The following is a 135675-nucleotide window of genomic DNA, read 5'->3' on the forward strand; positions in this document are numbered from 1 at the left end:
TGTTCCCATGGCATGCTTGCAGTCACACACAAAAATCACCAAACTTCTAAATAAAGACCCAAAACACTTCTAATTTAAACATTAAAATAAATATGAGCTCGCCCTGGCTGGTGCAGCTCAGTGGCTGAACACCAAACCTGTGATTCAAAGGCTGATTCCTGGTCTAGGGCACTACCCACGTTTAACAAACATTAATGAAAACAGTATCATTTTTTTTTAAGTTTTATTTATTTTCAGAAAAAGGGAGGGAGAGGGGAAGCGAAACATCCAAGTGTGGTTGCCTCTTGCATGTCTCCAACCCAGGACCTGGCCTGCAACCCAGGCACGTGCCCTGACTGGGAGTCGAACTGGAGACCCGGTGGTTCTCAGGCAGGCGCTCAGTTGGCTGAGCCGCACCAGCCGGGGTAATAGCATTATTTTCCAACCAGCAGATTCCAGTTCAGGGCCCCGGGCAGCCAGTCCATCCTGACAGCTCCCACCCATCAGGGCCGCCCACACCCACACTCACAGAGGGACAATACTTTGCCTTAGAGGCCTGCGGTGTGGATGTGGCGGGAAAGCCGAGGACCCGCAGTAAATGCACGCAGACACGGGGGACGCGTGTGCACTCCGCGCAGACAGGCCCAGCAGGGCGCGATTCCTTTTGTCACCTTTTCTAAGGACAGTCATTGGGTCACCTGAGGACCAGCGGTGCGGCAGCTCCACCCCTCAGTCACCACAGCTGTGCGTCACGCCCAGGGTGAGGGCGACACTGAAATGAAGGGAGATACCTTGTGAGGAATTAGGAAGTAAAATGAGTACAGTGAAATTTAATTCTTGATAATGGCTGTTTAATTGACAGGCCTGTAAAACCCCTGAAAACTCAACAGCGGCCCGGTGGTGAGGGTGGGGCAGCCCCGGGGCAGACAGGGTCCCCGCCACCCCCCCCCCCGCAGACTGTCCGCTCCGCGCGCACCCGGTGAGGGTTTGACCCAGGAGGGTGGAAGCCCAAATGTGCCGCGGACACGGGCCGGCACTGCCTGCTCTGCCACTGAAGACGCGCGCAGCCGCGCCAGTCCGCTCCGCGTCTGCCCAGGACACGCACCCGGCGCGCTCCAGACACGCCAGAACGGGGGGGAGGTGTCGGGGGCTGAAGCGAGCTTCGGGACCGACGGCGGAAGAACAGACGCAACACGACCGCACCCAAGTGGGGCCTCCCCCGCAGTGAGGGCGGGCGAGCCCGGGCACCTCCAAGCTCGGCCGGAGCCCCTGGGTGTGCTGCGGGTCGGGGGGGGGGGGTGTTGGCGCAGGCAGGCTCCCCGGAGCGGAGGGCGCTCCCGGGCCTCGGAGGCGCTCCCTGGGACCGACGGCCTCTTCCAGCCTCAGCGGCAGCGTCGCCACCTCAGAGAGGCGGCCTGCCCGTGGCGTGGTGAACAAGCTCCCACCCCCCGGTCTGCGGCCGAGCTGAGCGTGCCCCCAGCTTGCTGCCCTGCCACCACTGGACAGGGAGGGACGCACCTCCCGAACGTCCGAGTGGTCCTCTCAACAGCCCCGGCCCTTCGTTCCGGGGCGCGCGGCACCCCGTACTTCCGACCGTGGGAGTGCCGTCCTCTTCCGGACCCCGCAGGCACCGCGACCCATCCCCGCGAGCGGGAGAAGTTGGCGTGGCCTCCCTGCCTCCAGACGCGGGATTTCCCGCTTTGCCTGCTCCCGCGCCCAGTCTACCACCGAGGGACTTCCCGTTATCCCTAGTTCTCTTCTTGGACACTAAAGGCGCGAAGAAAACTACACACCTGCCATTCTTTGGAGCACTTCTCAACCCCCCTCCTAAGGTTCTGCTTCCGGGTCGGCCTTTAGACGTGACCCAAATTAGCTCGTGAGGTTTGGAATTTTTGTCCGGCTCGGCGCGTTAAGGAAGGGAAGAAAACTCGACCCTCCCTGGCAACGGTGGACGGAGGTGCCCCTTAGGGTCTTTCTGACCTTGAAACGCTCTCCAGGGGCGCCGCCGTTTGGCGCCCGGACCCCGCCAAGACCCCGCCCGCCGGCGCGCTCACTAGCCTAAAGGCTCCACGGCCCCTCCAGTCACATCCCGCAGCGGTCGCTAGAGCCGGCCGTGGACGTCGCCATGTTACGTTACGGCACGTAGCCGAGGCCCCGCCCCGTCACAACGTGCCCGTGGACGCCTAGGCGGGTGCCGCCATGTTGGGGGTCCTCGCGGCGGGCGCGTAGGTGTCTTCATAAGATGCCGGCTCGGCGGCGGCGCTCGGCTTTTCCCCCTCAAGATGGCGTCCATGCGGGAGAGCGACACGGGCCTGTGGCTGCACAACAAGCTGGGGGCCACGGACGAGCTGTGGGCGCCGCCCAGCATCGCGTCCCTGCTCACGCCCGCAGTCATCGACAACATCCGCCTCTGCTTCCACGGCCTCTCGTCGGCCGTGAAACTCAAGCTGCTGCTCGGGACGCTGCACCTCCCGCGCCGCACGGTGGACGAGGTAAGGCGCCGGCGGCGGTTCGCGGCGCGGGGACGGCCTCCCGTAACTGAGCCCGGATCCGGAGTACCCCGCAGCCCCTCGGCTCCCACCCGGTCCCCACTCGGGGAGGGGAGGCGTCTCCCGTCAGCTGTGGGGGTGGGGCTCCAGGCGGCGAGGATAGACGCGGGCACCTGCTTGCCCCGGGTTCGCGGGGGCGAGCCGAGGTTCGTCTGGGTCCGGCGTGGGGGGCCGGGCCGTGCATTGCCGAGCCCAGCCGAGCCTCAGGCTCCGCGGGACTTCCCAGCGGCCGCGCCAGCGCAGCACGTGCAGGCCCCCGCGTCCCTCCGGTCCTCTCCGCACGCCTGCGTCCGGCTCGTGGGTGGGGCCGTCAGTGTGTTTCTCCAGCGGTGCGTTGTGCTGTTTTCGGGCGAAGTGAACGGTCGTTCGTCAGAGTTTTGGGGCCACTGTTGGTGGAGGCTCCCCAGCTACGCTGCGATCGCGACCATGGAGTAGTCGTTCACAACTGTTTGTGTTGTGAGTTGTGACGTCCGCATCGGCGCCAGCGAGGCCCTGGGACCCGCTCGCTGCGATGGCGGCCGCCCTGCCTGCGGGTCCCAGCTTTCCCGCCACCCCACGCCCCCCCCCCCCCCCCGCCACGCGCCTTTCTGTGTAATCTTATAAACGGCGCAGGCAGCCCGCCGCTGCACCGGTGGTGCCTGGTCTGAGCACTGTGCGCGCGCGGCTGTGCGCATCGTGGGCGTGCGTGTGTGTGCATCGCATGTGCGTGCGGCGTGGGAGCTTACCCGCTCCCTGATCTCGCCGCCGCGTTGTCGCGCGGACACCCGAGCCGGCTGGCCCCTGCTGCCAGGAGCCTTGCATTGGTCAGCATCATGGCGTTCGGTTCCGCCATCTGTGGCAGTGGAAGGGGGCTGATGGCTTCATGTCTGGTTGTTTTTCAAAGTGGTTTAAAAGATTAAACTCCTCCCCCAAGCTCGCCCGACTTCGTTCCGTGGATCTTGTTTTCCAAAGCACCTGCACCGTTTCCTACTGGGGTGTAACCGATCTACAGCGTCCCATTGGTTTCGTCCTATTGGTTTCGGTGTGCCACGGAACGGCTGGGTGTGTGTGTTTTGAAACGCTCACCGAAGTGTCTCCCTCACGCCCTCCTAGCCTGTAGTTACAGAAATTGGGGGGCGGGATGGGGGAGCTGAAGATTTATTAACTGTCAGCACCAGATGCCTGCTTCCCATGTCATCCCAGCAGCCTCGAGTGTTGTTCATTCACTGTTTGAGTGAACTGTTTTGTGAATTGTCTGTTCGGATCTTTTTTTTTTTTTAAGATTTTATTAACTTACTTTGGAAAGATGGGGAAGGCAGGGAGAAAGAGAGGGAGTGAAACATCAATGTATGGTTGTCTCTAGCACCCCCCATACTGGGGATATGGCCTGCAACCCAGGCATGTGCCCAGGCAAAGCATCAAACCGGCTATGCTTTGGTTTGCAAACCTGCACTCAATCCACTGAGCTGCACCACCCAGGGCTATTTGGATCTTTTGTTTCTGATTCTTTTTCATGTTGTTGTTGCTGCTGCATTGTAGGAAGTTTTTAAAAATCGAGGCTGGGTAGCAGTCCTGTCTAAGTCGCATGTGTTACAGGTGCCCTGCAGTGTGGCTGCTTTGGGGTCAGGGGGCCTTGTACCATGGGGTCAGAGCTTGCGGTCGTGCCCCACACCCTGGCATCCACCTAGAATGAGAGGCTAACCGTGCAGAGCTGGGGTCTGGTTCTGTCCGAACAGATGTGTCGTCAGCCTGGCAACAGTCCATTTACTGAGACGACTGTCTTTCCATGCTTTCCATGCTTCCGAAGGGATTGCTGATCTGCACTGTCACTGGGGCCATGGCTGTCTTTCTGGGCTCCACTCAGCTGTTGAGACAGATCAGGTGCCAGGAGCCCACTAGGTCCTGGTACTGCCACCTGGTGCCTCAGTGCGGGCTGCAGACTGTGCCGGTTACCACCCCCTTCAGAAGGAGCCTCTGCACCCCTCATACCCACAAGCAGCCGGGGGATGCTCACTGAGGCCGAGTTGAATTTATAGTTCATTCTGGGGAGAAATCACTTCAGTATTGAATCTTATAAACTGTGGATACAGGCGTACCTGTCTACTTAGATCTTTAATGTTCATTATGAAGTTTTATGATTTTCTCCATAGAGGCCTTCCACCTTCTGTTAGACAAGTTTCTAGATATTTCACATTTTCTTATGCTGTTATAAACACATTAGAATTTTAGAAAAGGAAAATATTTTTTTTCTAAAATATTTTACCTACTTATTTTTAGAGAGGGAAAGGGAGGGAGAAAGAGGGAGGGAAACATCAATGTGTGGTTGCCTCTCACGCCCCCTACTGGGGACCCAGTCTGCAGCCCAGGCCTGTGCCCTGACTGGGAACCGTGACCCTTTGCTTCGCAGGCTGATGCTCAATCCACTGAGCCACACCAGGCAGGGCAAGAATTTTTTATTTTCTTTTCAGATGAGTTTGTGAATAGCATCGGTGCTGAAATGTTACTAATTGTAATTATTTTGCTGCAGAATCTTTATTTTTCTGTGTCCTCTCTGTCACTGTCTCCTGCGTCCCCCGCCCCCGTGTGCTGTCTGGTCTCTGATCACACGGAGGGAACCTTCAGTGTTTTGTTGTTTGCTGGTTTCGGTCCCCTGAGAGACACCTTGCGCCTGGTTATGGAACTTCTGTTGTATTTCTAGATTTTTTAAGAACTATTTTAATCATGAGTGAGCATTAACAGCTCTACTGAAATATAATTCAAGTACCGTATAATTCACCCGTTTAATGTCGTCCTAGTCAATTTTAGAGCATCTTCATCAACTGAAAAATGAACCCTGTACCAATTAGCAGGCTCCCCCACACCTATTGGCCCTGGGCAGCCACTTGGCTACTTCCTGGGTCTGTGGACTTGGCTGTTCTAGAAGTTTCCTTCTACATGCAGTCAGACAGCTTGTGGTCTTGGGTGACCAAGTGCTTGCCCTCTGCAGAGCTTTTTCCCGTTCACCCACCGAGGCACACCAGCCAGGGCAAATAATTAAAGTCTTAAAAAATAAAAATAAAAACAAAGGCTCTTGGCCGCACCCTCCTGCTGCACTCCTTTCTGCATCCCCAGTGGGGCAGCACAGCCCTCAGAGGAGGGGCGACTGGCTGTGGGTGGGTGGGGGGGCCTGCTCAGGACTTTGGTGGCTCTCCTCTCTGGGCAGATGAAAGGTGCCCTGACCGAGGTCATCCAGCTGGCCACCCTGGACTCGGACCCCTGGGTGCTCATGGTCGCCGACATCCTCAAGTCCTTTCCAGACACGGGCTCACTCAACCTTGATCTCGAGGAGCAGAATCCCAACGTTCAAGATATTTTAGGAGAACTTAGAGAAAAGGGTACGTGTGTGGGTTTGGCTTGTGACGGAGGAGGGAAATGGCTTCCAAAGAGCAAATCATCTTTTCTGAAAAGACTCTGGCTTTCAGGGTATCACACTGGGGACTGGCCAATTTTAGGACCTGGTAGAGGATTTTCGAACCACAGTGCGCCCGTGCCTCCCTGTCCCTGCCCCCGCACGTGTCTTTCTGAAACTTTTCATGCACTTCTCGTGTTTCTGCTCACTCTCCCCGTGCAGCCCCGCCCCCTCCGCCCGTCCAGGCTGTCACGTAGCGCAGCCGTGCACGCGCAGACAGCTCCAGCAGTTAAGTCGTTCAGAATGGGAACCGAAAGCCACTTAGAAAATATTTGCAAATGTCTGAGAGCCTGCGCAGGTGCGCTGCGCTGCGCCTTCCTGAGCCCCTGCCCTGGCCGGGGAGTTGAGCCAGCAGGGGGCGTTGCCTCAGCTGTGGTTTGGCTTCCTGGGTGCTGCCCGCCCGGAGCCGCCCCCGTGGGTCCCTGCCCCCTGATTGTAGGCAGCACGCTGCGCGCTCAGAAAGGGAGACGCGCCTCCTTGACCATGCGCTGCTCCTCGAACGGACAGTGACCGAGTGCGAGGCGTCCGCCATGCTGCCACTGGAGTGCCGGTACCTGAATAAGAGCGCCCTGACCACCCTGGCCGGCCCGCTCACCCCGCCGGTGAAGCACTTCCAGCTGAAGAGGAAGCCGAAGAGCGCCACGCTGAGGGCGGAGCTGCTGCAGAAGTGTGAGTGCCGCCGCGGGCGGGGCTGCGCCGCACCCTGCGCTTCTGCCGTCCGGCGCTTTCATCCTCGGGTGCTGTTCCGTTTCATGGGACCTAAGCTGTCTGGTGAAGACATTGGAGGTCCTACAAAAAGTTCTTAGGGTTTTCTTTTGTTTTTTGAAATTTTATTGCTATGCTGAACATCTAAAAGCCTGTTTTCCAAACTTCAGAATTTTCTGGTTAAAGTGTCTGTAACCTTTGTTACGAAACTGAATTTGTACCAAGTCACAAAGGCAAAGAGTCAGGCGGCCTTGCAAAGGCCGGCTCTGCTCCCGCAGCTTGACCTTAGTCTTGATCTCAGGCTGGCGTTAAAGACGTCTGGTGGCTTTATTTAATGTGCTCTTGGATCGTGGTGTCAGGACCTTGTGTGGGAGGGACGTGCCAGGGGAAGCAGGGGGAGACTCCTTCAATCAGACTTCAGCGAGCTGATGGTGCGTGGCTGTAGAATGGGTGTTAATAACACGAAAATGCCATTTCCTGCCGAGTAAACCCAGCAGTGTCCTAGGGCCAGACCGGCTCTGGGCTCTGTCCCTCCCTGAGCGTTGCCCCCGAGCACCCTCCCGTCCTTCCTCGTGCTTCTGCCCCTGCGCGGGAGAGCACCAGGGCCGCCCACACCCACTGGGCCTCACACAGGGTGTGTGGCCATGCAGAGCCCTTGAGGCCCCGTCAGAGCGCCTGGCATCCCAGGCCACGCCACCCACAGCTCTACTTTGTGCGCAGAACACGTGGCTGTAGCGTCCGAGCTCGCCACGGACCCCCAGTGAGCGAGCGAGGGCTCACTCAGAGGGCAGACCAGGTGTCTGCAGGGACACACCTCTCTGCGTGTCTGACAGGTCGGGGCTGGACTCATGGGCAGCGGAGGCGTGGTGTCCCTTTGGGGCACTGACAGCCACCGCCCTCTCCTTACAGCCACCGAGACTGCTCAGCAGCTGAAGAGGAGCGCGGGCGTGCCCTTCCACGCCAAGGGCCGGGGGCTGCTCCGCAAGATGGACACCACAAGTAAGGCCATGTGCCCCTCATGGAGTGAGCCCTGGGCCACACCCGGCACCACAGGGCTTTTTGGCTGCTGGGCCAGCATGTGGCCCAGAGCTACTGGTCCGCTAGGCCGGTCAGACCTAAAAGATGAGAGGTTTTTTCCTTACGGGCAGAGGCACTCGAGGTCTGACCTCCAGAGCTGCTGGCGAGCAGAGGGAGCCGAGGGCAGAGCACAGGGCTGGCCACTTCCAGGGTCGAGGGCGGCACAGAGGCACCTCCTTGCTCGTCAGCAGCTTGTTCTGGAGCTCGTGGCCAGTGCTGAAACCGAGTGCCAAACGGTGAAGCGTTTTCTTCCGTGGCATGTGATTCATACAAGTTCCAGCAAGTGCAGCGCATCCCGAGCAGGTGCCAAGGCCGGAACGTTCCTTTGTGGTGCTGCCCCCTAGTGGCTGGGCCTGTGCTCCTGCTGCCACCCTCCGCCACCACTTGCAGGATGACTGGAAGTGAGGGTGGTGCCCAGGAGCCAGCGGCCCCACCCCATCCTCCTGGGTCTGCTCCTCCCTTGGGGTCGGGAGCACAGCGCCCCAGACGCACGACCCAAGCAATTGAAAAAACGGGGTGCCCTGCAGCTTCCCTCCAGATGGCCCGGGCCAAGAGCCCAGAGGGAAGGACGGCCATACTCCTGTTTCCTGTCGCCATGTGCCCCCTGCACACAGTGCTCACTGCCCAGGGCCCAGCACACAGCTGAGAAGACGGGGCACGTGAGAGCCACAGATGAGCGAGACACACTGGAGCCCAAGGGAGTCCTCAGGCCGCACTCTGTGGGCGGGCCTGCTCCGCTCATTGTCTGCCACACACAGGCCCACAGTTCTGGACCTACGAGTGGGGCCTGGTGTCTGGGCACCAGCTGACTTGTCACTGTGTGAGGGGTGGTTCCTGGCTCTCACTGCACGGCAGGCTGTTGCCCTTGTGGCCATGGAGGCACAAGAAGTGTGGGTGGTCCCTCTGTGGCGCCCCCTGGGAGCAGGGGTGGCAGTGGGTCCGTCCTTGGCCCTGCCGGCCCGGCTGTAAGGGCCCACGTGCTGAGTTCCGAGGCGGGGCTCCCAGGGGTGGGCCAGGCCGTGTTCAGGAGGAACTGTCCCTGGTGTGTCCAGCGACTTTCCCTTGACAGGCGTGGACAAGGCCTGGGCAGTGAGGGAGGTGCTGACCGTGCGCAGGCCCACTCGCTGATAGTTCGGAGCAGCAGGGCAGATGCCGCTGGGCTGCGCTTTTGTTCAGTGTTTTTCCGCAAAAACGTCTTGGGTTGGCTGTGATGCCATTGGTTGCCAAGGCCTTGTTCTGGATTGGTCAGCCCTCACTCCCTAAGGACAGGTGCAGGTGACCCAGGGGTGTCATCTCCAGTAGATGCGGCAAGTCTGTGGGGTCAGTGCTCAGCAGCCAGCAGACTCCAGGGCCTCCTGGGCCAGTGAGGGGGCGGCGAGCCTCCCACGGAGGTGCCTCTGCGCCTGGTAGAGCCTGAGGACACCTGTGGCCGGAGACCGGCCCTCTCTGCTGCTGTCGCCCACTGACGGGTGCTGTCCCATCGCCCACTGACGGGTGCTGTCCCGTTCCAGCCCCACTCAAAGGCATCCCAAAGCAGGCGCCCTTCCGGAGCCCCACCACACCCAGCGTCTTCAGCCCTGCTGGGAACCGGACTCCTGTCCCACCCTCGAGGACGCCTCTGCGGAAGGAGAGGGGCGTGAAGGTGGGCACGTCCTCTTTGCTGTCTGCAGCCCCCGCACAGCGGGTCTCAGCGCACCTCATGTTACAGTTAAGGGTGGGCTTCTGTCTGTCTTGGCAGCTGCTGGACATTTCTGAACTGGACATGGTTGGTGCCGGCCGAGAGGCAAAGAGGAGGAGGAAGACGCTGGGTGGGTGCCGGGCTCCTGGCGGGGTCCGCGGGGCTGCCCTCCCCTGCTCTGGCTCCCTCTGCACGAGCATGCGTCTCGGGCGGGAGCTGCGGGTCGCAGCCCTTCCCCTGGGCCCGTTCTCTCTGCCTGCAGCTGGGTGGGAAGGGCAGGCTTCGGGACTGGCTCGCTGAGCCCACTTGAGGGGGCCTCCAGGGGCACTGACCGGGCTCTGTCAGCAGATACAGAGGTGGTGGAAAAGCCAGCCAAGGAGGAGACGGTCATTGAGAATGCCACCCCCGACTACGCGGCTGGCCTGGTGTCCACGCAGGTAGGGCCTCGGTGCAGCTGTGGCTCCTCCCTCTCATCCCAATTCTCAGCCACCAGAGGGTATTGTCAAAGGACGTGTATGCACGTGTGTGTGTGTGCGCACATGCTCCCGCGTGCGGCAGCTGGCCGTGGCCCCCACACGGGGCCATGTGAGCAGCTTGTGGCTGGAGCCATGTCTCAATGTGCCCACCCGCCTGCCTTCCGCCCCGTGTGTGACGACAAAAACGCGGTTGTGCTTCCTCCTTTCCTCAAAGATGGCTGGTGTGCGGCTCCTTAACCAAACAGGAGCTGTCCTCTGCCCGGGAAGGTCCAGGGTTGGGGGGCTGTGCCGGGCAGGGGCCTGGTGGCCGGGAGTGGTCCCTTCCCCACCTGGGGTAGGGGGTGTGGAGGTACGTTCCACAGGATTGCCCAGGTGCTCAGCCCCCAGGGGGGCAGCGCTGGGACCCAGGCCTCTCCACACACCATATTCCAGAAACTCGGGGCTCTGAACAGCGAGCCTGCGCTGCCCTCCACAAGCTACCTGCCCGCCACACCCAGCGTGGTCCCTGCCTCGTCCTACATCCCCAGCTCTGAGGCCCCAGCAGGTGAGCGAGTGGCTGGGCAGCCCGCGGCCTTCCCAAGGGGCCCCCACCCAGTGCTTCCTTGGGTGTTGGGAGGGTCCCATGTGGTCCTCCAGCCCTGCCGGTGCCTGCTGGGAGCACAGGCTGAGAAATGAGCTCGGTTTTCCCTGCTCTGCCCTTCCTGGGGCAACAGGCAGTAGCCCCGTGTCCAGCTGCACGGCACTGACTGGGTTGGGCATGAGAAGGGGGGCCAAGGTGACAGCACCTCGGGGCCCACCGGTCCCCTCGCAGCCCTCGAGTCTGGAGAGGACTGAGCTGGCAGGTCCCGCTCCGCGGTTTCCACTTGGTGGGGCTCAGCTTTTTCTGCCAGGATTTGGGGTCCAAGGTGGGCAGACCTGGCCATATCCTGGGCAGTCTTGTCTGCCCATCTGAAAATGCCTGAGACCTGGGGCTCCCGGGTGGGGCTCTCTGGGGCCTGGCCTGGTTCTGGGCCTCCTGGGAGCCTAGAGACTCGAGCCGAGGTCTCGGGACCAGTGGCTGCAAAAGCTAGTGGGGCCGGCTGGGGTTGGGCGTGGCTGGCATCGGGGCTGGGGGCGGGGCAGAGCCTGCCCCCTCCAGGCCGGGCACGGTGAGGCCTGGCACAGAGCCGAGTGGGATGTCTGGTCCTGCCAGCTTCAGCCAGCCCCGCTGTGCCTACAGCCCCACCCTCCCGGGAAGCCAGCCTACAGGCCAGCCGGCCCCCTGAGGAGCCCAGCACCCCAGCCCCTGCCCTGCCGGCTCAGTTCAAACAGCGGGCGCCCATGTACAACAGCAGCCTGAGCCCAGCCACGCCCACACCTGCACCTGCTGCGCCTGCCTCTCCCCTGACGCCCACCACACCCCCCGCCGCCACCCCTGCTGCCCAGGCACCGCCAGTGGCCATGGTGGCCCCACAGGCCCAGCCCCCTGCCCAGCCACAACCCAAGAAGAACCTGTCCCTCACGGTAGGTGTGCCCTGGAAGGCCACAGGCGCGGCAGGTGCTGTGGCCTCACTCCTCTACCCCTGCAGCCCAGGTTCCCGGGGAGCCTGGCCTGGGCCTGCAAGAGGGGGGGACACTGGCGGGGTGGGAGGGTCGGTGGCCCGGGCCTTCACCCCTCGATGCACTTTGCAGAGAGAGCAGATGTTTGCCGCGCAGGAGATGTTCAAGACGGCCAACAAGGTCACGCGGCCCGAGAAGGCCCTCATCCTGGGCTTCATGGCTGGCTCCCGAGGTGGGTCTGTTTGGCCGGCCTGGGTGGGGCAGGGTAGGGCGGGGCCCTGCAGGGAGGGGCCAGGCCACGTGGCCACGCCCCCGCCCAGAGCCCGCACCCTCCACAGAGAACCCGTGCCAGGAGCAGGGCGACGTGATCCAGATCAAGCTCAGCGAGCACACCGAGGACCTGCCGAAGGCGGATGGCCAGGGCAGCACCACCATGCTGGTGGACACTGTGTTCGAGATGAACTACGCCACGGGCCAGTGGACGCGGTTCAAGAAGTACAAGCCCATGGCCAATGTGTCTTAGGAGCTGCCACCCACCTCTGCGGGCCTGACGCCGGCTCGAGGGATGGTGGCGCTGCGGTGTCACCGAGGGTCTGGCCTCTGGTGCCCTGCCGTGCTGCAGGCTGCTCACACTTTAGATTCAGTTCTCCGGGGTGTTGTTTTTAAATTTTAATATGGGTTACTTTTTGTGTGATCTAAGACACTTTTTTGGATTCAATATTACACTTTTGAATGTTAAAGTTAACCAAAAAAGTTACAACTTCCTAGTTTTAGTGACAGCTCTGCCTGTTAGACTTTTACCTTTTTGATTTTTCTTAAATTCCGCTGGCCATGGGGAGGGGCTCTCCCCACCCACGAGGCCAAGGGGACCAAAAACCGCCCGTAGGGCTGAGAACAGCTGCCCGCGCTGAGCCCCACCCCCTGCTGCAGGCCTCCGTTTGCCTTTTGGGTCGTGGTGAGCGCTGGCGAGCGGGCCTCCACCGCGGAGGGCGCCCCTGAGCCGTGTCTCAGGCCAGCGCGTGCCTGGGGTGGGGGCGGAGGCTGCAGCACCTCCCTCCTGACCACTTCACCTTTAATGGGGATTTGGAACCGACGTATTTTTAAAATTAAAAGACAGTTTTCCAAAATCAGAGCTGCACTCACTGTGTCCAGCACTCGGCACCACTTCCGGGGCCAGTGCCCACTCCCAGCCAGGTCCAGGGCAGAGTGGCCCCCACGGGCGGGAGCCCTCCCGCACCTGCGCGCAGGCGTCAGGCACGCAGTGACAGGCGGCTCGGTAACTGGGAGGAAGCCCAGCACCGGCAACGCAATCCCACATAAACCAAGTGTGAGGAAGGAGCCTTTAAAAATGTTTTAATATAAAAATACACGATTTTCCAAACAATGTCCCACTGGAAATGCTATTTCCCCCCAGCACAGGTGACTTCCAGATCGGCACTTCCGCACATTTCCCCCCCAGAAGTGAGCTTCACGCTTCCGAGTCTGTTGCAACTGGGAGTGGCACCCAGTCTCCCTAAAAGGGGCCTGCCCTCCTGGTGCATGAAGTTCAGGCGCCAGCTGGCAGGTGGATGTCCACGGCTAGTTTCTGGCAGGGTGTGGTGGACACAGTGCACTCGCATTCACCAGCACACGTGTGGGAGACTGGACTGGCCGTGGGGGACCGGACTGGCCACGGGCAGTTGCTCACATTAACTCCCAGTCAGACGGGGCCAGTCGCCTCCAACTGAGAAGAGGCAGTTGGAGAGACGGACAGCGGCCACTGAGAGAAATACTTTGCGGGCATCAGAGGCACGGACCTGAGTGGGGGTGGGGCCAAGAATGAGGGCGGGTCCTCCAAGCGAGTACATACGGGCCTTGCTGGTGCCGGGCCGGCTCCCCCACAGCAGCCAAAGGCTGCCTCTGTGCCGCAGACCACGCCCACCTTCCCTGGTCAGGGCACTGCAGGTGTGACCACACATGGGCACAGGCTCCTGAGCCCAGGGAACCCTGAGGTTTGGGGCGGTTTTTGTTTTGTTTTTGCTTCACATTAATGACCATGGACTGAAGCTGAGGTTCAAGAGGCTGAACACCCACACACACACACAAGCCGGTGGTGAGGCCCTTCACACTCGGCTGCTCCTCCAAAAGCTTGGTGCAGCTCAAGAGTCATAAACTGGTTTCCTAAAGTAACTTTTTCAAAGTTAGTGTTATTTGCTCATTAATGGTGTTTGGAAAGAGCAACTCTGTTGAAAATGTTTTTTCTACTATATCCTTTCAGAAAGCTCATTTAAAATTTGGAAATGTCAAAGTGACAAAAATCGCAAGATTTCACTACTGTCAAATACAAAAATAAGTTAATCTGCTCCCCAAAGTGCACTGCAAAACAAATTCTGATGGTTTGACTAGCACAGACGTCCCTCAGCTGGTTCGGAAGGACGCATGTGAGCCCTGGCTGGTGTGACTCAGTGGCTTAAGTGCGGGCCTGTGAGCCAAAGTCTCTGGTTCAGTTCCCAGTCAGGGCACATGCCTGGGTTGAAGGCCAGGTCCCCAGAGGTGAGTATGGGAGAGGCAACCACATGTTGATGTTTTGCTCTTAAAAAAAGAACGTGGACCACGGCCTGCGGGGGCCCACCTACAGCACCTGTGCCCACATCTCAAATGCGGGCTGTGGGGCCCGCGAGGAGTGGGTGTCTACATGGCAGGCCAGTGCTCCCCCAAGATAACTGTCCCCTCAGGCAAGCGCATTTCCAGGCCGACTAGGCCACGCTCGGCAGTGGTCAGAAAGTGACAGCTCCTGGTTCTCCCTTCTGGTTCCACGTGTGCTGTCCAGGGTCGTGGGAGAAGGGCCATACGGGTGGCCAGTCAGTGCTCGGGGGGGGGGGGGTCTGCACCGGCTCATTCCCTGGCAGACCCCCGTGCCAGCCCATGTCAAAACCCCACAGACCCGTGGGGAAGAGGGCTGGGGCCGCAGCTGTCCTGCCGTCCGAGGCCCCACAGCCCACGGGAGACGAGCGGGGACCTCGGGCAGCTGTGTGGGCCCTTCTGCAGGACACACGTCCTCGTGGTGCTTTAAGCTGAAAAGGTCGGAGTCTGTGGCTGGTTGCCCCCCCTTGTACATGGGGACAGGCAGGCCTCAGCACACGTGGGTGCCAGCGGGGTGCCCTCCCCTTTTCAGGGAGCTCTGAACTTCCCGGGGTCAAGAGGGACCCTGGGAAAGAAGAACCACGTCTTCCACGGAAAACCAGAAGTTACTCGCCCCCTGGGGGTCTCCTGGGGCCTTCTGGGCAGGTGTTGCCCTGGCCGAGCAGGTCTGCCCGCGCACCTGACCTCCACGGACACACCCACGCGGTGTGAGGAAGTGGACGGCAGCTCGGCGCCGGTTCCGCCCTTCAGGTCTCTCCCCAGCGCTGGAGAGCCCCCTGTGCCGGCGCCCGGGCCAACGCCTGCGGGCCGCACCCCCGCCGAGCCCACTGTCTGTGGGGGGACTCGGGCGCATCAGTAAATACACAGCTCAATCAATGGTGGTAGTGAAACACGCTTAGCAAAAATATATTGAGAATAAATCAAGAAACCACGAAAGAAAAGTCAAAGGAAAAAGTACACAGTCTTTTCCCACGTGTTGGCCAGAACCCCATGCGGGGGGAGCGGCCCCTGAGGAGGGGCCTGCGCCGGACAGGCAGGCCCGGAGGCGGCTCCTAGTTCAAATCTACGGAGAGGAAACGACTCAGAATATCTTAAAGCTACTACCACTGCCCCCACTGCTGGGACAGCTTCTCACTACGACGAAAAAGGAGCGTTTTGAGGAAAAATTTCACATTAGTACAAAAAATACAGCTGTTTCACAAAAGCAAAAATAATGATCAAAATGATGGTTTCTAAGGGACTCAGGGTCTGAGCCCCTCCCCGCAGCGAGCCGGCCAGGCCCCTCCTGAGTGAGGACGGCAGGGAAGCGGGCCCAGGAGCCTCGTTAAGAGAACAAACTACTCTACCTGCTTCAGGCAAGATAAAAACATTTCATGTGCCAATTAATTTCAATCATAACTGGAACCTAAAAGTCGGGGTGAGACCCTCAACACGCCCCGCAATTCAAGTGTAGCCCCAACGCGGTGTCACAGGCGTGGTCCCCCACCCCAAGTGCGCGGCTCGGGGGCGCTCAGTGCAGAGGCAGCGGCGCTGCTGGTGGCTCAGTGGTGGCGGGCGCTCCCTCCCAGGGAGGATGAGAGGCGGTCACTGTCCCTGTCCCTGCGGAGGTGCCCTGGGCCCCGCCAGGCCCGCCCACCTGCCGGTGCCCCCCCACACCTGATCAGGACCCCCCCCCCAGAGCTATTTGCCTTCCGTGACCCTCCGCCAGCACCGCCTCCGCCTCCTCTTCCCCTTGGGCTTCACAGGCTCAGGGCAGGGCTGCGCGGCCTGGGCGCGGGCAACAGACTCTGTGCCCGGATCGTGCTCACTGCAGCGGGGCCGCCCATCCTGGGTGGCGCTGAATGCTGTCCCGTCCTGGTGCTCCTTGCAGAACGAATTGGGGCAGAAGTGGCAGAACAAGGTGGAAGGTTTGCCGCACACGTCGCAGTGGTGCCACGGGCACACCCACTTCCCTGCACGGAGATGGGCGGGTCAGCGACAGAGGCCGGGTCGGGGCCCTTCCGCCCACCCGCCAAGGGCACCAGGCCAGATGGACTCAGGCGTCTGTGTTGACCCCTAAGGGCCCTGCGTCAGGTGGGGGAGGGCTCCGTGAGCCCGCAGACCCCTCTCTGGGACGTCTGCCTGTTCACCTGGCTGTCACCCGCCACTGTCCAAACGTGCATTTGTCTCACCGCCACGTCTGACGTTCCCTTTCCCTCCGTTCTCCCATCTTTGCACCCAAAAGCCCTCCCCCTGAGGTCACAGTCCTCCTTCCCCACGGTGCCCCCACCCCCCCAGGACATGCATGCCCCCCGAGGCCGGGACGCACCGAAGGGCCGCTTGCGCAGGCCCAGGCAGGCCAGGTGGTAGGCCTTGGCGCAGGCCTTGTGGTCACACAGCACCAGTTGGCCCCCGTCGCCGCAGCGAAAGCACTCGTCCTCCGACGCCTTCTTCCCTTCGCCGCGGGTCCGGCGCCTCCGGCTTTTCTTCTTGGTCTTCTTGCCCTTTTCCTCTGAAGCGAGCACCGTCGAGGTCTGGAATGGAGAGTGAAGCCCGGGTCACAGGAAAGAACGGCATGGGCGGAGCCACGCTTCTTTAGCAACGTGGGCACCTGTGGAGCGCTGGTGGCGGAAGAGCAGGGGTCCCCACACGAGACGGCAGAGGGCGTGCCTTCAGGGCGGCTCCTTCATGGAGGGGGGGACACAGACAGTCGAACCCAGAAAGCAAACCAGGCACACACCCCTCCCGGCAGCCCAGAGACCCTCGGCGCCCAGAGACCCTCGGCGCCCCGACCTGCTGGTAGGCACATGGGCCGAGGACACCGGGGCTCCCACCCTTGAGAGGTCAAGAGGTCGCGGTGAGCACGGGAGGGTGAGAGGAACAGTGGTCCCCAAGGCGGCTGCCCACGCCCCCCAGACTCATGTCCTTCCCACAGCGTTGGAGTGCAGCCTCACTGGCGGGCAGACCCTGTGGGGGTGCCTGAGTCGGGGGCAGTCACACCACAGCAGGGGCCATGGGCCCAGCCGGACGGGGGTCGTTGCGAGAAGCAGCAGACGCGGGCGAGGCCACGGCCCGCCGATGGCCCCTGAAGCTGCAGAGTCACACAGACCCTCCCAGGAGCCTGGGTGTGGCCCTGACCACACGGATCGCGGGCTTCTGGCCCTCGGACTGTTAGAGATTAAACTTCCGGGACCTCCCAGGCAGCCCCGGGACACCGAACCCACAGGGGACTCCACTGGTCACTGATGGCTGGGACCGAGCCCTGTCTGTCCTGGCCGCCGACCAACACGGCCGGAGCCAGGCGGCGCCTGAGGGGCGGGGCCTCACCTTGGGCCGGTCCCCGAGGAACCCGCTGCAGTTGGGGGCCCCGCAGCGGCACACGGTCTTCTCGTTGCCCAGGCAGTCGAGGTTGTAGTTGAAAGTCAGCTCCGTCCCTGGGAAGAGCAGACATGCCAGGTGGGGACACCCAGGACCGTGCGCTTCAGAAAGCAGGCGCTCCAGACAGCGCAGCTGCCACCGCCCCACCCGCCCCCAGAGCCTCCCTCCTACTGCCCTGGGCGGAGCTGGTACCTGCAGGGATGTCACACACGGCGAAGAGACCCACCCGGGTGTCGCCGTTCACCGTCCACTTGAGGGTCTCGCAGTTGGGCTGGCAGCTGTGGTTCATGAACCGGGAGTAGTTGCCTTTGGGGCCGGCGTCGATTATGCGGTCCTGGAAGGCACAGCTTGGGTTTCAAGTAGCACGGACTCCCGGCCCACTCTCGGCCACACGGCTCATTTAAAAGGGCCTTTGCAACCACAACGTATGCTGGGCAACCCGTGTCGCACCGGAAACTGTGGTGTCCTGTGTCCACTGAGACAGGAAACCCCCAATCCAGTCCAGTTTCTGTTGCTCGTGGAGGGCAGGTCGGGGCCACAGGGACAAGACCGAGCCCTCGGGAGCCTGGGGTGGGAGCCCTCACCACCCGCCGGGGGGCAGACCAGGGAGCCAGGACCCGGACAGCACACCCACGCACACTCACGGAGGATAAGCCCCGCCCAGGGACAAGACCGGCACAGACAGGGCTCACACAGTGTGAGCCTGGCTGGCCAGGCAGGAAGGCAGGCAGGCGCCTGCACTCGAGAGCCGCTGAGGACGTGCGACCAGGGCCCCGGGCTCCGACCTCCCACCAAGACAGGGTCTGTCCCGCGGCCAGAGGCCTGGCAGGAACAGTGTGGAGGGAGCAAGCTGGGTGCCCGCCTGCTGGGATGAAGGGGCCTGGGCACCAGGGCCCCCGCATCAACTGCGGCAACAGCCAAAGGGATGCTCCGCCCAGCCGCAAGGAAAAGGGGCTGGGCCAGAGCCTGCGCAAAGGTGCCTGCTCTGGGGCAGTTGTGAGTGGACGCAAAGTCACGTCTGCGATAAGGACAAATAAGCGTGAAGCTCACGGCACCTACAGGCTCCTGGCTGTGTGGGCTGGTTCAGCCACCCACACACACGCTCACACACGCCCTGGCATGGAGGCTGTGCTCTTCGGAGCCGACACTGCCCATGTGGAGGACACCGGCCTGCCTCCACCCGTGACTGCTGAGGCCATGACAGAGGAGGCCCTCTGCTCAGTGGGGCATCTGCACAAATGTGTCCCTGCCACGCCTCTCGGACTCAGAGACGCCCGATTGCTCTCTCCAGCTCTTCCCCAGTGGGGCGCCCGGTGGTGTTTCTGTGCGTCCTGAGTGTCGAGACCGTCCTCACTCTGCAGTTTCGTGGTTTCGCAGGCTGTTTCGCCAGCTCTGGGCAGTGCAGCCTCCCCGCCCTACGTGGCGACACCCCTCCCACACCGTCCAGCGCTCAGTCCGTGGGAGGCACGGTCTCGGCCTCAGGCAGGCAGCTGTCCTCAGGGCCGGCTCTGCCACCGGCTCCGCACGGGCTTCGGGGCTGTCTGGCAGGGCTGACTGAGACGACAGCGGCCGGCCGTCTGGGAACAGGCACACACGCCCGCACCGGGCTTCACCTCTGGACCAGAAGCACATGTGGTGCCCCTCCGGCCCCCTCAGTCTCTGCCTCGGGGCACTGCGGGTCCTCGGCTCAGCCTCTGCTCCAGCAGCTTCTTCCACAGACGCCCCCTTCCCAGGCCCCTGGGTGCCCGACGTCCTCTGTTCCCTCGGGCTGTGCAGGCCCCTCGGGGCAGGGCCCCCTGCAGTGGGCTCACTCGGCGTTTTCCGCCAGACTTGTCTCGCTGTCTCCAGTTCTCGCCAACACCCAGACCTTTGCCTGAAGGCTCTGCCCCCGGCTGTGCATGTGGGGACGCCCGCCTGGGCCGCTCCCTGTGCACGTCCGACTGCTCGCCCCGCCTCTCGGGGCCGCGGCGCTGCCTGCACGCTGACCAGGCGCCCGGAGCACGTGCCCCGCGGGGCTGCCTGTGTGTCCCGTGTGCAGTGCGTGATTTGCCCCAATTTTTGAGGGAAGAATAAGGGTGAACGTCCCTGCGTGAGCGGTGCCGACCACATCTACGTAAACATCTCCAGTTCTTTCACTTACGCAGTTAAAGGATAACTCTGTTCTAAGTGAGCTATAAAATTAAAAGATTTTTTCCTGAAAGTTTGGGCCAAACATGTGGATGCACAGTATACAAGGCAAAACACGGTAGTTTCAATTTACCTCAGAAACCTGGTTAGGTTTCCCCCTGCTACTGTTTTTCTTTTTTGGTGGGGGGTTCAGTTTCTAATGAAATAGCCTCCCCCACCTCCCCCAAAGGGAGGGAACAGCAGGGGGCGTCAGTCTGTTCTCTTGGGGTGGCAGTGATTGTGAAAGGAGTCGCCGCGGCAGGGCCCGCGGCCAGGCCCGAACGCACCCCCGCGCGCCTCCCGCTGCCTCACCTGCAGACGCACAGCCTCACCCACCCTCTTCCGGGCACGCTGACCCCCCGCAGACCTCTGATCTGTCTGCTGATCTCGGTCCACAGGCAAGGACTGACCTCAGGCCTCGCCCGTGCCGGCAGCGCCCCTGCCAGCGCCTCCCTCCGGCGCCCACGGGCCCCAGGTGGGCTCTCGGCGGTGGGCGTTACCTTGTCGATGGTGAGCATGTAGAAGTGAGTGATGTCGTTCTCGTGGGCGCGCCTGATCCTGGCCATGCACTCCTCCTCGTCGATCAACTCGCCCACGTACTCGTTCACAAACTCCCCCTGGGGGCAGAGGGGTGCGCCGACTCAGTGGGCGGGGGCCACCCCCAGGCTGCTCACAGACGAGTGCGTGGCCTCCCCACTCTGGTTTCCCCAGAGCAACCACCCAAATCCCAACTGAAGGCGGGAATGTATGAGCTTGGCTCTGACAGGTGGCTGTCAGGTGGGGCTCCGCAGCCGCGGTGGCTCAGACGGGGTCAAACACTGCTTTCCACATGTGCAGGGGCACCGGCGACCCCGGGCGGCCAGCTGACCTTGCGGATGTCTCTCTTGGCCACCAGGCCCCAGCCTTTGCCGTCCGTCCTGATGACCTTGGTCTCGGGGTACTGGCGCTTGCTGAAGCACTGGTTCTGGCAGGACTCGCCCGCCGGGCACACCTGCGGGTGGCACTCGAACATGAGCATCCGGTTCAGGCACTCCGAGTCGATGCCGCAGGGGCTCTCGTCCGTGGGCTTGCAGTTGCACTTGGGGATTTCGGAGATGTCGGCCGTGTGGATCTGCACTTTCCCATAGGGCTTGTTCACCTGCAGGGACAGGCGAGCTGCCTCAGCCCCCACGCGAGGGCCACGCCCCTGCCTGGCTCACACAGCCCAGGACAGGCCCTGGGGCTTCACACAGGGCTGTGTGCGGCGCAGCCTGCCCTGCCCCCAACGTCCCCCTGGGGTCACAGCATCTGTGCCCTCGTACACAGGGCAGCTGACATTCAGTCCAGCCGGCGGGTGTGACAAGAAGACACACAGAAAAGTTCAGCACAAGGGGCGCCGGCTGCCCCCCCGGCCCGCCTCCCAGCCCCACAGCTGTGGGGAGCGGCTCCCCGGACTGAGCCCCTGCAGGTGCCCTGGGGTCAGGAGGTGCGGGCTGTGCACACGGCCTCCACGTGCGGTTAACGGGACGGCGGGACGGCGGCGCCCGAGGACAGGGCGGCCGAGAGACCCGAGAAGAAAGGCAAGTGGGAGGAGGGAGGGGCTCCCAGGGCCACGTGGTGGACGAGCAGGGACACACCTCCAGCCCCTGGGGCTCCCGGTTGCGCCACCAAGGTCCCGGGAGCCCCCCCCCACGGGGCGTGGCGCAGGCGACTAGGAGAACGCCGCCCCCACACGCGCCACCGGCAGCAGGGGCACCACAGAGCCTGTGACCAGCCGTGGGCGGCCAGCACCCCTGGGCAGCGGCCGCCAGGCCCCGGGGATGCGCTCAGTGAGCACGGGCGGCGTGAGGAGGGCGCCACACGCGCCACGGAGCCAAGCCCTGGGGCAGAGAGCAGGTGCGGGGCCACGCACATAAGCCCGGCCTCCCTGCCCGCCACGCCCTCAGAGGCGGGCACTTCCTCTCCTCCGGGAGGACCCTGCCCGGCACCGGCCCCGGCGAGGCCCCTCCAGGGTCGGCTCGGCCCCGCGCCTCTCCAGCTCCAGGCAGCCTGGCGGGGGCAGCCATCCAGCTCCGCAGGCTGGTGGCTGGGCCTCGTGCTCCCAGGCAGAACCTGGACCCACTGTCCAGCCCCCACCCTGTCCCCCGGCGCAGGCCGCGGCCGCCCGCCGCCCAAGGTCACCTTGATGTGCTTGTAGGGCGGGGGCCTCCGCTCACTCTCCTGTGTTTCCCTGGCCTCCCTCTGAAGTTTGATTTCACGAAAACGAGCCTCGGCTTCTTGCAGCGCTGAAGAGCCAAGGAAAGACAATCCCACGGTTTAGTGACCACACACACCCGCCAGGTCCGCTGTGCTCTCACGGCCCCGCCACACCCCCCCTCGCTGCTGTGCGCGGTCGCCAGTCTGAGTAAGACGAGGGTGTGCAGCTGCGGACCGGCAGTGCCAGTCCGCCGCCTTCTCCACGGAGCAGCACTCCGAGGACCCCAGAGGGCCCGCTCTGTCGGGGGCAGTCAGGACAGACATGCCCTTGCTGTCAACACTCAGGGCTCCACAGGACTCCAGTCAGGAGTCAGGCGGCCAGAAAGCTGACTCGGCCTCAGGCCAGCTAACACTCACTCAACATCAACGCACACAGCTTCCTGGCCGTTTCAGGGACCCTCTCCGACGCCTGCCACCCTCCCTCAGACCTGAGGACCCGAGGGCAGAGGCCGCCCCACACCGGGCAGCTGTGGCTGCTTGCACACCGCCCTCGCGCTCGGCCCTGGTGAGCCTCCTGCAGCCAGGGAGCCAAGCTCCTCTCCCATCGCCTGACGGCACTGCCCCCGGACTGTGCACGATCAGGGGCGGAGCGGCTGCCGACCCGCCCCGGCGCCACCCCGCCCTCGTCTCCACCTCACGCGACCCTGAGCGAGAGGCAGCTGCCGCACTTGCGCTCGCTCATTTCCCCAACACGGCTGCAGGACTTAGTGATCGGTCACAGAAGTGCCCAACAGTCTGTCTTGCTCGGTGCCTCGACAAGTCAGCAAAAACGATTTTTCCTTCGTTAAAGCCCAGCCCAGATGCTGAGCGCAGTGTTTTCTGCAGAAACCCCACTTCCGAAGCGCAGACAAGAGGGCCGGCACCGCGCCCGCCGCCCCCCACCCGGCGGGCCGTACCGTGTTTGAAGACTCTGCCGATCCCTCTGACCCCCTGGTAGCGGCTGCCCCGGTCCCCTTCCACGTACGGGAACACTCGAGCCTGATGCGTCCAGTAGTAATCTTTAGACCCAAAGAAAAACACAGGGAATTCTCCAACCTCGTGCTTCATTCTCTGAATATTTGGGGGGACATTTTTGGGATGGCAAACTTCTGCCGGCCACCATCTATTATAAATATTAAAAACAGGGGTCACAGACTCTTCAGAGAGAGGGACAGTGAGGTCGATGCTGCAAGCACTGCAAAGTAAAAGAACACGTCTGAACGAGGACGCCGGGAGCTCGGAGTCGAGCGCTCACACCTGTAGTTCCCGAGTTTGACCCAGACGATGTCCTGATGGCGCAGCCGCTTCCCAGCCCTGCAGTCGTTGCAGAACCAGCTGCCGTCCGGCATCTCGATGTTCAGGCAGTCCGGGTGGAAGGCCGCGGGGCAGGCCTCGCAGCACAGCAGGCTGCCCCCTGCAACGGAGGGCGGCGCTGAGCCCTGCCCCCGCCCCACGCAGCCTGCACACACCTGACCCCAGACGGCCGCCCGCAACCGGCAGCCTGCACGCCGGCACAGAAGCACACGTCCCCACTGACAGCTTCCAGGGGCTGCGGGAACTCAGGGAGGCCACGCTGCGTCGCCCACGAACGCACGGGGAACTCCGCACGGCCACCCCCTGCTGGCCGCACGTGGCACCCGGCCTCACCTTTCGAGCACACAAAGCACCAGCTGACGTTGACGTGGGCGTGGTGCCGCTTCCCCTTCCGCGCGGTGAAGTGCCCCGCGCAGACGATGCTGTGGGGGGCGAGCACCAGGCAGCCCGCTGCCAGACACGCGTCCCCTCCGTGATAGGCCACGGGGCAGCGAACACAGCGCATCATTTTACCTGAACGGGCAGAGACACGTGCTGAGGGCCCGGCCCGGGGAGCAGAAGGCGAGGGACCGCCGGCCCGCACATCCGGGAGTCGGTGCCGCGCCAACGCGCCAGAGCAAGAACGGACGAGGGCGAGGCAGGTGGGTGCACCTGACACACGTCAGGAGCACACAGCCGCGGGCGGAGGCTCAAAACCCGCCCGCGACGACCTGTAGTCCCCACCACGTACGTACGTCAGGTGCGTCAGGCTGGGCGCCCCGCCCCCAGGCCGGTGCCCCGCCCCACGCATCCCCACTGGCGGCATCCAGAGGCACAGACAGCCCGCCCCCACAACGCCGCACCCCAAACCAGACGCCCGCCACGACCTCGCTTTCAAGTCTTAGTCTGGTGTGTGAGGGCCGTTGAAGTAACGACTGGTGGAACCCACCCAAGGGGCTCACAGGTCCCACCCTTAACCTTTAGATTAAGGGTCTAAAGGTGACGCGTCGGGAAGTGAGAGGGGAGACAGGGGGCAGCTGGCCAAGAAAACCCCTAACGCCCCCTGTGCCGAGTCGGCGACGAGAGTGGAGAGCGGCAGCTCCTCCGAAAAACGAGGGCAGTGAAGACCTTGGGCGGCCGCCGACCCCCCCCCCTCAGTGCGGGCCGCCCCTGCAGGCACCGCACCTTTCGCCGAGCGCGGGTGCGCGGGGTTGGCCGCGTGGCAGCTGGCGCAGCTGTGCAGAGGGCAGCGGAAGCCTCGGCTCTCGAACACCGTCAGCGGCAGCTTCCTCACGCAGGCCTCGTGGTAGAACTTCCCGCACTGCGGCACGACGCAGCGCCTCACGTCCGCCTGGCTGTCCTTGCACACGAAGCAGGAGTGACTCCCTAGCGAGCGGGGAAGGGAGGGGCCGAGGGGACAAAGAGCGGGGTCAGCTGCGGCCCCTGCGCCCCGACCCAGCGGCTCTGGGAGGCAGGCCCAGCTGCTGCGGCGCAGGCTCCTCCCCGGCACTGAGCCCTGGGTCCCGCCCGGCTCCTGGGAGTCCATCCTGTGGTCGCCCGGGACACAGCAGCCAGGCGCCCTGGCTCTAGGGGGCAAGAGGCGGGAAGGAGCACGGGACCCAGGACAGGAGGGCTTTCCCTGTCCCACTGAGTGTGGCCACCGACCAGGGCTGGTCCCCAGTGAGACACCCGTGTTGGCCGCAGCCTAGGCCACCTCTCGAGACGCGGCCTCTCCCGACTGAGGCGCGTTCCAGGAGAGTTGAGAGCCAGGTAGGCAGCAGATAAGCCGTGACAGCTGATGCCAAAGAGCAAGAGTCCTGGCCGCATGGGGACAAGTGTGGCGTGCGCTCACACTGGTACCGGGCTCCGCGCCCCTGCGAACCCCAGCACGAGCCGTGGCGCCACCACCCACAGGCCACTGCTCTGCTGTGCCTCACGTGGGCTCATCCCGAGTGACACTCTTTTGACACTGTTCACACCTGTCACCCGATGGAAGGCACCAAGGGAACACAAGGGGCCCCCGCGGAGGTGGCCCCAGCCCCGGGTGTGCAGGGAAGCTGGGAGGGAACAGCACTTGCCTGAAGTACACTCGCTGCAGGTGAACCGTCCTTCCGGTGGCCTGGACCGCCCGAGGCAGGCCAGGTGGAAGGCCCCGCAGCAGGGCCCCTCACAGAGCAGGAGGCTGCCAGGCTTCTCGCACACCTGCAGGGGATGGCACGGCTGAGGCCCCCCCAGGGACGCGTGGCACACACACCGGGCGGCCGGTCAGAGCCCCCGACGCCAGGGGACTGGCAGGCCACGGGGCACAGACAGGACCCACTGGGGAGGTTTCGGACGGGGCCCGAGAGCAGGGGCCCACCCACACAGCCCCGTCGGGACATGCGCTCACCCACGGCAGCCCTCACCTGACAGACGTGCTCCTTCCTGACAGCCACTCCCCGCTCCGACTTCTTGGACGAGATGGACACTTCGGTCTGAGTTTCGTCAGCACTTTCGTACGGGGACTCCAAAGGCTCGTCTCCCGGGCCATCCGAGACCTGCAGGGCGGAGGCGGACGACAGTTCACGAGTCGCAGGGCGCTCCGAGGCAGGCCCGCACGCCAGCTCCTCCCTGTGAGCGCAGGCCGCCAGCGGGACTCCTGGCGGCAGCCTGTCCACAAGCTGGGCAGGAGCTCGGCAACGGACTTCGTCCCCCATGACACTTACTACATGTGCACACGTGTGAGGGAGCAAGTTTAACACTCCCCTGGTGTTCCTTACACACGAAGCGGTGCTCACGAGCGCCCAGAGTGCTCTCAGTGGTGACCGCCAACAGGCTGGGGACAGAGGACCCTGGCCTTCGCGGCCCACCGGCTGCGTCCGACTACTTACAGAGAAACACATCGACACCAAATGAGTCTCTGAAAGAGCCGCAGAGCGGTCGCGAGGGGGCCTTCCCACCGGCCCCGCCGTCCGCGGCTGCTGCGCTAGAGGCTCCGTGTTGCGGAAGCAGGTTGTGCACGGCTGACCGGGCCGGGGCGGGCCCTGCGCGTCCTCCGCCCACGACCACAGGGACAGGTGTGGCGCTCCCGCCGGCTGGTGGCTCCCGCTCCTGGGCCCCGCCGACCGGGCAACACCCTCTCCCTGCACCCCGCTCAATGGGCCCCTCAGTGGGCTGGCAACAGCAAATGTTCAAATAGAATTATTGAGTCTTTCGTTAGAGAACTTGCTTATACACCAATCTGAGGTCTTTAAGGTGAAACTGGAAACACACGCAGCATTTATCTGAGGGTTGGAAAAGCTGGAAGCTGCGTTTTTCAACAGAGCAGCGTGGAAAGCTCGTCTCCTGTCACTCGAGCCCCACAAAGCACCGTGTGGTGACGCGCCCGCTGCTCACCCAGCGCCCAGCGAGAGTTGGGCCTCGGGCCGTGTCAGAAGGTCGGGCACGGGACAGGGGAATCCAGCCCGCCAGGGCGCCCGCTCTCCTGCCTCCTGAGTGAGCCGCCTCCAGGTTCAGCTGGCCGGCACCACAGGGAGGGAGGAGGAAAAGGAGAAAACAGCAAACGTGAGCTCTCCCAGCGGGGCATGTCGGCATTACCGACATGTGGCTGGTGCGTCTGCAGGGACCCGTTGCTTTGGCCAGTGTGTGTGGCTGCTGGGGGCACCAGTGTGGCCCCCGCCACCCCCCACACTTACTGTCTGACACACCTGTGACAACACAGCCTGAACAGAGGGCCACCTTTAAACGGTCCCCACACGTCTCCCAAGAAGGTGGAAAGAGCGGTGTGAATGGACCCTGAGTTACAGGGCCTCGCACGCTGAGGCCTGGTCAGTGCAGGGCTGCCCGGACGGGGCCGCCAGGGCCCGTGGGCCCTCCCGTCACCTCGCCTCCCGCCCGTGAACACGGACACCCTGGAGAAGTGCTCTGTGCTCAGACTCCCCACATCCTGTGTCCTCCAGACAGAGGCAGGGCCCCGTCCTGAGGCCGGGGGCACAGGGGACCTGAGGGCGGCCTCCCTGGTGGAGCCGCGAGACCCAAACAACGGCCCTCGTGGGGGCCCCACGGAGGAGCGCCCGGCGCCCGCCCGCCGACCCCCAGCCCTCCCTCCCTGTGCCTGGACCGATTGAAACACTCGAGGAGAGAGACAGAACACACAGACCAGGCCGGTCAGAGGGGGAACAGCACCTTTTATTTGCGATTTACAGAGCAGTCAGCAGCTCCTCCACGGTCGGAGCTTCTGAGGAGTGGGCACGCACACACTTCGGGTGGGGGCCGCCGTGCAGGGCACAGGCCTCGCGGCAGCACGGCCCGGGCCGGTGCGGCTGGCTGTCCCACTCCGGCCGCAGGCTCCGGCTGCACCAGGGACAGCACTCACTTGGAGACGCGGTCGTGAGAGTGACGGCCCCCCCGCACGGTCCCAGCACAGCCCCACACACCTCAGTCTACAAGCTCCACATCACACAGGATGCATTTGGGAGAAGGGAAGGGGAGCAATGAGGGGACAGGCCGCCGAGACCTCCCTGTGGCTTCCCACCGCCACCGGAGCCGCTGCGACCCGGCCGCCGTGCAGTGGCGCTCCTCCCCTGCTCTCTACTCAGCATGCGCCTGCGTGGCTCCCTACTTGCCCGAGAAACATGCTCCTTCGCAGCTGGGCGCAGCCTCCCGCACAAGTGGCAGGGCCCAAGGGGACCTGGGACCGAGCTGGGACCAGGAGCAGCCCCCCGGCCGCCGTGCACGCTGTGACACGGGGCAGGCCGTGTTCTCTGACAAAACCAACCCGTCCCGAGTTGAGCTCCACATCATCTGAAACAGCTGTGACCTCGGGCAACGGGCTGTCGTGGGCCCTGGCACCACTGACCGTGCGCCGGGAGCACGGACAGCGGCCTGGGAGCACGTCCACCCCGTTCTGGATCACAGATGAGGACGCTGTGCACAGCAGACCACACCGGCTGGGAGCCACAGGGCGGGTCCCACACAGGCCTTCCGAGTCGACACCACAGCGAACTGTTAGAGTGGAGTTAAAGTAACTTTTTGGTGACTCGCTCGCACTCTCCAGCGCTCAGTCCGTGACAGTTTCTAGTGACAGCTCATCGGGAGGACGCGGGCTGGACCCCCTTGCCAGCGGCCCCTCGCTGCTCCGGATTCAGTCTGAGCCCAGCCCCCCCCCGCCCCCCCCAGGTGGCTGAGCCAGCCTTGGTCACAGAAGACACAAGTCCTTCCAAGAGCCCTGTCGACCCAACTGTGCTCAGCAGAGAGGGAGCCGGGGGGGGGGGGGGGGCGGACCAGAGAACAGTCACAAAGCCCGGGCCGCACCCCACTGCCACCTCGGTCAGCTCTGGGGGTGCAGTGTACCTCCGTGGTTAGTGCGCTTCGAACCACACGCGGACAAACCGTGTGTAACAACCCCAAATGGCGTGCAGCACAGAGGAAGTGACGCACGTGGCACAGCAGTGACAAAAAGGCCCCCCGCAGGGGCCAGACAGCACAAGCAGCGGGAGGGTTGCCACTCACGCGACCTCCTCCCCGCCGAGGCAAGTGACGAGTGGTGGTCTCCAGGGCTCCGACTCAAACAGCGAGGAGCACCGACAGGAGCAGGCCAGTCTCGCCAACCCCGACCCCAAAACACAGCTCTCGACACAGTTCCCCGAAGGAGCCTGGACGCTGCCAGCAGGTCTGAGAGCATTTCGAGAAACCTCTCCTAGCAAGACAGGCGCTCACAGCAGACGGCGACCCAGACTCAGTCTCAAAGACAAGCGGCCACCCTCAGCAACTACTTTTTCGGTTCACAGACTTTTCAAAACTGAGGTAACGCAACTACTGATTTTCAAAGCACGAAATTCGAACCCCACGCCAGCCCGCAGGGCTGTCGCCCGGCCTTGCGTGCAGGCCCCTGGCCAGGACCACCAGCGGAGCGGCTGGCCTTGGAGACGGGCTCCCGTGCACCAGGGGTGCGTGGGGCCAGGAAGCCTTCGAGGGAGAAACCGGGCAGATCTGCCGCCCTCCTCCCCACCAGCCCCTGCAGACTGGCGTCACGGGGGGACGGGGCCTGGGGAGTGGAGGGCTGTCCTTCACTCAAACACTTGGCGCTGCTACTCCCAGTCAGCACGCCACCGGCCACCAGCCGCCACCGGCCACCGACCGCAGCGTGCCCAGCACCAGCGTACGCCAGGCTTCGGGCCAAGCACCCTCCCGAGGGCCCATCTGGGGGCTGGAACCAGATGCTGACCAACGGCCTCCTCTCCTTCACACACTTCCACGCACACTGGCGGCCAGCGTCCGCCGCCCGGCACACGCTGCCTCTGCTCTGGCCACCCTCCTCACCTTTGGTTACCAGTCCTAAGCAAGTGGGTCCAGGCCAGAGGCCACGGGCGTGTCCAACCCGGCCCTGACGTGCGCCTCTCACAGCCTACACCACCCTTCCTCTGGTGTGCTCAGCTACCGACGTCCCCAACTGCACAGATCCCTGGAAGAGGCTGTGCCCTGCTGTCCCGCCCCTGAGCCCTGCGCCTCACACCCACGTGCAAGCTCAGGCCCAGGGCCTGGAGAGCAGGGGCCACCCCTGCCTGAGGCCTAGGGGGCTGCCCTCAGGTTCCTCGCTGGCTCCTGGGGACACCCTCAACCCTGGGCCTCTAAGCCAGGAGGAGTGGGCACAGCGGGAAGGCTACCCACCGGGACCAGCTGCCCTGAAACCCACAACTGCAAGGGACAGGTGCCCAGGTCTGCTTGGAGCAGGGCCCTCAGGGACAGGCGTGCTGGCAGCGGCTGGACAGCGGGACCACCGGCAGTCAGCTCACCAAGGCGCCACCCCCATCTAGACCCAGGCAAGTGCTGCCCTCCAGAAATGAGAGCACGCTCCCCTGGCAGCCCCACCATCACCTGCACACTGTGGGTGGCCTTGCTCCCGGGGCCCCCCGCAGAACTGCAGGGGGCTCGTCTCAGCACCGGGCAGCTCCAATGACTCAGAGCAAAAGCACACCTGTGCCGCAGGGACCACTCCAGGGCGTGTGGCAAACCGAGTCCAACCAGCCAAAGACACGCAGGCTCTCGGGGCACAGCCTCCCATCCCCCCACCCCCTCTAGTGGCCACAGGGCCTCCCAGGGCGGGTCCTCAGCAAGGCCGCCCTGGCCACCAGAGGAAACAGCCCTGACCCGGGCTGTTGTGACTGTCCCTCACTGCGGCCCCCTGAGCACACCTGCCTCCACGCCAGCCACCTGCCCAGCTAAGAAAGCCTGCACATCCCCCGCTGTGTCCCCGCCGCCTCCCCCACTCCGAGTCCTCCGCTGATGCTAATACTACACTGCTCTGCGGGCTCACCAGTTCCTCCGAGGGTCCCTCCCTCTCTCCTGCTGGAGAGAAAGGCACCTGTCACTCACTGGCAGCTGGCCAGCCACTGTCCAGACACACCGGGCTGTGGTTTTAAAAGGAGCCCTCGGTGCTGCCCGTGAGCCTTTGCCCCAAGTGGCCACGCCCTGTCCGGGCCATTTACACACCGGGCCTGCACGTCCCAGGACAGTGACAGGCCCTCTGAGACTCACACGTCAGGGCTGAGCTGCGGGTGCCCTGGAGGCTGGGAGTCCCACTACCGCTCAGCAGGGCCCAGCCCTCGGCCACCTCCACGGGCCCTCGGAGCAGCCTGGGGCGCCTGTGTGGCTCTTCCTGCCCCCAGGTGGGCTGTAGCCCACGTGGCGTTTACACTTCGGGGCATTTGCACCTCAGTGGTGGTTTCATCACTTTGTTGTTTGAGCCACATGGTCACAGAGTGAGCCACCGCGTCCTTCCAAGGCGCCAGGCACCTGAGGTGCTTTTTGCACGCGTCACGAGAAGCGAAGGCTTGAGCACGCGTGTCACGCCCACAGCAGCGGAGTCTGCGGCGCGGCCGCGTTCCCAGCACGCGGTGGCGGCCCCAGGCAGGAGGCCGGTGGCCCCTGGGAGGGAACCGCCCCCCGTGTGACAGCCGGGGGGGGGGGGCGCTGCAGATGGCACTGCCCGCACAGTCACCCTGCCTAGTGTCCCGGGGAGCCTGTCCAGTAAGGGGACAGCAGCGCGGCCCTCCTGCCGCCCACCCCTCCGGCAACGAGGGGCAGGGATGGCGCCTTCCTCCAGTGTGTCTGCTTCGGAGGTGCCAGCCCTGGAGGACGAGAGCGACCTCCAGCGGGACGGCCCCCTGGGCAGGCACCCTGCCCCCTGGACGCCTGCAGCGGCCCCTCGCCCAGCGGCGTGCCCCTCAGACCGGATGGAGGGCCGGGGCGAAGGTCTGGATCAGGCGTCTTACCTCGGTCGCAAAGTGTGTTAGGCTTTCTTCACTGTGTGTGTGTGTTAGTACCAACAAAAACAGACACCACTCATCTTCCTCACAGTGACTGTGAGGGGTGTCCCTCCATGTGTCGATGACATGCCACCCACTGCAGGCGTCCTGGGAGGCTGCCCTGTGTTAAGAGCAGCAGCACAGGGCAGCGGAGTTCAAGTCCAGTTTGACTGATGTGGGCTCCCATAAAAGCTGTCACCAGCGAAGGTGAAAAAAATAAGTGTTTGCTCTACTAAGGGAACAAGAAACGGAGTTACAGAAACACTGCGGTCACATCAGCTGTCACAGGCCTCTGTCACACAGGTGTGCCGCACCCTGCTGTCTCTGCCCAAGTGCGCTGCCCGGCGCACACCCTTTTGAAAAGGGTTTAAACCTCAACATGATCTATCATGAATGAAATCCTCACCCCGTCCGCGTCCTCATTTGGGTCAACGGTGAAGGGAAGGAAAAGCATGAACACGCACAGGGCACAAGGCCCAAACGGGGGCCAGTCTGAAGCCCCGGGCGGCTCATCGGAGGCCTCAAACCCCACTGGCCAAGGCCCAGTGGGCAGCAGGGGGCTCACGCGGCTGCACTCTACCTCCCGGGCCCCAGGGCCCTCTGCGCGGCACACACCGGGAAGGGGCCCTGCGTGTGCATCCGTGACGTGCTGGGGTGGCAGCTGCCCATGCACCCGCAGGGCGTTTCAGCAGGAGCACGCTGTGCACACGGGCCCCAGTGGAGGACAGGGGCAGGGACAGATGCCAGCCTGCCGGCCAGGCCTCGGGCCACCCTCCCCGACCAGGGATGGACAGCACGCTGCCACCTGTGCCCTGCCTACCAGAGCCGGCAGCTGTGGGTTGAGCCTGCTGCAAACCCCGGGTAACGTGTCTGCTCCCCAAGTTAAAGAGCTGATAGTCCGTTAAATACGATGACTGCAAAACGCTTCCCAAGTCCAGAGCCAGTGTCTTGGCTGCAAAGACTCAACTCGTTAAAATGAATGTCGGGCCCTCGGGCTTGTCTGGCAGGCGTGTCTCCGCGCCGGGAGAGCGGCCCTAGTGCGCGCCCGGCTCCGCGGGGCTGGGGCCAGGCCTGAACAGCACGGGTTTTCCCGTGGACTGTGCTTGACGAGAGTGCAAGGGACACTCAACGGAACACGTGCCCCCAGGTGTGACGGTGCAAGAAGAGTCACTGAAAAGCCAACTCCACCGAAAGGGTCTGTGGAATGGAAACCTTTTATTTTTCGTGCTCCTGTTCAGAGCTATAGGCCACCTTTCCAGTCAACTCTTTAGGACGAGGAAAAGAAAACCTTCTGTACAGGATGTGCCTTCGAAGGCTCAGGAAGCTCCTGGGGCTCAGTGGAGGATTCTGACCGCACGCCGGGGTGTGCCGCGGCACCCGCACCCACACCCACACCCGTCAGAAAGCCCCAGCCTGCACTTGCGGGCAGCCGCTCCCCACGGCCCAGCTGGCCGGGGTCCCCGAGGAAGTGTCCCCAGAGGAGTGCCCTGGGTTTGCAGCCCGAGGACCCGGTCGGTGAGCTCAGGCCCCTCTGACCTCAGCGAACGAAGACCCTCACACACTGGAAGGCCTGCCCCTCGCTGAACGAGAGGGGAATTGAGGCTGGCAGAATGCCTGTCCCACTGGGGACCGTGGCAGAGACAGGGCAGAAGTGCCCCCTTCTGACCCAAAGGGCAGGGCACCTGTCCACTCCCTGCCCCACTATCCTGCACCGCAAAAGCCCGAAGTCAGCACCTCCTCATCGATACTCCAGAAACAGGACCCCTGTCTACGGTGGGGGAGGGGGAGGGAATCACAGGGACAAACAACAAGAAGCTAAAACCAGAAATAACCTCCGCGGGGAGCCACTGACGTCTGGAATCCCAGACTCCCTCTGGACCAAAAAAGGCGTTGAATCTGCATTCTGAGGCTATTTCTCATTTTGTTCCTCACGTGGCAAAGACTTGAGGTTTGCTGATGAAGTCTAGATGTCGAGACAAACGACAGTCACAGCCTCAGCTGCCGTGCAAGCAGGGAGCACAGGAGTCGCCGCCGTGCCAGGTTGGACTCACCTCCATGCTCCCGCCGCTAAGAGCGTGATGGAGTCGGAAGGGCCACGGAGGGCTGCGGCCCCGCAGCCACGTCCCTCGTGAGCCTCCGTCCAGAAGCCACAGGAACTGCACGAGCGTGTCTCAGTCCCCGTCCCCTGGGGCGGCCCGAGGACGGCGTCCCATCAGCGCCGCTCCCGCGGGCAGCACAGAGACCCGGGGACAGCAGGCCGTGCCCGTCTGGCGGCACGAGCACACACACTCGCACGCACACGTGTGCGAGTCCTCGCGTCTCGAGTGCTCGACTCGACTACGGCAGGACTTCTTCCCGTGTCTCGCGGCGTTTACAGTCGGGAGGGCCTGGAACTCGCCTGCGCTGTGGGCAGCGCGAGGCCGTGCTGAGCAGGTGCGGCCCGGGCAGCGCAGCCTCCGCCACCAGCCTACTACTACTTTACCTCGTTCTCAGTCACAGACGCCGCAGGAGACACGCTCTTGCTGAGCGCGAGCGCTGGGGACGCTGCCGTGGACGCCCGGTTCCGCTTCTTCAGGGGTTTGCACGCATCAGACAGGTGTTTCGTTGCTGCAAAAGAGTTTGGGTTTATAGAGTAAACAGGAGACGTGAAGCCCCCAGTCTCTTTCCTGCTCGATCAGCCAGGTTCTGGAGATGGCTCCCGTGCCGCACCACGAGCCTCGGTGCCCACCCCGCGGCGCAGGCGGACCGCCGCCAGGGCTCCGCGCCACAGCCCAGACCCATCACCCCTCAAAGAGGCTGTGTGCCCCTCTGAAGCCCGTGGTCTGGGCGTGCCCACAGCCCCCCCCATCGCGCATGGAAGCAGCCATCCCTTTTCTAGCACTGAGCGCCTGCTCAGTGTTCAAACTGCTCACCGATCGTTTTCTTAAGTCTGTTGCACTGATTTTTAAAAGCCATTCCTGCACCTCGGGCACCAAAACGAAGCCAGAGCCGTCACCAAAGCCAGTCACTCTCTGACCCTGGATGTTGTTTCCTTCCTACCTTAGAGCTGGACGCAGAAGCTCCCCCCCGTGAGCCTCCAGAGGGCCCACGGGGAGCAGCTGATGCACCTGCCCTTCCCACCCGACAGCTGTTCCTCACGCGTTTTAAGCTCAACTCCCGCACACGTGAAGCAGGAGCAGCGAGGCGTCGCCGGCGTCACCCGCACACGGGTGGAGGCTCAGATGCTGGGCAGCGGGTGCTGGGGCAACAAGCCGCCCCCGCGAGAGGCGGGCGCCTCTGCTCACACCCAGCACAGCCCGCGCTTCACTCGCTCACTCATGTCCTTGTTTGCTTTATCGGCATTAGAGACACAGCCATGTGTTGTGACACCTGTGGGTGCATCACTGGGTGATGCTTGTACAGGCCCTGGCCAGGGATCAAACCGGCCAGCGTGGCATGCGGGGCAGTACTTGAACCACCCAGGGCTGCAGCCACCAGCCAGGGCCCACAACTCTGCTGGGCAAACAATAAAGCCACACAGGAATCAGCAGCACGCAGCTGAGCTGTGCAGGCAGCTAAGCGTGAAGACGGCCGCGTCCCCAGTGTGCCGGGCTGCCGGGCACCTGTCCAGCCTCCCCAGGACTTGTGGCCTCCAAAGGCCCCGCACCCCAGCCCAGCTTCCCACCAGCTCCAGCCCAGGACTCCCGCCAAGAGCCCAGGGAGGTGCGGCCACATTACCTGCCTGGCTCTTCAGGGAGGAGGTCGCCTCCAGGGCCTTGCAGGGGCCTGATCGGGACGGTTTGTCAGCGACAGTCTCCCTCTGTTATTTAAAAATAAACAACTAAAATGCAGGAGGATGACGCAGAAGAAGGGAACAGAAGCGGTCTCCCAGCACGACCTCACACCGGCCGCTGAGAAGCAGCACGACAACCCGGCCCCTGGGAAGCACCAGGGACCCGCCACCAGCAGCCTCACGCTCTCCCCAGGACCCGAGCGCCACCCTGCCCAGCCCCTGCCAGCGTCCACACTGCCTGGGGCCTCACCAAGCCCGACCTGAACTGACCAGGGGCGGGGCTTTCAGTGTGCCCCCCACACTTCCTCCTGGGTTCTGGGGGTACGAGGGCAAGAGGACAGAGCCCTTCTCCAGGCTGCCCAAGCTGGAAAGTGGCGCCGGGCTGAATCAGTGCCAACACCGCCACGAGCTCACACGTTGAGGCCGTGCATCCGCAGAGAAGCTCCAGACAAGCCCCCACCCAGGCCGCCGACGAAGCAGCTGAACACGCACCCCTGGGGGCACCCCACCCGCACTTGGGGCTAGAACCAGGCGGGTGCTGCAGCCCACCCTCGGGGCCCAGCTGCCAGCCCGCAGGCCACGTCCCTGCACTGGCACCCTCACCCACCCCCCAGGACTGGGCCAAGGATGGGACTCCAGGGGCAGCCTCAGGGCTGTGGACGAGGTGCGCCTGGGACCGTGACCGCGGCACATGGGAGGGGCACCACCCGGGCACCACAGCAGACACCACTGTGTAGTGAGTGTGAGTTCCTGAACTGCCCGTTGACCGGGCACGTCTGCCCGGCTACTTAACGCAGATTTGAGATCACGACGCCAGCGCCTCGCTCTGGATGCTTCGCCTGCACGACGCTGCAAAGAGGCGCTTCTGCGCGCTCACTGCCGGGCACGGCCGCTCGCCCTCACAGGGGGCCGGAGCACCGCCTGCAGGCCCAGCCCGCCCCCTGAACTGCACAGACGAGTTTAAAGGCGGTGACGCGGGGCCACCTACGTGCACGGCGACCCGACCCCGTGTGACACTCCTTTCCACTCCTCCCAACGGAGTAGAGCAGGAAAGGAGCAGCTGCCTAAAGCTCCTCGGGAGGCCACGCCCACAGCCCCTCTCCATCCACAACAGCTGGACACCAGGCTCACAGGAACGGGCCACGCCCCCGCTGCCAGGACGGCGCCCCTGCCCTCAGTGCCAGCACCGCAGGGTGGCAACGAATGACCATGGCTTCCTCGGCCACGTGGACTTGGCCGGCGTCCCTGTCCTGAGGGCCCAGGGTAGGCTGTGCCCCCCAGGGGAGGTGGAACGTGCCAGAACCGCAAGGGCAGGCCGTGGCCCCAGCAGGCCTGAGCGGCTGCTTGGGAAGCCCACCGAACACCACGAGTCGCTGTCACATGAGTAGGCCGGTGACAGCCGCTCACAGACCACACCTCACCCCAGCTGTGGATGCTGCTGCTGAGACATCAGCGCCACTCTCAGCCCGAGTGACAAGCCCTAGAGATCTGGAGGTCGCTGCCCACGACCCACGGGGTCAGAACACCGGGCGCCACTGGAAGGGCAGCCAAGTCCCAGGGGCTCGGGCCGAGGGCCGGCGGGCACAGGCTGCAGCCTCCCTGGACACGCCCCGAGGAAGGTGAGCCCTGCCGGCGTGGGGAGAGCAAGAAGGCTGCCCCTCCTCTCCCCACCGCCCACCCTGGCAGAAGTCAGGGGCACAGCAACACCACAGGTCACACCGCACACGGCTCCCCAGCCAGGCCAACCCCAACGCAATACCTTCCGGAGGCCATGCTTGTCCGTCCTGAGTCTTTTCCTGGGCACGTCCTCAACTTCAGCATCTCCCGCAGGGTCCTGTGTCCTCTTTGGGTGGGCCCTCCTCCTCCCGTGGAAGTAACCTAGCAGTGGCATGGAAAACTCACATGAACACCCCCACGGGCCACAGGGGGCTCGCCAGCACCGGGGGCAGGGCCTGCAGCCGGCTGACTCCTGGGCCGCCCGGCAGAGAGCCAGCCGGCACCGGTCACACCGGACGCTGGGAAACCCGGGTCTGATCCGGAGCCGCAAGACTGCTACCTGCTCAGAGTACATTCCCATGGACTAGAGCGTTCATTTTCTTTTCTTTTTTTTTTTTTAATTAAATTTTATTTCGTTACTTTTCAAGTACATTTTTTTTATCTATTTCTCCCATCCCACCCCACCCCCCCAGGGTGTTCATTTTCAATGTGATCCGGTATTTTAAGAACTCCTTTTGCTTACTAACATTTCAAGACTGGTAGAATTTAAGTTGTACTTTAACAGATACACAACTTGCTCCACTTTATACAATTTCCTTAAAGCAGCCTCCCGCCCAATTAGCAAGTTCAGGGCTGTGCTCCCCACTTCCCTGTGCCACATGGGACCCCCCACCTCGGGAACCCACACAGGGACGGTGCGGGTGCAGGCACAGAGGGACGGCTAACCCACACACCAGGTTTACTGTGATGCACACCCCCCTCTCTGGCCCGGGGCTGACCCCAGATGGACCTAGCTGCCCATGGGGGGAGGCAGCGCCACCCAGGGACTTGGCATTGGGGTAGGGCGGGGCCCACAGCCAGCCATGACATCCGGAGTGCCCAGGCCGGGACACAGCGCCCCGCTGGCTACCAGGCCCAGACTGCCAGAGGGCAGCCTGCTGAATGGCCCGCCGAGCCCTACCCCGGTCATGGTCCCTGGGCTCCCAACAAGCCCCTGGGAAGAGGGCTGCGGGCAGCAGGCCTGCTCAGCACCCCCACGGCCAGCCACCCACTCGCAGACGCAGACAGGGCTGCGGACCCGCCACGGCAGCAGCCTAGGAGCCGCCCCGCCCCCAGAGGGGCGGCGGCTGCCACTGCCCACAGAAAGGTCAGCAAGGCTCCCTCTGAACTCCTGCACCCAGACAACAGGCAGCCGACACCACGGCTGCTATGCCTGTCGAGACCACCAGCGTGGGGTCTCTGACCGGGAGGCCAAAGGGCCTCCAGAGACGAGCCCACAGCTGACACCCTCGGGGTGGGGACTGGCCTCTGTCCTGGCCTCCCAGTGCCCACTGACCGTCCCGAATGCCCCAGTGTGGCACCGTCCCCGCTACACGGGCTCTCCGAGGGTGAGCAGGCCCTGGCTGCCGGCAAAGCCGACGCACTCTGAACCACGCCTCGGGCTGAGGGGGCGCCTGCTCAGCCCAGCGCACCCACGGTGGCAGCCCGGACCTCGGCCTCCCGGAGGGAACGCCAGGCCCCAAGCCACCTTGCACCGTGGACACAGGCCAGACTCGCATCAGGGCCACGAGACGGTCGATGTGCAGGGCCAGGGCACCCCATCCGTCCAGATGGACAGCTGTCTGGGGGTGTGCACGCGCAGAAACCCCCCAGGGAGCTCACCGCCCCGCCAGGCACTCGGCCAATGCACCCCTCGGGTCTCGCCCTCCTTCTAGGGGACCCTGAGCACACTCCACAGTCAGCCTCTGCAGAGCTTGTCAGTAACAGCCCCGGAGAGATGCAGCTTTCTCCACGTTACTTCTGATTTTTAAAAACACATTCACTGACTTCAGAGAGAAAGGGAGACACGGAGAGAGAGACGTTATTAGCTGGGTACCTCCCACGCGCACTCCTGACTGGGGACTGAAATGGCAACCTAGGCGTGTGCCCTGAGAGGGAACTGAACCTGTGACATTTTGGTGTAAAGGACGATGCTCCTACCAAGTGAGCCACACTGGCAAGGGTGTTTTTATTTTGCATTTTAAACTGAAACAGCCGGAGGCTGCCCACCCTGTGCGCTCTCCAACAGGCCAAGAAAGCCCCCCCGGGGCCAGAGCCCCGCCTGCTGGCCCCACCAGAGGTGCAGGCGCAGCCTCCCCAGGACACAGGCCTGAAGGCTGGCTGACCTTGCCAGTCCACTCGGGTGTAAGAGGGACCCGCAGGCCAGCCAGGTTGCAGGGAACCGCTCTCGGGACCCTGAGTAGGGACACGCAGCCAGCAGGGAAGGCTCTCTGTGAGCCTGCACACCCTGGCGGCTGGCACAACACTGTGGGTCAGAGTGGGGAGCGGACGCAGCCCCGCACACCCCGTGCCTCGGCCTTTACCGGCGTCTTCCTCGGAGGGGGGCAGGGCCAGCACGGCAAACTTCGTGGTGTAGCGGGCCTTTTGCTTCTCGCCGAGCATGCTCCACTGGGACCCCAGGAGCTCTTCGATCTCCTCCCCAGAGGCGTCCGGGTGCTCGGCCACCACCTGTGGGCACAAGTGGAGGGGCAGGTGAGGGGGCCGTGCACCCAAAACTCACCGGGTCTCACTGTGCACACGAGCCAATGCAGGGCCCCGCGGGACTGGCGGCCCCCCCGCCCCGTGCGCCCACGTGGCAAACGCTGCCACTGAAGCGGCAGAGAGAATTCATGCTCGAGGGGGGCGGAGGCCCAGGGAGACCCGCCCGTGGCACCAGTGTGTCACGTGGACACAGGAACCGGTGCACAGTGAGACGAAACTCGTTCCCAGTCCTTAATAATGACTGGGAGACAGAGGGATTTGGGAGACAGTTTTCTAGGCTTCCTACAAAAGTCAGCTGCACCCCAAGTCCCCTGGGAACAGGGCCTCGGCACGTGGGCCTGGCCTGCTGCCCCGGCAGCCAGGGCGCCCGCCCCACGCCTGCGGGTACGCGGGGGGTGCTGGCCTCAGACGCCGGTGCTGTACCCCCCCAGCCTGGGGAAGGCTCTCCTGGGCCCAGCCCCAGCCCCCGAGAGGGGCTCTCACGCTCCTGCCCCGCACGGGAGGCAGAAGCACTGACAGCCCTGGAAACAAGAGCGTCTGGAAGGTGGAGGAGACCCTTCGAAGGCGGAAAACTCGGGCTTGGAACGACCACCACCTGCTGAATCACTGCTGCACGGCAGCCTTTGGGCGTCTGCAGTGGCCTGGCCTCCCATGGGGACGTCCCCACTGCCACCAGGGTGGTGAACACACTCTGCCCAGCCTCTCCGAGGCTGTCTCCGTGCACTGTGAGTGCCGCCCAGCCCCGTCCCAGCCCTGCCAGCTCTGCCGCACAGACTAACAAGCAACCGCCACAAACCACCGGGAGCCAGCGGCTGCCAGGAGCAAAGCACATTTCTCGTTGGCAAGGAGGACACAGGAAGCTGGACCCCAGCAACCAAACGTGCTGCCCGTCACCATCTCCTATCAAGTGACCCTACAAACAAAAGCAGGGGCCAGTAGGCAGAGGGGACGCCCACCCAGTCCTGTCCCTCATGCTGACCACCGGCTATCACCCGACAGCCTCTCAGAAACAGCCTTGGGTGTCTTGAGCCACCAGTCCTGGAATAGAGACCAGCCCAGGGAGACCAGACTGAGCTACAGGGCAGACCGGGCACAGTGGCCCCAGTTCACGATCACGATCAGAATTACGGCAGAGCCAGCACAGACTCGCGGTAACCAGTCACCGAGGCTGGCAGAGGGCAGCCTGGCAGTCACTCTTTTCTGATAAGGACGAGGACCAGCCAGCGCTAGACCCTGGAGGCCAGCAGGGCAGGCAGGGCTCCCACTGAGCAGGACAGAACCCCCACGGTGTGCTGCGGCTCGCTTCTGCCCTCTGCGGGGCGTCCAGGGCAGGCTCTGGGGGCGCCGGGCGGAAGGGCTCCAGGCCAGTGCGCTGTGCCACGCAGCTGCCCCGCTGACTGGGACGCGGCCCCCAGCAGCACCTCCTTGTGGGCGCACTGGCCACCCAGGCCCTCCGGCACTCGGCCCTCCCCAAGGCCCCTTTCCTGCGGCTGCGGCTGCGGCTCACTGTGTGAGCTGCAACCACGGAGGTCCCCTTCACGGGGGGGGGTCATCCCAGGCTCGCACGTCTTCCCTGTAATGGAGTCCCACCCTGGGGTGTGATCAGTTTGGCTTAAGACACCCTCCCCTCTCCGAGTGTGACAATGCTGTCCCACAGGGGCCACAGTGTGACTTCACCGGTGCGGCGCAGGGCCATCTTGCGCCCCTCCCCACCTGCTGCCACACACACAAGTCCACTCGGGGCTCCCCGGGCTGTGTCACTGCCTGAGTGTCCCCGACACACAGGGCGGGTTCCCAGTGGCAGGCCCTCCCCACAGCCCTGTCCTCGGGCCACGCTGCTCTGCCAGTGGGGCTGCGACTGGCCACGCCCATGGCCCAGAGCCTCCCCACCCAGGAGGGCCACCTCGGCTCAGCTGGGCCCGCTTCCCTGTTAAAGCTGCTCTTCCCCAAAGTCCCCTGTGCTCTGTCACATTGATGCCACGGTGCCTTTCTAACACGACACCTCCAGCGACCGCCGCGGGTGCTGCCCCACACCCAGCAGCCTAGAGAACTCGGGCTCCAGCGAGACACCTCCTGTAGGCGCCCCAAGCCCTGCACACGGACCTCTGCAGACAGCGCCAGCTCTCTCCTGCACGATCGCACCTTCCTGGTTTTTCTTATCTTACTGCACTGGCCAGTCTTTCACTACAATACCTTCCACAAGAGGGGACAGAGAGGCACAGGAAATGCTTCTGACCTCGCACCAACAGGTGTGACGTGTGCTCAGAGGTTGTGAGAGAAACCCTTGACCAAATCAAGGGCGTCCGTGCCCAGTCCTGGGCTGCGTGCAAACTATGTGTCGGAGAGCGATGGGTGTCAACGAATACCTCTCCCACCGATCAAGACAAGCATCGAGCCTGCGACGGCAAATCACAATGACAAGCCCCTCACTGGGACAGGGAGCAAAGGGCCCACCCCTCAGCTCTGCACAAGGGAACCAGCCGTCACCGGGGCCAGCAGGCCACACCCCCCACAGACACCAGTGAGGACCCTGCTCGAACGTTCGCACCGCTGCCCTGTGAAGTATCGTGGGGACGGGTGCTCAGCAGACAAGGACTCACGGGCACGTGGGTCAGTAACTCGGGCCAGCCCAGCCTCAGCCCCGACGCAGCCCCTGGGGGGCCCTGCCCCCTACACGGGAGCCGTGTCTTCACCCAGGACAGCCCAGCAGAAGCCACGGCCCAGTGCCTGGGGCCCCCTCAGCACCACAAGCAGGGAGGCTGTGGTGACCACAGCTACTTGTTCGGTCCGAATCGGCACAGGGCTCACTACAGACGGCTCCTCAGACACACGCTCCCCCACCCCAAAGGGGGCAACCCCCACACCGAGCAGCACCCACCTCGTCCCGGTGCTTCTGACAGAACACCAGGAACTGGGAGGCAGCGTCCCCCTTCCTGCTCCGCGGTGTGGCGGCCACGGCCTTCTTCCGCCCGGGGACCACGCTCGCCCCTCTCCTGGGGTCGGCCTCCGCCGCCTTCTGAGCCGCTGTCACCGCTGTGGAGCCGCTGTCCTGGCCGTCAACAGGGCGAGCCAGCTTCGCCCTCCCCCTTCTCTTGACAGCGGTGCCCTCTTCTTTCCGGGGCCTGGGGGCCCCAGCAGTGACTCCCACAGGCCCTGGCGCCGGCACCTCGTCCAGCACGCCCGCCTCCTTGGCCACGTGCGGGTTCAGGTGGAGCTGGCCCCCGACGTAGAGGAAGGTGAACTTGGCCCTCCGCTCCTCCAGGGGCATGCCCGCGGCCTCCGCGGCCTGGCGGAGCCCCGTCTCCCACTGTGCTCGCAGTCTCCCCGCGATGGGCTTCAGCAGCTGCAAAGGGGGCGCAGGGCCGTGGTGAGTCTCACTGTGGACACACACGCTGACCCACTTTCAAGGATGCTTTTAGGATGTCACACAAATTTAGAAATCAAAAACTATAAAAACCAATTAACTTGAGGGTTTTACGTGGAGCTCAGCCCCATAAATGTTTCTTTAAGCTAGAAATAAATTCAATCACACTAACTAATGTAAATACAGACACATGCAATATATTACACATGTTATCTATTTACACAGCCATAAAGAGAAATAAAAATTACAAGGCAAGTTATATCTGGGAGTCATCGACGAGTAAGAAACCTGTCGTATGTTCTAACACAGCCTGCTTAGGAGTCTTCGCACTATTTCAAGCAACCGTAACGTCAAGACAAGGTGAGCAATTAAGAATAAACATCAAACTCGTGCTGTGGCATTGGGGTCGGGAGCGTCCACCACCTTGATTTTCTCCGCTTTCGTGGGCGCCTGCCTGGCGCTCTCCTGGCACAACTTCTCGAACTGCGCTTCCCCTTCGAAGGCCACCAGGCTCTTCTCGAACACCCAGGCCCTCTCGGGGGCGTCGCCGAAGAACTGGACGTGGTACTGGCGGGCACTCTTTTTCTGACCTGGGTTCAGAACAGAGCGTTGCGGTTGGAGAGGGAGAACTCACTGAGCGCGGGCGCGAAGCGCAGTCCCTGGTGCCGACGGCCGCCCTCGGCCCGACCTGCTCCCTCGCCTGCGCCGAGGAAGGACAGCCGGGTCAGGCTCGGGCTGCCCGGGAAAGAGAGCTGACCGAATCCCTCCGTCACCTCCCCACGTCCCCAGACCCGCTGAGGAAGATTCCAAACGAGCACCACCAGAGAGGCCGTCACACAAGGGCCATTTGACTGAGGAGACAAGACCACAGTGCAGGGAGCCAGCGGGGCTCAGAGACCTGGGCACAAAGCCCGCCCTGCCTCCCACCCACGGCAGCACTCGGAGGCACGGAGGGCGGCCACGGGCCCAGAGGAGCCCGAGGGGCCCACTCGAGGGAAGAGACGCCCGGCCCCCAAGCCCAGGGAAGGGTCCTGGGTAGGGGTGAGGCGGAAGGGGGGCGAAAAGGAGGAAGTGGGCCGCACGGTCAGACCTCTGTGCCAGCGGCGAGTAAGGGTCTCCGCCAGGAACCCGAGTCCCTTCCCTCATACAGAGCACTGGCCACCAGAGATCGGGAGACGCTAGTCAACAGGCAACCAAGCCCTCAAAAGTGAGCTGAGAGCCCCCCCCACAAGCACACACGGGCCGCAGGCCACTCGGGGGCCGCTCCCTCCAACACAGGCCGCCAGACACACCGACACAGGCTCTGCACAGCCCCAGAAGCAGCAGGAGGGGGTGCCCCCCAGACTCACTTGCTGACCACAGAAAGACAAAGAGCCTTAAAAGTTTTAAAGGATGGCCCTGACCAGCATGACTCAGTGGGCTGAGCATCATCCTGCAAAGTGAAGGGTCACTGGTCGCTGGTTCGATTCCCAGTCAGGGCACATGCCTGGGCTGTGGGCCAGGTCCCCAGTAGGGGGCGTGTGAGAGACGACCACACGCTGATGCTTCTCTCCTCTGTCTCCCTCCCTTCCTCTCTCTCTAAAAACAAAGAGACAACATCATGAAGCCAAGGTTGTAAACTAGTGGCTCAGACCTGAATCCTGAGTAAGTTAAAAAAAAGGCTAAAGCGGCAAATTTCAAGGCACGTTTGAACACGGTGAAGAGAGAGGAACTGCAGTCGGGCTGTGGAAGGCGGAGCGAGGAGGCAGCGGGGCCGCGAGCCCCCGACGCCGTACCTTTAAGCTTGGTGTAGCTGTCCAGGAGGGGGTCGGCAGAGACCATGCACGGCCACCACGGGTACCCGGACACCTTGGACCACACCAGGTCGCCGACGCTGTACTTCAGCAGGCGGTCTCGTTCTCTGCTGGCGCTCGGACAGGGCTCCCTCGCAGCCGGGGTCTGGACGTGAACAGGAGACGTCTGCTGGGATACCCGAAACCACCCCTCGGGCTGGCCCTGTCCAGCGGGTCCCAGTGAGGATTAACCGGCAGGAGCTTCCCCCACCGGCACCCCCACCGTGGTCAGACCGCAGCCCGACACACCACTGAGAGGGCCTCTCCCACCCGCCGCCCGGGGGCAGGCCCGGCGCCTGCAGAGCCCGTCTCACGTCACCACGATGGCCCCCTACGTCAACTCCCGGCCAGGCACGTGGCCTTGATAGCACCTCACTCAGCTGGTCAGAGGGCTCCCTGGAGCCCCACCACCCAGCACATGCCTCAGCCAGGGTGGCAGGACGCCAGCAGGCCTGGCAATGAGTGACAGGAGTCCTGGGGCCTGGACCTCAGTCCCCCTGCCCCGGAACGCAGGTGGTCTGGGACTGCAGGCCTGACTCAGGCCACCTGCTGCCCGGTGCCCCATTCTGCAAGGGGACAGGCAGTGAGTGTGGCCCTGGCCTCTTCCTGGGTGTGAATCCCAGGCCCCCGGGAGCCCCTTCCTGGGCCAACCACAGGACTTCATTCTCGGAGCTCAGCGTGCTGGGCAGGGGGCTGGCACCTGGCACACTCTCGGCCCCCAGGCGAGTCCGCAGCCTCACGTTACTGTGTGTTTTCAGCCCCATGACACACCCATGGGGACAGGTGTCAGGGTTCCCACCCTGAAGGAGGAAAGTCAGAACCCAGGGAATGTGCCCATCTGGGCAAAACCAGGGGGCGGGGCTGGGAGCTGCTGGCACCCGCCTCTTCCCCACTGAGCTGCCCACGGCCACGGGCACCTCCAGAACCACCATCAGCCTCGCTGTTTCAGAAACTCACCGTTATAATTACACTAGCGAGACCAAAGCAGGCCCTGAGCACTGAAAAAGGCATTTTTAAACTTCAAACTCCTTCATTATTTTAATAACTTCAAGGAAACTTTGGCCATTTCCTCTCCTACCTGTGGAAACTGTAACTAAAAGTCTTTGATCGTATTTCAAACTGCACATTCCAACTTTGTTACCCCAACACCAGCTCGAACCAGTCTCAGCTGTCCCACCCCGACTCCTGCGGGTGGGCACACGAGGCTGTCACTAGGCCACCAGGGTGGGCAGGGAGGCTGTGGCGCCCTTCCGGGTCCCTTCGGCCGCAGCCAAGGCTCCCTGGCTGCCTTGCTCGGCCCGTGCTCACCCAAGCAGGGCCACCCTGGGTCACTTTAAGACATGAGGACGTGAAGCCCCGCCGCGCTCCTGCGGGGAGGGCAGGGCTCGCACTGCTGCCTCTGACAGGCAGGCACCGGACGCCGGGCGGAGACGCAGCCCGGCCCTGTGCCGCGGGGCAGCGGGGTTGCCGAGGGGCAGCCACACTGAGTCCTCGGGTGGGGCAAGCCTGAGAGGCCCCTCCAGGCGTCAGTGCACCTCCACTGCCAGGAGGAGGCCAGGAACTCAGAGAGCGGTGTGACCTCTTTGTGCTACTTTGACCTTGTGGACAACGCTGACCCCCTCAGGCCTCACAGTGGCTCCGCAACACCTGCCCCCGTAAGGCCAGAAGGAGGCCCCGCGGGGGCTTCCTGGATCCACGCCCACAGTCCACGCAGACGCTGGGGACCCTCCCTGCTCCTCCCCGGCCCGAGGCAGCGTCCTCCGGACGCTCCTGGGTGGAGAGCTGTGTCTGCACCATCTCTGCCCCCGGGCAGAGCCCCTCCTAGGTACCTTCCTGTCCGAGGGGCTGGAGGTCTCCGGCACGACGGCGGCTTCCGCAAGGCCCTGCTCCAGGAAGGAGTCGTACTTTATGCTCCTCTTCCTGCTCCTCCTCGCCTTGCTTTCTGGTTTCTGTCCACTGTCTTCAGACGGGGACACAGCAGCAGGGCCGCCCCCACAAATGGAAGACTCAAAGAGAGGCTTCCCGTTCATGTAGGTCTTGGTGATTTTCAGCTTGATCTCTGGAGAGCCGTTTTTGGTGGGGCTAGCACTGGGTGGGGTCCCCGCCCCTCTCCCTTCCGGGGACTCGAATCGCAGTTTGGCGTCCTGAGCACTAGGGTCCCCATTGAACACGCGGGAGGTCAGGTCTCTCAGCCTCTCCGCCGGGAGAAAGGGCAGTGCGTCGTGGCCGTTGAACTTCTGCATGACGCCCTCCCGCAGACCGGTGGACAGCTGCGCTTTGCCAAGGAGCACGGAGCACTCACGGCTCACCTCGCAGCCCGGGCTCTTCCCGGCGCTGCCGCCGAGGGCCTCGGGGGCCTGCTTCATCCTCACGCACGTGACGGCTTTCTGCACCGAGACGGGGCTTTTTCTGATGCTCAATTCCATGCAGTCCAGGTGCTTCCGTGCTTAGAACACTACACTGTTAGGGAGCAAACAGAGAGAAACACCGCGTTTAAAGCCCAGCACGGGTACCCACATCCCGACAGCACTGCGGGTTTGCTTCGCTTTTTCAAGTCACCTCACGATGACTGGACAGTGATCTACGTCACAGGAGGCGGCTCCAACACGAAACTACAAAGCGGTAAAGCTGGAGGAGAGAAGAGAACACAAAAGCCAGGCTCCACCTCTCGGGTTGGGCCACCCCCTCTCGTCGTCGAGGGGACGGGGACACTGCGTCCAACCTGCTTCGTCACTCCGAAGGGGACACCATCGGCTGCCCCTGCGCCTGCGAGGGGCGGCCGACACAGAGTGGGCCTGTTGCAGCCGAGGCAGCCCCCCAGGCAGAGGCGCACCGACAGGCACAGACCACCCGAGAGCAAAGTCGGAAGCCAGATGCTCCTTGCCCTGGCTGGTGTAGCTCAGTGGACTGACCACCAGCCAGAGAACCAGAAGGTTGCTGGTTTGACTCCCAGTCAGGGCACATGCCTGAGCTGTGGGCCGGGTCCCCAGATGGGGGCACGCGAGAGGCAACCGATCAATGTCTCGCTCATATGTTGATGTGTCTCTCCCTCCCTTCCCCTCTCTCTAAAAAGAAATAAAATCCCAAATTAAGAAAACACAGATGCTCCAGTGCCTGGCACACCACCAGTGCCAGACTGGTGAAGGAGCTGAGCGCCAGAAAGGGAGGCAGCTGCCCGCCTGAGTCCAGGTGTGGGCCTGGCCAGCGCAGCCCCCAGCCCCGCCCAGGCCTAACCTAAAGGCTGTGAAGGGAGGGGCCAAACGCCTGATAGAGCTGCCCCCCATCACTGAGGGCAATGCCCCAGTGCCCTCACGGGCCCCTGGGCCCACCTGCAGAGACCCCTCTGGCTGCACTGTCCCCGTGGGCATCTTCGAGGACCAGCCACTGTCCCCTGTGAAGGGCCAAAACCCCAAAGGGCAGCCAGACAGAGTGCAGGCACCCATAGCAGTGGGGGTCACCCACTAAGAGGGCCTCGGGACAGCCACCGGGAGGCCCAGCACAGCTGGGGGTGGGGGACACATACCAGAAGCACCTGAGGCCGGGGAGGTAGGGGTGAGGCCTGCGACACATGAAGAACAGCTCCAGCTGGGGATGGCTGGGCTGCCCACGGACACCCGGCCTGTCTGCACGAGGTTCTGCCGGCCACCAGGCGGCAGCTGCTCCCGCCAAAGGAGGGGCAAGGATGTGGGCACCCTCGCAGGCGTGCAAAGCTCTCCAGCAAAGCACCGCCCGGGGCAGCGGCCAGCTGTGTGGCGGGGGAGACACCCAAGGCTGTGGGGCCTGCCACCTACGGTTCCCACAGGAGCAGCAGGGTGGGCAGGACAGCGGGGGTGGGGGGGTGGCCAGGAAAAGAAGCAAACAGCGACAGCCCCGGTCAGGGCAGCGTCACACGCACAGGGCCACCTCCCAGCCCTGGGACACACGGAAGACTGTGCCTCGCAACTCACGCCTACTCCAGGGGTGAGGCAGGGTGGTCCCTGCTGCAGCCCCAACAGGGTGAAAGCCGCCCCGGCTGAGGCAGCCGGGCCAGCGAAGGAACCGGAGGGCACACTTGTTCCTGGGAAGGAGGAAATAAAACTGTCTTTTGTTCACAGGTAACGTGATTGGCTCACATATGTAGGAAATCTCAAAGAATCCAAAACAAAATCCTGGGATTAATAAGTAATATGGCAAAGGTTCAGGCCAACACACAGAAGTCAATCAGACGCCTGCTCGCCGGCTGTGAGCAAGCAGAAGTGTAAATCAAACTTACAACGTACACTAGCGCCCCCCAAAATTGAGCGCTTCGGAACAAATCTAACTGAAAGCGAACAAGACCTGCCAGGAGGAAACAATGAAAGTCTGATAAGCAAAACCAGAGAAACATGGAGGCGCAAAGACACCCGCGTTTACGGACAGAAGACTCAGTGCGGCCAGGACGCCAGTCCTCCCCAGCGTGGCCTACAGGTCACACGCAACCCCAGTCCAAACCAACAAGTTATTCTGTGGATCCAACAAGCGGATTTTAAACTTGACGTGGTGGCGAAAAGCCCCAAACAGCCAACACAACATGAAGGATGAGAACAAAGCAGCGCCTGGCACCACGGCCCCCAGACGTGCTGTGAAGGCGCCGTCCCCAAGGCAGGGAGGTGTCAGCAGGAGAGCAGACAGACCACGGCCCGTGCATCTCAGCCAAAGTGTGCAGGCTCGCACAACAAACTGCATGTCCCCACCTTTTCCCTCCCTCTCTTTCTTCCTCTCTAAAATAAATAATTTAAAAAAAAAGATACGTAAGTAAGTAGAACAAACAGTTTTTAATAATAAATAATGCCCTGCCAACTGGAGCCTTCCCACATGAAGAACTATATCCCCCTTCTAATTAAATCTTTAAAAAATAATTAACTAATAATTTAAAAAATTAAAACCCCGGTGTAGCTAGGGATTAACGACAGTTTCCACCAACCACAAAAAACCCCCCCACTGTCCCATCAGAACGGCCCAACCCCAGAATGCTGACCAGGACCTGCAGAGGCAGGGTCGCCACTCAGCACTGATGGGGCGGGGGCAGTGCGGTGACTTCGTTTGTTTGTTTGTAAGTAACTCAGAGCAGGGGAGGGAGAGAAGAGAGAGAGAGAGAGAGGAAGGAAGGGGGGAGGGAGGGAGAGACAGACAGACCGACAGACAGACATCCATTCGTTGTCCCACTTACTCATGGTGGACCCCTGCATGTGCCCTGACCAGGGATCAAACCTGCCACCTCGGTGTAGCAGGACCACATTCTGACCACCTGAGCTACCCGGCCGGGGCAGTGCAGTGACCGTGGTGGTTTCTTACACAGCCCACACTTGCCACACAGTCCGGAGGCCACTCTCCACCGTAAATACCTGAGCGAGCTGGCAACACACGTCCACACACAGACGCCTGCACATGGGGCCCACAGCAGCTTTACTTACAACTGCCCGATCCTGGGGGCCGCCACGGTGTCCTCCAGGGAATGGACGCTGGACTGCGCCTCAGTCTTAAAAAGACAGGACCTTCAGACACCTGCTGCACGACGCTGACCCTCAAAAACCTGGTGCTCAGTAAAAGGAGCCAGTCACAAAAGACAAATCCTGCAGTGCCCCACTCATGCGACATCACTCCACAGTCAGGCTCGCAGACATGGGAAGTACAGTGGCGTTTGCAAGCCGGTGGGGGAGGGGCACACGGGACGAGGGTGTCTCGTGGGGACAGTCTCGGCTGTGCGGGGGGCGCTGGACGGCTGCACCACAGTGCGGACGTGCTAAATGCCCCTGAGCTGGACACTGAGCAAGGGTTGCATCGGCCAACTTCATGTTAATGTCATCACCGAACACCTCTGCCCTCGGGCTTACATTCCAACAGAGTTCCGGCAGAGACCAGGAGCGTGGGGGCAAGGCAGTTTTCCGAGGATAATGATGGAAACTGTTCCCGAAAGGGAAGGAGACTCAGTATTCAAACTGAGGGGCACTGGGCGGGGGGGGGGGGGGACAAAACGGTCACAGAGCACCCAGGGCTCTGACCCACACAGACAGGCAAATACAGGTCGAAGCCTAGACACAGCACCTCATGCTGAAACCATGGACCACTGCCCAGCTCCAGCAGGAGGGTCCCAATGGACAGCAGGGGGCGCTGTCCCTCTAAAGCCGGGGTCCCCAGCCTCCCTCCCCCCAGACTCCTCTGGCACTACGGCCCGAGCCCCACCTCCTGTCTCCCCCACGGCCACCAGCATCCTGGGAAAGACTGTTCTGCCCAGAACCGATGCCCGGAGCCGATGCCTGGAGCTGAAATGGCCGGGGACTGCTGCTCTAAAGGGCGAAGGGAGAACAGTCCCCCGTAAACCACTGTTCGAACGTGAGGCGCAGGCTCAGGGCGTCCAGTGTCGTAAAAGACACCAGAAGATGCTCTGCAGCAGAGTCCGAACCCAGAGGAAAGAAGGGGATGCACCGCGGAAGGGAACAGGGGTCATTCTGAAAGCGTTTGTATCTAAAAAGAACGTGAGGCTTCCCTCCTCACATTTGTCAGCACTCCTTCGGGAATAAATCTCAATGAAGATGTCAACAGAGGAGTCCCGGCCAGTGTGGCTCAGTGCACTGAGTGCCGGCCTGCAAACCAGTGGGTTGCTGGTTTGATTCCCAGCCAGGGCACAGGCCTGGGTTGCGGGCCAGGTCCCCAGTAGGGGGTGTGCAAGAGACAACCGACTGATGTATCTCTCCATCTTTCTCCCTTCCTTCCCCTTTCTCTAAAAATAAATTTAAAAAAAAAAGATGGCAGTAATTTCCAAGAGTATAGGCCCACGTGGATAAAGACACCAGTGGGTGAGAATGCCAGATGTCAGCCACGTTTTTCCTTGTAAAACACCCTCAGGTAACAAACGTGACACGCAACTGGTGTAAGAAGGAAAGGCAACGCCGGTGCTCTGGTGGAGCCGAGAAGCACCTCAGTGCCACCGGCCGTCCTCCCCGGTGCCCTGCCTATGCTGCTTTCTGTCACAGGGTCGCTGACACCACGGGGCCAGGCACAGCCAGTGTCTGGGAGTCTGGGCAGCGTCCACCAGGCCACCAGGACCGGAGGCTGGCACCCCTGTCCAGGGAGGGCAGTGTCGCTCCCAGCAGAGGGTCACCTGGACAACCAGCGGCTAGCACCGTCCTCACTGGCACGAGGCCCACGCCAGAAACTAGACAGAGCCGGCAACAAACGGGGGTACACACCCCCATTCTCGCAGCACTGATGGTCTAGAGAGGAGAGACCAAGCTTTCAGAAGGAAGACAAAGGTCTGGGGTGGGAAGTGGGAGGGAGGAAAGACCCTCCCAGACCGGGGGCTCCGGTGTCCAGCTGCAGCTGCTCTGCCCACCGGTGACGCAGCAGTGCGTGGGCCGGGAGAGGTCTCGGGGCGGGGACAGTGGAAGCCGTGCAGGGGCAGGGGACGGAAGTGACTGGGAAACCCGTGCGCACCCCCCCATTCCCCACCTTCTGGCAGCTGGCGCCACCCTCGCCCGACTGCTCCAGTCCCGCCCGCGCTGAAGGCTGGCGAGGACCCACACCTCTCCAGCACAAGTCCAAGTCCATGAAGGACAGGGGGCCCGCTGGGCCCTGACTGTGGCCCTGCTCCAGCACAAGGCCCCTCCGAGCAGCTGGGCCTCGTGGGCTTAGAGCCCACTCGCCCACTCGCCCAGCACATGCCTCGCCCGCAGCACCACGCCTATAGGACAGAAGGGACTTCTCGCTGAGCCATTTATTCCGATTGGTTCCTGTGGCTGCAAAGGGGCTCCGAGCCGCAGGCCAGAGAACACCGCCCAGGCCACCTCCTGCTCGGCCAGAAGCCTCCCTCCCCTGGTCCGGTCACTGGGTCCCTTGGTCCCACGAGCGTTGCTGGGGGGTGTGGACCAGTGGGGCTGCTGTGGAGAATGGCCAGTTCCTCCAGAAGCTCAACAGAGAGCCGCCTCGTCCCCCCCGGCGACCCCGTTCCAGGGGGCAGACCCGGGGCAGTGGAAACACCCGTGAGCGCCCGCACAGGAGCCCTCCACAGCAGCATCGCTCCCGAGCAATCGGCCCCAAGTCCCACCCCCAACGAGCGGCAGGAGGCCGGCGGGTCCCCGTCAGGCAGTGCTGGGCAGTGTCTAGGCAGGGGCAGGCTTGGGCCAGGCGAAGCGCTCACAGAGACAGTGGGTGGGTGGCTGGGGGCTGCGGGGCAGAGAGGCTCACGGGCACAGGCTTCTTTCAGGTGATGGGAAGACGCAGGAATTAGTAGTGACAGCTGTGTCACACTGAGAATAGACTAAAATCACTGCATCAGACACTTTAAAGTGGTGACTTTTATGTTAGCGAACTTTACCTCGATCCGAAACGTCCACTCTCACCGAATGTGGGAAGCAGTTACCTCTTTCCCTCTGAAGCACATGCCCAGCATGATGACGGTCCCTGCCACAGCAAGGACCACGACCCCATCTGCGGAGGAGGACGCGCCCCTGCCAGGCCCACTGCCTCCCTGCGGCTGCGCACCGCGGCGGGGGAGGCCTGGGAGGCGGCGGGCACTGCCGCGCGCGCTGAGGCACAGGAGCGTGCCGCGGAGGCCCAGCTTCTCTTTAGAGTTTTAAAGGTACATTACAAAAATGTAAAAATATTCCCCAAACAATGAGAAATCACAGCACTCTGTCCCACCACCCCCTGCTGCTGGGAGACAGAAGGTGGCAACCAGGGAGCACCCTCATCCCATCGTGCTGCCGAAAGGAGGGGCCGGGGGAGAGGAGGAGACCAGACAAGGCGGGAGGCAATGGAGGAAGGGGCAACGCTGGAGAGAAAAGGACACCTTTCTCTCTGATGGAGCACCTTCGCAGCCGGAGTTCCGACCCGAGTCGGGAGACGCAGAGAACCAGGGGAGGCCTGGGCAGAAAGCCCCCCAGAGGACACCCAGGCGCCCACAGACACGCAAGAAGATGCCCAACGCCACTGTCTCAGAAATGCGTGTGGAAACCGCAGGGAACTGTCACCTCACACCTGCCAGACACTTCTGCCGACTGGTCCACAGACACGTGCCATGAGGACGGGGGAGAGGGGACCCTCGTGCACCACTGTCGGTGGGAACACGGGCGGGCGCAGCCACCGGGGACAGCAGCATGGAGCGTCCTCAAAACATTAAGGGCGGATCTGCCTCGTGACCCAGCTGCCCCACTTCTGGGACTGCACCCGAAGGAGCCCAAAACGCCAATTCAAAACGACACGTGTGACCCCACATTCGCCTGCAGACGACTCCCGCTCCGTGACAAAACAGCAGTCCCGGCCCCTGAAAAGGCACAAGTGGGCCTGCAGGGCCCCTCGCTGAGTGTGTGGCCAGACGCAGAGGGCCAAACACCACGTGACTTCACGTACAAGTGGAACCTAAAAAGAAAGACCGACCGACAACTAAACAAAACAGAAACAACCCGCAGACGCTGAGAACGAGCCGACGGTTTCGGGTGGGGGGGGGAACCTCTGCTCTCACAGCCGAGGACAGCGGGCTTGCCAGTTTCACCCAGAACCCTGCCCCTCAGCCCACTTCCTCCTCTGCCCGCCACCCTCCCTGCTGGCCACCATCATCCTTCTCCTGACGGCCACCAGCCCCCTCCCTGCCTCGCTGGCCAAGGTGCTCGGCATCAAGGCACCGGCACCAGGGAAGGGCTCCGTGGGACACAGACTGCCAGCCCCGCCCAGGGCCTGGGCCCCAGCGGGCGACGGTGGGCCCCAGCGTCTGCACTCCCGACAGGCCCAGCGGACCGGACTCGGGGAACCGAGCCCGGCAGCACCTGCCTGCTCCTCGGCTGAACCCAGAGGTGCCTCTCCGGCTCGGGTGCGGCTGTGGCCCCCCAGCTGACACAGGGTGAGAAAGCACATGCCTCCGGCAGCTTCCCGTCAGAAGAGACACGTCCCTTCTCAGTGTCCAAGGCAAATCATGTGGCCACACCTGTGTCCAGGAGACCACCCACCTAGAGCAGGGGCATTGGAGAGCCTCCGCCCCGCAGGCAGAAACCACGACGGGCCCCCGTCTCCAGCCAGCACTCGGCCCACCGCTCAGGGCACTGGGGGAGGCGCCTCCCAGGGCCGGCAGGCCCCCCCCACCCCCCGCACACTCTCCCGCGCACTCACCCCCCCACTACCGCAAACTGCCCATTGCTCTCAGGAGGAAAGTGCTCACTTGAGCCCGGAAGAGCCCACCCCAGCTCTGCAGCCTGTGTGCCCCCAGGCCCCTCACCCTGCTCCAGCCACACCCGCTTTCTGCTCCTGTCCCCGCCCGCAGAAGACACGCGCCCACAGCCTGGCGCTGTCCTGCACCACCCAGCACTGGCCAGGCCCCAGTCGGGCGGGACAGCCCTGCAGGACCTGTGAGATGCCACCATCTTTCTTTCCTGGCTTCCCTTCGTCCTGCAGAGCTCTGACTGCAGGGTGGACAGACTGGGCAGGGCCGAGCGTGCCGGCCGCCACAGCCCCGCGCCGGTCCTGGTCGGGCCGCACTCTCAGCCCCCCTCTGAGATGTGCCCGGGGAACCCAGGCAGTGAGTCGCAGCATCAGCATGGATCTGGACGCATCGCCAATAGGGACTCAGTCTCTTCTCAAACACAAGCAGCCACTGTGGCAGCTGAAGAGGTGGGGGTTCCCCAGCAGCGACTCTCACGGGGCCCCCATTCCCGCCCTGGCCGGTCCTCTGCCTCCCACCCCGGCCCCTCCCACTGCCTCCCTGTCGATGGGACCCGGGTCTGGCACCTGCTGCTGGCAGCTCCGAGGGGCCTTCACCGCGCTCCTCCTACACTGTGTCGCATGTGAATTGGTTCTTGGCAATAAAGATCCAGGTTCAATTCTTTGGCAAGACTATTTCATGGTTTTTCAAAAACGTGGCCCTTTGTCCACTGACTCTGCTCTGTTTTTCCCGCACAGCGAGGTCTGCAAACTCCATGGGACGCAGGCCCTGCCTCACCGCCAGCACACGGCTGACGGCCAGTGAGACAGGATGCCCCGCTGACTACATGTAGCGGCTCCCTGTTCCGGGGCAGACGGCCGTCCGTTGACAGGGCCCGAGAGGCAGAGCAGCATGTCCCCAGGGCACAGAACCGGCTCAGGCCCGCAGGCGCCCCGGCGGCACGTGGCCCGATGACCCTGGGCCTCCCCTCAAGTCTGTGGGGTCCGGCCTCCTGCCATGAGGACCCAAAGAGCCTCGGAAAAGGTTTGCAGTGCAAAGCCACTTAAGGAGAAGCTCTGCGCAGATGGCAACTTGACTTCAAATCTTCTGGGGAAAGCAAGACAGAAGTTTCCTTTATCTAACATTATTTCAACTTTAAAAACCTAGGAATTCACAAGCTTATGAAATAAAAATCTTTAGGAGAGAAGGCTCAAAAGCTACCCGCCCCCCCCCTTAACCAAGTGCCTCTGGATGCAGCCCGGAACCTCCAGGACAAGTCAGAGGGCCCCGCCCCCAAAGGCTCACGGCCTGGACGGGAGGCGAGAGTCTGCACTGCAGGCCCAGCCAGGGCCCTGTGCTCACGGAGAAACGAGGCCGCTGGCCTGGGGGCCGGGCAACGCCCCAGGGAGGCCTGCAGACGGGACCCGGGGCGGCCCAGCGGGACAACCTCAGCGCCCTGCCAAGGACTGGCCAGCAAAGACGCTGAGGACAGGCAGGGACCACACACCACCAGAGCTCCCCTGTGGGACGAGCAGCACGGCCCCAGGGCCGCTCTCAGGGAGGCCGAGCTTCTGTGTGGGAAGGACAGAAGTAGATGACAGAGGGGCCCCCTTCCTTTCCACTGCTGCACAGTGAGACTGGGGCAGCAATCCCGTCCCCATCCTGCAAACTACCAGCCCCAGAACTCCTGGGGCCCACCCCCCGAGTCTGAGTCCCACGCTGACCCCAGCCCACCAACGGCCCCGCTCTTGCATTTGCCCACTCCTCCTCCCCCACCTCCTGTGCGTGGGAAGGCCACGGTTCTCAATGACTGGTCCACGGGCCTCCTTTGACCTGTCGCCAGCCCATGGGGAGGTGGCCTTTCCAATCTCCTACCAGAATGATGTGCTCACGCCACTGACTCCCTGTCACCTGCACCCTTCACGGAGTTTGCACGACGGACCTGATACAGGGGCTGAGGGGCCTTCGTGTGGTCACTGAGTGAACGGCCCCCCCGGGCACACGAGAGTGGCCAGAGCTGCCCTGGCAGCTGTGGCTCAGTGAGCTGGCTGGTGCCACCAGTTCGATTCCCAGTCGGGGCACCTGCCTGAGTTGCAGGCCAGGTCCCAGGTACTGACATGCTAGAGGCAACCAGCTGATGTTTCCCTCCCTCTCTTTCTCCCTCCCCTCTCCTGTAAAAATAAATAAACATTTTAAAAATCTAGAGGAAAAGGGAAAGAAGGTCAGGAAAAAGGAAACTCCCGCCCTGACAGACACCTCAGTGCAGTCCGGGAGACGGACAGGCAATGGGACCCATTTGGAGGGGGGGCGGCGGGGCGGGCAGGAAGCCCCGTGTGCGGGTGTGCAGAGGAGAGTTCCTGATGCGGGGCAAGTGCCACGGCCTGAGGCCACGCACAGCTGGGCACCAGGCCAGGGGCCCCAGTGGCTGGAGCCCGTGGGAGTGGACAGTGGTGGGAAGGCGGGTGAGACACAAAAGGCCAAGGACACACCCCTGGGCCTCCCAAACCAGTCAGGGACTCGGGGCTGGGGGCCAGGTCCCCAGTGGGTGCAGGCGAGAGGCAACCACACATTGGTGTTTCTCTGCCTCTTTCGAAAATAAACGCACAAAATCTTTAGGAAAAAAAAAAGACTGTCTACACACCCACTAGCAAAGGCCAGCACTCGGCTCAGCCTGCACTTTGCAATTTCTACCCTGTGTGTTTTGTGAACTATTGAGTATTAAAAACCACCAAGTATCACAGAAGTTAAGATGCTCGTCATCAGCCATTTGCTTTTTGGGAGCCAGACTCAAAAAATAACGCTAATTTGAGGTCTGTCTTGATTTTTTCTAACTAGCAAACCGAGTATCATCAAATCAATCAGCTCCTTCAAAAGCTACATCGCAACCAATACACAAACACAAAATGCCGCTGAGTCCCTGGGGTGACCCACTTCAGACTTCGTCTCCCCAAAGTGCTTACTATAAATAACCACTCGTGACAAAGAAAGGCACCAGTCGTGTGAAGACTGTGCCAAGCAGGAGCCCAGGAGCCTAGGCCCCCACCTTCCACGTCGCCGCTCGCTCCCGTGCTCTGCGGCTCCGTGCGCCCCGTGCCCTGCCCAGGACACGGCCGGCGCGGACGCACCCTGCCCTCTCCATCGCAGAGGTGGTTAGTCACAGGTCGGTCCTGCTGCTGCTGTTCCACAGTTGATTTTTATTTGACATTTGCACTCGCTGGGACGAGAAGAGGAAAGAAAGGAGGCCGGCCTGGCAAACAGGCCGTGGCTCCCCGACGAGAGCAGGGCAACCCTGGGTCAGCCCCTCCCTCTCCAAACTCAGCCTCCTGCAGACGCTCCCTTGCTGCCGTGGCGAACGAACGGCACAGGCAGACAGGCCGGGCGCTGGCATTCAACCCAGCTGTTGGGTTATGCTGAGTCCTGGGCCTGCGGCTTCGGCATCTACTGAGTGCCTGCCATGATGGGGCACCAGCACAGGCAGTGACAGTCCTCCTGCCTCCAAGAGCCCACCCCACAGGGGAGAAAGGTCCCAGGTACCCCTGGAAGGCCGGGTGCTCTGCCCTCAGCCGGCGAGGACAGCAGAGGGCCACCCCGCCACAGTCCACACAAAGGCCTGGAGCCCAACACGTGGTGAGCAAGGACACCTTCACTGTAATTGGGCAAAAGAGAAGAGCTGGGCTCCGAGGCTATGACGCAGCTCCAAGACGGGCACTCGGGGGCCAAGCAGCCGGCCCAGCCAAACACTAGCAACACGGCATGCCCAGAGTGTGAGCAGAAAGCCTGAACCTTCTGTCCCTGCTGCTGGGAGCCTTTCCTTGGAAATGTGCTTTGTCCTGATTAAAACGAGCAGGAACAGAAAGCTGGGTGACGAACTTCGGCACCACTTCAGCTCATGCTTCCATATGTGCTTGGTGACAAGAACCCTGTATCTCCCATTGCACACAATTTACTAGTGTTTCCTGTCTTCTCACCGGCACTTCTCAGGAAATCTAATTCCACCTACTTTTACATGTGATATACTAAGCAGTAAACTGTAAGAGGAAGTAACTAATTAGCTTTAGTTTACATTCTGCCCTGTGAGTAAACTCTTCAAAGCTGGACTACTTGCAGGAGGAGAGGTCGTCCAAGGGGAAGAAGGCTGGACCCCCCTGCAAGGGCTGCCTGGCCTCTAACCCCTGTGATTCTGACCCCCGCTTCCTTTACTAACTCACCCTTGAGCAGGCGTGGTTTTATACGCCCTGTGTAAATCAGCTGCATGAAAAAACGCAGGCTTAGTAGCCACCCCTTCTTTCACTCTGTATGCCTCCATGAGCCACAAGTTGTGTTCACTCACCCCTTACAGACGAATTTGGCACGTGTTCACACACAGGACAAAGCACCCATCACCCTCTGAAGCTTCTGAAGATCCTGCAGCCCCTCATCCCACACCCTCAGAATGGACCCTCTAGGGCTGTGATGCGGCAGGAGGGCCGGCTCTGGGTACCGCGGGCACCAGAGACCCCAGCTCTTCACAAAAGCTCACACCCATGCGGTGTGCACTGGTAACCACGGCCCCAAACTGAAGGCTGAGAGAATGGAAGAGAAGGAAAGGAAGTGACTCAAAGTCAACGTGCTTCAGGCATGAGTCCTGCTCCGGCAGCCGGCGGTCTAGATTTGAGCCCAGGCCCGGGCAAGCCCACGCAGAAAGGGATGTCTGAGCTCTGGGGCTCGTTTCCTCCGTGTTACCCTTTGGAGTTGGGGGTTTTCAATACCGTTGCTCTCCTCACATTTAAGTATGTAACAAGGACATTTAAATTATTTTGGAAAATAAAAGTTTCAGTAGCAACGCACGAACGGGATAGCTAACTTTCCACCTTAATAAGCTTATTTAAAAGCACATAAAACAGACTCAGCACCACCGAGGCATTTAGGCTGGTTAGTGACGGAGAAACGTACATCTTGGTGTTTAACCCACTTAAAAGTCAAGGCCTTCAAAGTCTGAGCGCGGGCTGTCAGTCAAGAACTTCCCTAACCGGCTCCCCAGTCACCGGTCGTACGGCTCCTCTGCTGCAGGCTCTGTTCCCATGCGCACCCCAGGGCGCCGGGTTCCTGCCCCGAGGGGATCCCTGCCGCCCAGATACTAAGTTTCCGCTCAAATGTCAAACCTGGGACCACATGCGTCCCGGGCGCCGCGGGAAAACAGCAAGGCTGCAACGGTTCCAAGTCCTTTCCACCCAAAGTCAAGAGCAGCGGTTTTTAAATGCCCAGATTTTAAACCGCCCTCCCGGCGACTGGGGTCAAGCCAGAGTGTGGACCGGGGCCGCGTTTGTGCGCGCCCCGAGGGACCTCGTTGGCCCCGAGGACCGTGGGCACCGAGGCGAGTCTGGGGGCGGCGCGCGCCCGCAGCCCGGCAGGGTCCCCGCGCCCTACGTCCGCCTCCACCTGCCAAGGCCCGTTCCGGCAGCCGGGCGCCCGTGCTGACCAACGGCCAGCGCCCGCCAGTGTCTCCCGAGGACCCGCGGTAGACAAAAAGCACCTCCCCGCCGCCCGCTGCGCCCCTCCCACCGCCCGGCCCGAGCCCGGCCTGGCCGGCGCCTCACAAAGGCCGGCCCGGCCGGCTGGGCGCCGCCGCGAACAAAGGCCGCCTGGCCCGCAGGCCGGCACAGGTGCAACCGCCGCGGAGGCCCAACATGGCCGCGCCCGCTCGCCGCCCCGTTACCACCGCCGCTGCAGCCCGCCCAAGTCCCGGCCGCGCCCCCGGCCCCCCGGCCCCCGCCCCACTCTCAGGCCCCCGGCCGCCCCAATGACCTGTGGTGCGTCGCATCCTCTGGCGGCGGCTCTCGGACCGCGGCGCTGGGCTCCGCGGCGGTGGGGAGGGGGCCGGGGCCGCGGGAAAGGAGAGCCGAGGGAGGGGAGGGGGCGGCGGCGGGCGCAGCGCGGCCTGGCCGAGGTTCTCCGCGCGCGGCGCCGACCCCGCCCCCGCGCTCCCGCCCGCCGCCGCCGCCGCCGCCGGGCCGCCGCCGCCGCAGAAGCCGCGGGAAAGTGCACGCCGCTGATTGGCTGCCGCGCTCGCGGGCTGTGGCCCGGCCGTTCAAATCCTCGCTGGGCTAACGGGGAGGGGCGGCGGTCGCGGGTGGAGGCCGGGCCGGGCCGGGAGGCTGGAGCCGGGGCCGCGAGACCCCGCGAGCCGCCTCAAATCCGCGCCGACGCGCGCCCCGCTCCCTCTGTTCGGCTAGGCGCGCGCCAGGAGGCAGCTGAACCGAAAGCTCCGAGCCGGAGGATGAGGCCGGGCGAGCGGGCGTACTGACGTCACGGCCGCGCGCCCAATCACCGCCCAGGAGGCCACCCCGCGCGACCCGCTCCGGCACCGGACGGGGGCCCGCCGCGCCCTCCCGCCCTGCGCTCGTGCGCGCCTCGCGCGGGAGGCACCCTGGACGGTGGAGGCAGGAAGAAGGTGCTGGTCCTGGAGCTGCCGCTCTAGAAGGCGGCGGTCGGGTTTCAGTGCGCATACGCGTGAAAACCTAGGTGGACCTCGCCGGGTAGCTTGGAGGGGCTCCCGCGCTGAAGAGGGGCAGAGCCCCCACGCCTGCGCTCCTGAGCCCTGCAGCATGGACTAGGCAGAGATGGTCACAAGCAACTACAGGGATAGGGGGGCCGGCAGACCCCATGGTGTTGCGGTCTTCCTGCAGATTACCTGCAGAGCGAGGAGGGTTCAGCCGTCCCCCAGCCTGCAGGACTCAGGGCTGGCCTGGAGCTGGGTGCATGGGGGCCGGCGGGGGGTGGAAGATGGTGGTCAGAGTCCCTGAAACTGTCCTCGAAGGGATCACAGTCCCTGAAACTGCTGGGGGTGGTGTCATTCCAGGGAGGCTGGGGTGGGGCAGAGGCCCAGGAGTGGCCTCTGGACAGAGTCCAGCTTTGGGAAGATCACTCTGGCCGCGGTGAGGAGAGCAAGTGTGTACAGTGGAAACGGAGACTCACCCCTCAGGTTTCCCATCGCAGGTCTTCCAGCCCAGACTCCTGTGCCAGCTCCTGTAGAATCTGCCTCAGTTGCAGAGACCCACCGTGATCACCACCACCAGTCCCACCCTTCCTTGAACTGGCCACATCCGTGACAGGTTGGAGTACAATGGCCTGATCAGTTCTGCCAGTGTGCGACTCCAGCAGGCAACACTCCCTGAAGAGAAATGGGCATTCAGACTCCCCACCTGGGCCAGCTACAAGCTTGAGCGACTTCCCACCCTGGTGTGTACCCAAGCCCAGACAGGGCCCTCTCCAGTGTCCCAGGGATTGTGGAATCATTCACCCTTTTGTCTGGGAAGTGTATGGTAAGGACTTGCCGCCGTGTGCTGCATTCTCGCAGGGTGCTGGGGATCTGGAGTAACCAGAAGAGATGCCCTTACCACCGGGAGCCCTGGAAGGGGTCTAGTTGGGCGACCCCTTTCATATTCGTATCGCCATATCCCTCTGTCTGGGGAAGGACTGGTGTCCTCTGGACCCCTCTGTAGCACAATCCTGAAAACTTAGAGCCATCCCAGCACCTTTTAAATCCCGGCAGTACAAGAGGAATTTCCTCTATCTCATTTTATTTCCCAGACTTGGAATGAAGGCTCCTCTTCCAGAAGAAAAAAATCTAACTTAAGAATAGTGCGATCGACATGTAAATTTATTCAAAACATGCAAGTGTGTGTTTGGATTTTCTTGAAGAAAGTGATTTGGAGCTAGCTGGTCTTTTTCTGCCCGGCAGGGGCCTCCCTGAGCCCAGATGGCCGTCTCTCGGAGGTTCTGAGGTCTTTTGGGCAAGTCTGGCCAGCCAGACAGCCGCCAGCCCTTCATGCACCAGCGGACTTGGTAGAGCTGGCCCTATCGACTGACCAGTACATGTCCCTAATGGGTGCACTCACCTGTGAGGCTCCCAAGGGTGGGCACTTGATTCTGGGGCAACTATTTTGGTGCACATACACGCTGGCACTTCTGAGAGCCTGGGTAGCTTCCCCCACAGGATGGACAGAGAGAACACCTGGTCCTGGACAGCTGGCCTCAGGCAGGCAGGTGAGGGCATGGAGCGGCGGAGCCTAGAGCCCAGTGGGCCCAGAGGTGTGCAGGGCACCCAAGAATGGCAGTGGCTGGGGCCGAGCCTTATTTTGGTCTCTGAGACTCATCATTTCTCTGAGTGAAAACTCTGTACACAGACAAGGGCAACTGCAGCTGATGGAGGGACTAAGAATCCAGTCTTTTGTCATTTCTTTTTTTAATAGAGGAAGGGAGACAGAGAGAAACATAGATTTGTTTTTCCACTTATTTATGCGTTCAGTGGATGGTTGATTCCTGTATGTACGCTGACCAGGAATCGAACCTGCAACCTTGGTGCATCAGGACAATGCTCTAACCAATTAAGCTACCTGGCCAGAGCAGAATCCAGTTGTGACACATCGTGGCAACCACAGACAGACAAAAAGCCTTTCCGAGGGCAAGGGCTGCCCTGCTCAGACTGCTGGGGTTCAGTTGTCCTCCACCTTGGCTCCCACCCCCACCCCCTGGCAGTGAGCCTCTCAGGCTGAGGCTGAGTCTGAGCTGAGCTGAGCAAGGCATTTAGGACCAGGGTACCCAGACCCACCTGGGGCTCTGGAACCAGGCCTGCAGCCACAGAGCAGGGTCAAGCTGAACCAGAAGTCCCTTTGCCCACAAGGCCTGCAGCCTCACCGCCTCTGGCTGCCTACTAACGGCCCAGGGGGAGCATCCAGCTGCAGGAGGCGCAGTCCACTCTCCCCTCTGAGTTCTCCCTGTGGCCCTGCCTCCCCTGCTCCTTTTCATCACAGGTCCCGCAGCTCAGGGCCTGGACCTCCCTTTAAGAGCTGCTGCCAAAGGCCAGGCCCAGGCCTCAGCCGAAGGAGCCCTGGAGCCCCAGCTTGGCCTCCCCATCCCCCATCAGGGCCAGGGTCCCCAAGGGGCCAGGCTCATTGCTGTTTCCATGGGGATGCATGCACTCTGACCCCAGCCTTTCTCCATCCCCAGCCAAATAAAGAGGGCTTCCAAGTGGAAACCAGCAGTCTCAAGCCGCCCCTCCTCCAGTGCCCCCAGTGGCCCCTGCCTCCAAGGAGAGAAGGGAAGGGAGGTCCCCTCCCTTCAGCCCAGGGCAGGCCCAGCCGTGGCAGCAGGGGAGGGGGGCCCCACCCCCACCTCCCTGGAAGCCCCTTCCCAGCCTTGAGCACTCTATTCTCCAAGCTGGAAAGCTGGACTTCCCCAAGGCCAGGCTCTGCCTTGGCTCCCACTCAGCCCAGGACCACTGCAGTCTGCTGGGACAGCCGCAGGAGCTGGCAACCAGCAAACAGTACTGTGAGCCCCCTCAGGTCACAGGGACCACCCCCCTGATGAGCAGGAGTCCCTGTCAGGCAGGGACATGGATGTGCAGACTGAAACTGTGCTTCACCCCCATCCCAAGTCGTGGCCAAGAGGCCTGAGCAGGTCTCCCCCACCCTCTCTGCCCAGCCCTCTCTCTGCCTGCCTTGGGACTGGCTGCTGGGGGCTCCCAAGAGCCTGCAGTGCCTGTCACCTTCCGTAGTCACCTCCAGGACAGCTCAGGGCTGGGGTCCAGTCCTGGGGGCAACTGCGGACCCATCTTCCCCACAACGGCTGCTTCCTGGAGATTCCACCCCAGCCAGCCAGGACTCCCCCTCCTCCTCCAAGGAGTCCACCTCCTAAATCCTCCCCTCTTCCTCTCTTCTGCTGTTCTGCCCGACCACCACCTCCCACCAATGACCGCCAGGGCCTTAGTCCAACTTCTTTCCTGGAACAAGGGGCAGCTTCCTCTTCACTGGCTCCCCTGCCCCACTTCTTCCTCTCCAGTCCATTCTCTACACCCAGTCCCCGGGGGAGTTTTTATAAACCGCAGACTTGCCCACGTTGCCCACCAGCCTCCCAGTGCCACTCACACAAACCCCACCCCTCAGCCAGCCTTGAGGTGGACTTTGGGGAATGGGGAGGACGTCCAGCCCAGCCTCTCCCCCAGAGTTCCCCATGTGTGAAGCTGACTCTCAACTGGGCATGTACCCTTCGGACAGCCATGCACACCCACCCTGGGCAGGTCCTGAATTGAATGTCTCCTCTCCCTCTCCCCATGCCAGGTCTTGGCTGTGACACTACTTTCTCCAGAAGCCTACCTTGACCAACCCCCACCCCAATCTGGCTGAGTCCCCTGGAGGGCACCCACAGTCCGTGCTTATCTCCAACGCTGCCTGCAGCTGGACGGCAGGCTTCCCATCCATCCCCTAAGGCCCTCAGTGACGTGCCACAAAACACACAGTAACTTTCTCCAAGCCTTGGAAGCCAGGTGCCCAAAGGCGGGGTGTGTACAGACCCCTGCTCCCCACCAGCACTTTGGGGGAGAATCTGCCCTTGCTTCTTCCCAGCTTCTGCTGCTGGCCGGCAGTCCCTGGGTGTCTTCGGCTTGTGTGAGCCTCACTCCAGCCCCAGGCTCCATCTTCACCTGGCCTTCTCCCTGTGTGCTCCGGGTGTGTTTTCGCTTCCCAGGACACCAGTTATTGGTGGTGCCCTCCTGATGACCGCTCCTAACTTGATCATCTGCAAAGACCCTGTTTCCAAATAGGGTCGACTTCCCAGGCAGGAAGTTGGGATATGAACATATCTCCTGGGGGGACGCAATTCAACCCACACCTCTTTTACTAGGGATACAACCTTGGGCGAGTGTGAGGCCTCTGTCTGTAAAATGATGTCAATAGCAGCGGGGAAGGAACCGCAGCTTCGGGTCCGAGCCCGCCTCCCCAGGGCGCGAGCTCACACCTGCCCAGCGGCGCTCCCTCCAGAACGCGCAAGGGAAGCCCGGGACTTGGGGAGGGGGTGGTGCGGTTGCAGGAACCTGGCGGCATCGGTGCGGCCAGGGCGGAGGAGCAGGTCGGGCCTCCAGGCCAAGGAGTTAGAGACCTACTCCCCCGCCCGCGGCCCGCCTCGGGCAGCGGGTGCCGACCGGAGCCCCGCCCTGAGTCCCCGCCGCTGCCCATTGGCCAGGCACCTCGTAACCCCGCCCCCTGGTGACCCCGCCCTACCGCCCGAGCTGTGGCTTCCCTTCCAGCCTCCAGACTCGAGACTCCACGTCCGTGCCGCAGGGCTCTCGCATCTCCTGGATCCTTCCGAAGGAAGAAAACGAGGCACGCGGACTGAGGGCAACGGAGAGAAGACCCGCGGAGACCTACGCCGGGCCGCCCGCACCCTTCCTGCGGCTCCCCCACCCCGTCCTCCGCGCAGACTGCACCAGCGCTACGACCACCCAGGGCCAGGCCCGCTGCCAGCGCTTCCCACGCACTCAGGCTTTGGCTAAAGAAACGTTGTTTTGTGCTAAAGTAACTCTTCTTTTTCTAATTATGAAAATTGCAGGGAATTAAAACCCGGAAAGGCAGAAAAAAGAAAATAAAAGTTCTCCCCGAGCCCTGGGCCGGCAGCGAGATGGAAGACTGGGAAGCTTGGGGAGCCCTCCAGGTGCAGACAGGCGTGGCCCCCTGCGTTGGGGACGGGCCAGAGACAGCAGCCTGGCGGACAGCCGCACAGGACACAGAGCATGCCCTCTCCCTCCCCCACGCACCCCCCTCCCAAGCCAAGATGGATACCTCTTTTTTTTTAATTGGAATAACTTTATATTTGCATAAAAGATTTCCTTAGTAGCTTTGTCAAAACTAAGAAACCGACCTTGGCCCTTCACCGTGAACTAAATGCCAGACTCGATCAGAACTCACCAGTTTTCCCACAGATGTAGAAGGGTCTCTTAGAGAGCGAGACTGACGGAGGCGTCTGCTGGGGGACCAGGACAGAGGAGCCTGTCCCAGCCCCGCCTCCCACTGCAAGCAACCATCACCAGACAGATGAGGCGGCACTTTCAGGGGGCGCGGACAGGAAGTGCAGCACTGTGACCCCAACGAAGGGAAATTCCTGAGGTCCCTTTGACCACCCCAGCTCCCATTGTGTGGGCAGCCTCATGGTGCAGGGAGATGGGGTCCACCCAGGACACGCTGCGTGGCTGAGACGAGGGGCTGTCACGGGTGGGGAGGGCATTGCAGGAGAGGCAAGTGTGTGGAGAGGAGTCCAAGATGCCCACGGTCCTGCCCAGAGGACTGGGCTGCACAGGCTTAGGGTGAGGCCCCGGATTCACCAGAGAACAAAGGCCTGGGAGCTCTGGCCAGATCCAAGTAGACACTTTGTCCACATTCCCTGACCATCCCTGGCACACATTTGAGACACCGGGATCCCTGGCCTGGCAACTGGGGCCATGTCCTAGAGTAAAACATTCTCCAAACTCATCCTATCTGCTACCTCTTGCTGGGTATCATGTAGTGCTTCACAAGAATAACAAACATTAACCGTCGCACGCGGTTCCTTTTGGTCAGGAGTCTGAGACTGGGCAAGCTGCACAGACCTGGCTCAGGGCCTCCTGTGGGGCAGCAGACCGGCCGTCACCCAGGACTGCCATCGCCCAAAGTCTCCATGGGTGCTGTGGATGGGCCGCAGAGGGCTTACTCAGGAGGTGCTGGTCGCCGGCAGGAGGCCTCCGTTCTTCCCCACGTGGGCCTCTCCGTGGACAGCTTGAATGTCCTCCTCACAAAAGGGACTGGCCTTCCCACAGTGGGAATTCAAAGGGGAGGCCGGCCTAACAGCAGTCATTGGTCATAGGGCCGTGGTAAGCACACTCTGAGCCTTTCAGAGGAACACACTGCAACCTAGAGACTAGAACGTGCCATCCACAACAACAACGACGACACGTACTGAGAAGTCAAGGCACACAAGGACACGAGGGACGTGTCCACCGCCAAGGAACACAGCCAACAGCAGCCCTCACCCTGAACCCAGTGTTAGACTTCAACACAGTTGTCTCGAGGTGTTTGGTAATTAAAGAAAAATACGGTCTGAGCAAAGAAAAAACAAAACAGAAAAGTGGAAGCTGTTCAAAAGGACAGAATGAAAATTTTAGAAATGAAAAGTACATAAATGACGAGAATCACTGGGTAGGTTTGGAAGGACACGGAAGGTGACAGAGGAAGGAGTCCGCGAGCTCACGAATGCTGAGGATCCGATCTGGAGAACGGAGAGGAAGCCGTGGAAGGAGCCGTCCCAGGTACCTGGTGGTCCCGACCGAAGGATTTCACACGAGTGATGAAGCCTGAGGAAGAGAGGAAAGGGACAGAAAAAATACCTGCCAAAATAAGGGCCACGATTTTTCCGAGCTTGACAAAAACACTGGCTTAAACGCCCCGAACGTTCAGGGAGTCCTTAGCCCCACTCGGGATTCCGTTGGTGTGGTGCGGACCCCACGTTGGCACTCAGAGTCCAGCCAGAGGACTGGCAGTGAGGAAGGAGACAGTGGTCTTCACAGTCAAAACTTCACATGTTTGCAAACTTCACCCCAAAAGAAAGCCACGTGGACCCACTGACTTGCCAGTGTCTCATGCAGGGACTTCTTTCGGTTTAGAGCAAATGGGCCTTGGGTCAGGGTGTGACTGGGAATGGGGTGGATGGTACAGGGTGATCAGCAAAAGAGAAGGAAAGAGCAGACAGAGTCCAGGCCCAGGCACACAGATGATGGAACCCTGGTCCAGGACGGGGGGCACAAACGAGGGGAAGGAGGGACCCCTGACTCTGGAGGCCTGGGAAGCACGGTATTACCTGTAGGGTGGAAATTTGATGCTGAGATGTACCTCAAACTGCGTGCCAGGATTCCTGGAAACTCCAGATGAAACAGCTATTAAACAGTAAAAGCAAGTCTTGCCACTGTGACTGGTGTGGCTCAGTGGATTGAGCACAGGCCTACAAGCCAAAGGGTTATAGGTTCAATTCCCAGTCAGGGCATGTGCCCGGGTGGTGGGCCAGGGCCCTGGTAGGGGGCGTGCGAGAGGCAACCACGTGTTGGTGTTTCTCTCCCTTTCTTTCTCCTTCCTTCCCTTCTCTCTAAGGAAATAAGTAAATATAGTCTTTTTAAAAAGTCTTTCCATCTTTTTATAGAAGATAGGGGTGACTAGCTGTGTGATCTTTGATCAGGGAAGAGTTCTCCAAAAGGATGGTAGAAAAAGCCATTAGGTATCAAAGGAAAGACTGGCACATTTGCATTAAAATTAAGAAATTTTGTTCATCAGAGGACATCAAACTTCCAAAACAAACTTGAAAAAGAACAGGATGGAGGTCTGCTAACACCACGTATCAAGACAAGTTATAAAGCTACAGTAATTGGCCCTGGCCGGTGTGGCTCAGTGGACTGAGTGTCAGCCTGCGAACCAAAGGGTCACCGGTTTGCTTCCCAGTCAGGACACAGGCCTGGGTTGTGGGCCAGGTCCCCAGTGGGGGGCATGTGAGAGGCAACCACACATTGATGTTTCTCTCTCTCCCTCTCTCCCCCTTCCCCTCTGTCTAAACATAAACAAAAAAATCTTTAAAAAGAAAATAATTAGAGCCACCAGGTATTGCCTGGAGTGTAAACAGAAAGGCCAAGCAGCAGAATGGCCCCACATGTACCAGGGTTCCACTGTAATTCAGTGGGGCCTGTGCTTTCTGCTTCTGTAACAAACGGAGTGGCTGAAACGATGACAGTGTATCATCCTAAAGTGTGTAGTTCAGACAGAAATCAGACTCAGGTGTCACTGCCTAACAGTGAGGTGTCACCAGGGCTACATTCCTTTCTGGAGGTTCTAGGACCAGGTTCCTCTTCGTACCTTCTAACTGCAGCTTGCATTCCTTGGCTCAGGGCCCCTTCTCCCACCTCAGAGCCAGCCATGTCTGTTCCAGTCTCCCACAGACCGCATCTCTGCCACCACACCTCTCTCCTCTATTTCTAAGGGTGCTTGATTACTCCGATCCAGCTGGATAATCTCAAAATGCTTCATATGATCATCTCTTCAAAATCCCTTTTTCCACGTAAAATAACATATTCATAAGTGCCAGAATTAGGATGGGACATGGACATCTGTGGGGGGCTACTATGCTGCCTGCTGGATAGGAAGGAAGGTGGTCTTTTCAATAAATTCCCTGGGCCTATTTTGCTCCCATCAGGGGAAAGTCATCTTGGATGCCTGCCTCGAAATATATGAAACAAACAAATGTCAGTTCCAAATGATCATAAGCCTGAACGTGAAAGATAGAACAACTACGTTTCTAGAATAAGACATAACAAGATGTCTTCGTGGCCTTGGGGTAGCAAAGATTTCTTCAATCACAAAAAGCACTCACCAAGAAAGATTAAATCATGACGTTCAAGAACCTCTATTCATCATAAGACATAATTAAAGCTGAAAAGATAATCCACTAAAGGGGAGAAAATGCTGCAATACATACATCTAAGGACCTATGTCCAGAATACACAAAGAACTCTTACAAATCAATCAGAAAAAGGCAGGCGACCCATTGGAGAAATGGACAAAAAACTAGCTTTCCAAAGCCACTTCGAAAAAGAGGAGAAACAAATGGTCAGGGACTTATGAAAAACTTTCAAAATTGGTAGGCATGAAAGGAATGCAGAATGAACCACCACAAGCCTCAAATCTTCCAGAGTGGGAGCCCTGGCTGGTGTAGTTCAGTGGATTGAGCGCGGGCCTGCGAACCAGACAACGAATCAGACAATCGAGGTTCGATTCCCAGTCAGGGCACATGCCCTGGGTTGCAGACCAGTTCCCTGCAGGCCAGTTCCCAGCAGGGGACACACAAAAGGCAACCATACATTGATGTTTCTCTCCCTCTCTCCTTCCCTTCCCCTCTAAAGATAAATAAATAAAATACTTTAAAAAAAAGTGGACTGGCGGGGATAGCAAGGACTGGCGGGGATTCGGGGCAGCCGCTTGGTCTTCTGGCGGAGGGCTCAGTGGGATGCTGCACCCACCCAGGGGAACCATTCGCCAGTAGCGTTAGCTGAGCTTCAGCGCACCCCGGCCAGCACGTCTACTCACCCGGCCAGCACCTCTACTCCTGTCAAAGACACACCTTTGTGCGGCAAACGCCATGTGCAACAATGTTCACAGCAATGTTATCCATAAACAAGCTCTGGCTATTCCTATACTGGGATACTGCACAGCAGCGGGGGAAACTCAGGTTGCCCACAACGCTGGTGAATTTGATAGACGTAATGGTAAGTGAAAGCAGGCAGACAAAAAAAGGCGTATGTTATTTGACTGCATTTATATAACATGAAAAACAGGCAGAGTGAATTTTCAGCAGTCAAAACCGGGGTAGAGGTTACCTCTCAAAGGGGCAGTGTGGGGGGAGGGGGGACGAGGGCGCTCGTGAGAGCCGGCGGCTTCCTGCCTGGGTTGGACAGAGGTGCTGCTGTCCGCTAGGGGGCATGATGGAGATGGCTTCCGGCTACACTGAGGACTTGGCTGCCTCACTTCACTGTGATGCTGATAAGTAGAATGAAAATATGAATTTAATTCAAAATAAAAATTGTTCACTTTGAAGGTTTATAAAAATATATATTTGCAATCACACTGACCCAGCAACCTCGGGGTCTGTCCTCGAATCCATTGTGCTAAGTTCAGGTGATCTTATTTTTTTTTAAACATTTTATTTATTTATTTTTAGAGAGGGGAAGGGAGAAAGAGGGAAACTTCAGTGTGTGGTTGGCTCTCACACGCCCCCTACTGGGGACCTGGAGCACAACCCAGGCATGTGCCCTGACTGGGAATTCAAATTGGCCGGTTGGTTCACACACAGACTGGCACTCAATCCTCTGAGTCACACAAGCCAGGGCTAAGTTCAGGTTTATATACAGAAACCTCTTCAAAGAACAGAACCTGAGAAAGGTGTTTTCTCAGTCATGTAAAACAGGCCAAGGTTGGCAGCCTGGACTCCTTTCTATTCTGTCGCTGGTGGTGCTTGGTGGCAGAGGAAAGCAGAAGGCTCAAGGGGCCACCTTCGCTTTAAAGGCCTGTCCCCCGAAGTCACAGTTCTAGCTTCAAGCATCCCTCTCTTGCTGGCTTGCTCGCTCTGGTAGCTGACTCCAAACCCCCATCAGGCCCCCCAGGTAAAACTGCCACTGTCCCTCACTCCACCCCCTCTCTTCCCCAGTTTAAATTTCCCACTCAAGCCTCACAGTCACGTTCTTGCACACACCTCGACCTCACTGTTCCTCCCTTCTTTAACCATACGTTCGGGCAGAACCCCAACCTGGTCAAATCCAACTCCGCCTGCTGTGCACTGAGCATGGCTGATGTACAGCTCCAAGCCCTCCTCTGGCCTCCTGGCCCCTAACCAGACTCCTACCCCAACCCCTGGATGATTCTCTACCCCGGTCTCTAGCCTGAATCTTTAACCTCCCCAACTGGGCGTTCTTGCTGCCAGGACATCCATCCCATTGTTTCTCTCAACTCTTGTCACTTGTGTAGATGCAGGCTACTGTGCAAGGTCATGCACAATTTATGGGGAGAACAGGGGAGAGGATGAGGAAGCCCCTCAGAAAGAAGAGAAAAAACAAAAAGAGCCCACAGAATCAAAACAAACTCCTGGCTGGTGTGGCTCAGTGGATTGAGTGCTGGCCTGCAAACCCAAGAATCGCTGGTTCGATTCCCAGGCAGGGCACATGCCTGGGTTGCAGGGTCAGGTCCCCTCTGGGGGGCGCGCGTGAGGCAACCACACATTGATGTTTCCTCTCTCTCTCTCTTCCTTACCCTCTATCTAAAAATAAATTAATAATTAAAAAATAAAACAAACTGGATGTGCAATGATTCCGTGCACTTTGACTGTGGCATGAAGAGATGCAGGGCAGGAAGTCGGCTGACGTGTGGCAGCAGGTTACCCATTGCACGTGGTGGGACGCCTCGTTTATCCTCTGATGAACGTGAAAAGGCTACTGCAAGCACATGTTCTTTAGATAATTAAAGAAACCCATAAAGTTATTGTTGAAAAAGGGGTTTCTCTAGAACTCCAACCTGCCCGGCTGCAGAGAACTCACAGCTAGCTGGCACCCAGAAGCTACCGCCACAGTGCACCCTACCCCTCCGTGGAGACCTTGCTTTTGTATTCCCCCTTCAACCTGACGGAGCTGGGCCCTGGGTAAGTCATCCGAAGGGCAAGTGAGCAGTGTTGTTACCTTTCTTCACACCTGGAGCATCCGGCACTCAGAGCAGGAGAGGGCTTTCCTTCCCCTCCCCAACCAACATCTTCCGAAGTCCTGCACACAGACAGTTCTGTTGGTTCATCTGTCACGGCCGCCTGCTTGGCCCTATCTTGGGCCAGGTGGGGCCCCTCAGCCACACCAGGGACCAGCTCTGATTCTCACCTGCCCCTTTGGTGGGCCTCACCCCCGCCCCTCCATGGCTTTGAGCCATGAGGCACTCTGTCGCCATGGCTGATGCTACTGCAAGCATCCTCCGACACTTGGGGCATTAAAATGTTAGTCCTGTGTAACCCTGACTGCCTGTCTGTCCACCCTGTTTCAGGCCGGGACTTGTGTGCAGGAACAGGACTGTCCTTCCTTATCTCCCACTTGCCTCCAGGGTGTGGGCATCCATAGGAAAGAGGCCTGGTTTCATGGTTTGTTGGCAGTGGAGGCCTTGATTTCTGGCACGTGTGGTTAGATTCACTCGATTTGCTGTCTGTAATACTCAATGTCCTGTACCAACATAGGCATTTGGTGTCACTTTTCAAAGGGCCTGCACTAACTCGCACCACCTTCTCCCTACTGGGATGCAGACACCTGGGCCAGTGCCTTACAGCTCTGGGTCAGGCAGGCTACTTCTTTCAGACGGTGATATTGAGAGGCGGGGAAGCCTCTTGCAAAGACGTGCCGTTTACCAGCTTTTGAAGAGTAGGGAGTCTGCTGGGACTAGAGCTCCGCACCGGTGCACCCGAGGACAGACGTGCAGAGTGTGAACTGCAAGACCCTCCCCGTGCGGTGCCTTGTGAGGATATCGGGTGAACAAGGCAAACAGATGGACAGGACGGGAAAGGCGGAAAAGCCATTCCAGGCACAGGGTCCAAGAGGAGCAAAGGCTGGGAGGTGGGAAGCCGGGTGCCGAGTCCCGAAGGGTCCGGTGCGGCTGGATTGGGGTGCGGGGCGGCAGGGGGATCCCACACACCGCCCAGCCTGCTCTCCCTGCGTGACCTCGTCGACCTTCCCCCACCCCTGGGACCTCTGCGAGTGTAACCTCATCTTAAGGAAGGGGGGGTGGGGCTTCAAGGTCACTCCTGGAGAGTCTGGTTCTGGAACGGAAGCTGGAGCTCAGCTGGGTAGTCTGAGGGTGTGGCAGGCCCTGGTGCGAATTTTGGAAGCCCCATCTCGGACGGGGACGGGCAGGCCTGGCCGCAACCCGACGCCGTGCGGAGGACGCGGCGTGCGGGATCAGGCTGGCTACAGCTGTAAACCCGGGGGTCACTTCGGGTTGTGCGTGCCGGCCGGGGGCGGGGCCGAAGCCAACTTTAGACCAGCGCAGCGCCCAGCGCCCCCTAGCTCTCCGCCGCGCAGTCAGCGCGCGACGCGGCGGGTCCCGACTCCGGGGCCAGACTTGCTTGCTCCCCCAGATTCGCTTGCTTCCCCGGCGCCAGACTACGGAAGGGCCCTATGCGCACGCGCCATACGCCCGCGCGGTGGAGGCGCAGCCCGGACCAGAATGCTGTGCGTGGGGCCGGCCGCGGGGCACGCCGGGACCGGTAGTAAATCGCGAGGCACGCCGGGACCGCCCTCACCTGGCCGGCGGCGGGAGCCGGAGGGGCCCAATGGGAGTGTCGCCCGGTCGCCCCGCCCCGTGCCGCCGGACGTATGTGCCGGGTTATGGTCGCCGCCGGTGCCGGCTCCTTGAGCTGAGCACCCGCCTCAGGGAACCAACCGCCGCCCTCAACCGTCCGCGCGGGTGGGCGGAGGCGCCTCCGACCCAGCGAGTTGCCGCGAAGGAGGAGGCGACAGCAGGAGGCCGGCACGTCCGCCGTAGCCGGGCACATGGCGTCCATCTTACTGAGGAGCTGCCGGGGCCCGCCTGTCCGCCTCCCGGCGCCCGGCGCCGCCGCCCGAAGGGGTAAGCGCACGGCCCACGGCGTGGGCCCGGTGGCCTGGGAGGGACCGAAACGGGCGACACTGACCCCGGCGCTGGGTTAGTGCTGCACTCGAACGCGGCCCGGGGCAGGGGTCACCCCGGGTTGGGGCCTTGGACGGCCCTGCCCCTATGCCTCGCCCGGGCGGCGGTGGGTGCCGTGCGTTCGGGACAGCCCAGCGCGGGCGGTGGCTTGTGACTCACTCGCGCTGTGACCTTAGCCGCCCTGTCGCTGGCCGCGGCTTCCAGAGCGGCTTCGGAAAGTTCTGCAGGGAGCGCGCTGACAGCCAGCCCCGGGACGCTCGTGGCGCTGCTCTGCGGGCTGAGCTCGGTGGCACGCGCAGCCCATCGCGAGGGTAGCCGTGTTCTTGAGTTCCTTCCCTAGCTCTTGAGATGAAGTGGCGGGCGGGCTGGCAGACCCTGGCGAGGAGGACCTGCGGGTTTGCGGGGCGTCCATGGGACCGACTTGGTGCTTTGGGGTGCCTGTAGAGGGTCCCCAGACCTTGCCGTGCGGGGCCCCGGCCAGGTCCATGGTGCCCAGAGCCTCGGAGACCCTCGCGGTGACGTGGAATCACACCTACTGCCGGGCGCTTCGGGGTCCATGTGCTGGGTGCCTGCACTCTCTCAGCCTCTCTCTTTTCTGTCGTTACCTTCTGGAGTCTGTTCTTTATTTGTAAGATTGGGGCAAAGACAAAACTTGCCCTGTAAGACTGAGAGTCAGGTAAGGTGATGTACTTTGCGGTGCTTCACAGTTTCCCAAGATACTGCAAGAAAGAGACGCGATTCTTGCCGTTTTTGGAGGTAGCTACTGGGACCTCGACCCCGCTGGGCTGGGCTAAGCTGGGCTGGGCTGGGCTGGGCTGGGCTGGGCTGGGCTGGGCCGGGCCAGAGCCTGGCCGGGCAGGTGCCTTGCTGCCTCTTGCTCCTGGTGAAGGGCGCGGATGGAGCGCTTTGGCGTCTTCGTGTTCCGGTAACCTACGGTTTGGAGTTGGCCAGACCTTTCTGGGGTTGTGCTCCTTCAGCAGTACGAGTTTTTCCTGAGATTATGACCCAGCTACAGCTGGTTTGCTGGGGGCCCTGCACGCTGCGGTGCCGTGTTTTTTGCTGGATACATCGCTGCATTGACATAGGACGCCACTATGATTCTTTGTCCCAATTACTGAGTTAACATTGCTACGTTGTTATTTACTGTGGACGCATCCCGTCCACTTCCCTTTACACGGATACCTGTTTGGCCTGGGGCGCACTTTCCTGTTGACAGACTGTCCTACTGCACACACTGTGTTTGGTCCCATTTGCCCTTAGTCTTCTCTTGGCTGTGACAGCTCCTGACTTCCCCTGGCCGGTTTGAGGGGGTTGCAGACACACCGTAGGATGCCCCTGGTGGGGTTCATCTGATGTTTTCATGGGGTCAGTCTGGGGTTATGGGTTTGGGGGAGAAGTGTCCCTGTAGCACCCGGTGCAGTGTGATTTATAGCTGTCACGCGGCATTGGTGGGTGATGAGGTGCTGCCCAGCTGGCCCCTCCTCTGCAGTGACTGCACTTTGGCCGTTTCACACCCTGCTCTTGCGGAGGGGATGTTGAGTGCCAGGCATACTTGGGAGTAGGCTGGTCTGCCTGGAGGTGGGCTGACCAGATTGGCTGTGGGCGGGTATGAGAGCAGCAGCCCACAGGGATGTCCCGCCTCTGGCCCGCCTTGAACTAGAGGGCTGGGGAGGAGCAGCCTGGAGGTCTGGGAGTGGGTGTGTGTGAAGGGCCCGTGGCCCTCTGAGTGCTCTGCCTGCAGCAGCTGGGGGTGGGGATTGGAGCGTGGACGAGTGTGGTCTCCGGGAAGCCAGGTAAAGGAAGGTGTGGGATGTAAAGAAATATGAATGGTTCTGCCCCCTCCCTGGCCTGCTCCACATCTGCAAGGGGTGTGAACCACACACCCCCTTCTACCTGCTGCCGGAGCTCTGAAAGGTCATGAGATTTCCAGAGTGATCCAGATGTGTCCTGTGATTTATAATGAGCCCCTTTTCTCTAACCTGAGTTTATGCCAATGAGGTACCTGTACTCAATGGCCTGGACTTTCCAACCCCACCCCCAACCTCCAGGGAGAAGGTGGGTCTGGAGAATGATTCACTCACCATTGGCCAAAAACAGGATCCATCACACCTAGGTGACAAGGATACAAATTCCTCAACAGCTGGCTCAGGAGCTTTGTAGTCCTTGGTGGCCCCACAGGGGACAGAAGCTCTTGTGTTCAGGACTCTTCTGGACCTCCAGCTGTGTACCTCTGGGTCTGGTCGTTTATCTGTAGCCTTTATGGTACACTGTAACAGTGAGGAGAGCAGGATCGGAGTCCTGAAGCCGTCCTGTGTCAAATTATCAAAACCAGGGGCTTCATGGGAACCCCTGCATTTGTAGTTGACAGAGTGGGCGGCCTGGGCACCCTGCCTGCAGCTGACATGCGAAGTGGGGACCCAGCCTTCCCCTGCGGTCCGTGCCGAGTCTGGGCAGCGTCAGGAGTGACTTGCAGGATGCCCAGCGGGCGTGGGAGAGTTGTTGTTGGACAGGAGACAAGATAAGGGGGCTCCCAGAAGGAGGGGTGGCCCACGGACCACACCCCTGCTGCCGAGGGGATGGGAGGAGAGCCCTGGGGTAGGCTGGGGAAGCCTTCAGAGTCTGAGGGGCAGGTAGAAGGAGGTGTGGTTCACGCCCCTTGCAGATGTGGGGCAGGCCAGGGGGCCCTGGGAGCTATGACGGCCACCCTCTTGCTGGACCACCTGCATAGCAGGAGCTGTTTCTCAGTCAGCCGGAGGTGGGGGCTGCCCCAGGCACAGGGGAGGGGGCTTCTGTTTGGGAGACAACTGGGGGGGTGCTCCTCCACTGGAGTAGTGTTTTCTTCACTGGTGCCTTTTAATTTGGACTGAAACTGTAGCCTCTGAGTCCTGGCAGCTGAGCCCTCAAGCCCAGCCCCCACCCTAGAACTCAGCTGGCATCCACCTACCAGGTCCTGAATTTAACGTTGGATGGAACTAGCCTTCTGCACAAGAAAGGGGGGTTGTGCCCGGGTTGACACTGGCCTCCTGTTGGGTTACATAAGTGACCACCGGAAGGCCGCGTCCCCAGAGGGTCCACTGGGAGCAGAAGGTTGGGTCCACCTTGCCCGGCTGCGCCGAGGGTGCCCAGTTGTGGAGCCTGTTCGCTGCCCTGCCCACCTTCCCTCCTGCCCTCCCCTCCCAGCCTCTGGCCACCCAGACCTGCTCCAGGAGCTCCTGCCTTCCAGGCGCACTGCCCAGCATCCCATCAGAGTCGGTCTTGTCCCCTCACAGACCACTCCCAGCACAGGGTCTGATCCCGGGCAGGCCTGACCGTCAGTCCTGTGGGTGAACCTGGAGCCTAGGCAGGCCCATGGGGGCTAGATGCCACATACACGGGTCTTAACGTTGCACTCTGTGCTGTCATTAGCGTCGGACCCAGAAATAAATGGCTTGCTCTTGGCATTTGTCTGTCCATCATTCTCTGCCCTTGCCCCCTCCTGTGAGCAGGGAGGACTTCAGGTCACTGTTACATGGCCCTCGCTCACACTGTGGGGCTGCCTGTGCATGGGGCCATGTGTGCTTTGGCCATTGCCCACCAGAGCCAAGCTGGAGCAAGGCAGACTGGTCCCACGTGGGGGACCTGCAGGTTGGACTTCATGGGCCCTTGCCAGGTGGAGCCTAGTGTCCCTGCTTGGGAAGCGAGGGGCCCAGGGCTGCCTCGAGACACTACGTCCCTCTCGAGGGCAGACCCTGCCCCTGGCAGCATTGTGAAGCCCCCCAGCGTGCAGACAGGCCCCCTGCAGCGCACCTCACGGCAGGGGCACCCTCTCAGATCCCGAGAGGTGGCGTCCGCAGACTGACTGTTGTCTCCCTTTGTTTTTGTCACAGGTGGTCTGGGGGATCACGCTTGTCTCAGCTGTGCCAGCACCGTGGGGTTGACAGGCTGCGTGTAAGTAAATGAGTGTCGCTGTCCGCCCGGAGCACACGTGACCCCCAGGGAGGTGGCACCATCTGCTCTTTGTCTCTCTTCTCTTTCGCTTTGTCCTTCAATTTGAAATATATAACCCCATCCACTGATGAGTCTGTGGAAAGTAGATGAACGTTTACAGTCCCGGTGCCTGTGACAAATGTCATTGGGGTTTTGGTGTATTTTACTCTGGTCCTTTTTCTTGTGTGTTGGGTTCTCCGACACCCAGTGGCACCCATACAGTGCGTCTTTGCACAGTGTGCGCTGAGTGGGACCGATCTTTTCTGCTGCCATGCGGCCGCCCTTTGTGGGGGGCCATCGTGGATTCATGCCAGAAGACGCAGGACGTGGGGAGGCGGCGTTGTCGCCGTAGGGCTCTGTCGGCCCCGGGCAGGCCCTGCCTCACTTGCGCACTCCTTGCACTCCTGCACAGAGGCGTGTGCCGAGTGAGTGCTGGCCATGGGGCGTGCCCCTGCCGAGTTCTGGGGTCGCAGCTGGAACGTGGGGGACTTCCCTTTGGTGAGAGAGCTCCGTGGTGCTGCTGCAAGGCCGGAGGGCTTCCTGGAGGCGGTGGCACCCACCCTTCCCTGTCCGCCATCCCATATGCACTTGAACATCTTCTGGGGCTGCCGTGCTCTCCCACCTGCCATCCCCTCTGCTTAGCATCTGTTGGTGGTCTGCCTCAGGCCCCCTGTCAGGCCCGTGTTGGGACACCCAGGCCTCTGTCCTGGCACCAGGTCCCTGTCCACCTGCCCGGATAGCCAGAGCAGAGCTCCTCTCTCCTGACGCCCCCAGCTCCTTCCGTCGGAGGGTGCAGGACCTCCCGCCCGAGTGCCGCCCGGCCGGCCCCCCGCCCTGGCTGTGGAGCCCTGGGTCTTCAGGGGTCTCCTTCCTCCTTCGAGACGATCGACTCGTCACCTCGTCTGGGCTAGAAGGCTTTTCTGGAGGATGCTTTCCAGGACAGATTTCATTCTGTAAAATAAAAACCTGGTTGGTAGCGCAAGCCCATTTTCTATTTGAAGGCCTTACAGCGTGCTCGGGTGCACAGCCAGCTTGCAGGGCCTGTCACCCCCCCGCCGGTGTCCCTGAGGGGGAGCTGGCAAGAGGGCGGCGTCCCTGAGGGCACAGCAGTGCCTGTCTGAGGACCCCTCCCCGCTGCCAGTGCTGCGGCTCCGAACTTTGATGTTACTCAGGTTTCTGCAGTGCGGGGCTTGTCCTGAAACCGTTCTGTTTATGGCGTGGACCCTCAGGTGTTTCAGCATAGGACAGCTTTACTTTTGGGCTTTCTAGATTTCATTCGGAAGTGAACTTTTTAGCCTTCCAGTGGCATTTCAGGGCTCTGGGGCCTGTGGGTGGCTGGAAACAGGGCGGCTCAGTGGCCTGAGGGTACTGGCGTGTTGGAGGCGAACGGAGGGAGAGGAGCATCTATGTAAGAGTAGAAGATCGATGTGCTGCCTCTCCCGTGTTCCCTGGACGGGGACCTAACTGCACCCTGGACGTGTCCTGTCCAGCAACCCTTTGTTCTGTGGGATGACACCCACCCCGCTGAGCCACACCAGTCCGGCAGGGCATGGAGTCTCTGCTTTCCGAGTACTGATGGCTGAGACAGGTTAGGGCTGCTGCGGGGCCGGGCCGCCCTGCGGGAAGCAGCCCAGGTGTGGGGGCCCCAGAGCTGGCGGGGCCTGTCTCCCCACGCAGGGCGTCCGTTGTCCGTGGTGGTCTGTGCCCACCGTTCACCTTAGTGAGCTCCCCCACCTCTCGTGTTTGGGGGACCAGACCTTGCACCTCTTCTTTCTGGACAACCCCCTAGTGGAACTTGAGAATTCTTTCAGGTCTTTGCAGAATTGTAATTGGAATGTCAGTACCCATAAAATCACTGGGGAATAGTAACTTTTAAAGTTGCACACTGTGTTCCCAGGTGTAAATGTTTCATTAGAGTCTTTTCTCTCTCAGAAGAAGGGCTGTCATTCCCGTTCCGTAGGCCGCCTGTGCTGCCTTTCCGACAGCCCCAGATGTGACCCGTGGGGCAGGCCCAAGAGTCCGCACAGTGTTTCCCCTTTCACCGTCGCCGTGCGGATTTGGGTGTTCTGAGTGTGTCAGCCGTCTCCCCCGGTAGAGCGTTGATTCTTCTCAGCTAATGTCTGGTTTGACGGCTGTCAACTTCAGCTGGTCTGCCCACCTGGGGAGCATCGTCCAGCGAGAATGTCCAGCACGAGAGTTCGCAAACCACTTTTGACACATTCGGTCAATCACAGCACCTTCTGCACACACTGCATCTTTTTTCACACTTCAGTCATATTTTTACCTTCCTTGAAATAATAAAGCATAATGTGCCAGAAATGTTACGTATTTTCTTCCATCTTCCATATTAAAAGGCTGCAGAGAAACTCACCCATTTTGATAAGTTTTTAAATGCACACTGATGTGACATCTGTCACAGTACAGTCTAACAGCGTTGTTCAAGTGACGTTAAAGACAAGTAAGCACTAGGAAACCCACCGTACGGGAAAAAAGCAAGCGACCTTCCAGCCGACCTGGCACGTGGTGGCAGGGTGCCAGGCCTCTGGCCCCACAGTCCTTTCTCGGGGATCGTTACTCGGACATGCCTGCTTCCCCGTGCCGGCCCCCAGACCCAGCCCTTCTGGGCCTCCCCAGCCACTGTTGTGACGCCTCTGCAGGCAGGCCTGGGACTGTCCTCTGCCCGCTTTTGTCTCTCTCTTCCCAGCGCTCTGGGCACTGTGAGCCACTCCCGCTCACCGCAGGAGCCAGGCCGTGGTCGGGACGGCCCGGCCGCTCTGGCAGCGCAGCCCAGCTCACCCGCTGTACGCCAGCCCCGTGCGAGGCGGGCTGCTGCCTCTCTGCTGCAGAGTGTTCTTGTAGGGAGTGGGTGTTGGGTTTATCCAACACTGTTTTAGGGTTCAAGTGCACCTGCGCTCCAGGTTCAGGCTAGAGCACGAAAGTGCCCTGGCCTGGCGGCTCTGCTGTCGGAGGGTCGTCCCGATGCACCGAGGCTGTGGGTCGACCCCCAGGTCAGGGCGCGGGCAGGACTCTCGCCCAGCGAGCGTGCGGTGAATGGGCAGCAGGCCCGTGGCCCTCTCTCTCTCTCTCCCCGTCCTGCTCCGAAATGAGTGAAGTTAGGAAAAGTGGAGGTTGAGCTTCATTGATGTAACTTTATTATAAGTTCATGATTTCTAGGAAGTTAAAGAGTAAGAACGAGAAGACTTTTGCAGAACTCAATACAGTTCAAATTAGGAATTATAGAAGAGAGCCAAACTCTTATGTCTCAGTATCCAAAAACTTTATTTTCATTTTCACCCCACAGTATAGGAACACTTGAGTCACACAGGTAAGTGACTGCTGTGGTAACCGTTTATGTCCGTTATTGTGAGCTCTGTCCTCACGTGAAGGGTCCAGACCCCTGCAGGGTGGGTGGGTGGGGCATCTCCGGTCCATGACCACGTCGCCAATGCCCGCCCGGGTCCCGGCAGTGAAGGCAGGACGGGCGCGCCCGGCTCTGAGTAGGCAGCCGGCCGTGAAGCGGCACACTGCTTTGCAGCCTCACGCGGCGGGGAGACCGGTGTGGTGGGGGGTTGTTCGTACTCCTGTGACTGCTCACAAGACTGTGGGGACACCAGCATGTTGGTGACAGGAGCCCCCTGCACGCTCAGCACTGGGCATCTCAGGGCCTCGGGCCCCACAGCGGGTGGGAGCTGCAGGCCGTGGTCTCCGGTCCCCCGGGCGGGGAGGCTCTGCTCCTCCGGAGCCTCCCTCCTCGGTCACGGTGCTGCTTGGTGTCATGTCATCTCTGCTGGCCACGTGTCCCCGAAGAGCAGGGTGGCTTGTGAAGGGTCAGCACCCTCTCAGGCCAGGCCTCGGGCCATTGTCTTGGGGAGCTGTTCCTTCCAGGGGGACTTGTTAGCCAGAGCTTAGTGACCTGCAGGGTCGTGCAGGTGGCATGTTCACACCTGGCTTCAGGGTCGGCGGGGCTGCGTTGGGGCCCGGCATCCGGTGGCTGTGCAGCCGGCCCGGCGCTGCCGAGTCTCCTCGCACAGGCCTGGAGTGGCGCTGGGTTGAGGTGGATGCCCGTGTCGGTACCCTGAAGTTAGACAAGCCACTGATGGGCATTTCCAAGCTTTTTTTTTTTTATATGAAAGATTTTATTTAGTTATTTTTAGAGAGAAGGGAAGGAGAAAGAGGAGGAGAGAAACATTAATGTGTGGTTGCCTCTCACTCCCTGCACGACCTGGCCCACAACCTAGGCATCTGCCCTGACTGGGAATCGAACCACTGACCCTTTGGTATGCAGGCCAGCACTCAATCTACTGAGCCACACCAGCCAGGGCTCCAAGCTTTTTTAAAAGATATATTTTTGAAGATTTTATTTTATTTTTTGAAATTATTTTATTGTTCAATTACAGTTGTCTGTATTATCTCCCCACCCTTAAAGACTTTATCTATTTATTTTTAGAGAGGGGAAAGGAGGGAGAAGGAGAGGGAGAGAAACATCAACATGTGCTTGCCTCTCGTCCACCCCTACTGGGTACCTGGTCCATGACCTAGACATATGCCCCAACTGGGAATCGAACCTGCTACCCTTTGGTTTGCAGGTTGGTGCTCAATCCACTGAGCCGCCACATCAAGGCTAGATGGGAGTTTTTAAAATAGTAAATGACACAGTTCTACGCCTTTGAAAATGGCTAAGCCTTTCTGGCTAGCGTGTTAGTGACAGATGCTTGCAAGCAGCAGCCCGGGCCTCGTGGGCCCTTGCGGGGCACACCGTGTGCTCCTCAGCTCAGTCTGTCTGCACACGTCTGTCTGTGCTGCCCCGGCCACTGCTGATGCCAGGCCTCCTTGTAGGAGCCACTCGAGCGTCGGAAATTGGCTGTTTCCCCAGAGGGTTGGCTCAGCACAGCTGAGCTCTGGGCGGGCACTGTCCTCGCCGCACCAGAGCTGAGTGGGTCCAGGGCCACTGGCGGCAGCTGGTCCCCCAGCCTCAGGTGGTCGAGGGCGCATGACTGTCGGGTGGGGAGAATTGGAGGGACCCCCCAGGACAGGAGAGAGGCCAGCAGTGCCCGGTGCGGGCTGTACCTGCCCAGCACAGGCTGCGAGCTTGCCCTTCAGCACCCCCTCTATAAATGGGGCGGCTGCTCCAGCAGTCCCCCAGCTTTCTTCCAGCCCCGACCAGCGGCTTCCCAGAGGGTTTGATGGGGCAGTGGAAACAGCTGCCATCTCTGTGCCGGGGGTCGCTGGGTGCCGGACACCTTCCTGGGTACTTTGTGCATCGGTGTAGTAGGACACACCTTTACAAAGGATGCTCTTGAAGCAGAGAGACTAAGTTACTTCCCAAGGTCACACCGCAGTGAGTAGTGGAGCTGGAGATGAACTGGGGTAGTCCGCCCGTGAGCTCAGGTCTGTGTTGTGGGCGTCACGCGGTGGGCGGGGACAAGTGGGAAGGAGCTGCGATGCCTCTGAAGTTCGTGGGAGCCTGTGGCCGCCTAGCGGTGGGTTTGTGCACTGCAGGGAGAGGCTCCCGACGGTGCCGCCCTTGGAAGACTGGCACTGGAAGAGGAGGGTGGGCTCGTCTGTCCCAGTTTGTGTCGTGCACAGTGAACACCGGCCCTGGGCTCTGGCCGGGCACCGGGTGCTGTGGGCAGGTGCTGAGTGTGCAGCCGCACCAGCCCAGGATGTGCAGGCTGGCGTGCCCTGGCTGCGGTCCGCCCAGGCTGCCCATGGGCTTCAGAGTGTGGACAGAGGGGGCTCTGAAGGGCTCACCTACAGACGCCCCTGTGGCTTCCCATGGGGCCTGACGGAGCCCTCACGGCCAGTGGGGGACCGAGTGTGCGGGTTGGAGTCCGGAGTGGTGTGGGCTAGGGGGACAGGGCTGCAGGTCGGGCCAGAGCGAGCCCGGGACCTGCCTGGGTGCTGCAGGGGCAGGGATGCCAGCGTGGAGCCGAGGGGAGAACGTGGGCTTTGGGCAGCAGTTCTTGGTTCCTGCCATTTTGCACCGATGCCTTTGGGGCAGCTGATTCAGGGGCCTGGGTCCCCCTCGACTGGGGCATCCTCGCTGGTTTTCAGGAACTGCAGGTTTTTGTAGAAAGTGGCCTGGTAGGGCGAGGACCACCATGCCCCACACCCCACCTTCTGATCCTCAGTCGGGGGGAACAGGCCTCGGACCACTGCCGGGTCTGTCTGCCCCCGGGTCCTTCGCTGCCCGCATTCGTGTCCATCCCGCCCGCGGGCACAGGAAGCGGGGGCGGGGCCTATTCAGTCAGAGATGGTGTCCTTTCCCTTTTTCCAGGCACGTTCCTCTGGGCCGCGCTCCCGTGCACCCCAAGTACTTTTGCTTCGGAGGCGGCCCCCTGGGTCGCCGGACACCGAGGCTCCAGCACGTGGGCGCGGTGGCCCGAGTGCAGTGGGCACTGGGCCCGGAGGGTCTGCTGGGCCCCACGCCACGCTCGCTGCCCGCACGCTGCTGGCACTCGTCGCCCCCGCTGGGTGACGACTCGATGGTGGAGAAGTCTCTCAAGTCCTTGAAGGACAAGAACAAGAAGCTGGAGGAGGGAGGCCCCGTGTACAGCCCCCCTTCCGAGGTGGCCGTGAAGAAGTCGCTGGGGCAGCGGGTCCTGGACGAGCTGCGGCACTACTACCACGGCTTCCGCCTGCTCTGGATCGACACCAAGATCGCCGCGCGCATGCTCTGGCGCATCCTCAACGGCCACACCCTGACTCGCCGCGAGCGCCGCCAGGTAGGGCGAGCTGCCTCCTCGGCCCCCACCCCATCCCCTGTGGGCATTTCTCTGGGGGCCCGGGCGCTCTACAGCCCTGGGCTGCTTTTCCGGGTCAGTGCCATGGGTCAGTGCCTCTGGGGGCGGGGGTTGCTCCGGGCAGGGCGTGGGCTCCTGTCCAGCTTTCCTGCAGGCCGTGGTGGATGGCAGTGGCCCTCAGGAGCTGCCCCGCGAGCTGTTGGGGGCCTGGGGCTCCCAGTTGCATGGGCCTGCCGGTGGCCTCTGACCACGCTGCTCTCCCCAGTTCCTCCGGATCTGTGCTGACCTCTTCCGCCTGGTGCCCTTTCTTGTCTTCGTGGTGGTGCCCTTCATGGAGTTCCTGCTGCCCATCGCTGTGAAGCTCTTCCCCAACATGCTGCCGTCCACCTTTGAGACCCAGTCCAGCAAGGTGGCCTCCTGCGGCAGCTGCCGTGACATTCTGTACTCCTTTGGGATTGCCGTGCGGCGCAAGGGGCACCCACCAGGCGCTGGGGCTCGGGGCTGTCCCTCCTAAATGCATTTGAAAGCATGGCTTCTCTGGGCCCGGGCTGGGGCCTGTGTGTGGGGTGGGGCCCGGGCTGGTCCCGTGCAGGCCTTCCTGTGTCCATCGGTGCTTTGGGGGTGTACCTTTCCAGCCACGTGTGTGCTCTGGCCAACCTGCTCGGGTCCCACAGAGCGTACGGGCTGGGGGGCTGGGGGAGCAGGTTCCAGCACTGCGCCCTGGGGACCCCAGGGGACAAGTGCAGCGCCCTGTGTCCGCCCCACAGGAGGAGAGGCTCAAGAAGGAGCTGCGGGTCAAGCTGGAGCTGGCCAAGTTCCTTCAGGACACCATTGAGGAGATGGCCTTGAAGAACAAGGCAGCCAAGGGGAACGCCACCAAAGACTTCTCCGTGTTCTTCCAGAAGGTGCCCTGGCGCTCCGGAGTCCTCCCGGCCTCAGCCCACAGGCCCTGCGTGCACCTGCCTTACCTGGGAGTGGCCCTCGTAGCCATTCTCCCTTTTTCTGCTGTAGCGACAGGGGTGCTCCTAGGTGGGCGGTGGAGCCTGGCGAGGCCGAGCCTCTGCAGAGAGCGTGACCCCCGACCCCTACTCCCCTGCCTGTGTCTGACTTCATGGCAGCCCCTGGGGTGGGGGGTACTGTGGCACATGAGAGATGCGAAGACCTGCAGTCACGACAGGCTGGGGGGCCAGGCTGGTTGAGGAGAGACCCCAAGGCTGCTCCACGGTCACCTCCAAGGCGGGAGAGGGAGGCGAGGCCTGCTGGTGGGCAGTGAGGGGCCCGTGGCCTCCTGCAGTCACTGGCCTTGCCCTGTGGGCCCGGCGTCCAGGAGGGTGGAGTCCGAGGGGCCCTCCCGGCCTGCTCCTGCCTCCTCCCAGGGAGGGGCGGTGTGGGGTGAGAGTGTGTGCGTGCGTTGCGCGTGTGCCGGGGAACCGGCCTCGGCCGCGGGCAACCCTTGCCCTTGCCTGGCAGATCCGAGAGACTGGGGAGAGGCCCAGCAACGAGGAGATCCTGCGCTTCTCCAAGCTGTTCGAGGACGAGCTGACGCTGGACAACCTGACTCGGCCGCAGCTGGTCGCGCTGTGCAAGCTGCTGGAGCTGCAGTCCATGGGCACCAACAGCTTCCTGCGCTTCCAGCTCACCATGCGGCTGCGCTCCATCAAGGCCGACGACAAGGTGGGCGCAGGAGGGCGGGGCGGGCCTAGCCGGTGGGGCGCCGGCCCAGACCGCAGCTCTGGGACGGCAGCGTTGGGCCCTGCAGCCCCTGCGGCCTCTCCCTGGCCGCCAGGTGCGGTGAGCAGGTGGGAGGCCTCGGTGGGAGAGGGAAGCGGCGGTCGGCAGCCTGCCGTCGACCTGCTCTGACCGGGGAGTCGAACCCACAGCCTCGGTGTGCGCCCCGACTGGGAATCGAACGTGCAACCTTCCAGTGTGTGGGGGCCATACTCCCGCCCACGGAGCCAACCGGCCGGGGCGGAAGGGTGAATTTTCATGCCTGCCTGGTGCTTCGTCACAAGAGAGCTTCGTAACTTAACTGCTTTAGCCTTTCCTTTGCTGCCCTAAACAACACTCCACTAAGTGTTAGCGTGGACTTTTACCCAAGATCTCTGGTAATTTCCTTGAACGGTGACCTGGAATTAGGCCTCCGAGTAAGAGGCAGGAAGTCGAGAGCAGGCCCGGCCGCCGTGTGCCTGGGCTGCTCCGGAGCCTCCGGGAGGGTCCTTCTCCTCGGCGGCGCCTGTCACCTCGGTGTCCGTGGGTCCGGTGTTCCAGCCACATGTCTGTCTGTCGGGCTGTTTCGTCCATCGTCTGTCCCACCTGTCAGGTGGCACTCAGCCTCCTGCCTTCCCTCGTTGTGCATAGGTGCAGTGTTTTGTCCTCCTGTCAGCGTGGTCCTTGTCACTCTGGCAGGTTCCCCCAAGGTGACAGCCCTCCCACAGCTCCTGGCAGGGCCGCCCCTCTGTCCCAGGGCTTCTCTGCGCACTCGTGTCCTCCTGCTGTCGCCGGGTGGTGCCGCGTGCCCGCAGTGAGCAGTGGTCCCCGGCCTTCCTGCCCGTGGCCCCCATCCCGACGGCCCACCCTGAACTGGCATCTCGGGACGGCTCCCAGTGTCCATGGTGTGGGCGTCTGGTCTGCCTTTGGGTTCCGGGCGCTTTTCTGGGTGCAGAGCTCCAGGCTGCTGTTCAGTGGGTGGGGGCCAGGTGGCATTCCTGCCAACGTGTCCATCTGGCGGCCTCTGAGGTTTGCTGTGTGGTCGGAATTGGGCCACTACACAGCGATGCTGCACCAGGTGTGTCTATTTCGCCACCGCCCTGTCCCCAGAGTTCAGAGTCCCCGCCGCCTTGGAGTCCCACCCACAGCCCCCCACACCGTCCGGCGCCGGCCTCTCCCCCCGGGTCCGATCCTCCTGGGCCGACCTGCGCCCCTGGTCTCAGTCCCAGGAATGCAGTTCGGGGCTCTGCTTCTTTAGAGAAATCTCACTTCTCATATAAAGCTGCTCCATCTTTCCTGTGTTCTTCAACATGTTAATTTTGGTTTGTGCTTTTTCCTGTAACAGCACAAAATAGAGGTCTTTGTTTCCTCAGTTTTGCTTGTTCGTAGTGTTGAGTTATTTCAATACAAATCTTGTCTAAAACATCAGAGAGGTTCTGGGTGCCTTTCTCTTCCCGCAGCCCCCCGTCACGGCCATTGCCTGAACCAGGGCTGGACCTGCCGTTCGGACGAGCCCCCTGTGCTCGCGGCCCCCGCACGGCACAGCCTGGCGCCCCGGCCATGTACCAGCGGGTTCACCCAGCTCCTCCCCTCTGCCCGCTTAGCCTGACACCGGGCACCAGGGTGGTTCCCACGTCTTGCTTCGCCTCTCGGGACTGTAGCCTTCAAGGCCTGTCTGCTCCAGCAGCCCCTGGCACACCCTGTTTCTCCTTAGCTCGATGGGATGTCTCTGCCCCTTAGCAGTGGCCTGAGGCCTGGACTCAGCTGCTGCACGTGGGCCTGCAGAAGGCCAGCTCATGCTTCGTGCTGGCCTGGCCCAGCCCGCAGACAAGTGCCCTAACCCCGGCTGTCTCCGCTCTCTGGTGCTGTGTGTGCATGGGTGCTGCATCCTGCTGTCTCTGGCTTCTCCATGTGTCCCCGTGGGGCTGGTCTGGGGGAGATGCTCCTCGGGGCAGGTGGCACTCCCAGGACGGGGGCACTCGTCTCTGCTGTGCCGTGAACCCTGTTTCTGGGGGGGCACTCGTGACGTTGCTCTGCCCGGGAGCCAGAGGCGGGAGCAGCCCTCCAGCTGCCACTCAGCCCCTTGCTCACGGAGCGCCCGCGTGAGCAGGCAGGAAGCCTGCCCGGACAGGAAGCAGAAGGCAGACGTGAGGAGACGCAGACGTGGGGAGAAGAGACCCTGGGACCCCAGGATGGATGGGGCGGGTCGTCTTGGCACCCGCAGGTTCCAGCCTTGGGGCTGCAGATGCTGGCAGGGGCGAAGCCCACTCTGCCACAGCGCAGGACGGGGCTGCCCAGAGGGACAGACGACTCCAGCCAGGACCCCCATCTCACTAAGCAGTCCCAAGACGCTCCTTCCTCCTGGGGTGGAGTCAGAAGCCAGGTGGGGCCAGTAATGAGGTGCCCCTGCCCCTCCCAACAGAAACTTGGCACCTCGGTCCTGGGGGCCTGCCGAGGCCCAGTGGGCAGCCTGGCAGGAGCGCGGCAGCACCCGGCCCCTGGGGTGCAGGTCCCAGGGTTGGCAGGTGGTGCCGAGGGCTCAGTGCCCGCGAAAGGGGCCTGTCGTTTGTGGTTCCCTGGAAACGGCCACAGTGCCATTTGGGGCCTCGGGAGACCTCGGCCGCCAGGGCCAGGAAGCAGATGCAGCAGTGAGGGAAAGCAGAGGCCCCAGTCTCGGTCTTTGTTGCTGTGGTGGTGGGAGTGGCCAGCTGGGGACAGTCTGGGTGGGGCAGGAAGTGCAACACAGGCTGGGGCTCGGGGCCAGAGGAGTTAAATAAGATTTTCGCACACCCAGGACAGCTGGGCTGCTTGAGAGATGTGAATAACTTTGGCCATTAGGTTGGACCCACTGATGCTGTGTTATCAGTTACAAAATCTACCTCTAACCCCGTGCCAGAGCCATGCCAGACGGAGCCAGCTCAGTCAGGCAATTGGAATAAGATCCAGAGTCTTATAACGTAGTGCTCAGAGCACCTGAGTTCAGCAGGAAGTATCCCCTCGTGCCTAGAACCAGAAGGGTCCCAGAGCAAGCGGAAATGGTAACCTGTGGGTGCCGGTGCCGAGATGACAGGCTAAAGACACCAGGTAGGGTCTCACAGCCGCCGCTGTGCGCCCAGAGACAACGTCTCAGCAAAGAAAAGGGAGAACCGAGCGGACGTTCCACGCAAAGTGCGGTCAGGAGTAGAAGGCCGGGCAGAAGGACCCGGTCAGTGCGAGGCCGCGGGAATCGCCCCGAACCGCCGGAGAGGAACCAGTGAAGAACCAGTGTGCGCCCAGGGCCCCTGGGGGCTCCGGGAGGAGAAGGGGCCGGGCAGAGCTCAGGAAGTGGGCACAGGCGGACGGCGAGCACTTCCCGGGTCCAGCAGCGGACAAGCCTGCGAGTTTCAGCCACCGAGGGGACCTCGCACAGGACAGACCTAAAGAAACCCCGTCGAGACGCGTCGCAGCCAGACAGATGCCTCCGGACGCGCGCGGTGTCGAGAGCAGCGTCTTGCCTGCAGCAAAAAGGGCACGGGCAGCAGCGGCTTCTCATCGGGTGCCGCGGAGGCCCCGTGGGAGTGGGCAGGCCCTCTCGCCTGCCAGAAAAAAGCCCAGAACCCTGTCCAGCCCCGGAGGAACGCGGAGCACGCGAGACACTGGCAGGTGGGGACACTGGCAGGTGGGGACACTGGCAGGTGGCCCGAGGGGTGTGTGACCCGCAAGCTCGCCCAGCAGGACCCGGCGGAGGCTCGCTGAGCAGAGGGCGCGGGGCGGGAGCCTCGGCGCAGCAGGAGAGCGGCAAACCCGACGTGGCCTCCCCGTGTGGCTTCCAGACCCTCGGTGGTCGAGGCAGAAGTGACGGTGTGTGCTGCCTGCCTCTCCAGGCAGACGGAGGGGCGAGGAGGGTGGGAAACGGTGCCGGCCGGGCGGCCCAGGGGGCTGGAGCGTTGTCTGTGCACCAGAAGGGCCTGGGTTCGGGTCCTGGTTGGGGCACATCCAGGAGGCAGCCAGTCGGCGTTTTCCTCTCCGTCTCTCTGAAGCCGGTGACTGTCTTCAGGTGGGCGCCCGAAACTGCGTCTTGGCTGGGTGGCTCCGTCAGTCACAGCATCACCCCAGTGCACGGGGCCTTCCTTGTCCCTCGGGCTCGGGAGGGGCTTGGGCGGAGGCCCAGAGCCATCTTGGGCGCCTCAGGGTCACCCCACCCTGCGTCACAGACACAGCCGGCTCCGCGAGGGTGGGCTGGGAGGCGAGGACCTGTGCCGGGTCCGGCAGGCGTGGCAGGGCCTGGGCGGAGGTGTGCTTCGGCACTCGTCTCCGGGCTGGTCCTGGCCGTCCTGCGCTCCCCCAGCCCCCTCCCTATCGGACAGCCCTGTCCCTGCAAACCAGGGACCAGGCCGCAGCTTATCTGTCACTTGGCAGAGCACATTAGGAGAGTGGCTCGTTATGGGACACTTGGTTCACAAGTGTGTGGCACAAACACCGTAAACCCCCAGCAGCTTTCAAAGATGGTAACGAGTCACCTTTGTTTTCCAGCTGATTGCTGAGGAGGGTGTGGACAGCCTCAACGTCAAGGAGCTGCAGGCCGCATGCCGGGCGCGGGGCATGCGGGCCCTTGGCGTCACCGAGGACCGCCTGCGGGACCAGCTGAAGCAGGTGCATGGTCACAGGCCCGACTGGGCCCCCCGCCCAGTGAGGTCTTAGGGGCTCCTTCTGAGTCAGCCCAGCTCAGGCTCCTGGGGACCGCGTGGGGGGGTGGGGGGCATGTCCAGGGGCCGGAGGCCCGCTGTGGTCTCCGCCCATGTCCGGCTGCATCGCACCCGGTGCTGTGAGGCGGCGCTAGTCCTCCGCAGCAGCTTGTGGTGGCAGTAACGTCCTTCCTGCCTCTCTCTGCCATCGCCTGTGCACAAGGGAGGGTCTGGCGAACTGCTCGCCTTTCAGACCAGGGCTTGTCTCTCACCTGGGCCAGGGTCTCGGTGCTCCTCTCCGGCAGCTTGGGGGGCCGCCCTGTCCCCCTGCCACCATCAGACCTGGGACGGGCAGCACTTGGAGCGATTCGCTCTTCAGTCAGATGGCAGAAAGCATGCGGGGGCCTGACGGTTCGACTCCCAACCGCCAGGGCCGTCTGCACGTCCTCCTGGTGGAGGCAGGCACACGCGCCGTCGGTCCCGGACACACACACACTGTCACGCAGCGTGTTCTCACCTCTTGACCTGTCGCTGGCTGCGTCTTCTGTGCAGCCCCCAGTGGCCTGCTCTGCGGTTCAGTAGACTGAGTGCCGGCCTGTGAAGCAAAGAGTTGCAGGTTCAATTCCTAGTCAGGGCACATGCCTGGTCCCCAGTGGGGGGCGCTCTAGGGGCAGCCACACACTGATGCTTGTCTCTCCTCATTTCTCCTTCCCTTCCTCTCTCTCTGAAAATAAATCAGTAAAGTCTTAAAGAAGATAGTCTAAAGTGGTGCCTGGCCCACGGTAGGTGTGTGAACCCCAAATGTTGAGTGAATTCACAAATACCACCTTTGGGGCTTTCGTGCCATTTTAGAGTGAAGACTTTGCTGGCAGTGAGTCTGGTTTTGCTCAGTATTTCCCAGGCCCCGAGGCCTGGCTGCTGGGCACCAACTCAAGGGCCTTTGGCCACTTGTGCTCGGCCGGCTCAGGCAGCTTCGAGTCACAGAATGAGACAGTGAACCAGCCTGGAGCAAAGTTCCAGGGTCAGAGCCCTCTCCAGGCCAGCAGGTGAGTCTGGGTCTTGAACTCCCAACTGCAGTGGCTGGAGCTACACCTGCACCAGGAGATCCCGACCTCGCTGCTCATCCTGTCCCGGGCCATGTACCTCCCAGACACCCTGTCGCCCGCTGACCAGCTCAAGTCCACGCTGCAGACGCTCCCAGAGATAGTGGTGGGTTTGCCAGGAGACCTCTCTGTTGCCCACGCCCCTGAGGGCAGGGACCCTGGAAACACCACCCAGCCCCTGGCCTCGGGCACCTGTGTGCCACCCACTCACCCTTCCCCTTCTCAGGCCTGCCCTGTCCCTGAAGGGCGAGGGCTCCCGTGAGGCGTGCAGAAGGGGGTCCTCGGGGGCCTGGAGGGGTTTCCCAGCAGTGCGCCCTGCCCCCGCCGCGGGGGGGGGGGCACGGGGTTGCCTGGGTCTCTCTGGTGGCGGCAGGCCCCGGCTCACTGCCGGACCCGCCCTCTCCAAAGGCGAAGGAGGCGCAGGTGAAGGTGGCCGAGGTGGAGGGGGAGCAGGTGGACAACAAGGCGAAGCTGGAGGCCACGCTGCAGGAGGAGGCGGCCATCCGGCAGGAGCTCCAGGAGAAGGAGCGGCAGAGGCTCTCCGAGGCCCAGGTGAGGGTCGCGGGGCGGGCCCCTTCTCTCCTCCTGGAGTGGTGGGGGCGGGGGCGGGGGGGCACTGCGGGGACAGGACTCGGCCGCCCCTGAGCCGGCCCTGGCCTGGGTTTCAGAAGGAAGCGGCGCCGAAAGCAGTGGAGGCTGCTGCCGGGAGTCCCGAGGCCGAGCTGCAGCCGGAAGTGCCAGACGAGGTTCTGCCGTCGGAGGCCATGAAGGACGCCGCCCCCGTCCTGCAAGGCGTGCAGGTGCGTGGTGCCTGCACCCACCCGGGAGGGAAGCAGCCGCAGAGCTGAGCAGCTGGGCGGGACGGGCCAGCGAGCAGGAGGACGGGCTGCCGGTCATGGGCGCTCCGGGCCCCCACAGAGAAAGTGGGTCTCCAGGCCCCTTGTCAGCCAAGTGGGGCGGTGGCAGGGGACACTGTGTGGTCCCTCCACAGAGGCCGTCTTTTGTCACCCTCTGTCACCTTCTCTGGTGTCCTGCGATGTGCTGTGTCCCCTGGGGGTGCTTGTCCCTGGGACCCTTGCCCTCTGGGCACAGCCTGTTCCTGGAGCGGGACTCCTCCCCTCTGCGGCCTCCCGGTGGGCGGAGCAGCTTCCTGGCTCGTTGTGGGGAGCAGATGTCTATTGGCCAGACGGTCACGGCACCCCGGGTGGGACCGCAAGGCCATGAGGCTGCGGGAGGCGCTGGGGAATGACACCTGAGGTGGACTCCTGACAGGCAGCGAGGGTTGGTCAGTGGCCTTGGCGGGGGAGGCCGTGGAGCAGCGGCGGGAGGGAACTGCAGGGCGCAGTGTGGGGGCTGAGACCTCGGGAAGGTTCGGACTCGTCACAAGAAAAGACGGAGCCCCCAGACTGGGGGCTCTTGTGGTCAGCGGCCTAGGGCCTACGGGGTCTGTGTGTCGGGCGGTGGCAGTAGGTGGGGTAGGGTGGGGCTGTCCAGAGCCGTGGGGGCTGCTTTTGGACACTGGTGTGGCTTGGAATAAGCCGGGGGTGGGGGGCTCTGCTTCATTTTGCTGACAGCGGTGAGGCCCAGAAAGAGGCCAGGTCACCCCTGGGACACAGTCCAGGGAACAGTCGGAGACAAACATGGGTGCCACTGTGAAGAGGCCTTGAGGACAGGGGGAGGTCCGAGGACCCTGGCTGGGCTGGGAGCGTACGTGTTCGTGTGTCTCCAGCACGGGGGTTAGGGACAGAGATAGCAGAGCTGTTTTTCACGGTAGGGACAGCCGGGCCGAGGTGCAACTGGCTGGTGCACTGAGCAGGAGTGGGAGGAGGGCCCCGGACAGCGGCGGTCTGCACTCAGACAGACCCCCCGCCCTGTTTCCTGGGGTTGAAGATTTAGGGTCAGAGGACAATGCGAACTCCCAGGAGAACTTGGGGACCGAGGGCTGCCAAAGATGTGTTGGCAGGAAGTACGGACTTTGAGAAATGACGGAGAGGAGCTAGGGTTTGTTGAAGGGGTGCGCTAGAGCGTGGGGACCCGGGTCCCCACAGACCTGGGCTCCTCAGGTGGAGAAGCCGGGCAGCTCCGCCCCCGCCAAGAAGTGCAGCTCGTGGCCGAACAGCTTCCACAGATGCCTCCTCAGCTTCCCCTGCTTCCCCGGTGAAGGTGCTGGGGGTCCCTGTGGGCGGGAGCGGCCTTGCGGTGCTGCCGGCGCCTGGAGGGCGGGTGGGAGAGGGGCGTCCCCAGCTCGTTCCAAGACGAGTGTGCCGCGGGCCAGACCAGGCTCGAGAGAGCCGGCCTCGTGTCTGAGGAGCCCCGCACTGGAAGGCAGCTGTTGTGTGGCAAGGGTGACACATTGCGGCTTCCTGGGGTTTTCCAGGAAACGGAAAAGCAACCTGTGTCGTCCGAGGGTTAAGAGAGTCAGCAGGACACCACGAGTGGTCACTTGCGTGGGCAGGAGGATGGGCTGACCACCCAGCGTGTGTTCTGTGGTGGGAAGTGTCCCCGGAGGGCCTGAGGGGGCACGCTCTGCCCCACGGGGCCCCGCGCTCACGCGCTGGTGCAGCGGCTGCCTCACCACCCTGCTGTCACGCTGAGGGTCCGGCCGGCGGTGACAGGAGAGAGCGAACCAAGGGGCCAGCCAGGAGGAGGTGAGGCCCGTGGCCGCAGACCACCTGAAGATCAGTGTGCGCTTCTGTGCTACTGATGTCTAACTAATCAGAAATCGTACACTTCAAAAGCACGTCATTTTATTTAAAGGTTTGACTTATTTTTAGGGGGGAAGGGAGCAAGAAAGAAAGGGAGAGAAACATCGATGTGGGGGAGACACCCCCACTGGCTGCCTCTCACACGCCCACTGAGGGCCCGGCCCCACCCGGGTGGATGCCTCGACTGGGACCTGAACCAGTGACCTTTGAGTTTGCAGGTCTGCGTTCAGTCCACTGAGCCACACTGGCCGGGACTTAAAAGCATCGATAAAAGGGTCTATTTGGGGACAGGTTTGACAGTAGGTACCCAAGACCCACGCGGTGCACCCTGCCCGCACTGCGGACACACTGCGCTGTCTGAGCGGTGGGTGTGAGTAGGGCCAGGCAAACGGGGGCCTCCGCACCCGCAGGTGTGGGGGTTCGGGAGACCAGCGCGGCCCCAGCCACTCTCCTGTCGGGCTCACAGTCACTCGGGAGCGATTGTGGGAGGTCGGAGGACCTGGCACAGCCAGGACAGTAGGCGAGCCAGTCTGGCATCCCCTCTGAGTGGGACCTGCACTGTCCACAGTCTTGGGGACACGCTCGGGACCTCGGTGTCAGAGCAGCAGTCAGGTGGAGGTCCACATGTGTGGAGTTCCCACGTCGAGAACCAGGCTTGAGACAGGAGGCAGGTCAGGGTGGGAGGGAGGGGTCCCGGGGCGCGAGGAAGCCTGGGGAACAGGTGCTTCTCCCTCGAGTGTCCACATGTCAGTCCACACGTCCTGTCGAGAAGAAGGCGGGGCCCGTGCACGCAGCCGGGACGCCACCGTTCGAGGTGGCCGCCACAGGCACGAGGGGTCCCCTCCACCCAGGGCTCTGCTCTGTCTCTTCCCCAGGGAGAGGAGATCACCAAGGAGGAGATCGACCTCCTCAGTGACGCCTGTTCGAAGCTGAAGGAGCAGAAGTTGTCCCTGACGAAGGAGAAGGAGGAGCTGGAGCTGCTGAAGGGCGACGTGCAGGACTACAGCGAGGTTCGGGGCCAGGGCTCGCCCCGGGGTGGCGTGTGTTTCCGCCAGACCCACGGCTTCCAGTGGCACCGAAGGGCGTCTGGAGGGAAGGGGGGATCTGAGCGAGTCTCCCTCAGTCCCGGCAGCCACTGCAGCTGCCCTGCTCGCTGTGCCTGCGGGCGACGGGCTCCGTCTGGTGCTGTGGGCTCGGGCAGGTAGGGGCAGGGGGCCTGGCCGGCTGGCGCGAAGACCCTCCCTCTCGTGCCCGATTTCCCGACTTTGTCTTGGAGTGGGGACTGGTTCTTCGTTTTTTATGGAAAACTGCCCTTTTTACTTATCAGTAGTACTTCCTAACCTGACTTCAAAGAGCTACGTTTTCATAGCTCTGCGGGGGAAAGGTGACGAGTTTCCAGCTTGGAAAAGATAACCGCCATTGTTCCAACTTCCCCTGACACAGCCCTTTGCTCTTGGGCTTCTCCAGGAGCCAGGGTTTGTCAGACACCCAGCCTTCTCCTCGTCCTCCCAGCCTCCCCTGCCCTCTTTGCTCCTGGCAGAAGGGGCACAGGATTGAAGAAGACTCTCTCCGCTCCTTGATTCCTCCGTCCGTTTCCTAACTCCTTTAACAGACGGGAAAGCCGAGGCTCAGAACGGCTCCCGCTCCCTTTGCTGCAAATAGGGACTGGGTCTGCAGAGACCAGGGCACCCCCAGCGCCCGGCCGCACGGGGCGCCCCCACGGTGGGGTTGGCGCTTCTCCGGCACCGGCTGCGGCTCACTGCTGCGTGGCGCTGGTTCAGATTAATTACAGGGCAGACTTCATTGTAAGTGTTTTTAGAACAATCTTTTGACAACAAAATACTTTCCTTAGGACTTGCAAGAGATTAAGAAGGAACTCTCGAAGACCGGCAAGGAGATGGACGTGGAAGAGTCCAAAGCCAGCAAGCGGCTGACCAAGCGGGTGCAGCAGATGATCGGGCAGATCGATGGGCTTCTGGCGCAGCTGGAGGCCGACCAGCAGGCCGGCAAGCTGGGCGCAGCCACCCCGGGCTCCCTCGAAGGGTGAGTGTGGGTGTGGGCGCCAGGACTGCCTCCACCCAGAACAAAGCTGCCTCCCCCTCCCAGGTGGTCGTAGCTGCCCCTCAGCACCCCGGGGACCAGGCTCAGGTCGTCCTCAGGTTGCAGGCCCCTCACCTGCAGGCTGGGCCAGCATCGCCTCCTGGGTCGGCCTGCTGTGCTGTGTGGGCCCCCTGTCTCCCTGGGCAGGAGGCAGCTCCCCCACTGGCCCCGGTGCAGACAGGCCTGAGGGGGATGCCTGGGGCTCTCGGGGCTGCGTTAGGCGTCCCCGCCGGCTGGGCGTGCTCACGGGGAGGCGGGCCTGGCCTGGGGGCCTGGGGCTGTGGGTGCGGGCGGTGCCACGTGCGGGCTCCCCCTTTCCCAGAGAGACGGTCATCAGCGTCAGCGAGCTCATCAGTGCCATGAGGCAAATCAAGCACATTCCGGAAAGCAAGCTCATCAGCCTGGCCTCAGCATTGGACGAGAACAAGGACGGCAAGGTCAACATCAACGACCTGGCCAAGGTGGGCACGCTGCTGGGGCCGTGGCGAGGGCGTGGGGAGGTCGTGGGTGGGCAGCCCCCTCGGGAGGAGTGCCAGCTGCCCGGAGCTGGGCACGGCGTCCACCGGGCCAGGCGAGGACGAGCACCAGCACGCACAGTCCGACGGCCCAGCCCCACGAGGATGTGTTCCCGCGGCCTGGGGCCCGGAAACGCACGAGGGCCCCCGGTGGGCCGGTGCCGCACGGAGCGCCGGCGGCTTTCTCAGCCTGGTGGTCCAGACCCCTGAGTCCCCGTCTTTCCCTGTGCAGGTGATCGAGCTGGTGGACAAGGAAGACATTCACGTCTCCACCAGCCAGGTGGCCGAGATCGTGGCGGTGCTGGGGAAGGAGGAGAAGGTGGAGGAGAAGGAGAAGGCCAAGGAGAGGGCGGAGCGGGAGGCCGCCGAGGTGCAGGGGTAGCCGCCGCGGCGCAGCTGCTCGGAGGCGACCCTTGGGGACACAACCGATGTTTTACCTGGAGCAAATCAGGAACGTCCGTCATCAAGTAACTTAATTTTCGCCATTCCACGGAGAGTCAGCCTGGAGTCCCCACGCCCCCCGGGGGCCACATCCTGGCCGTGGCCGTCCCCGGAGGAGGGAGGACCGGCGCGTGGACTCCAGCCCACCCTTGGCCCAGGGCAGGAGGTCTGGTCCGAGGGCCCGGACGCCTGAGACGTGGTGTCCAGAGACCCGCCTGCTGAGGACACGCCCGGCCCGCGCGGCAGCCCCACAGGGTTGCGCTCCAGTGGTGGCGTCATGTCTCGGTCGGGCTTCCCACTCTGTGTCAGCCCCTCCGCCACCGACCCGTATTTCCACCTGACCCTGTACCGACTAACAAGCACAGAGCGCCCCCACGACAGCCTGCCTCGCTCACAGCCCCAGGTGTAACGTGGGGCCGAGGCACCAATGAAGCCCTGAAAACGAAGCGTTTCCGTTCGAGTGATTATTGTGCTGTGGTGGCGTTTGGAACGTTTCCTACTTAGGCTGCTGGCACCTTGCTGCCCCCTTGGTCGCCTGGAGCAGATGCCCCTGCGTCCGGTGTCCTGCGGGGCCTGGACCGTCCAGCCCTGTCACTCAGGGGCTGCGTGGCCCCGAGTTCCGCTGCCACGGCCCAGCTCCTTCCCCAGGGGCAGGCTAGTGGCCACTCCTGGCCCGTGGGGGGCACCCTGGGGCTTGCAGAAAGGCTCAGGGTGCAGCCCTGGTTCCCGGTGGCCTCAGCTCTGTCCGACCCGCCCCTCGGAGGCCGGAATGTCCTTTCAGGGCAGGGGTGTCAGACTCGCGTTCACTGGGGGCCACATCAGCCTCATGGTTGCCTTCAAAGAGCTGAAACAATGTTAGGACTGTATAAATGTACAGTTCAGCTCCTAAAGGATTTGAAATTACGCTCGGCTCTTTGAAGGCAACGGCGCGGCTGATGTGGCCCCCAGTGAGGAGGAGTCCGGCACCCCAGTCGAGGGGAACCCCGACATGGAACACGGGAGCAGAGTGGCCCAGTCGGTCAGGGAGGAGCGGGGAGACTCGCTCAGCTACTGGGAGCTCTTCGCTGCCCCCGAGGAGACCGGTCCACGGGGACGGTTTGTGGTCTTGGGTGTGGGCCCCTGTGCGGCGGCTGCAGCGTCCCCGCCAGCCTGGCCTTCTGCTCTGGGTGCCACCCTCGTGTCCCTGCCTCCTGTGTTTCTGTGGCCCGGTGTCCGGCTGTCCTCGGCCAGGCCAGGCTCCCTGTGCGTCCCCTCTGCTGCCTCCCGAGTTGTCTGCAGTTCCACGGAGGAACTTGGGCCCGGGGCTGCCGGGGCTGCCGGGGCTGCTGGCCGGAGCCGCCTCCAACTGTGAGGCCGGCGGCCATCCGCGCCCCCCTCGTTTCTGTGTTTGTTTTCACCGTCCTTCACCGCGCTCACCACAGCTGGGACCAGTGCCCGGGCCAGCGTAGAAACCTGTGGGCCCGGGAAGGAAGGCCTCGTGGGGCGAGGGCGTGAAGGGGCAGCTGTGCAGGCCGCCCGTGTGCACGGGAGCCAGCGTCCACACCTGCTGGGGAGCAAGCCGGGAATGCTCGCACGTGTGTCTGCACGCAGATGCCCGCTTCTCTGCGGAGTTCAGGGCGTTGGCCCGTGGCTGCTGCAGCTGCTCTGGGGACCCAGCAGGGACATCCTCAAAACGCAGGCAGGGCGTGGGTCTCGGGGCCAGCATGCGGCCCCTGGGCTTGTGTGCACTGGCTCCGCCTCCACGCGTCCCCCTGGGGCCCCAGATCTGCCTGCGTAAGCACCTTCAGAAAAAATGTTTATTAAAGTGTCAAATTAATGTTTCTGTAACAGCTCAAAGCAGGGCCCAGGATCCAGGTGGACAGAGCCCCAGCCGCCCGGCACCTGCCTTGGGGACCGCTGTGGCTCAGGCCCAGTTCCAGCCTCACACGGGGGCTGCCAGTGAATGGCCAAGGGTGTGGATGGTGCCGGGACCCTCTGCCTCCAGAGTGCAGGCCTGGGCATCCCCGCTCTGTGACAGTGTGCCCTCCGTGTCCCCAGAGGGCTGCTGTGCTGGTGCCTGGACACCCAGTCTGATGTACGGAGGGGGTGAATAAAGCTTTGTCTTGGTGACCGTGCCACGCAGTGGTTGGTTTTTCTGGCTGGTGAGGTGGTCGCTGCCTGACCGGGTCCTCCACCCTCAGTGGGTGCCTTGGACTTGGGGGTCCAACTGTACACCCAGCAGAGTATAGTTCTGTTCCGAAAGACCCAGGGCCCCTGGGCTTGGGGATAATGATGACCAAGGACACAGCCGCCACTGTGGGCGTGGGGCAGTGTCATGGAGGAGGTGGGGCTTGTCTCCCCGAAGCCTGCTCCCCAAGGAGCCGTGGGCTGCTGGCAGGGGCGCTGTCCCTAGGAGGAGAACGGAGGCCTGGGGAGAGCACCACCCACGGGGGTCCCAGTGGCAGGCAGGACAGGCACAGCTGGTCTCCCCTCAGCCCCTCAGCGGATAGGCCCCACACCCTAGCGTGTCTGCCCTGTCTCTGGAGGCCTCGCCCTGCACTGGCCCCAGGCTCCTTGGGGGATGTGTGGGCCACTTGGAGCCTTGCCAGGAGTCAGCGCCCTGTCCAAGGGCCACCCTCCCTGAGCCTAGCTGTGGCCTCAGCCCTTGCCATGCCCAGGTGCCCGCCCAGCCTCGCCAGGACGCCTCCAGCAGGCTCTCACTATGGTCTGTCCTCGGGCTGGGCCCTGGGAGCCCAAGCTGGGCCCCAGCAGGTGCCGCAGGGCACAAGGCCCAGGCTGGGCCGGTTTTTGCACTTGAGCCACATCCCGACTCAAGGCCACCTGGAGGCGCAGGGCTCTAGGCAGGCTGACTCCTGCTGGGGGGGCAGCCGGGGTCACAGCAGCCCACCTGAAGGGACAGCCCTGGCCAAGGCCAGGACAGCAAGTGCGGATGACAGAAAGAGCAGGACGGGGAAACAATCGCGGGCCTCCCGCTGTGGGAGCCCGGAGTTCGAAGGGGTTCGGCCCGGCCCTGTCTTTGGGAAGCTCTGTGTGGGGAAGCCCTGCCCACCCCAGGCAGCCTGCCCCGCAGCCCCCGTGGCCGCCCAGACGGGTAGGAGCTGGGTGTGGGCCTCGGGCTCTGTGCCCTAGCACTGCCCACCCCCCAGCCCCCCCAGGAGCCACCGGTGTGTCCAGGGACGCAGGCCTTCCATGGGCCGTGCTGTCTCCTCATAGTCACCAGCAGAGGGAAGCAGGGCAGGGGCAGCTGCAGCCTGGACACCAAGTGGCCACCAGCAGGGTTCTGATTTTAAACGGCCTCATCCAGCCCTGGCCAGGTTGCTCAGTGTGTTGGAGCATCATCCTGATACACCAAATTGCAGGTTTGATCCCTGGTCCAGGCACATATAATGAAAGTATGAATGAGTGGACGAGAAGTCCGTGTCTCGGGGAAAACTCATCGAGGACAGGTGTTTGGGTTTCCGTATGACGATTCCACCTGAACAGCCGGGTAGCTGCATCTGAATGTATCCACTCCACCTGGGAATGGGACGTGGGTGGCTGGTTAGTGTCCAGCCTGGTGGGGTAGGCAGGTGGAAGTCACAGGCTGTGACCATCTAATTCCGAAGGCCACTCCAGCCCCGAACCAGGTGAGCCCCCTGGGGAGGTGAGGGGAAAGGAGAAGGCGGGGACTAGGCGGGGACTAGGCGGGGACTAGGCGGGGACTAGGCGGGGACTAGGCGGGGACTAGGCGGGGACTGAGCGGGGGAGGGTGGGCCCCGGCAGGTGGAGGAAGGGGCTGGAGTCAGAGGCGCAGCTGTGCTGGCGGGGCCTGGTGAGGCCTGAAAACCGAGCAGCCCGTGCCGGCCCGTCTGGCGTCCTGAGTGCCCCAACGCGGTCTCCACCCCACCCAGCGTCCCAGGAGGCCACCACCACAGCCCCGGTGGCTAAGACCCAGGTGTCACGAGCCCACAGCAAGCCGAGCCCGCCTGGCCAGGGAGAACGGGGCACCGCGAGGACGCAACCCCTTTGACGCTAGAGGGCGCCTCTGGCCCGAGCCAGGCCGCCTCCAGGATCAGGCTTGGGCCGGCAGGAGGCGCAGTGGGTGTGCTCCCGCGGGCCAGGCACTGCCCCCGCTTGTCCCCAGGGAGCTGGGGGTGAGCATCTGGGGGCCTGGCGCCAGAACAATGCCATGAGTGGGGTCAAGGTCTGGGCCACGCCTGTTACCTGGAACCAAAATAGGTGAAGCGAACACAGCAAAAGCCAGAGTGCAGGCTCACCGGACCCAGCGGCTCTTGGCCCAGCTAAGTTCCTCAAGAGAGCGAGAGAGGTGGGAAGGGCCAGAAGGAAGCACCCAGATCACAAGGCAGAACGGGGTCCAGGGGCCAGCCGGCCAGCCCTGGGCTCCAGGATTCGTTCTCATCTGCGTGGCACCTGCCCCCAAATCTTTCCTCTCCCCACTTGGCCTGGGCACTGCTGCCTCCTCCAGGAAGCCTTCCTGACTCACTCCCCAGCACTGCCTCATGGGTGCCCTGCTCCATGTCCTCTCCCACCTGAAGGCACAGGTGTGGGGCAGTGTGTGAAACCCAAGGGTAGTGCACCAGCCCCGCTGGGGAGGTGGGGCAGGAAGGCAGCCAGGGGCAGAAGTGTGGCTACCAGAGCAGACGGTGGTCTGGAGTCTGGCTGGATCCGGGCACTAGGTGAAAAGTTTGCTTACTTGTGGCTCCTTGGGTCCCCCGCCTAAAAACTGCACCCGCCCCCTGCCCCTGCCACAGATGCCAGGGGTGGGTCAAAGAGAGGGAGGCCTCAGAACCAGTTCTGGAAACACGACCCCAGGGCCCACCTGGACTGCATGGGGACCGGGCAGGCCCACAGCCCCTCCTCACTCAGTACCATCACCTCCCCATGGACAGGGCACTCCGTGTTGGGGACCCTCTGAAACCCGGGCAACTAAGACCATCGATGAATGACTCGCTGAGGCTCGGCCTGGGCAGCACAAGGTCTCAGCTGGACACACCAGCCCCTCACACTGGTTGTGGTCAGGGTTGGTGCCATCAGAGCCTGGGCCCAGGCTGGAAACTCCTGGGGGCGGGGGTCGGAGGTGGTCTGGCCCGTCCCATCCCAGGGGCCACCCGGCCTGTGCTGGTGCGGTGACAGCTGGTCACCCCCTCCTCAGGGCCGGCGCGGCCTGTTCCAGGTGGGGCAGTGAGGACCTGAAGCTGCCTGGAGTCCCAGAGGGGCTGGGGACCAGGAAGCTTGGAGCAGGCTCTGAACGGAATCATTGTTTATTTTTGGAAAGCATGCCTGCCAGTTTGCGGGCGACACCCTTGGCCCCCAGGAGGCTGGGGGCCGAGAACAGACCACCCCAAGCCCCTGCCAGCCCACCCCCTGACAAGCAGAGAGCAGCCACCCGAACTCAGGGGCGTTAACAGCACAAAAAGTAACAAAACTGAATTCACGGCTCGCTCTCCCCCACGCTCTGAAAGGCAGCAGTCCGGGCCATAAAAGTCTAGAAGCATTGCGTAAGAAGTGTTAAATCTACAGCAAATACATCTTGTAAAAACTCAATAAATTATATATATAGATATATATAAACTTGTAACATCTAATAACATCTGAACCTGCGTGCAGGGCCGGTCCCCACTGGAAGCTGCCTCCCTGCCCGGAGCGCATGGCAATTACAACTGTATGAAAATACCAGCTTGCTTTGAAGTCCAAAAAAATAAATCTCCTAAAGAAAAAACCCTATAGAAACTGAATTCCCCTGCAAAAGGAGGCCGAGGGACAGGCATCGTCGCTGGGGTGACCTCACACTACAGCTGGCCCCTCTCGGGGTGAGGGGCTGCTCCAGCCTGGGGTGCCCAGCACCGGGCACACCCTGAGCGGCCCCCTGAATGAGGCAGAAACCTTCTCGGCTGTTAATAATAAGTTAAGACTTCAGCCACAGCTGCGTGGCGGGCTGACTACTACAGCTTTGGGGGGGGGGGGGCAGGCCTGGAGCCCAAAGGTCCATAAATAGCTTTACAAATATACAGGTCCAGGTACAATTTTTAAAACAAAACTGGTGCTGGGAAAGGCCGGGCCCCCACCCTGGTGGTCTCTGCGTGTGCGAGTTGCTGGGAGGGCCCAGGCCCCCCGGGGCTCTGGAGGGGCCTCTCTCCTTCCAGAGACATTTATATGCGTGTGTGTCCTCCACACACGGCATCTAATCAGAGAAATGTACACTCATCTCTGGAATAAACCTCTCGGACAGAAGGTCAAGGCTCCTGCCTTCTGGTACCCGTAATCTCAGTCGCTGAGGGACGGGGTGGGGGGAGGGGGCCTGGGGGGGCTCTGTGCGAACGCTCACCCCCAGGCGCAAGGTGCCATGGGGGTGGGGGGGGAGGCGCACCCCGGGGGGCCCTCTCCGAGGCTCAGCCAGGGCACCTGGAGGAGGCCAGAGCCCGGAGCTGCTCCCTGGAGGTGGCAGTGCGGGACCGGGGAGCCTGGGGTGGGCCCCCAGGAGGGGCCCCCTACATTCTACATTCCGTCCCCTGCTGCTGCCGCCGGCACAGTGGCCAGGAGGTCATTGTACAGCAGGCCAGGCACCCCGGGGACCCCACACCGGGGCCTAGAGACTCTCACACACACGCACGCAGGCACACACACGCAGATGCAAAGTTGTCCGTCCGTCCGTCCATCCGGGCCAGGTCTCAGGCCTGGGCTGCTGGCCCCAGTGGTCGGTGGCACACCCAGAGCAGCACAGTGGGCCGGGGCCCACTCTCACATTGGCGGGGGGCTCGGCCGGTGGGCGAGGGCCCTTCACGTCTGCGGGCCCCCGCTGCTGGCTGGGGCCGGGGGCAGCAGGTCATGGGCAAACACGGAGTCGTCCCCCGAGGAGCCGGAGCTGGGGGTGTCCTGGCCGCCCGGAGAGTACTGCTCGAAGGGCACGGACAGGTCCAGGTACTCCTGCGGGCAGGCGGGCGGCAGTCAGCGCCCCAGGCCCCTGCACCCCCGCCCCGGCCGCCCCAGCCCCGGGAGCAGGGCCAGCGCGCACATCGGTGGACGTCACCGTGAGGACGCGGTCCAGGTCCTCCACCAGCTGCTTGAAGGTGGGCCGCTGCGAGGGCACGGCGTGCCAGCACTCCCGCATGATCATGTACCTGCGGGGGGCTCCGTGAGGTGCCTGCCCGGGCCACCCCCCCAGCCCCGCCGGGGCCCCCGCCCCCTGGGTCCCGCCTGGGGAGCGGCCTCTCACAGGTCATGCGTGCAGTTGGCGGGCTTGTCCATGCGGTGACCTTCCTTCAGCAGCTTGAAGAGCTCCTCCACGGGGATGCCTGGGTACGGCGAGCCCCCCAGGGTGAAGATCTCCCAGAGCAGGACCCCAAAGGACCACCTGCAGGGCGCACGTGCCATCAGCCTCCCACTGGACGCAAGCTCCTCGGCTGGCCGAGGCAGGAGCAGGGCATAAGACTGAAAGGCGCGGGGACTCCAGCTGGGGACCAAGGCCTGCCCCTCGGACCCGCCCCCCTACCGGCCCTGGGCCCCTTGCAGCCCCGCCCCCCACCTGAGGTCTGGGGGCCACATACACATCGCTCTGGTGGGTGTAGACGCGGTCGAACAAAGCCTCGGGCGCCATCCACTTCACAGGCAGCCGGCCCTGTGGGGGAAGCCGCCAGCTGCTGGTTAGCTGCCGGTGCCCTCGGCCCGGACGCCCCGCCCCGGCCCGCCCCGAGCCTGCTCACGTTGGTGGTCTTCTTGTAGTAGTCGAGGTTGTGCACGTCACGGGCCAGGCCGAAGTCTGCGATCTTCATCACGTTGTCCTCCGTCACCAGCACGTTGCGGGCCGCCAGGTCCCTGTGGATGCACTGCAGGCCGGGGGTCAGGGCTCTGGCCACCCGGCCAGCCAACCACGTCCCCGCCGGGCCCCTCCAGAGACCACCGCCCCACCCCGCTCACCTTCTGCGAGGCCAGGTACTCCATGCCCCGCGCCACCTGGTAGGCACAGGACACCAGGTCCTTGAAGGTGAGCTGCTCCTCGGGCAGCTGGCAGGTGTCGAAGGAGTAGTCCGTGCCCGGGGGCCGCCGGGCACGCAGGTATTCCCGCAGGTTGCCCTTGGCCGCGAACTCCACCAGCACGTACAGGGGCCCTGCGGGCACAGGCACCTCAGGGGGCCGCTCCCAGCAGCCCCCTGCCCCCGACACCCTCCCGCCCTGCCTGCACCCGCCACCCCACTGCACCCACCGCCCTGCGTGCAGGCGCCCAGCAGGTTGATGATGTTCTTGTGCTTCCCAATCATCTTCATCATCTCCATCTCAGACACCAGGTCGGAGAGGTCCTTGTCAGTGGCGTCGTCTGTGTGGTGACAGGCGGTTCGTCAGGCAGCGCAGCCCCAGCTACCCAGCCCAGGGCCCCTGCCACCTGCCTCTCTCACCTTTCAGCATCTTCACGGCCACAGTGACAGGCTTGGCGGCCCGGTCCTTGTCGATGCCGATGGCCTCCGCCATGACCACCTGGCCGAAGCAGCCCTCCCCGAGGGGCTTGCCCAGAGTCAGCCTGGTGGCAGACGGCGGCGCTAAGCACTTCTGTCCCTCGGCGCCGCCCCAGCAGCCTTGGAGGCCCAGCGCCACTGCCTCCAGGAAGCCTTCCACACTCGCCCCCGAGACCATGCTCGCGAGGATGAAGGTTGTTGCCCCTCCGGTCTCTGGCCCTCTGCTACGCCCCCACACGGAGCACTTGGAGGCGGTGGGGCCTCGCCCACCACCCCCACCCACCTCAGGAGCACCTTGTCGAGGCCCAGTCTCCCCCATCTGGTCACTGAATGGGGGCCTCCCCCACCAGGGACCCCACCCGGTGTAGGCCCCCACCCTTCGCCGGGGCCCCGGTACACAGGCCACGCTCTGGCGCCCCACTGACCGGGCCCGGGGCAGCTCCCACTTGGGGTCGGCGGGCAGCTCGAGCTCAGAGACGTTGGCCAGCGTGGGGCCCTCCCCCGAGGACAGGCGGGCGATGCGAACCAGCGGCGTGTTGGAGTTCATGGACGAGTTGGACTCCAAGGACACCTGCTTGGGTCGGCAGGGCAGGTTGGCGCCCCAGGGCCGCACGACGGGGTGGGGTGCAGCCCCAGGGACGGCCCACCCTCTGCAGAGATGGGAGTCCCGGGCCCTCCGAATCACAGAGAGCCCCTGAGCGAGGCCCCGCCCGGGAGAGCGGGTCGCGGGGGAGCCTGGGCGGCCACGGCAGGCGGACGGGCAGCTCGGAACCTGGTATCTACTTTCTGTTACCTGTCGCTTAAGCGGGAAGCGGGAGACCTTGTGCACGGTGGGCGCCAGGCCCTTCTTGGGGGGGCTGCGCAGGCGGCACAGCGTCACAGCGGCCACCACCAGGATGAAGAGCACGAAGCCCATGCCGTAGCTGAGAACACCTGCGTACACGCTGCCCGCCTCGCCCGCCGCCACCAGCTCCTCCTCGGCTGCAAAGACACGGACATCGGGGCCTGGCCTAGCCGTGGGCGAGCCCCCACGGGCCCACGGCCGCCGGGAGCCACAGGCGCAGTGGGGGCGGGGGAAGGGTGCTCAGCCCCGGTCGGGGCGCTGAGGCCAACACCCCGCTCAGGGTCCTGTGGTCAGAAACACCCAAAAGGAGGAGCCCAGCGGAACCAGCAGCACCCACACCCGAAAGCCAGGGAGACGCCAAAGCCGCCACGGGGACTGTGGGGGTCCCAGCTGGGAGTGGGGGCTCAGCAGGGGCCCCTTGGGGCTAGGACAGGGCCAGACAGACTTCCATCCCATCCCAGGCCTGGCACGGAGCACGGTGGCCGTGAACCTCGGGGTCCCCCACCTGCCCCTGGCGGCGTTGGCGTGTCCCCAGCCAGCAACCAGAAGACAGGTGCAGAGCAAGCAGCAGCAGGAGCCAGTACCTGGCAGCACCACCAGCCACGCAGAGTGATGGGAAAACCCGATAGAATTGCCCGCCAGACAGGTGTACTCCCCCGCGTCCTCAAAGGTGACATTGCGCAAGGACAGAACCTCTAGCTCCTTGTCGGTGGTGTTAGCGCCCGCCGTCTACAAAGAGAGAACAGAGCGCGATAGGCGAGCGCCAGCCCCCCCGGGGGCACCAGAGCCGGAGTCCACAGGCGATGACCAGCCAGGCTGCAAAGAAAACGCCGCCACCATGCCACCGCCACGGTGGCCAAGGGTCCTCTGCCTTGCGTGTCCACACCGAGCCCGAAGCTAGTCCCTTCACCGGCGAGTCCTCTGTCCCACGAGAGCACCAGGCGGGTGGCCAGCAGCGTGCGGGGTTAGCGCGAACACTGGACGGGGACGCAGGCCGGCGGGCGGGGGATGCACAGGAAGTGAGCAGGCAGCGGGCCGGGGCCACGGGGGCGGGAAGAAAGCAGTGTCCACAGGCAGAGGGGTGCGGCCCCCACAGGGCCGAAGGCCATCTGGGGGGAGGGGCGGCACGGGCGCAGGCAGGGTCAGCAGGGCTCCAGGCAGGCACCGCGCGGAGGCCAGAGGCGCCAGCCCAGCAGCGGGGAGCGGGCGGCGAGCAGGACGGGGCGTGCGGTGGGCGCGGGGCCAGGCGTTGGAGCTGGAGCTCGGCGTGCCAGGCAGGCGTGTGGGACAGAGCTGTTACCTGCTGGGGGCCCGTGAACACGCAGCCAAAAGGCCTTCTCAGACACGCCTATGAAATTGGAGGCCCGACAGAGGTACCGGCCCCCGTCGCGCTCGGACACATTGGCCAGGCGCAGGCGCGCGTCGGCCTCCACAGCCTCACTGATCCAGGACTGCGGGGACAAGAGACCCCGCTCAGGCGCGCCTGCCGCCACCCGGCCGGCCCGGAGGGGCTGCGCACAGGTCCAGACCCCACCAGGGCAGCCCCGGCCCCTGAGGCTCCGAGGCAGGTGTGGGAGGCCCCCAAGGAATGGATGGGGCTGGACCAGCCCAGAAGGCTGCCTGGAGGAGGCGTGTGGGCACCTCTCCGCAGAAGACTGTTGTTTCACGGCGCGTCTGCCCCCATCCACTCTCCCCAGCCCACAGCACAGCCCGGGCAGGCCCCTCAGGGCTGGTGGGCGAGCGCCCGCCCGCCCCCAGAGCCGGGGCTGGGCCTGCTGTGCCCCAGCGGGCAGCTCACGTGCTGACCCCAGTGCTGAGACACCACCCAGTGGGCCCAGCCGGCCTCGCCCGGCCGGGTCTGGCCTCCACAGCCTGAGTCTCTGCTCCCCTCCCCCGTCGGCCTGTCTTGTCTCTGAACAGATGTTTCTCTTTGGGCCGCCAGTGTCGCAACCGCCCCGATGCAGGCAGCCCCCACCCGGGGCCCTGGGAGCAGAACTGAGGCTGTCCTGCCCCGAGGCCCAGAGCGGCGGGCTGGGTGGCAAGCCTCTCGGAACACAGGGCCGTGCCCAGCGCGCCAGGCCCTCCCAGCTCCAGGAACAGGGCCCAGCCTCCCAGACCCAAGAGGGTGCTTGGTGGTCTCAGTGGCCACAGGCCAGCTGGGGCCGGGAGCCGAGCCCGCCCCAGGGGCACTCTGCAAGCCTGTTTCCAGGGCTGAGAACCCCCAGGGGCAGACAGGGAGACCTGAGAACGTGTGGGAGGGCCAGCTGGGACTCACCCCCCCACTTCCCCAGCAAGGCAGGGCTGGTGCACTGGTCCAAGCCCCCGGCCCGCCCTGTCCCGGCTCCCGCCGGCAGGGGGCAGCACCCACCTTGAGCACGGTGACGTAGGGAGTGCCGTCGGGCCCCACTTTGCTGCCGTTCACCTCCACGTGCTTCAGCCACTGGATGTGGGGCTGTGCGTCGCTGTACACCTTGCAGTGAAACTCCACGTCGCTGCCCAGCACAGCCGTCTGGTTGGCCGGCAGCCCCGCCTGCAGGATGGGCCGGTGCGGAGAGCGCTCTGGGGACAGGCGGACAGAGGCTCAGGGGCTGCCGGCTGGGGAGCCCCCCCCCCCCGCCCCCTGGGGGCCCGGGGCCTCACCCAGCACGTCCAGGGTGTAGGTCTGCCGGATGCTGCCGAACCTGTTCTGCACCACGCAGGTGTAGTTGCCCCGGTCAGAGGGCACCACGCTCTCCATGACCAGGCTCCACTGCTGGTGCCGCAGCTGCGGGCAGACGTGGCAGTCAGGGCGGCAGGCCAGGCCTCCGGCCCCACGCCCAGCCCACCTGCCGGGCCCACCTTGATGCCCCCGATGCGGTGCTCGCCCCGGAACTCCCTGCCATTCTTCAGCCAGGTGATGGATGGGGTGGGGTTGCCAGCGGCTGGGCAGCGGAAGCGAACGGTGTTGGCGGCTGGCACGGCCAGCAGCTTCTTCTCCATCCGCTCAGGCCGAGTCCAGTAAGGGGCCCCTGCTGGCAACAGGCACAGGGAGGCCATAAGCTGGGTGTGGCCGAGCCCACTGTCCACCCTTCCAGCCTCAGTTTCTCCTCTGCAGGGGATTGGGGACCTTTTGAGGGGCCTGCCTGGGCTAGGTGAGGCTCCCAGCAGACTCCACACCACTACGCTCTCACTCAGCCTGGCCCCCGTCCCCTGCCCTCCGTGTACACACCCCCAGGGCGTCACACGCCGGCCTGGGAGCCTGCAGGACACAGACGCCCCCTGGGGGCATGCCCACCTGCCCAGCGGACAGAGGGACCAGGCCAGACCGGGTTGGGAAGCTCAGGGCCGGCCAAGCAGGCCCAGCCACTCCCACAACCTAGAGCCCTGGAGGCTCTCGGGCGCCACCCTCAGCAGCACCCCGGGGCCTGCAGGGCAGCAGGTAGGGACAGGGGGAGGGGGGCCACCCCCTGTCCCCACCGCCAGAGCCCAACTGGTTTTTCTCCTTCTCTAGGGCCAGGGTGGGGGCTGCATTCCCACCGGGGTGGGGGGCTGGACAGGCATCCCCCCAAGGGGGTGCGCTCCCTCCCCACAAGCCTGCTGCCCTTCCGAGGAGGGAGCCGAGGCCCAGGAAGGGGGTATGTGGACAGGCACTAGGGAGGCACCTCCCAGGCACCCAGAGCCCACACGGACGGACAGACGGACAGCAGACCCCAGTCCGAGACAGCCGGGGCAGGAAGGGCCCCAGGAGAGTGTGGCTGAGAGAGGCAGAGGGGCAGCCAGGCAGGAAGTTTGGCTCGGAACCCCCTGCGACTAAGGGAGAAGGATCTTAACCTCGAGTTCAAGCTGTTCCTGCCGCGTCCCAGGGGCCCCGGACCTGGCTCTCCCAGGCCCCCCTCTGCACTTCACCTCCGCCCGCCCCCCGGCTTCTCGCTCCCCACCGGCCCCTCCCTGCCTGCCGGCACCCGCCCCTCAGCATTTCAAACCTCTCCCAAACCTGGTCTCACCTGTGTCTTCCGCCTCCTCTTCCTCATCTTCATCATCTCCCGAGGACGGGGCGTCTGCAGCGCAGGGAAAAGGGACGTGGAGAAGGGCCGTGTCTGGCCCCCCACCCAGGAGGCCCAGAGAGTCCGCCCCTCAGGCGGTGCTGCCTGGGGTGCCCTGCTCTCCACCCGAGACCACCCAGACCTGCGGTCCGAGAGCCCGGCCCCCCCCCGAGCACCCCTGGCAGACGCCCACCTGTCACCCGAACGCTGAAGTGGCAGAGGATGCGCTGGGTGAGCCTCTGCCGGCAGCTGTAGGCCCCAGTGTCCTCGTGGGAGGCGTTGAGCACCCGCAGCCGCTGCGGCCCCACCAGGACCCGGTCCGAGGGCATCAGCCCTGTCCCGTCCTTGACCCAAAAAGTGGGCCCCGCAGGGCCACCTGCAGGCGAGTGGCAGGTCAGCTCCACGGTGTCCCCACTGCCGAAGACCAGCTGCTCCTGCTGCCCAGGCTCTGGCTCCGGGACCTCTGCAGGCAAGACGGGGTGAGCGTGAGGGAAGGGCTCCCCACCAAGAACGCCGGGTGCTCAGCACCTCCGGAAGGTGCCAAGGCGCCCCACCTCACAGCCGCACCAGCGCAGCCGCAGTGGGAGGGTGTCGGGGCCATGGGGCAGCCCCCGTGCATTTGTGTGAAGGGCGGGAGCCGGCCAGGCCGCACCCCAGCGGGAGCCTTGGTCACGGGCACCGATCTCGGCGCATCGTGCAGCAGTCATCTTCCTTCAGGTTTTTTCAGCCATTTAGAAACACAAAATCCATTCTGCATTTGGGGTGAAGGTGCCTGGGACCCCCATTTTACAGATGACGACACAACACAGGCCAGGGAGGAAGACGTCTGAAGAGGCGCCCACCTTGCCACCAGTGGCCGCCCAGCTCCCGGCAGGCCCTCCAGGCCCGAGACCCAGGGACACAGCGCTGGCCAGGCCGACTACCCCCAGCCCTCCCTGTTGGGGCCAGACAATACCCAGCAGGCGGGCGGCCAGGCGGAGGGCCCAGGACAGGGCTGGGTGGTCCTGCCGCATGGGCCGCCCTCCCCACCCAGCTGGGTCAGCTGCTCCGTTACTTGTCATTCTGCTGACGCGTGGCCTAGATTCGAGGGCCCAGCTGCCCCGCCAGCCACACCAGTCCCTGGCACCCCGGGCAGGCCCGGTTCTGCCCGTCCGCCTCAGACGTCCGACGTCCTCACGGGCCCAGTGCCCACTAGAAGGGCGTCTGAGGCGTTCAGAGCCTGTGTCCCTGGGGACCCCACAGTCTGAGGGCACCTGGCCTGAACTCCAGCCCCCCAGTCTTGGCCACTACATCCTGTGGGGACCACCCAGTGCCGGGAGCCGACGGAGGCCCCCCAGAAGGCCAAGAACAGGCTGGAGCCGCAGCCTCAGCCCCAGGCCCTGGCCCAAGGGCAACAGCCATTGGTTCCGGTCTGGTCTGGGCAGGTCAGACCGTCCGCACAAGTATTTGCTTCAACCTGGTCCAGCACCAGGCCAAGGGGACGCGGAGCACCCCAGGCCAGCCGTGCCAGAGTGGGGGTGAGGGGTCACCCCTGCCCTACCCACCACCCTGCGCAGCACAGTGTCTCTGCACGAGGCAGTCACTCCCACCCCAGGTCAGCCACCCAGGCGGAGTCTCCCTCCAGCAGATCCCATACACAGGCTCACCTGGAGCCCCGCGGTGCACAGAGGTGGGGGGGGGCTCCGACATCCAAGATCCATGGTCCTGCTCTACCTGGGGGCGTTCAGGCCTCTGCCACACCCCCACAGTGGCCCCAGGAAGGGGTCTTTCTTGATCAAGAGAAAGGGGCTCCCTACTGCCACAGACACTGGGGCCCACACACGTGTGGGGCACAAAGGTCCTGTGTGCCACAGTGGCAGCCGTGTGCCAAGGTGGAGGGTGGTCACAGGGGGGAGTCTGCCCCGGTGGGCTCCCTAGTGCCTGCTGCCACCTGCACAACCCCCCCACCCGCTCCTGCCGCAAGGGGCTGAGCACGATCGGGGGCCATGTGTCGAGGGCGTCCCATTGCCAGAGCCCGAGGGCTGGCGGGCCCCAGGAGGGCCAAGCTGGGCCTGCAAACTGGTCTCCCAGTCTCGGAGTTCCTGACCCTGCCACGCCCTGGCCCCTGCCTCAGTTTCCACCTCTGTGGCACCAGGGAGGCCTCCGCGTGCAGTTAAAGCCCTGCAGCACGTGGAAGCTGGGCAAGAGACCCCTCCCCCACCCCACCCCCACCAGCCCTGGGTCTATCGCCCTGAGCCAACAGGCCCCGGGCACGGTCACAGCCAGTCAGCGTGTGCTCTGAGACAGAAGTCACCAAGGCCTACGGGGCACCCAGCCATGGGCAGGTAGGTGGTTCTTGTGGGCAACACCAGGAAGCACCCATCCAACTCGGAGCGGGCTGCCAGGTGCACATGGCCACAGGGTCCAGAGGGACAGAGTGCGGCCTGGAGTGCGGAAGCTGTCCCTAGCCCTCCCTCCTGGCCGTGGGACCTGAGCCAGAGACACACTTCAGAGGAGGCCAGGGAGGAGGCACCTCCAAGGGGCCGTGAGGCCTCGGGCAAAGGTTCTGGACCCCCACCCGGAAACATCCTGAAAAGTTTCATAACTAAGTCAGAAAAAAAGCGGGGGCCCCGACAGTGGGCGGGCTAATGAGGGTTTACAGGATTATCCAGCCTAATCCTCGCAACAGCCCTTCCATTGCTGGCCTTCTGGGACAGGTGAGGAAACTGGGGCTCCAGGAGAGGGCCCAGCAGGGCCAGCCTTGAGCCCCCCCAGCAGGGCCTGGGGTCAGGGAGCCCCTCCCCTTGCAGAGAGAAGGGGCTCCATTCACCGCTCACTTCACTTGTTAATCACTCAGCCCTATGTGGACCAGTGGAGGACTCCCCCAAACCGCCGCCCCACCCCCCCTCTTTCCCCTCTAGAGTCCCCTCTCCCCTCTAGGTTCAATTGGAAAATGGATAGAAAAAGGGGCCACATTCGAAGCCTGACCGGCTCAGGGGAGGCCAGGCCCAGAGACCAAAGTCACCACACAGAGTGGGCTGATCGTAAAACTCCCTGACTAACCCGGTCAGGGCCTCGGGGGTCAGGGCCAGTGGTTACGTGCAGGTGGTTACGTGCGAGGCCTGGAACTTCCTGGACAAAGGTCAGTCTTGACCTTTGAGACTGTCTTACCCTTTGTGCATCTAAGATAAGATAGAATGCTTCTGAATTATCAGGGCGATCTTCTTTTCCAGACTTCTGGAAGGCACCCCCCGGGGCGGGGGGAAGCGGCGCTGTTTCCTGGTTCCCACACCCACCCCCATTCGCCGGCGTGCTCCCAGCCTCGGATCCGCCGCATCTCCCACCTCACTCGGTTTCCACCGAGGCTGCCCCACCGGATGCTCGAGTGTAGAACAAGCTGCAGAACGGCCATTCTCCGGAGCAATCCACTGAGGTTTCACTTCCCCCAAGTGACGTCAGTTTGGCTCAAACCAACTTTTACAAGGCTTTTTCTAAGGCTGGACATTCTTAGGACGACTGGTCCCAAGTGGGGCCTGAGACCTGGGGGGAGGAGGCCCGGGTGGACTCCATGCTGGAGGCTCAGGGGCCACAAGTCCAGCCTGGGGCTCAGCCCAGGTTAATGAACCACCCGGAGGCCCCGCAGGCTCAAAGTCCAGCCCCAGGAGGAGGAGGTGGGAGAGGCTGTAGCCAGGGAGGTGCCCAGTACTCCCCAGACCCCTGCTGGCTGGGTGGGGCCAGGCTGCAGGGGGCAGCCTCCTGCTGCTCCCACCAACCTGCCTTCCCAGTGGGGGACCCTGCCTGGGCCCCCTCACTGGAGAACACGACCCCCTGCGGAGAAGCGGGCGGCCTGGGGTCGCCAGGGCAGCCCAGCGGCCCCTCACCTTCTCCGCTGTCCTTGACCCCACCCAGCTCTGGCTCCATAATTTGTGTTCCCCAGAAAGTGCCAGCCGGCACCTCTAGAAATTTCACAAGGCCTTTGTGTGTTTACTGCCCAACCCGACCATCTCTCAAAGGAACCGGATTAAGTTTATTGACCTATCTACTTACTACCTGTTTCACCAGCTGTACTGCGGGGGCGAGGAGGGGCCCGCTGGGGTAGAAGCAGGAGGCAGTAGACCCCTTCCCCCGGCCCTGGGGGGCCCTCGCAGTCCTCTGACCCAAGCCCGCATCCCGCGGGAGCACCACAGGCTTTGCTGCCAGCTTAGGACTAGGGATGCAGGAGGCCACGAGCCCCGCGCGCCACAGGGGGTCCTGGAGAGGGTCTGTGGCCTTCCCGCCACCCCTCCCCCGGGGCTAGTTGACATTCCCTGGCCGTAGGGAGTAATATCTTTATCTGAATGCGAATGCTAATGCGGGGCTCCCCTCGCGGCCGCTTATTCGGAGCCCCTGGAAGAGGGGGCCGCCGGAGCAGGCGCTAAAAGCGCGCGCTGACCTCCCGACGGCCTCTGTCACGCCGCTGAATGACACGCACATTCAAGCGCCGGGCCCACTTTCATTCATAAAAAAATGACATTGTTCCGGGAGGCTGCAGCAGCCGCCGGAGAAAGGGGCGCGGGGGGCGCGGGGAGGGCGGGCCACCATCTGCCTGCGTCCTGCCCGCGGCCGGCGGCCGCCTCGCTGGCACGGCGCGCCCCAGCCGCTGCGCTCACACCTCCCTGCGAGGCGGCCTGGCCCCGCCATCAATGCGCGTCTGTGGCCGCGCCGAGGTACAAAGGAGCGGCTGTTCGGGTGCGCCCGGGTGGGGCGTGAGCTCACCGGGCAAAGGCCTCCCTCCACGCGGCCGCCAGGCAGGGGGCAGGTTTCGCGCAGCCCCCTCGCCTGTGCCCTGGAAGTAGCTGTCCCCAAAAGGCGGACTCCCCGTGGCCACCACCCGGACCACAAGTTTCTGCCCCGCCGCCCGGAACCTGGCGGCACGCGTGCGGGGCGGTGGCGTTCGGAGCGCCCAGCCGGGCTCGTCGTGGTTGCGCGCAGCGCCTTCAGGGCGGCGGCGCGTGTGCTGGGCGGGGCCTGGCGCCCAGACGCGCTCCCACACCTCAGCGTCCATCACCCCGCTGGCCCGGCCCTCCTCGAGACCCTCGACGTCCCGCGGGGCCTTCACTACCAACCGGTGTCCGCGGCTCCATGTCCCTCGGATATCCGCCCTCTCACCTCGCGGCGCCCCGAGTGCACCCGCCAGGGGCAGACACATCCAGCCACAGGGTATGAGAGAGGGGTGGGCAGACGGAGACACTAGAAGTTAGCGCCTTGTCTTGGGAGCAGCGGAGGAGCAAGGGACCCGCCGCGGGCTGACCCTGACGCACTCTCCTACCCTTCCTCCAAGCACGGCCCCTCGCTTTGGCCAAAGCTGGCCATGAACTGGGGCCCAAAGAGGGTTGGGGGAGCGGCACCAACAATAGAAACTTTCCGTCAGTGCAAAACCCACAGAACAACAATAGGGATCCTGGAAACGCAGCCCCCCGCGCCCTCCCGACGGCGCCTAGGGCGGACCGCGCCCCCACCCCAGGCAGCGCGGAGGCGGGGGTGCTGCGGACGCCACCGCCAGGCCCGCACCCACCGCAGCCTCGCACTTGGGTGGTGGCCCTGCGGCTCCAGGCGCCCCACACACTGCCGTGCCAGCTCTGGCCGAGATCCCCGGGGAGGGAGGGCCACAGAACCCGGACACAGGCCCCGTGGTGGCAGCCCACGGCGGGCCCTCGGGCCCTCTCTCAGTTCGGCGTCCGACACTCACTCAGGCGCCTGTTCCGGAGCCGGGACGCTTCTGCCCGCGGGGCCTGTGGCCCCTCCCATGTCCCCCGTCCCGCCCTTCCTTACCTGCCACTCTCCGCACGACGCGCTGCTCTGCGCCCGGGAGCCCCGAGGCGGCACTGGTCACTACCACTATGGCCACGCAGAGCGCGACAGTCCAAACCGGGGCGCCCATCGCGGGGGCAGGGGCTACAGCGTCTTCAGGCAGTGCTCGCGGGCATGCTGCCCCCCATGGCCCGGCCCTGGCACCGGCGTCAGGAGGGCGCCTCTCGGGAGTCTGCAGAAGGAGGACAGCTCATTACCCGGGCGGACCGGGCACGAAGGGGAGGAAGCGGCTGTGGCCCGGTCCTGCGCCTCAGCTCCTCCGACCCCGTCCGCCCCGCCCGCCGCCGCCGCCGCCGCCCAGGGCTCCCGGGCCGCCTGGCGCCGGCCGCCTCCTCCCCGCCGCGGTCCCTCCCTCCTCCCCCTTCCCTGCCTGGCTGCTGCAGAGCCCTCCCAGGGCGGCGGCGGCGGCAAACTTTCCAGAGCGGGAAGCTCGCGCCCCGGCCGGGCCCCGCTGCAGGGACCACTCGGGATCCGAGCCTGCCGCGCGCTCCGGCCCCGCCGCGCGCTCCCCTGGACCCCTCCCGCGCCCTCCCTGGCCCCCCGCACTGACCTGGCGGTCGCTGGTCTTCCAATCGCTGCGCGCTGCCCTTGCTTCCGCTAGCTGCCCGACGGTCCAGCGCCCGCGCCCGGCCCCTCCGGCCGTCGGCAAGCCGGTGCGTCTGTGCGCCCGGCCGAGTAGGTCCGCGCAGCACTAACTGCCCCAGCCGCTACCGCCGCCACCTCGCACTGAGTCCTGGCGGCCGGGAGCGCGGCAGCCAGTGGGGGCTGGCCTGCGCCGGCCCCGCCCCCGCCCCCGCCCCGCCCCGGCCTGGCTGGGCCACGCCCACACCGACGCGCGGTGCGGAAAGGGCACGCCCCTCCCCTGGGGCGGTCTGGGGGCGGGCCCACAGCCCCACTCTCAAGAGCCGGCGGAGGGGATTAGAGGGGGGTGGGGCCGGGCGGGGGCGCCGGGCGGTCTCGGAGGGCGTGGGAGCGGGGGCTAGGCGGGTGAGGTCCCGGATCACGCCGCTGGGCGCACAGGGAGGCCGAGCATAGGCCTCTCTTTGCGCAGCGCGCAGTCCGGTTTCTCACCCAGCCGCGGATCCGGGGCTCAGGGTGGTCTCAGTGGGTAAAGCCCGGGTGCAGGAGCACGGCATGGGGGCGGGGGAATGCTACATGTAAGTAAGGACGTGGGGCTGAAATGCAAGGGGACTGCACCCCGGAAGCTCGATATCCAGGAGCTCCCTGCTAAGTTTATTACTAAGCGACTGCGGCACCCATGTAGCTGAGCTGCCTGAGCCCCCTCACAGAGCGGGTCCTTCCCCGGCTTCCCCGGGAGACAGGTGTGGAGATTGGGTGCTTCCAGGCATCAGAAGCGAGAGCAAGGGCTGGCGCCCAACCTTAGAGCCCTGAGGAAGGACCCCAGGGGAGCGGGTGGCAGAGCCCGAGTATGTCCATGTGACTGTGGCTTCTGTGTTTACCTTTGCGAGGAAGTGGGCTCTTCTCCCGATTTCAGACAAACCTGGGATGGTGACCAGAGGGAGCCAGAGCTTCGGTCAGCTGGGCAAGGCTTGGCACCCCAGCCTAACACCTGTAGCCCACCTGGCTGTGGGCACTGGGACTCGGTTTGCTCATCAGGAAAGCCGCCATGAATGCCCCTCTGGCACTGGGCTGTTCAGGCCACTCACAGCTCCAGAGGCTGTCTGTACTGCGAGGGGCCAGCGGGAGACCCCAGCCTCTGAGGCCAGACTTCATGGCCCTGAAAGGCACCTCCCACCACCAATGCCTCCCTGACAGGCTGTCCTCTGTGCCTACTCCACTCAAGCCCTTGTCTCCCAGACAGGCTGGGGCCTGCTGAACTCTGGGGGCTGTCCAGACCCCTCCTGTGTGTAGCTCCAGGCTGTCCCCGTGTTGGCTCTCCCCCAAGATAGGGTCCCAGGGGCCACAGTGACACGCTCTGCTCTAATCCATCAACCATTTCTTAGTTACTGAGCATGTGGCACGGGTGTGGGCTGCTGGTCCCCATGAGCACCTGAGGAGGGCTGGCCTTCCATGGGGCCCTTCTGAGGCCCAGAAGGGGCTCTGCATGGTCTCCAGGAGGTCCCCTCCTAGGACAGGGCCCACAGCCCCTCTGCAGCCCCCCAAGAAGGTTGTGCTGTATCCCACAGCCTGAGAGGGAGGACCGGTTCCTCATCATCGAGCAGCTTTCTGCTCTCTGCCCCCAGCACTAAGACCTTGGCAGAAGCGCCCATGGGGTGGGGGACAGAGGGCCTGTGCCAGCTGTTCTCCAGGTGTGCTGTCCCCCCCTTCAGCCCTGCACCTTCTCCCCCTCACCCCCCGGCCCCGCCCCACGAGCCTGAGCCCCTGCAGCTTTGCGTGCGTAAGTCCCTCTGGCAGGCAGGACCTGGGCATTCCCTTGGGCCTGCCAGGCAGAGTGAGCCCCTGGTCTCCCAGCAGCAGGCCTGGGCTGACCCGTGGGTACTCACAGACCCACCCACACTCCTGTCCCAGGGCTCCTGCAGAGCACCCTCCACACTCAGCCTGGAGGCAGGGGGTTGGAGACCAGGGGTTGCGGGGTGTGTGGGGGGGCTCCTCCCGCCTCTTTCCGCCTCAGGGGCTCCAGGTGTCCCTCCAACCTCTGCCACCACAGTCACTGGGCTTCACATGGTTTATAAGGGTAGGTCACTGTGTGTGGGCCCACCCAGCTACTCCGGCACCATCTCCTCATCTCAAGAGCTTAACTTACTTGCAAAGACCTCTTTTCCAAGTAAGGTCACCCCGCTAGGTTTCGGGGGCCAGGACATTGACTGGTCCTTTGGGGGCCCCCATCTGCCCTCCACGCTCCCTGTTCTGGCTGGTTCCTTTGGTGCTGCCGTGGAGAAACTCAAGTGGCCCCTTCATTTACCCTCCCCAATGGCACTGTCTGGTGGCATTTAGGTCAAAGGTCAGGCTCATTTTTGTGGCTCTAGGCTGATTTGGCCAAATTGCCTCCAAAGGGCCGGAGCGTGGCCCCAGGCCAACACCGAAGGCCTAGCTGCCTCCTTTACTGTTGTTACTGACAAAAATGATGTCGTTCTTCCCAACCGTCACTTCTGAGTCACTGTGCTCACCTGGACCGTGATGCTGTGTCACAGGCTTGTCCCTGGGCGTTGGGGCCAGGTCTGCTGTCCATGGCACCATCCTCACCATGTGCCATGGACTTTAGTGATGCTTTCCATGTGTACCTGCTATTTTGTCACACCCCCTTGATGGGTCATTTCCACTGAGACCATCTGCAATGTCACCTGACACCCCGATGGAGCAGTCCCTCCCTGGGCCACTAGACCCGTGAGCCATGCAAGACAGTGGGGAATAGCCGGCCAAGGGCTAGAGCACAGTGCAGGGCTCCCTCAGGATTCACACCATCCTGCCCACTCCCTCCCGCACGCCCACCCGTCTCTCGGGGCCCACACCCACAGGGCTCCTGCGTGGAAGTGCTTGTGGGAGGCCGAGGGGGAGACAGGAATCGGGGCTGGGGACAGCCGTGCCCAGCCCAGCCTGGGGTGACTCAGAGCCGGTGGCCGGCTTGCTGGGGCCTGTGCTGTGAGCTCCAAAAGCACCTCCGTGGGAGGGAAGCTGGGTGCAGCCTGCCTGGGTGCAGCTGCTCCCACGTGTACCCCTCTGCACCTTCCGCTGCCAGGCCTGGGCTGATGCTGGGGACACAGTGCGAGGTGTGCTCAGCCCTCCGGACCTTCTTGCTGTGGCCTGGAGTCCACCTGCGCTCCCTCCGGGCCGTAGGCTCCATCTCTTGGTGCCTGTCAAGGCTGCTGCCAGGCCTGGACCCCAGGGCAGGGGCGTCCCCTCCCCCGCCTAGCTCCCCTCCAGAGGGAGCATCCAGCCCAGAGAGGGCACTGCTGCTGGAGCCTCTCTCTGCCCTTCCCTGAAGCTGGGAGCCCCTCCACCCAGCCCACTGCCCCCAGGGGGCTCCTGGGACCAGCAGGGGCTGCCCCCTCTCCTCCCAGCGCTCACCATCTGCCAACGCACAGCCCACGCTCTGACACCTGCTGCCTTGCCTTCCGGGGGGCACGGGGCCCCGGGGACCAGGGCAGTCCATCAGGGCTGGAGGAGGAGGGCCTGTCGAGGACCGGCTGAGCTGGGCTGGGCTCCTTCCCTCCCCACCCAGAAGGAAGAGCAAATCCGAGAGAGGCTGTGGCTGTTGTGGATCGTGGGCAATTTCTGCCTTTTAATTTTATTCTCAGAAAAGTGGGGGACTCAAATAGAAAGCACAGTGGATGTGCTCCTGTTACCAGGATCGTGATTTTAAAGAACGTGGACAAGAGAAGGTATTTCAAAATGCATCGGCTAATGCCAGCTACTGTAGAATGTCCTTCCTTTTCGCTCTGAGTTTCCTGGCAGGCCGAGCAAAAAGGGCAATACCATGAGTCCTGGGCTGTTTAAAGGCAGTCTCAGGTGTGCTCTGACTGCCCCCATCCAAACGATCTGTTCTTTTTGCGCCTTGGCTCGCTCAGACCTTATACCTTGACTTCAGATCTGGAAAACGTGGTTGTTTCCAGAGGAGGAGAACCAGGGAGACCAGGGCTGTGGACAGACACGGGAGCGTCTGGGGGTCAGGGGGGTGGGAGGTGAAGAAGGCCTGGGCTTGCCGGGGCCCCGGCGGGAGTCTGGCCCTGAGTGCTGCTCTGCAGAGCAGAGGGGCAGGAGGCAGCTGGTGGGGGTCAGAGGCGGGCTGGGCGCGGGCTGGAGAGTGAGAGCTGCGTGGAGGCAGCCCGTGGCGGCCAGGGAGGAGTTAAGGCCGCCACAGCTCCTGGGCCTGGCTGGTGGGGGCCAGGCCGGTAGCCGCTGAGCAGCTCAGAAATCTATTTTCCTAAGCACTTGGCATTTGCCTAAAACCTCAAGTGTATTTTCCCTAAGTTTTATTTTTTCTTTGACCCCAAACTCTGGTAAATTTAAGGGAAATTTAATTATGATGTTTTGGGTCCATTTACACTTAAACCTTCTCAGCATTTTTTCCAGGACCCTTTTGGTGTTCGGCACGTCTTGGGAGCCTTCTAAATGAGCGTTTTTATTATTATTATTTTTTGAAAGGCTTCACTCCCCACCTCCGCCCCCCAGCACCAGCCTTCCTGCCAAGAATAAACAAGCCCGACTCCACAGGCTCCGGCTGAATTCGGAATCCAGGCCCGGGCCCTCGGGCCAGGCCCAGCGGTGCCCCCCGCCCTCCAGCAGGCAGCCTCGCCCTCTCGGGGATGCCCCTTCCTTTGGGTCCTGCTGGCTCCCCGCCTGGCCTGCGAGGCTCAGCCAGAACCCCCGGGGGCCCAACCCCCTCCGCCCCCACTGGCCGCCCGTGGACAAACAGCAGCCCAGCCCCCGGCCACAGCGCCTGTTCCAAGTGGCCAGCTCAGTCCAGCAGGCAGTGGGAGCTCAACCTCTGGTGGCTGTAGAACCACCCAGGCCAAAGCCAGAGGAGCCCCGGAGACTCAGGCTGGGGTGACCCACGTCCTGTGGGACCGGGAATGATGGTGGGACTGGAGCTGGGGTGACGGTGACTTCAGACAAAGAAGCCCCAGCGTTGATCCTCATACCAGCCCCATCTTTAGCCCGGTTTGACAGGTGGGGAAACTGAGGCATGGAACCTCGGGTGCCGCAGGTACATGGTAACCAGGTGCAGCTGCTCCTTCCCAGGGGGTCTCGACCACACTTGGGCAGGGAAGGGCGGGTGCCTTCTGCAGTGTTTGGGGGCCCAGAGAGCAGGCGAGGGCCCCCAGCCTCAGGCAGGCGCCCCGCAGCTGGAGGGAGGCTGGCCCTGCCCCCACCCACCCGTGCCGGATGCTGGCTTGCAGGGCTGCTCGGAGCTAATTGGAGGAGGCAGCTGTTTGCAGGGCGAACTCACCGAGGTTGGGCAGAGGCCGCTGGCTCTCCAAGCAGGAGCCCTGCTCCCTGTGTGCACCCCCAGCAGGGCCCACCAGGAGCCTCGGCCCCCCCCCCCCACAGTGGCTGGGCTCTCTGCCCAGGAGACAGCAGCGGGGGGAGGGGGAGGGAGGGCGTGGCCCTCACTGCAGGCTGCCCCCAGGCTGGCACCCCGCTCTGGGTGAAGTCCTGACACTGGGCAGCCACACTCAGCAGGGTGGGCTCAGGGGGAAAGGTCAAAGGCTGGGTCTGCGGCAGACAGAATCTGGGCTGGGCCGGCACCACCGCGGCCCAGCCCTGCAGTCTCGGTCTCAGCCCTTTGCCCACAGCCTCCGTCACCCTTCTGAACCGCACCTGCTCCGAGGGCAGTGGGGGGAGGAGGTGGCCTGGGGGCAGAGGGGCCTGGGCACCCATCGCCCCCAGAAAGGGCCCATGCAGGACCCCGGCCCAGCTGTGGGGCTGCTGACTTTGGTTCTGGTCCCACCTGTGCACCCAGGAGGCTGGAGCTGCCGTGCGTCCCCCAGGCCCTCAGCTTCTCAAAATTCCGATGCGGCGAAGACCCAGGGGCAGGGTGAGTGTGCTGCCCTGCCGTGTCGGCTGGCACACGCTGGGCACCAGGGCAAGCGTGTCTGTCTGACTCTAAGAGGTGCCCACCTCAGTCCGCATGGCGCCACTTTGCAGATGGGAAAATGAAGGCACGGGGCTGTGAGCCGCTGACAAGGGCGTCTCCCCACAGCTGTTTGCAGAGGGTCCGCTCAGGCCCCGGGCCGGCTGCCTCCCCGCACCCCACCCCTGCACGCCCACTCAGAGGGAGGTCCTGGGGGTGCTGGCACCCTAGACATCTAGTCAGCATGCAGCCCCCAGTCTCACTTTGCTCCCTGGCCTGAGGGCCTTGCTGTCTGAGGCCGGGTCCAGGGCTGCTGGGAGGACCCGAGGACCGCAAGCCCCCAGGCTGACCCGGGCTGAGGGCTGCCACCACCCACTCGGGCCTGCCCCTCCCTGCCCTCCCTGGCCCCTGGATGGGGCAGGGTCTGTGGCGGCCCCTGATAGAGATGTGTTTGCGGGACCTCCCCCGCAGCCACGCCTGCCTGCCTTCCCCTGCCCGGGCTGCTGACCGCTTCATTGACCTGCTGGCCTGCTCTGCAGGGACTGAGGCTGAGGGGGTGCCAGGCAGCAGACACCCACCCTGCACGGGCTGTGTCTGTACCTGGGCCCACACTGCTTTACCCCCCCCCCACCGTAGGAGGGCTGCCTCCCCACCCCGGCTGGGGAGCGGCCCCTCGGGGGCCCCAGGCTCAGGGTGACAGTGAGCGAGAGCTGAGCGGGGAGCAGGGCCAGAGGGGGCTGGTCCCTGTGAGGTGGGGCTGGGGCTGCGGACAGGGCAGGGCACGGGGCAGAGGGGCTCCCTCGTTGCAGATGGCCCCCCGCTTCACTCCGTGGGGTCCCCGCCCCGGCTTCTACCCCCTCCTGCCCTGAGGGCCAGCCACTTCCTGGGCCAGAGTCTGCCCAGGGCCGGAGTGGGGCGGCGGGGGCTCCTGGGGCTGGAGGCTGGTTCCCGGGCCCCGATGAGGCCTGTGCTGCTTCAGTTTGCATCAAACGGACTTACCAGGCAGGGCTCCCTTCCCATGCTGCCCACCGCCCTCCCCCGTCCTCCCGCCTCCCAGTGGTCTCTGCCCTGGAAGTGGACTTGCTGCCCCGCCCAGCGGACTCTCCCTCCCACCGTCCAGGCCCCCTGTGCCCCTAGGACCTCTAGGCTGAGCCCCAAAGCCACGGCTCCCCAGCTTCCATGACTGGCCCGCAGGAGAAAGGTAGGCCGTGGAGGGCTGCCAGGGCGGGATTGGATGAGGAGGTGTTGGCTCCTCCAGGGGCAGAGTGGGGGTGGGCAGGACGGCCTGGTGCCCTCAGAGGGGCAGAGGGTCACGCAGGGACACACCTCTGAGCACACGCATGTGCCCGTGTCTGTGTGTGAGCGTGCTCCCAGGCAGTGGCCAAGCCCTTGGCACATGGCGCCAGCCAGGTGCCCCCAGGACACCGCACAGGCCCGGGCCCTGTGCTGCCGAGGCGCTCCCACTGCAGGGCGGCCCGCCTGCCTGGGTGCAGGGGGCAGGCGCAGAAAACTGGGTCAGAGCAAGGCCGGGCAGGCTCCCCACCAGCCTGAGCACATGCCCGCGAGGGCAGGGGCTTCAGAGCCCAGGCCCCCAGGGGCCCAGGCCCAGCCAGGCTGTCCTGCGTGTGTGCTCACAGGCCAGAGTCTTGGGGGCGTGGGCAGGATCGGAGGCTGCAGCCCACAGTCTGCTCAGGGCTCTGGGGGTCCCCGGCCCCATAGTCTCCTGACCTGGCTGAGGGTAAGCTTTGGCCGGGGCGGACCGCAGGCTCGTCCGGTTCCCAGGCTGGCCCAACAAGCTGGGCAGCCCAGGGGCCTGGCCAGCCCCGGGCAGCTCGGGAAAGGGCTCTCTTCTCTGGGGATGGAGGGGGCTAAGGAGAGACGGCTGGTCTCAGGCAGACCGGGAAGAAGCGAACCCCCCAGGCCGAGAGTTGCTGGTGCATGAAGACCCCACACTGTGCACCCATCCCTGTCCTGTCCGGGTCCGGCCCCCGTTCACCCACCTCCCTGCTTTGCGCCCTGCCCTGGACACCCAGTACCACCCAGCGTTGCAGGGCTGGGGGGCTCCGCGGAGACCCCCCACTCCTTCCCCATGGCCCAGACACCGTGTTCTCCTTGTAAAGAGCCTAGAGGATTCCGGGCTGTCTGCTCCTGTTTGCTCCTGAGCTCACAGAACTGGTAGTGCCAGAAAGGCCACTCGCCGGGCAGGTGCAGACTCGAAGGGGGCCGGCCTGCGCCCTCCCCGGGCTGCGGCTCTAGCCTCAGGTGCCCGTACCCGAGCCTGCCCTGCTCCTGCCTCCTGAAGGGGCCTGTCCCACAGAGGACCGAGACCTGGGACACACGGCGAGGGGCTGGCCTCAGGCCCTCTTCACCCCCTGGCAGTTCACTGCTGCCCCGGGGACCCCTGAGGTCAGACCGACCTACCATCCCTTGTCAGAGAGCCTGGAAGGGCTCCCCTGAGGTCCTCAGCTCTGAACCAGCAGCTCAGGGACCCCAAGACCCTGGGCCAGGCGCCTCTGGGGCCAGATGTCTGAGGTCTCAGGAGTGTGTGTGGTCAGAAACCCTCCTGGGTGCAGCTGCGGAGCCTTCCAGCCGAAGGTGCAGACTTCGCCAGGCACCACGCACTTCTCTCCCGTGGGGACGACCTGCCTTGAACGGAAAGCCCGAGCAGCTCCGCAGAGCGGCTCTGGCAGGGGCTCTGCTCTGCTGCGGGGTGTCAGCCAGGCCCCCACTTCTTCCCTCTCCCAGGTCCTCAGTGCTGCTCCCAAGGGCTCGGTCCCTGGCCTGGTCCCAAAGGGGCGACGGTGCCCTGGGGCCGGGGGAAGGGCTGTTAGGCCAATGGGAGGACTCGGGCCCCAAAGTGTCAGGATCCTCAGGACAGGGCTGCAGCCTCACAGGCAGGACAGCTGCCCGCTGTCCCCCAGCTGCAGGGCCAGGGGGCGCCTCCTTTGCTATCGGACAGCTAGCTGGGCGCAGGGGTGGCCGAGTCCTGTGGGGGGTTCAGAGCCCCCAGGATGCATGCCTGTCCCTGGCCGAGGGGTACCATCCTGGCAGCGTGTGACCGCAGATGCTACCAGCTGGAGCTGGGACCTGCCGGCAGGGACACATCTGCTCTGCCAGGAGGGCAGGACTAGCGGCGCTTGAGGAGCACAAGGGCCATTGACAGTGGCCATGCACAGCCACTGCCCCCAGGCTACCCGCCAGTCCTTGGGCCCACTGAGCACCCAGCCAGCCCCCCAGAGCCCAGGGCCGGCCCCCCGGGAGCACCCAGACGGGGCAGACACTGGCCAGACCCACAGGATGCCCGGTGTCAGGGCTCACCACCTGGCCGCTCCCCGCTTCCCGCACTGCCGTGATGCTTCCTTGAGGCCAGCACCTCCCATAGCAGCTCCACTAGGAACTCGGACACACGCGTGGGTGGTCGCAGTGTGACCTCTCGGGTGCAGGGAGCTCACACCTGCTCCTGATAACCTGGGAGGCAGTGGGGTCTCGGGGAAGTCCCCAGGTCTGGAACTGCGGGTCTGGGGGGCCAGGGGCTCTGCTGGCACCGTGGGTCCGGGAGGCCAGGAGGACCATGTGCCCTGGGGCCGCAGGCACCAGGTGGGCCTGCTGTGTGGGTTTGCGCTTCAGCTCCTTTTCTCCCTGGACTTATTTAGGCCGAGAACGGAGAAGCACACAGAGCCTGGGGGGAGAGTTGTCGCTCTGGACCCTGGATTTGATCCCGAGCTCCCCGGCAGTCAGGGCGAAGAGAGGAAGCAGGTGCTGCTGTGGCCCTCACGCCCTGGACGGACCGGCACAGGCTGTCCTGCCGGCAGACTGGGCCCTTGTGTTCTGTGGCCATGTCTGCCCTGAAGGCTGAGACCATGGCCTGACCCCACGGGGGTGCCCTGGAGGGGCGCCTCAGTGATCCGAGAGCACGGCCAGCTCCGGGCCCAGACTCCGGCCCAGGCAAGGGGTTTCTGAGGGGCACCAAGCAGGGCCACCTGGGGCTCAGGCCAGGGTGCAAAGTGGGGCAGGACCTCTTGTCCGGGTGCAGCTCTGCGGGCCTCCTCCAGCCGCCCCTGCCCCCCACCCCAGGCACCGAGGGTCCTGCCGACACCTGGTGGGACCACACACTCTCTTCCCGGGCCCCTCGCTGCCGAGGTGAAGGGCCGGGCTCACAGAACAGGCTGTCTGACAATGTCCCCGCAGCCACTCCTGGGACAGAGTCGGCCTCCACCTCGGGCCTGTGTGCCGTGCCCTCCCTCTCTCCAGGAGCCCCCAGTGCCCCTCCTCACCCCCCCGCCCTCTTCAGGTGCCGCTGCTCGGCCAGCCCAGCCCTGTTCCCTCTCGGCCTCGGACGAGGGCCCTTAAGGACGGCCTACCCCTGGGAGGCCCCTGAGCCCCAGCAGGGCCTGGATGTGTGACCCGTCCCCGCGGGTGGGGCTGGCCCAGAGGCAGCCGAGCAGTGTGGGGCCTCCAGGTGTGTGGGCTCCTCGGACACGGCCCACGAGACTGGGCGGGCAGAGTGGGCCTGGCTGACCACCCCCAGCCCTGCCCAGCCCACCAGACACCCTGGGGGTGGCTCCTCCAGGGGACCAGGCTCCTCCGGCTCCACACTCCCATTCTGTTGGCCCAGCTGGCCCAGGGCTTCCCCTCAAAACCCAGGCTGGTGCCCTGGCCAGGTGGCTCACGGTGAGAGCATCGTCCTAATGCACCAAGGTTGCGAGTTCGATTCCCAGTCAGAGCACATGTAGGAATCCAATGATGAATGTGTGAGTTAGTGGAGCAACAAACCCATGTTTCTCTTTCTTTCTCCCCCGCTTCCTCTCTCTCTAAAATCAACCAATAAAAACATTTTAAAAACGGCAGAGCTGGTGAGGGGGTTGTGGCCCTCTGAGGCCGGCCTAGCTGGCGGGGCTTCAGCCACCTGCACTGTGTGTGGGGCCAGGGCTGAGGCGGCCTCTGTGCCTCCTGGACGAAGGGCTGGCGGGGCCCTGGCTCCTGCAGCTCGGCAGTGCTCAGCGCCCGTGACCAGGAGTCCTCCATCGCTCCGTTCGTTCCCCGCTCACCCAGGCACCTGGGCACTGGGCCCAGCCCACGACGGGCCCTGCAAGGCCAGCCCTCCAGATACAGATGAGCGGCCGGGGGTGGCATGGGCTCTGCCTACGGCAAACGGGGGAAGCAGCCGTGCCCGCTGACAGCCGACTCCCAGAGGTGGGGTGGGGGGTGCCCAGGCCGCCTGGGCATTGGTTCCCCTCAGCGAGAGGCCCTGGGGGGCCTGGAGCAGAGTGGGGTCTGGTCCAACTGGGGTGTCAGGGCAGGGGCAGTGGCTGGGGCCTGTCTGAGGGGCAGGCCGTGCGGGTGACGAGGAGACTGGGCTCCCGATGAAGGGGGTGGACCTGGTACGGCGTTCCCGCCTCCAGCAGCGTGGCCCTGGATTGGGTCCTGAACACCAGGGCCCTTCGGGTGGCGGGCCATGTGTGCCAGGGCCTCAGGGCACACCCGTGTGGGGCCCTCACCCTGTTCCGCCCCAGGGGCTCCCCCAGCTCAAGCCCCCAGCCCCACTGCATTGCACTCATCTGTGCTGACACCTGTCCGGGTCCGTGCTGGCTCGGGACGGATGCCAGACGTGGCGGGATGCCACCCCCCAGCCAGCTCCCCCACCGCCGTGCCCCCAGGAGACAGGCCAGTGAGCTCATCTTCCCACCAAGGGCGGAAGAAGGTGTCTGCGGCGGGCACTGCGCCAGCCTCCCAGCAGCCCCCGAGTTCTCTCCCAGGCGGGGCCCCCAGCAGCCGGGGCTTTGTCCCTCCTGGTCACCCACCATCCTCTGGGACTACCCCTCTAGGCTCAGGTTCCCGGCACCCTGTCTGGCGCTCCCCCACCCGGCCTGGGCCGAGGCCGCTAAAGCAACCCGGGCGTGCCGAGCGCCGCTGCCAGGGCGGTGGGGTCCAGGGTGTGTCCCGGGGACCCTCGAGGGCGGGCACAGACACAGACGGACACCGCCCAGGCTGCAGGGGCAGAGGGCAGGCCTGGGGAGGAGGGCCCCGGTCCTGGTGTACCTCGGGGGGCCTCGGCACATGGGGCTGCCCGCTGCTGCCCGAGTAGGGCTGGGATGAGGGCTGTCCCCTCCTCTCCTCTGACAGGGCCACGGTGGGGACTGGAACCCGGGTTCCTCTCACCCACGTGGGGGCACTGGGAGTCGGGCTCAGGACAGGTGCTGGACACCAGCCTCCGTGGGGCTGGCAGTGTGGGGGCAGGGGAGAAGAGGGGGCTGGGCGGGAGCAGGTTGGGGGCAGCCAGGGAGGGTCTCCTGGGCACCGCCAGGCAGGGTGGCGGGGCAGAGACCAGGGTGGGCAGGGGAGGCGGCCATCAGCTGGCCCTGTGGCCTGGGGAGGTGCCCTTCGAGTCCGCTGGGCATGGGTTCGCCCCCCGGGTCCTGCAGGAACGTGACAAGACCCAGGCAAGCCTCTGTCTCCCTGGCAGCGGGAAGGGGAGAGACCGGCCTGACGCGGGGGCCCCGGGCCCGTGCAGGGCCCAGGAGGGTGTGGGCAGCTGATGTTGGTGACGCTGGGGAGTGGGACGGAGGAGGGGGACCCCGAGCGGAGGGGCGCTGACGGCTCAATCCCGCCCGTCAGCACTCAATGGGCCCTTGTCCCTGGCCACTGAGCTCCGCATTCCCGGCCCCCTGGCAACGGGCTGGCCACCTCCGGGGAGGCAGGAATGTGGCGGGCGGGGCTCGGGCTGGGGGTGGGGGCTCCCGTTCTCACGCCCGCTGGCCACTCTGGCCGACTCAATTGGAATTTAAATGCTGGCCATTGTTGTCCCCAGAATGGCCAGGAGTCAGGGCTGCCCTGGGGGCTGGACTAGGCCAGGACTAGAGCAGGCCGGTGGGGGGGCCAGCCCCTCCCGCCCTGCCAGCCTATCCCCTGGCCCCCTCCTCCAGGCAGCCCTCCTGGACCCTACAGCCCACGCTCCTGCCTGCCAAGCCCTGGTTCTGTCTGTCCTGAAGGTCCCTGCCAGGCCTGGCACCTGACCACGGCCCCTGTCTCCCTGCTCTGTCCCAGGTTGGCCAGGCCAGGCCCCTCCGGGACAAGAAGCCCTTACCCCTTCCTGGGGCTTCGGCGCAGGCTTCCGGGTGCCATTGAGTCCAGTGGTGGTGGCAGAGGAGGCTGGGCCGGGGACCAGGCCGACCCCTGGGGGTCCTCTGTCCAGGCAGGCTGGCACCCCACTGCTTAGTGTCCCCTGAGCTCTGGACTCGGAGTGGCCCAGGACCAGGGACACAGCTCTCACCTCCCGCCCTGGAAGGCGGCGGAGGGGCCCCCAGGCCCTGCCTGCTTGTTGAGGGACCCGGGGGAAGAAAAGCCGTCTCCAGTCCACGCTGGGACCCCAGGAAGGTCAACGTCATGACTGGCACCTGGCTTGGAGGGAGGGACACTCAGGGGACCATCACCGGCCCCAGGCCTTTGAGCTCATCCTCCCCTGAGCGCCCAGGGTGTGTCTTGGTGACCCTCTGACCGAGCCAGCCCTGAGCCTTCGTGGGAGCCCTCTGTGACACCCCAATTTCCAGGCTTCAGTCCTCCAACCCCCTCAGAACGCTGCTAAAGCCCCGTCCAATAAGGCGGGCACGGCCCTGCTGCGCTGGCCAGCCTCCTGTCCCAGCCCGTCCACGGGAGGACACCGGCCCGGCCCTCAGCCCTTCCCACCACCTCTTCCTCCCCAAGGGTTCGTCCATTCATTTATTTGCTGAACTTCTGACGCCTGAAAGGGCCTTTGTCCAGGCAGGACAATCAATGGCAGAAATGGGCCGGAGCTGTGTTTGAGGAAAGTCTAGTGTGCGTGTTTGTGGGGGTGAGGACAGTGGTCCGGGCTGGAGGCGGGGCTCGCGGCCAGCAGGAGCCCGCTGGGCACTCTCGCCCCAGGACCAGGCGTGAGACATCTGAGAGCAGGGGGCACCGGCCCGGTCCCCACCCTCCGAGCCTGGGGAAGGAATAATGAAGAGCAGAACCCTGGGGCCGGGGCCCCTGTGCTCAGAGGGGCCACCAGGCTCCCTGACTCCGTCTTCATGGGGCCGAACCAGGGCGGGGAAAGGGGACTCGGAGTAAATGGCCAGACGCCTGGCCTCTGACATGGAGACCTCACGGCCCTGAGGTGCAGGGAACAGCACTCAGGCCCGGGGAATGGCCCTTGCAAGGACCCCGAGGCTGGGACCTGCTGGCAAGTCTGAGGACAGTGAGGACGCAGAGTCCGATGTGGATGGAAGGAGAGGCAGAGGCTTCCCCGCTTCTACTGGGGTGAGGGGGGAGCCCAGGACACTGGCCGGAGAAGTGGACAGAATGCGATCAAGGCTCTTGCAGGGGAAGGGGTAGGGGGTGTGAGGCCAGGGAGGAGGGCAGGGGACAGAGGGCAAGAAGTGTTGGATTCTGGTGGTCTGGCACCACTTCACTGTGGGGGCTGGAGAGACGGGCCCAATCAGGAGGAGGATCTGACAGTGCACTGGCTGACCCCCACTGCTGGCCTCCCCAGCCACCCCATGGAATGAGGTCCCTGGAGGTCAGGACCTGCCCACCGCACGGTGCCTGCTTACACTCAGAGCCGAAGTTGGATGAGGGCCTTGGAGGCCCCCAGACAAGCTGGGAGGACACAAAGCGTCTCCTTCCCCAGAGGGCTTCCTGGTGGAAGTGTCCAGCTGGAGGGAGAAGCACAGCTGATAGGCTGTGACGGGCGGCACGTCCCCTCCCAGACACAGCCTGGGCCCTGGGCCCTAGGCCTGGAGGGAGGGGAGGAGGGGGAGGGCTCCCCGCCCGCCCCGGGGCTGTGGGCATGCTGACCCAGCGCTGGCCGCCACCTCCCGGACGCTGCTCCAGGCCAGACACAAACAGGGACGGTCACAGGCAGAGAGGCCGGGAGTGAGGGGGCATTGGTGTCTGCTGGCTGGCCTGGCAGAGTGGGAGGGTGGCCGGCACTGGCCTGGGCTGTCTGTCCGGTGTCCCCTTATCGGTCTGGTCTGCACCAGGCTGGTTGTGCCGGGCTGGATCAGGGCAGCTGGACTCCCGCTATGACCTTGGCCACTGCGACTGTGGACTTGGACGCTGGGATGGACTGAGGATAGGGAAGGGGCCCAACACCGGTTCCGAAGCTTCACTTGCCCCTGGGAGGGGCTGTCTTCTGTGCGGAGCCAGCCACCCAGGTTCGGGCACAGCCCAGGCACTCGGGCCCCCCTGGGCTGATCGGCTGGGGGCCGGGACCCCCCACTGAGTTCCGAAGGTCTGCTCCCTCTGGGGACACGCCCTGGGTGCTGACCGCCCGTCCAGGGACCCCAGGGGGCGAGGCAGGGCTGTGGGGGTGTCCCTCGACCCCTCCCTCACCCCCGTCCCCTGAACGTGAGCGTCCAGCAGTGTGCTCGCTGTCAGGGGACACATCTTTAATCCGATGCAGTCACATGCAGGAGCCATTTGCTGCAGCAGCTGCCAGCCCTGCGTCTGTGGGGGCACAGCCCAGAGCCACCCCGGCTTGGACCGCAGGGCCATGGGGGGAGGGTGGACACTGTCCCTTGGGGGACTTGCATAGGGTCTCAGGCAGCCCGGTCCTGCTGTGACCTCTGCCCTCCTTGGCCCCCGGCCCCCCAGGTACCACCTGCGGCAGCCTCCTGTGGTCCTCAGACCTGGTCCGGGAGGCCCAGACAGTCCCAGGAGTGGGGTGGCCATGCTCGTTCAGCTCACACATCTAAGGCTGCAGTGGTGTGGCTTTGCTGTGCTCAGACCGGCGACTGGGGACAGGTCCCAAGGCAAGGGGATTTTCTCAGGGCTACAGGCGGGTCCCGTGTGACCCCTCTTCTGGCCGCATCCTGGGGCCCAGGTGCCTCTGGGCCTAGAAATGGCTGACGGGAGCCAAGGGGACCCACAGCCGGGCCATGCAGCTGCCCAGGGGCTGGTTGGGGAGGACAGGCTCAGCCCAGGAGAGGGCTTCGGGCAATCTGGAATGGTGTCCGTAAAGCCCCCACTGTGTGCGTGGCTTGGCTAGGGGACTGAAGGGCAGCAGGTGGGCGGTGGCCTGTGAGGATAAAGAGGAAGCAAGGGGCACCTTCAAGCAGGAGCCATGCTGGGGTGAAGGCCCACACAAGGGGCTGCAGGCAGCAGCTGGACACGGCCCAGCAGAGGAGGGGTGTCATCAGCTGTGGGGTGCAGTGCAGCGGCCAGACAAGTGAGGGGCACGGGGACAGGAAATGGGGGGAGATGCACAGGCTGCCCAGGTGACGGGCCAGGTGGCTAGACCAGGCAGGGCTGAGGACGCAGGTGAGCTGAGGGCTGCGAGCACCGGGCCCAGGGAGGGTGGTCCGGAAGGATGGAGAACAGGCCGCCCCCCCCCAGGGTTTTAAGTCCTTCCCCGAGCCCACCTCACCTCTTCCCAGGGCCATGGGGGTCAGAACACGAACTCCCTGTGCACGGGGGCCAGAGACAAGCCCCCCAAAAGCCCCCAGTCACAGGCCAGGGGAGGGTTCCAGCTGGGAGGGCAGGACTTTGGGGGCTCAGAAGAGGCTTCCCAGAGCAGGCCACAGCTGGGCCAGGGCCTGGGAGACAAGGCCCTTGTGGCCAGTGTAAGGGCGCAGGCACTGCTGGGGTGAGCGGCAGGGGCAGCCGCAGGTGAGGGCACAGCTGGGCGAGGCCGGTGGGTGGCGTGTGAGCTGGCCAGGCCTGGCCGCCCCACCCTTGGGACTGTCTGGGCCCCGGTGCTCTCGGGAGGCGGACGTGAAAGCAGGAAGCCCACGCCGTGGCCCGCTGCTCCGGGCCCCCATCCTGACCCAGATCTCGCTGCCATCTGAGCAGGAAGGGAGCCGGGATCTGAGATTGGCCCCTGTAGCTCCAGGTGCTGAGAGTGTGGTCCCCCAGAGCCCCCCTCACCAACCCACCCCCCACTCTGGAAGTGGTCCCAGGCCCCCTGGGCCTGGCCCCTACCCATATCTGGGGCAGATCGACTTGGGAGGGGCCAGGACAAGGGTCCTGCTAATCTCTCATCTCAGGACAGGCTGCCAGGTTTGCCGAGGGAGGGGGTGGCGGGCGGGGTTGGGTTTCGAGTTGGCCCCTTCCCCGGCGCCGACACCTGCCCTGGGTGCCACGAGCCCATTCTGCGGCTGTCACAGATAACGCCTCCGGCGCTCACCGGCTGTCCCGGGAACAAGGGCTGGCACTGGGTTCTGGCCTGGCGGGGGGGGGGGTGCAGGGGACCAGGGCCCAAGGGAGGGCATTGGAGGCGAGAAGCCGGCCCCTTCCCATCAGCCCCCCTCAGGGCTCACACTGCCCGCAGCACCGAAACCCAGGGCCCCAAGGGCACGTCGCAGACGGAGGTGCCCGGA

General features: G+C 63.3%; 4 protein-coding genes, 1 long non-coding RNA gene and 1 other non-coding gene across 14 annotated transcripts; 2 read left to right on the forward strand and 4 right to left on the reverse strand.

Moving 5' to 3' along the window:
- Positions 1 to 206: 206 nt before the first annotated feature.
- Positions 207 to 1865, reverse strand: LOC128628455 (uncharacterized). Its single transcript, XR_008392866.1, has 2 exons — positions 1773 to 1865; positions 207 to 751 (listed from the first exon to the last, which is right to left on the reverse strand). It is a non-coding gene; the product is annotated as an uncharacterized LOC128628455 (long non-coding RNA).
- A 396-nt stretch (positions 1866 to 2261) lies between these two features.
- Positions 2262 to 12557, forward strand: NELFA (negative elongation factor complex member A). 2 transcript variants are annotated; one of them, XM_037126908.2, is made up of 11 exons: positions 2262 to 2471; positions 5710 to 5881; positions 6463 to 6624; positions 7570 to 7659; positions 9249 to 9379; positions 9476 to 9545; positions 9761 to 9852; positions 10324 to 10435; positions 11111 to 11394; positions 11563 to 11662; positions 11769 to 12557. In XM_037126908.2, the coding sequence occupies exons 1-11, from the start codon at positions 2262 to 2264 to the stop codon at positions 11951 to 11953; spliced, it is 1608 nt and encodes a 535-aa protein (XP_036982803.2). In that variant the 3' UTR covers positions 11954 to 12557. The 2 variants fall into 2 exon arrangements, with proteins under 2 accessions (XP_036982803.2, XP_036982804.2); XM_037126909.2 differs by having other exon boundaries at positions 9764 to 9852.
- Positions 12558 to 14931: 2374 nt separating this feature from the next.
- NSD2 (nuclear receptor binding SET domain protein 2) lies at positions 14932 to 60984 on the reverse strand. The gene is made up of 22 exons (XM_053672504.1): positions 60524 to 60984; positions 46422 to 47052; positions 44536 to 44698; positions 43184 to 43350; positions 42275 to 42739; positions 39219 to 39363; positions 36899 to 37017; positions 35085 to 35166; positions 33850 to 33974; positions 25488 to 25619; positions 25161 to 25284; positions 24268 to 24468; positions 23437 to 23616; positions 23047 to 23203; positions 22707 to 22912; positions 21736 to 21839; positions 20444 to 20713; positions 20076 to 20192; positions 17602 to 17743; positions 17359 to 17465; positions 16361 to 16565; positions 14932 to 16004 (listed from the first exon to the last, which is right to left on the reverse strand). Exons 2-22 carry the CDS (start codon positions 47016 to 47018, stop codon positions 15733 to 15735), a joined length of 4080 nt encoding a protein of 1359 aa, XP_053528479.1. The 5' UTR covers positions 47019 to 47052; positions 60524 to 60984; the 3' UTR covers positions 14932 to 15732.
- On the reverse strand, positions 17852 to 17976 carry LOC119035613 (small Cajal body-specific RNA 23). The gene has a single exon (XR_005079845.2). It is a non-coding gene; the product is annotated as a small Cajal body-specific RNA 23 (non-coding RNA).
- A 13383-nt stretch (positions 60985 to 74367) lies between the features above and the next one.
- LETM1 (leucine zipper and EF-hand containing transmembrane protein 1) lies at positions 74368 to 100824 on the forward strand. 2 transcript variants are annotated; one of them, XM_037126851.2, is made up of 14 exons: positions 74368 to 74706; positions 78633 to 78693; positions 85010 to 85457; positions 85741 to 85884; positions 86243 to 86380; positions 86946 to 87149; positions 91695 to 91814; positions 92924 to 93055; positions 93358 to 93501; positions 93621 to 93749; positions 96530 to 96664; positions 97507 to 97697; positions 98077 to 98215; positions 98502 to 100824. In XM_037126851.2, exons 1-14 carry the CDS (start codon positions 74631 to 74633, stop codon positions 98649 to 98651), a joined length of 2211 nt encoding a protein of 736 aa, XP_036982746.2. In that variant the 5' UTR covers positions 74368 to 74630; the 3' UTR covers positions 98652 to 100824. The 2 variants fall into 2 exon arrangements, with proteins under 2 accessions (XP_036982746.2, XP_036982745.2); XM_037126850.2 differs by having other exon boundaries at positions 74369 to 74706; positions 93618 to 93749.
- A 3124-nt stretch (positions 100825 to 103948) lies between these two features.
- Positions 103949 to 118603, reverse strand: FGFR3 (fibroblast growth factor receptor 3). 7 transcript variants are annotated; one of them, XM_053672444.1, is made up of 18 exons: positions 118403 to 118603; positions 117814 to 118024; positions 112217 to 112486; positions 111985 to 112038; positions 110840 to 111009; positions 110642 to 110765; positions 110370 to 110560; positions 109302 to 109452; positions 107951 to 108138; positions 107583 to 107731; positions 107101 to 107222; positions 106911 to 107021; positions 106625 to 106815; positions 106411 to 106533; positions 106255 to 106325; positions 105924 to 106061; positions 105723 to 105828; positions 103949 to 105634 (listed from the first exon to the last, which is right to left on the reverse strand). In XM_053672444.1, the coding sequence occupies exons 2-18, from the start codon at positions 117920 to 117922 to the stop codon at positions 105488 to 105490; spliced, it is 2415 nt and encodes an 804-aa protein (XP_053528419.1). In that variant the 5' UTR covers positions 117923 to 118024; positions 118403 to 118603; the 3' UTR covers positions 103949 to 105487. The 7 variants fall into 7 exon arrangements, with proteins under 7 accessions (XP_053528419.1, XP_053528422.1, XP_053528421.1 ...); XM_053672447.1 differs by lacking the exon at positions 109302 to 109452 and adding an exon at positions 108586 to 108730 and having other exon boundaries at positions 118403 to 118602; XM_053672446.1 differs by lacking the exon at positions 109302 to 109452 and adding an exon at positions 108586 to 108730 and having other exon boundaries at positions 107583 to 107728; positions 110840 to 111012; positions 118403 to 118602.
- Between the last annotated feature and the right edge of the window lie 17072 nt (positions 118604 to 135675).

Source organism: Artibeus jamaicensis, unplaced genomic scaffold, assembly GCF_021234435.1.
Source record: "Artibeus jamaicensis isolate MK-2021 breed Jamaican fruit bat unplaced genomic scaffold, CSHL_Jam_final contig_76, whole genome shotgun sequence".
Lineage (NCBI taxonomy): Eukaryota > Metazoa > Chordata > Mammalia > Chiroptera > Phyllostomidae > Artibeus > Artibeus jamaicensis.

Excerpts from the sequence above, each read along its gene's own strand:
- FGFR3 (XM_053672442.1), bottom strand. The coding sequence starts at position 117,922 with ATGGGCGCCCCGGTTTGGACTGTCGCGCTCTGCGTGGCCATAGTGGTA. Across the intron at positions 106,816-106,910 it reads GGGCGCCTGCACGCAGGGCG|GGCCCCTGTACGTGCTGGTG; the intron begins GTGGGTGCAGTG and ends CTGTGCCCGCAG. Across the intron at positions 105,635-105,722 it reads TCACGGTGACGTCCACCGAT|GAGTACCTGGACCTGTCCGT; the intron begins GTGCGCGCTGGC and ends GCCTGCCCGCAG.
- LETM1 (XM_037126850.2), top strand. The coding sequence starts at position 74,631 with ATGGCGTCCATCTTACTGAGGAGCTGCCGGGGCCCGCCTGTCCGCCTC. Across the intron at positions 93,056-93,357 it reads AGACGCTCCCAGAGATAGTG|GCGAAGGAGGCGCAGGTGAA; the intron begins GTGGGTTTGCCA and ends CCCTCTCCAAAG. Across the intron at positions 98,216-98,501 it reads ACATCAACGACCTGGCCAAG|GTGATCGAGCTGGTGGACAA; the intron begins GTGGGCACGCTG and ends TTCCCTGTGCAG.
- NELFA (XM_037126908.2), top strand. The coding sequence starts at position 2,262 with ATGGCGTCCATGCGGGAGAGCGACACGGGCCTGTGGCTGCACAACAAG. Across the intron at positions 5,882-6,462 it reads AGGAGAACTTAGAGAAAAGG|TGACCGAGTGCGAGGCGTCC; the intron begins GTACGTGTGTGG and ends TCGAACGGACAG. Across the intron at positions 9,546-9,760 it reads GAGGAGGAGGAAGACGCTGG|CAGATACAGAGGTGGTGGAA; the intron begins GTGGGTGCCGGG and ends GGGCTCTGTCAG.
- NSD2 (XM_053672504.1), bottom strand. The coding sequence starts at position 47,018 with ATGGAATTGAGCATCAGAAAAAGCCCCGTCTCGGTGCAGAAAGCCGTC. Across the intron at positions 33,975-35,084 it reads CTCCCTGAAGAGCCAGGCAG|CAACGAAACACCTGTCTGAT; the intron begins GTAATGTGGCCG and ends ACTCTTTTGCAG. Across the intron at positions 17,744-20,075 it reads ACATGCTCACCATCGACAAG|GACCGCATAATCGACGCCGG; the intron begins GTAACGCCCACC and ends TGTGCCTTCCAG.